Below are 121,896 nucleotides of genomic sequence, written 5' to 3'. Positions count from 1 at the left end.
ACTCACCCTGTGAGCGGCTCCTGTGGTACCACCTGCCCGATGTGAGCTGTCCTTGGAGTGATTTTGGGGCTGAAAGCGGTAAAGGCTGGAGGTGTTGTGGCACATGGTCCCTGCAGGTCCTGTTGGTTGGTGGAACCGGGACATCAGCAGCAGCAGGGACAATGGGGGCATTCCACGCAGGGCTGAGCCATTGCTGTGTAACAATGGGCACTCTTTGCCAGGGCAGGGGGACACGTAAAGAGAGACACAAATGGCACAGGCTCAGGAACAAGGAGGAGACTGAAGAGGAAGGAACCTGTCGGCTGTGCACCTCTTCCTCTTCCTTCTCTTCCTTCTAACACCTCCTACGACTGCCTACCACCTCCCACCCTCTCTGGAGCAATAGCACAAGAGGCTCCTGTTCCTGGCAGTTCTGTGCTTTTGGACAGACCAGCAGCAATGGCAACGCTCACTCTGGGCCAGATGCTGGATGCTGCCCTCGGGTCATCGAGAGCTGGACACGTCGACTTCGAGCAACTGCACAACCTCCTGAATGCGATGCTTCTGCACCTGGGCCTACGGGATCTGCTTGTCCTGGAGAACGGGGAACCACTGGAGGGAGCCGAGGAAAGCCCTTTCGCTTTCCTTAAGGACTTAAAGCAGAGAGTGGAAGCCAATGAAAAAGAAATCGCTGAGGTAGAGGCTCTTCCCAGCCCCAGGTGCTCCCCCCAAGGGAGAGGGGATGCACCCCCTCCTCTGGGGTCTGAACCCCCTCCTGGCTGCTGAGGATGTGCTGAAGGCCAAGCACTGCCTAGGCCAGGCCCTGAACTGCCCCTGGCTCTGAGCACACCATGGTGGGTGCAAAGGACCTGGGCCCCAGGGACCCTGCCCTGGGGCTCACCCCACCATCCCCCTCTCCCAGGTCCGGGCTCTTTGCCAGGAGCTCCGTGAGGAGGTCAATGAGGTGAAGTTGGAGCAGTCCCACATGGCAGAGGACATGCAGTATATGCTACAGAATTTTAACATGGTGAGCTGCTACTGGTGCCCCCTTGAGCTGCCCCTCACTGTGCTGCCCTGCAGCCCCTGGAGGCTCCCAGCGGGAAGGGCACCAGGAGGGATGAGAGGGACAGGTGTCCTGAGAGCGGAACGTGGGTGCTCATCCCAACCCACCTGGAGCCCCCCACTTTCCTTCTGCCAGCACTACCCTGGGGAGGGCAGAAGGGCACCACTGCCCACAGCCAGGCTGGTGGCTGAGGTCACTGCCTCCCTCAGATGGGCTGCTGAGGCCTTTGTGAACTAAACAGCCATAAAAAAAAAAAGGTATCCTAGGTCCAAGGAAGGGGAGGAGACAAAGGTCCACCTGTGGAATACAGCCACAGCCACTTGGCATAGCCCTGTCCAGGACCCCTCTGTCTGGTGTCCAAGTTAATTTGCAAATGTCCCTTTTAAATGCTGTTCCTGTGTCCTGACTCCTGTCCCTGTCCTCACCCTGCTCCAGGAAGAATTCCAGAACATGATGGATGAACTCCGTAACCAGCTGATGGAGTCTCTCCTGGTATGTCCCTGAGCATAGCCAGGGTCTGCTCCAGGGCAGGGTCCCCTCACATCAGGACATGGTCCCCAGATGTTCGGGGGGGGGGGATCAACACTCCTCTGGATATCCCATCCTGCCCCCAGTTACCCAGATGGCTCTGATCCTTCCTTCCCAAAACAAAATCTGGAAAAGAGGCTGATGCTCTCCCCAGCCCCAGAGGAGGTGAGAAACGTGATGTGCTGGGACATGCTGGAGGACTTCCTGGTGGGCAGCAAAGCGGGAGAAGGAGGAAGAGGAGGTCAAGGTCTCTGGTGCGGGATCGCAGCCCCCTGCACCTCCAGCCACTCTGCACCCCAGCGGCTCTGCTGAGGTTGCTCAGGACTCCTCTTCCCTGTGCATCCCACCAGGAGAAGGACCTGAGCCAGGGCAGCTCCTCAGCTGGCCTAACATGTGCTCCCAGCTCGTTTTCTGCTCAGAAAAGGGCCATGTTCAGGGTGGTGGGACAAACAGCAGGAGCTGGTACCTCCCTGGGTATGGCCAGGCTGCACTGGCACCGCACCGCAGCCCCTCCTTGCTCAGCATCAGGCAGAACCATGGCTCCCTGCCCTTCAGGTCTCTCTGGAGTGGTGGCTACGACTGGGGGACAGCAGAGGGATGTCGTGGGGCAGGTCTGGGATACTGAGTCCTGTTGCTGGAGGCAAGAATGCCTTGCTGTTGTATTAGATGGCATCAGTTTGGTGTTTGCTGATCCCCTGGGTTGGCTGTGAAAACCGTGGTCATGGAGGTGCCCAAAGGGCTAAACTGGCTGGGGAGGAACATTTCAAAGTTCAATAAAGGCAAGTGCAGGGTCCTTCACCTGCGGAGGAACAGCCCCGGCACCAGCACAGGCCAGGACTGAGTGGCTGGAAAAGCAGCTCTGTGGGGAAGGAGCTGGGGCTCCTGGTGGACAAGGAGCTGTCCATGAGCAGCACGGTGCCCGAGGGCACGAGAAGGGCACTGGTGTCCCGGGTGCATCAGGAGAGCATTCCCAGCAGGTCAGGGGTGATGCTGCCCCTCTGCTCAGCCCTGGCCAGGCCTCCCCTGGAGCAGTGTCCAGTTCTGGGCTCCTCGGGATGGGAGACACGGAGCTCCTGGAGAGGGTCCTGTGGAGGGCCACAGAGATGGTCTGGGGACTGGGGCATCTCTGTCCTGGGGAGAGGCTGAGGGTGCTGGGGCTGTTCAGCCTCAAGAGGAGACACTGAAAGGGCACTAAGGCTGGGAGGCTGATGCTGAGCATCCAGGAAGGATCTGTGCCTCAGTTTCCCCAGGAAGAGCTGGGTTGGGAGGCTGCCTTGGGGATCCTGAATGCAGCCCAATGTGGTAGCCAGCCCATCCTCTCCTTCCCAGAATGCCATAAAGAACATGATGGGTGGACCCGGCTCCCGAGACAAGAAGTCTGGCCACCAGCTCCTAGACTCAGACGATGACCAAGGGCTGATTGTCATCGGCAATGAAAGTACCTCTGGGCACAGCTGGGGAGGGAGCCGTGGGGTGTGAGGGCACAGGGGGCCGGGCAGGGGGCCTGCAGACTGCTGCCTTGTCCCCCAGCCGTGTTCCCCCTGGCTCCCCTGACCCTCGGCAGCTCTGGTTTCTTCTTGGAAGAAACCTGACCCTGGAAACTCTGGTTTCTTCTTCCAGTTACCCTCGTGGAAAGGCCCAAGACACCAAAGCATGGGGACAGCCGGCCTGCCAGCCCCGGTGGCAAGACACAGGGCAGTGAGAAGGAAGAGAATGCGAGCGGCGACCTGCTCTCCACTGGGGATAATGACATGGGACAGAGTGACGCGGGACAGACCAGGGCACGGAGTGGCATGGGACGGAGGGGCGTGGGATGGGGTACGGGACAGAAGGACATGAGGCAAAATGAGCAATTGGGTGACACGGGACAGAATGACACAGAACAGAAGGACGTGGGAAGGAGCGTGCGATGGAGCAGCAGAGGACGGAACGGCACGGGACAGGATGACATGGGACAGGATGACACGGGACAGAAGCACGTGAGACGAAATGTGCAATGGAGCGATGCAGGACAGGATGACATGGGACAGAAGGGCATGGGGAGGAGTGTGCGATGGAGTGACAGAGGACAGGATGACATGGGACAGATGAAGGATGAAGAGACCGAGATAGGCATCTCTGAGGTAGAGGCTCTTCCCCAACCCCTGGATAGTCCCCCTGAGATGACCACCATGGGAGAGATCAAGGAAGAAGAGACCAAGATGAGCATCTCCAAGGTAAAGGCTCTTCCCAACCTTGTGGGTGCTCCCCCTGAGTCACCCCCTCCTTTGGGGTCTGCACCCCCATCTTGCTGCCCTTAGACCAAGGTCTGGTTTAAGACCAAGCTCACAGTGGCACAGGAGGCTTCCTTGAGGGAAAGGGGTGGATGCAAGAGTTTGGGCTGAAACACTGTTCTGCTTGCTCAGGCTCCTCCCCACGTTCAGAGAAAGAGTCCAGATGGCAGTTTCACCACCTCAGAAACGCATCCAAGAGCCCCCGGCACCCACGTCCCAGTCCAGCGGGTGCAGTCAGTGCGAGGCCTCCCAGGATCCCGGAACCTCTGGATCCCAGCCGAGAGCGTGGCTGGGACTAGCAGGTGAGTGCCACGGGGACAGCAATGGCTTTGGGGACCGCACTGGCCCTGTTCCCTCTGGCTGGGCCCATGTGGTGCCCTGGCGTTGGATCCATTTATCCACTGATGGAACAGTGGGGATGCTGATGATGATTTCCTCCCAGTGGCAGTAGGCTCCCAACATCCAAGGACGCACATGGAGAAGGCAGTGTCAGGATGGAGGCACGCCCAGCTGAAGCTGGACTGTAGGTGCAAAGGCTTTTGTGACAATGTGGGGGACAGTGGCTTGTCCCCTGCCAGGGTGGGACACGCGGTGCCAGAGCCAGGTCGTGACCTGCCCTCCTGGCAGGGCACAGGGAGGTCCTGGGTGCTGACCAAGAGAGGACACAGTGTGAGGGCTGGTTGGGATGGCAGCTGTGGGAGCCTGAGCCTGAGCCCTCCCATCCCTGTGGGTCCAGGGCAGCCACAAGCAGCCACCCTATTGTGGAGACACCAGTGGGACCGAGGTGAGCGTGTCCCAGGCTGGGAGCATCCCACCCCATCCCACCCCTCCTCTGACCTTGACACCAGCCCCAGTTCCCATGGGACTAGGTTGTCCCTGGGAGACATTCCCATAGCAGTGGGTTTTGGGAGCTTCCCTCTGTGGATTCACCATTGTCCAGTATGAGCTGGAGCTTTGTCCCAGGTGGGACTCCACAAATTGCCCATTTTCCCCATCCCACTCCTTTATTTTGTGACCAGCCAGTGGGTTGGACTGTGCTGTGGTAGTGGTGGAGAATTCAGGCCCAGCACCCCACGATTCCCCTGAAAATGCTGAACTCCCTGCAGTGCCTGCCCCTGCACTTGGCTCTGCCTGCAGTCAGGGCTGTGTCCCCCAGGAGTCTACCCAGCCCTTTTCTCCCTGCTTTAGGATGCTCCTAAGGATGCCCTCTTCCGAGTACTCACCTTGTGACCCACTTGTGAAGTTGCCTGGCCAGTGAGTGGCACCAGCACCGGTGCATCGGGGGTGGGACAGGGGCAGATGGGTGCTGGCAGTGCCCTGCAGTGTCAGGGCTGGCTCGTCTGGCCCCTGTCACCCACCCGTGGCCCCTGTCGCCCTCCCAGACGCTCTGAGTTCATCCCGTCCACGCCACCGGCGTCCCCCGGCCTCTCGATGCGCCTGCCCCACCTCCGCAGGCAGGAGCAGAGGTAGGGACTTGGGGACCCAGCCCTGGCCCCTGGGGAGCCCTGTCCCAGCAAGCAGAGCTCTGCCCTGGGTGGGGTGGAAGCGGCTGGAGGTGCCCAGGCAGAGAGGAGCTGCAGAGGGTCAGCTGGGCTTGCCCCAGGTCGGAGGGGTTTTACAGCCCCCTGTGCTGTCCTGTCAAGCCCTGAAGCCACGGGGGATGAGTTGTGTCTGGTGTCAGCCTCAGCTCAGGCTTGGCAGGGACTTGGTGCCTCTTGTGAAGGGAGCTCCCAAAACCAAGCCCTGGAGCTGGGACAGGCCCTGCTCCTACCTTCTGATGTCCCCTGCGAAGGGCACCAGGACCTGTCACGGCCATGGGCAGCTCTTGGTGCTGTGGGGAAAGGGCAGACCCTGCAGGGCTGGGCGGGCAGGGGTCTCCTGCAGCAGCTGGAGGAGGGGGAGCACCCCCGGCACCCCTCCCTGGCATAGCAGGTTGAAGCACAGGGTGCCAGGGCGCCGGGCACTGAGCACCCCCGTGCCCTGCCCCACAGGGAGGAGGCAGCCGAGGGCTATTCCCGCAGATCACCGATGTACTCCGGGGGCAAACACACCAGCGTCAGCGCCGTGCAGCGCATGGAGCCCCTCCTTCCAGACCCCAACATGGTAGGGATGGGGAAGGTGGGGACACAGGCGGGACACCGAGGCTGGGAGAGTGATGCTGAGCGTCTGGGGGAGCATCCGTGCCTCAGTTTCCCCAGGAGGAGCTGGGTGGGGAGGCTGGCTTGGGGATGCTGAATGCAGCCCAGTGTGGCAGAGCCAGGCCATCCCCTCCTTCCCAGCCCGGCACGTACGAACTGATGGGCAAGGATGGAGTCGTGTACCGGGGCCGGATTCTCCCGGAGACGGACTGAGCAACGCCAGCCTGCAGAAATAAAGGGTGACCAACAACAGCCTGTGTCTCCCGAGCGGAGCAGCATCCTCCCTTCGTGCACAAGGAGGGGCCGGCAGCATCCCCTGTCCCGAAAGCAGCCCCTGTAAAGCCAGGCTCTGTGCCAGCCCCTGGTGTCGTGCAGCCCCTGGCACTCCCGAGCTCCACTTGTGCCCTGCCAGGGGACCCCCAGTAGGGGTCGGGGACAGCAGGAGGAGGAGGAGCAGCTTATTTGCTGCTGCAGAAGGGGGCAATGGGGACCTCAGCGGGAAGGGCGGCAGCAGAGCACAGTTTGACGCCAAAAGCAAATCCCAGCCCAAGCTGCTGATTCGCTTATCCCGGGGATGAGCACGGCCGAGCTGCCTTCCTCACCTCCGAGTGCAGAAACCCCCTCTGCCACCCCTCGTCCCTCTCGCAGCGCTGCCACTGACCAAAGGCACAAACCCCTCTGCTCCCACCTCCAACCAACGGGAGAGGGACACGTCCCCTCCTTGCCTTTGTGCCACCCCAAGGCTCGGGGCTGCTCCTGCCCTCCCCGCGGATGGGAGGGAGCCGCAGTGTGCGCCGAGATTCCGGGCACGGAAACCCCGACCCCGGAGCAGCACGGGGGCACCGAGGGGTGTGACAGCTGGGGACACACGGCTGCGTGCGCAGGGGGCTGGGGATGTCCCCTCTACACACAGGCAGTGACACTTCCTGGGGGGACACAAAAGCGGTGGCACCTCTGGGGTGAGTGGGAGGGTGAAAACCCTGAGGGGAACCCCACTGGAACCTCGGGGGGACCCAGAGCTTATGGGGGACATCCGCTGGGGGCTGCCCTGCCCTCCTGGTGGATGTCCCCAGACCTTCCCCCCCAGGGACAGCCTCCATCCCTGTCAGCTCCTCTGCACTCCACGGGCACGGGGAGCTCCCCCTGGAATGCTCTCTCTGCGGGGTTTGGTTTTCAGGAAAACCAGGTGCTCAAAACCTGCTCTGGGGGTACTGAGGTGGACGCAGCCGGCTCTGGGATCTCCCCAGTGCCACCTCCTGCAGGATAACTGGGAACACTGAGCAAACCCCTGGGCACCTGAGCAGAGCCAGCAAAGAACCATCCTGCACTCCTGGCTGGGGTTGAGGGGCCTAAAAACAAACACCTTTGGGAGTAACTGCAATTGCAGGACGTGGCCCAGCTGGGGTCACCTCTTTGGTGCTCATCATCCTCCTGCCCCTTCTGCTGCCCCAGGGTCCAGGTGCACCCTGTAAACACCCCCACCCCCCGAACACACCCCAGCCTGGGGTGACCTCTGGAGCAGGTAAGTAACCCCAAATGGATTTTTTTGCCTTTTCTCCTTGGAGTCATCCTGGGGACCTCCCCATCCCTGCAGGAAGCTTTGAACTGTGCTGGGAGCCTCCCTGTCATTCCTGACATTTCCAGAGCCGTTGTGCTCCCATTTTTGGGGTTTTACCCCAGCTGTTTGGTGTGTGAATGCAGTGGCCACAGGCCTGGTGAGCTCCCATGTCCTCTGGCTGGTGACCCTTCTGCAGAGGGGGACACTCAGAGGACACCATCTCCTCCCCAAGGGGGGCTCATCCCTGGGTGGGTGATAGGGCTGGGGGGCCCAGGCTGCTGGAGGGCTTTTGCAAGCTGTGAGATGTTGTCAGGGGACAGACAGGGGTGTCAGCTGCACCCCCTGGCACACACGGGGGCACCTCGGTGTGCTGGCACAGCACCCACATGGCCCTGGATCTTCCCTCTGATCCCCCCTCTTTGGGGACAGCAGTGGTGGCTTGAGGAGGCAGAGCACAGACTCAGTCCCCACTGGGGATGCTGCCTCACAGAAGAGCCACCCTCATTTTCAGTGCCCTGCCAGGGACACCCTCTCAGCACAGAGAAAAGGCAGGGACAGCTGGTGTTAAAAAAGTGATTTTTTTTTTTTAATTTTTATTATTTTTTTAAATTAATAAAAAACCTTCAACCTGTTTTTTGCTGGGTCTTTTTTATCTTTTTTTTTTTTTTTTTTGGTTTGTTTTTGTGTTTGTTTTTTTTTAAGCAACATTGATTTGAAAACTAAAAAACCCCCAGCTCCCCCCTGCCTGGGGAAGCACCACGTAGGGCGGTCACAGGGACAGGGGGACATCACTTTGATAAACCCCCAGGCCCTGGGGGTGCTGAGGGAGGGAGAATGGGGTTGGGGGCAAGTCCGGGGGGGGGTCTGTGCAAGAAGCCGGGCTGAATTTCGGGAGCCAGAGAGCTGCCTTTGCTCTGGGCACTGCAACAAGTGCCCAGGGAAGCCAGAGCTGGGGAGGGAGTCCGGTGGCTCCGTGTCCGTGTGGCTGTGATCTGGGGTGCCAACAGCCATCCGTTTGTTTTTGTTATTCCTGTCCTCCCCTTCCCTCTCCTGCCCTGATGTAGAGATGCTGGGTGGGGATAGAGCCACAGGGAAAACCCCCAGACACCCAGCAGCTGCCTCCACGCTGCTGCTCCTTCTCTCTGGATTTATATACATTAGATATATTTATATATTATAGTTATATATTTTTTTTAAAAAAGAGGAGGGGAGTAGAGAGCAGCCAGAAGCTCTCACGGGTCAGTGCCCTCCCTGGCAGCGTGTGCTCCCCCCCCTAAAAATAATAATAAAACCTAGAAAATTATTCCAGTGCGTTTCTTGGCGAGCCCCTGCTCCCAACGCCCCGGCCCGGCCCCCCCTGACCCCCCCAACCCTCCGCCAGCCCCAGCCTTATCTCTGACCATCCATGGTGGCCACGGCTTTCTGTGGGGGGGCAGGGGCCGGGGGGGTGGGCGGCCAGGAGGGCTGCGGGTGGTGCAGGTGGTGGTGGAGGCCGTGGGTGGTGGGCGAGGACGGGGGCAGCCAGGCGGGCTGGTGGCTGGGGGGCGAGGAGGCCCAGAAGGGGCTGAAGCTGCCCGGGGGGGAGCAGGCCATGGAGGTGATGGGGCTGTTGCTGCTCTGCAGGCTCTCCGAGGTGCGCAGCTTGGAGAACATGGCCAGCGCGTCCGGGAAGTTGGGCGGCGTGGCCGGCGTGTTGCTGGGGGTGCACATCTGCAGGGCACAGGAGAACGGGGCTGTCAGCTCGCTCACGGGGGGGTTTTAGGGGGGTCCCAACCCAGCCACGACAGCCAGACCCATGGCTGGGGATCCTGCCTGCATCCCACACCTGGCACCCCCCCACGCCCACACCCAGGGGTCTGTGTGGCTCCCCCAAAGGTTTGGGGTGTCCAGGGAGAGGCTCCAGCCATCTGGGAAGGACATTTGGGACCATCCCAGAAACGCAAAGCCCACGGATGAGGCAGGTTTGGGGAGCAGCACAAACAGAGCTGACACAAAGGGGTCCAGTCTGGAAGGTAGGGAGGGTGCTGGGGTCCTGCCTGGCCCCACAGGACCCCCTTTCACCCAGGTTCCTCGCCCTGCTCCCCTTCACACCCCATTATGGCAGAGAGAGCACAAGGCAAGCAGGGCCCCCCCAGTTCCTGGTACAGGCCCTGCCTTCTTGGTACCCAGCTAAATTTAGCACCCCGACAGTGATGGATCCGTCCCTTTTTCCAGCAGAGGAAAAATCCACTAGGGAGGACCCAGCCCTGCTCCAAGGCTGGAACAGGGACCCCAAATCAGGCAAGAATTGGCTGAACTGAGAGCTGGGGAGGGGCTAAAAGGGGGACAGGGCTGTGTATGCAAATTCCATGAGGCTGCACACACAGGGAAGCGCCTGTGAGCAGGGGGATGCCTGGACATGGGGGGGTCCATGCACAGGGAGACTTCACCCCTCTGGTTAAATCCATCCCAAATCCCTGCTGCCCTCCTGGAGCCACAGCTCCTGACAGATGTTTGTGGGGACTTCGAGCAGAGTTAAAGGGCTCGGTCAGTGTCTGCTGCCTTTAGCAACGGGGGACTGAGATCCTGCTGGTGGGGAATAGCTGCTTCATCTCCCTCTCCCTGGGGCTTACCCCAGGATCTGCCCCTGGCTGGTGCTCAGCAGCCCCTGCTGCTCCCCAGCACAGCCCAACACCTAAACCCCTCTCAGAGGCTCCTCCTCATCCCTGTCCCGGCCACACTGAGTGATGCTGGGATCACAGGAGCAAACCCTTGCTGGGGGGCCCAGAGCCCTGAAGTCAGGGTGCTCCCCCAGCCTGAGGGAAGCAGCAGCTGGCTCTCATCAGCCTCTGGAGCTGGGGCACCCCAAAAATGCAATCAGGCTGGCACTGAACAGGTTCATAGTTAACCAGGGATGTTCCTCCACAGAACTCATTTCAGAGCTCAGCTTCAAGTGGTGCTAACCCAGCCTTTGCTTTTTAAATTAACCTATACATTTTGCAGTAGTTGAAAAGACATTTGTTGGGAAAAAAGCTCCAACAAATCAACAAACCACAAAAACCTTAAATTTGCTGTTTTGAAAAAAACGCACTACCACCACAGTGAGCCCTGGAATGATGCTGGACACAGCTCTGAGCTTCTGGGGTGATGTTTGCCAGACTAATTCGAAATATTAATTAAAAAATAAGAATTTCCATGAAATTATTGCCTTCCTCCTCCAACACATCTTGAGGAGAGCTGTCAGAGGGTCGGTCACTGACACCCCAAACAGCTCTGGCAAGTCCCGGCCCCACAGAATCTGTGGGGGATTGGGGAGTGTGGGGAGCTCCCCACGGGGTGGGGGTGATGGGGACGAGCCCCCGCCCATCAAACCACAGCCACACTCACAGCTTTGTTCCCTGACGCTTGAAAAAGAAATAGAAACTGCCAGCACCCAGCTCCTCATCTCACGCCTGCCTCGAGTGTGGGGCATTTCAAAGGGCACAAACCAGGGTGCGGGGAGGGAAACACCAAATAAACTCCCCAGAATAGGAGTATCTGGAGAGAGGGTAAAAGGTGCTTTGACACCACGTGCAGCACACGGTGTTATGAAAACATCGCTGGGGAGGGGGAGAACCGAGCGGCTCGGGTCTGGGGGGGAAAGGGGTGCCCGTTTTGGGGGGGGGGAGGGAGATGGGGCCGGGATGGGGCTCACCAGCCCTGCTCTGCATCCCACCCGCGGCAGCCGCCCGGCACGAACTGCCCCGATGAGGCTTTGGGGTGAGAACAGCGGGGCCTGGATCCGCTCCCGCCTGCTCCCCCGGCCCCTCTCCCTCCGGGATCGCGGCCGTTCCGCCAGGAGACCCTGCGGCCTCCCCGGGGCAGCACGGAAACGTGCGGGCCGGGGAGGAATTGCAATAAAAGGGGTTTTAGTGGGAGCTGGCTGACAAAGCGACTTTCTCCGAGGGACACCGAGCGCTTGCTGCCGGCAATGCCGGGCCGGCTGGCGATCCCCGATGGAAGGAGAAAAGGGGGAAATTCGCCTTCCCCCCGATCCGCTCCTTCCCCCACGCGCGGCACCGGGCAGTTCCCTCAACGCTGGAGGATGGCCACGGGGGGAGAGGGGAAACAAGAAAGAAAACCCCCGAGAAACACAAAACAAAACACCCGGAGGGGAACAACTTCCTCCCTTTGGCCGAGGGGATGTGCCCTCGGCCAAGGTCAAGTGCCCTGGGGGGAAAGGGGGCTCCAGACGCGGCCCCGGCCGGGGGAGCCCGAGCTGCAGCGCGATGCTCGCCGAGACAAACTATTTCCTGGCAGACATTTTAGCTCGTGTTTACATTCTCCGGCTGCGTGCTCCTGCGGGCGCCCAGCAATATGGCTGGCAGGGAGCTGACAGCTCCGGGGGCCGGGGGCTGCACCCCCTCGGGGGGCCCGGGAGGGGGGGGCTTCTCTGGGGGGTCGTGGGGTGGGTGGTGCTGACAGGGGTGGGGGGTATGGGGGGATGGCTGGCGCTGGGAAGGGTCTAAAGGTGTTTTTGGGGCTGGGGGCGTTGGGGAGGGGATGGGGGGGTGCAGGGGTGAGGGAGGGGCCGGGGTCCCACTTACCATCTGGGGGGGGTGGTGGCTGCTGGGAATGTTGGTCTCCTGGAAGAAGGCGCTGAGGGCTGTCTGTGGGGACAAGCTGTCAGCTCCGGCCCACCCAAGACAAAGGGGGAGGGACGACACGGGCCCCCCAGAGCTCACCCCGCAGCCCCCCGCTCGCTCCCACCCCCGGGACCGCCCCGGGGGCATCCCGGGGTGCCCCAGCCCCGCCAGGCCTCGGGGCTGCCCTTCACCCGACCCCCCGCAGATCGCGTCCCCCACTCACCCAGGGGCTCCCGAGGCGAGGGGACACCCCCGAGCCCGCGTCTGCCCCCCCGCCTGTCGCCCCCATCCCCAGATCGGAGCGCGAGGGAGGGGCCGGCCCGCCGGGCCGCGGCTCGGGTTTCGGCCCGGGTATCAATAGACCGGCGGAGCCCGGGGCCGAATCGCCCCCCGCCCCGGCGAGGGTGCCGGGGGGGCGGGCAGGACCCCCCCCAAAACCCGGCCACGCGTGTCGGGGGGCCGGGGCCGCGCAGGCCTGCCCCCACCCCCACCGCCTTCCGCCCCGCGGCTCTGCGGGCAGGCGGGCGCGCGGATCGGGACCGGGGGGCGTCCCGGTTCTCGCGCGGGTTATCCCGATCCGTGCCGCCGGCGGCCCGGCCCGTACCTCGAACTGCCAGTGTGCCGCCTGCAGCAGCTGCTTGGCCTGGTCGGCGGCGCAGCCCGCCGCCAGCACGAACTGGTTGATCATCACCTGGTGCCGCAGCTCTTCCATGTTGACGGACATGGCGGGGCGGCCCCGGCCCGGCCCGGCCCGCACCGCCCGGAGCGCCCCGCGCCCGCCGCGCCCGCCGCGCTCCACCGGGGGGACCGGGGGGCGCCGCCGGCCCCGCCCCCGCGCGATGATTGGCCGCCGCCGCGCCCCGGGTCCCGCCCACCGCCGGCTTCGAACCTTCCAGCTGCCCCGGCGCCTTCCCATTGGCCACCGCCTGTGTTTTGGCTGCAGGCGGCGCCGCGATTGGCTGGCGGTGGCGGAGGCGGGGCCAGGCGGGAGGGAGAAAGGGAGGACCGGGCGTTGATTGGCTGTGCGGCGGTTTTATCGTGAGGCGTTGGTGACGTCACGCTCATTGAGGCGGTTCATTGAGGGGCGCGGTTTGGGGGCTCGCGTTGGAGCTGTTTGGGGGTGCGCTGTGGGGACGCTCACTGCGGGGAGCTGTTTGGGGGTGCGCTGTGGGGACGCTCACTGAGGGCAGCTGTTTGGGGGTGCGCTGTGGGGACGCTCACTGAGGGGAGCTGTTTGGGGGTGCGCTGTGGGGACGCTCACTGAGGGGAGCTGTTTAGGGGGTGCGCTGTGGGGACGCTCACTGAGGGGAGCTGTTTAGGGGTGCGCTATGGGGACGCTCACTGAGGGCAGCTGTTTGGGGGTGCGCTGTGGGGACGCTCACTCAGGGGAGCTGTTTGGGGGTGCGCTGTGGGGACGCTCACTGAGGGCAGCTGTTTGCGGGGTTATGGAAGGGGCTTCAGTTCCATGGTTCATGGAGAGGGGGGTCACAGAGAGGGGGGGCTCCGCCCGTCCCTGGATACCCCTGTTGGGGGGCCACTCCCCCGGGGGCTGCGCCTTAACCGCCTGCCTTGGCACCCCCAGCCAGGCTCCCTCATTCTCGCTTAGCAAGGCTCCTCTGTTCCTTCAGCAAAGCTCTCCCAGCACCCCGTCTCCTCCTTCCTGGGGACCCTCTTGCCCCCTCCGGGGATCCCCCTTAACCCCCTGCCTTGGCTCTCCCATCTGGGAACCGTTTCCCCTGGGGATGGGACCCTAACCAGGGGCAGGAGCAGGGACCCATCCTCTTCATCCCCATGCCCCTGCCATGTAAAGGCTGTGGGGTTCAGGGCCGCTCCCAGTCTGGGGGAAGGGGGGTTGGGATTTTTTGTTAATGGTTAAAATCCTGATGACTCTGAGCTCCAGTCTCAGCCTGCACTGATGAGCTCTCCCCTGGTGTGCTTGCCCCACGCCACGTTTGGGGGTCCAAGTGGGACTTGTGTGATTCGTGCCTTGAAGTGTCTTGATTAAAAAAGGAAAATTGGCATTTAAACCCCAAACAAATAAAGAAGGGACTTTGTAAAAGCATGGTGTGAAAATAGATTGATCTGGGATGAGCCACTGGAGGTTCGGGGGTGTGGTGGTGGTGGTGACCAGCTGGCCAGGGAGAGGGAATGAGGAGGCAGAGCAATGGAAACTTGAAGCTGCATCTGCAGCTGGTTGCCCCCACAGAGAACCTCTGTAGGGCTTCTGCAGAGTCCTGCTGGTCCCATGAAGGTGAAGTCCAGCAATGCCAGTCTGTGGTTGCCCAGGCTGGAATCCTGGGGGGATTTCAGCCCCGATTCAGGGAGGTCCCACCACTGGGGTTCAGCGATGGGTGTGGAGGGTCCTGCTTGCCCGGTAGGATTTTGGTAGCTTTGTCTTCTTGGAGCAAAACCAGCCTTGAGGCAGGTGGAGGTGTGAGAGGAGCAATTCCAGATGCAGGGATCCCAGACCCACCTGCCTCTGCACGCAGCCCTGGCGAGCTCTCAGAACCTCCTGCTCGCCAAAGCCACCCGTGGGCACAGCGCAGCTTCCAGCTGAGAGCAGCTGGCCTCGGGTAGTGCCTGCCTGGGAAACCCATGGGAATGCAGCTCATGGGCCCTTGGCACCCAAAGCTGTGACAGAGTAGTGCTGGTGACACTTGGAGAAATCAGCAGGACTGAGTTCTTCCAAATGACCCTTTTTGGGGCAGGATTCGGTGTCACCTCTCCATGCTGAGATGCTCTTCCAGATGTGCTGCCCTGGGACCCTGGGGGTCACCCCTGCAGGCCGGGGGGCCCCCAGCACCTCCCCGGGCAGGAGCTGTGGAGCCCTTGGCAGGCACCAAGGAAGGGTCACCCCCTCCCCAGGCATGGCCACTGCGGGGCTGCACAGGGCAGAGCCGGCCCGGGAGAGGGGCTGCTGCTGCCCCAGTGTGTGCCAGCTTGTGCTGGGGCAACTGGGAACGGACTGGCTGTACAGACAAACCTTTTCTGCTGTGGGTGGGCTGCACACCCACCTGTTATAACATTAAATGCTGTGCTCGACCGTGACTCAGTTTCCCTCTCGGCACAAGGAGGCAGGACCCTCTGTCTGTGTCATCCCAAATCCCACAGCCGGGGCAGTACGAGCTTCAGACAGCCCTGCAGCGCATGCATTTGGGGTTCAAACGTTGCATTTTCTTTGGATTCCCTCTCCGGGTCAGCCCTGCTGGGGTTTCTCCTGGCTTTATGTGCGCTGGGATGTGCAGCGGGGCACAGCTGGGAGGTTCCCTGCCCTCGAAGCCGTATCCTGGCTCCTGCCACGCTCCCGCGCTCCACTGCGGCACTGTCCTACAAAATCCTCTGCTGCAGTAATCGCTGGGAAAAAAAACCCGAGCCGTGCATGCAGGCAGCAGCTCTGCGTGTAATGACTGCCGGGTTATGGATCTGCACGGGGATAACTTTGAATTATTATCTGCACTAAAGCCCTGCAGTCTGCTCTATGCCGCTAATGAAATGTGCTGGCTCCCTCTCCCAGTTTCCTGCTGTCGGTGCTGGCTGGAGCGAGGCAGGGGACTGGGGCTGGCAGCTCAGCACCACTGGGCTCTGCTAGAGTTTTAAATTATCCATGGGTAGAACAGGATCCCCAAAAATGTGTGTCGGGGTGAGCAGGGATCGGTTCCTGGGGTCTCGGGGCTCCCAGCTGGGCGCCAGCACTCAGAGCTGGAGCAGGCTCCCGGTGGGGATGTTGCCCTCGGCTCCTCCGAGAGCCATTTGGGTTGGAAAAGACCTTTAAGATCATGGAGTCTTAAATCCTCCTCTTCAGCCGGTACTACCGCTGGCACCCAGCCCGGGTGTGACATCCAGCAGCACGGACATGGTGTCACTGCTGGGAATGTGGGTCCCGGTGTGACAGTGACAGGTTGACAAACAGCGTACAAAGCCACCCCGGGCTGCTCTTTGATTTGGCTTTTCTCGGCTGCCTCTGGGGCTGTGTGGGTAGGAAGCAGCTGGGAGGGGGTCCACGTGTCCCTCTGCAGGGAGAGGATAAAGGGGGGAGCCCCAGGGATGGCCTTTGCTCGTCACCACTGAGTAGCCGAGGACATAGGGCAGCTGATCCGCCTCCCTGCACATCTCCCGTTTGATATTTATAGCACTCGTGTTATCAACTCAAATCAAAATCATGTGATGCTCCACTAACTGGTGCTGCCGGACTAATTAATCACCGTCGGGTTTAAGTGAGCGGTCAAAGGGTCCATCTTCGGCTCCAAGTGGAAAATGAGGAGGTGACCAGAGCTTCCCAGTGATTTACCTCTGGGGGAACTGGGGCAATCTGTCGGGGTGCACTGGAGCGGGCAGGCAGCTCCCCGCCTCCAGAGGCTGCTCCCGGCGGGTGCAGGTGCCCCAGGTGTGGAGCGGAGCTGGGAGGGCAGGACGGGGATGATGGGGATGTGCACTCGAGGGGGCTCTAACCCGGCCCCTCCCCAGCGCTGCGCGCCCCTGAAGCGCTGCTGGAGGGGGTCAGTCCCTGTGCCAACAGCTGCACCAAATCCTTCCCCCTGTAACCTGTTGGGAAAAGCGGGGACTTGTCCTTCTCCCAGGGGACACGCCGGCGGCAGGGGGTCCAGGGACAGAGGGACCAGTCTGCCCCTGGGGGTCCCTGGGCTGGCGTCGCTGCTCGGTGCCACCCAGCTGGTGGGGCGGGGGGCGAGGACGGGAGGAGGGTGGGCCGCGGGGGACAGAAGTCACTGCGGGATCCCTGAGAGTGGCGGATGATGGCGAGGAGGCCACTGAGCGCTGCCGGAGGCATCTGGGCGACTCGGGGGATGGCAGACGGGTGGCACTGTGGGCACGCGTGTGCCACCGCGGGGGGACAGTAAGTGGCACCTGAGGGGGACGCCGCTGGGTGGGTGGTTGGACACGGGGCAGGGTGAACCCGGCGGCATCTCGTCCCCTCGCCTCACCACCGAGCCGGGGCGGGTCGGGGCGTGCCGGCCGATGCGGGCCCCGCCCCGAATGTCGCAGCCCCGCGGTGCCGCGGAGGCGGCGCCGGGCGCGGCGCAGAGCGGAGCGGAGCGGAGGATGCTGCGGGCGGGGGCCGCCGCCAGCCCCGCTCCCGGTCCCGGGCGGGAGGAGTCCCCGCCGCCCCCCGCCCGCTGAGCCCCGGCCCGGCCATGGGGGCTCTGACCAGCCGGCAGAACGCAGGGGTGGAGGAAGTGGATATCCCCGCTAATTCCGTCTACAGATACCCCCCGAAATCCGGTGAGCCCCCGGGGTGTCTCGCGTCCCGGTGCCGCCGATGGGGACGGAGGGAGGGGAGCGAGTCGGGCAGGCACCGGGCACGACCTTGCTCCGGGCGGGGTGACCCTGCGCCCCCCAAAGCAAACGCTGACGCACGGGGGGGAGGCACCCTAAAAATCTGGGTCTGGTGCGGGGCACCCTGCGCGAGTTCGGCACGGAGGGATGGGGGTCACCCCTCTGCGGGGACCCTTTGCCAGGACAGCCCGCTCCCCAAACTTGGCCGAGTTGACGCGACTTTAATGACATTATTGTTATAATTGTTTCTGTAGCCGCGGTCTGCGGCACCGGGCTTCGGAGTTGCTTTTTATAGCCGGTTACTCCGGTGCTGGCTGCTCGGGAAAATCCTGGGTTTAAATTCCCGGGAGGATGAGGGAGGCTGGGGTGGGAGGGATTGGAGGGGATCCCTCCTTCCCAGGGCTCTGCCCCATCGTAGCACCCCAGCCCCTGCCGCGGGGAGCCTTCGCCTTCCCGGCTGCTCTCCGTGCCTCGGGGCTCGCTGGTGATTCATCTCCCGCTCCCGAATCCGGCCCTGTCTCAAACCTTGTGCGTGACCTTGGAAAATCCGTCCCTCCCCTCTGTGCCTCACTTTTCCCTGCAAGGGCCGGGCTGAGCGGGTGTCCGAGGGGGAGGGAGGGGTGATGGGGTCCAGCCCTTGGGTGGGCAGCGCTTCAGAGCCGCAAAAATACCGGCACCGGCGGGGGATGCCCCGGAGCACCGTGCGTGCATGCGAGGAGATCGCACAGGATCCTCGCAGCACTAAATATTATTAATAGGTAACTATTTTGGTAGTTAATAGGATAAGGTAAACGCTCGGATCGTTAGTGCTGTGACAAATTATTCGCTAATTACAACTAAAGACCTCCTTAGCAAGAATTACAGCCAACACAAACCCTGTGCTTGTACTGAAAAGCTGTGCTTGCCTTTTTTTTTTAAATTTTAATCTAAAATAGGTTGCACAGCTGGCTGGAGATGACTGATCCTTGGCAGCCTGGCCTCCCACAGGGCTCCCCCAGCTCCCCTTTTTCCGTGGTTTCAAGGCCTCTGTCACTTTGAGGCCAGGTGAGGCCGGACCAGCCCATCCATGGGATTGCTCTTTGTAGGGACGGTGTCTCCATGCATTACAAGTTTTTCCCTTGGGACCCCATCTTTTTTAGGGGCTCTTGAAATATCTGGGTATGAAGGGGTGGAGGGTGCAAGTGCACCCAGCTGAACACTTCCAAACCCATCTCAGCTGCAGTTGTCACCAGGCTGGTGCTTAACTCCAGCTTTCAGGGGGAGCCCAGGGCTCCTGGCTGTGCTCAGCTGGCCTGGTCCCACTGCTGGCTCTGGGCAGAGCTGGGGGGATGATCCTGCTGCTGCCCAGGGCCCTCGGGAGAAGGGCAGGAGGTGCCCAGGTGACACAGCCATCTGCACAGGGACAAGGGCAGGCTGGTGGCCCTGGGAGATTATGGCTGGTTTGCCTTTAATCCGAGTGGGATTTGCCTTCAGCGCTGCCAGCAGCCGAGGGAGGACGTGCCGGGCAGCGGAGCTGATTCTGCTGTGGCAGCAGCGCTTCCCTCACCTCAAAAGCCACCTGGAAACAGCCACTCTGGCTTGGAAATGTGGTCCTGGAGGGGAATCTCATGCCACCTTGGGGCATTTCCCTTTCTCGGTGATGTGGCTTTGGCTGTTGGGCTGTGGGCTCTCTCGGGATGGCCAGTGCAGCCTGTGGGAATAGGGCAGCCGTGTCTGGTCCCCGTTTAGCATCTCCCCATCCTGGGGGTCCCATTCCCTCCAGACAGGGTGTCAATGGGATAAGTTAAACCACAATTTTTGAAACAAAGGCTGAAATTTACTTCCATGGCTGCCGCTGGGAGGAAGAGCCAGTGGGGGCTGTGGATGGAGCCCATTGGCATGGCTTTTGGAGCAGGTCTCCAGCTTTCAGCCCCTGTCCCCTGCTGAGGTTGGCACCGAGCTGCCCTGGGCACACGGGGCTGTGAGCAGGGCCCTGACTGGCGGCAGGAGCACAGGGATTAATGCAGCAGTGGCACCCCCAGTCGTGGGGCACAAGCCCAGGTGGTGGCAGAGCCACGGCAGCTGAGGGCTGACACAGCAGTGCTGTGGACAGAGTTCTGCTCTGGCTGCCGCTGGCTCTGGCTGCCTGCTTTGAGCACAGAATTAAATAATGGGCTGCCCAGAGGCACAAGCACCCAGAGAGTTTAACCAGCCCATCCCAGCACCCTGTGCTGGCACCCGTGGCCGCAGGGTGTCCCTGTGCCAGCATCATGCCGTGCCACCTGTCTGGGCTGACTGCAGGCTGTGCAAACCCTCTGCTTCCCTCACCAGGGGTGTTTGGATGAGCTTTTCTGGTTTAGCAGCTTTGGAGAGTGAGGCTGTAAGGTTGGAGAGCCAGAGGCTGCAGTACCAGAGCCCAGCAGGGCAGTGATGGCTGGGGCACAGTGCAGGACATATCTCTGCATGCCAGAGCCATGGGCACACACGAGGGTCTCACCCTTCTCTGTCGGCTGGAGAAGGTGGCATTGCTGGCACTCATGGGGAAAGGCAGCTGACAGCTGGTGCCAGATGTGCAGGACACAAAGACTCTTTTTTTTTTTTCCCGGGAACCTGAGGCAATTGGGGTTTATTCCTCCTTTCCAGCAGCTTCCCTGTGCAGCCCTTCCCGAGATGTGGCTGTCCTTGACAGGCTCTCCTTCCCTGGGAGTAGGCGCTGGATTTACAGTCAGCCCATAATAAGGTGGCTGTGGCTGGGAAGGTGCTTCCCTGCCCCCCAGCCATGTCCAGGGAGTCACTGACCCGCTCCTGCTGATGCCCTGGGCTTTCCTGTGCTGGTGCTTCCCTGGAAAAGCCTGGCATGACTCAAGCCTCTTGTTTAACAGCAGGAGGACCCTTCCTGGGAGGGAGCACAGAGCTGGTTCTGCCTGCTGTCAAGAGGGAGCTGAAGCCACTGGGGGATGTGCTGGGAGCCTGCAGCACCCAGGGATGCTCCCAACCCCTGGCAGGGAGACTGGGTGATGGCAGCGTGGTCCTCACCTGCTCTGCCCATCCTGTGGGAGCCCCCACCATGCACTAAACTGTGGCTGGGCCAATCACAGAGAGCCTATGCTCCATTCTCCTGCTTTTCCTCACTGCTGGGGTGGCTTTTCTCCACGTTTAAATGTAATTTTTTGCCATCTCCTGCTCTTGCTCCAAGTCAGTGTCAGGAAGAGCTCTGGATGGCCCCGTTCTCCCCTGGCTGTGCTGGTGCAGGCAGCTCCGAAGGCACTTTGCTCTTGAGGCTTTTTTTTTTCCACCTGGCTGAGTCCTTCCAGGCGAGCTGCCTATAAATTATGTACATGGAAAATGGGACCTGAAAGCAGCAGGCATCAATAATTGATGGTCGACGTTTGCTCACGGGCTCGCTGCATCCAGGCATCGCTGCGCCACGGGGCTTGGGGCACAGCTGGGTGACCCCACTTCTCCCTCCTGGCCCCGAGTTAGATCCCCCTACTCCTCCCCTTGGGCTTTGGGCTCCCTTTCAGGTTTCAGTGCAGTATTGAAGCCTGATCCAGCCCTGGACAGTCCCTGCCTCTGCTGGAAGCTGATTGCAGTACCCACAAGCAGAGCTGCAGCCCAGGCTTAAGCTCCTTTATCTGAGGTCCCCAAATGTTTGCTTTTGGGGTGCCCCCCAGGGGGAGCAGATGGATCTGTGCTGATGAGTTTGGGGTTTTTATAAGCTAAATCCTGTCCCTGTGGCCGTCAGGATGCAGGACACTGTGTCCATAGCTGACTGACTCCTGGTGCTTCTGCTCACCCCTTGCTGCTGCCCCATCCTTGTCCACCTTTCCCTTTCCCTTTTTTCCCACCTCAGGTCCCAACCCTCCTGCCTGGCCAGTTCCTGTGCCAAAACAGGCTTTCCCCACACATCCCAGCTCTCACAGACAAGGAGCAGGCCCCAGTTGTCTCCTGGCTGGGCTGGGAGGAAACTCTCCTGGAGTGGAGAAGTGCCTGACCTGGGGGTGCTCCCAGCCCGGGGCCAGGACATTCCGGTGTTTTGGCTCTGTGAGGGAAGAGAGAACCCTGGTCATTGCCCAGCATTCGTCAGGGCAATGTGGAGCACTCTGCAGGGCAGGTGCTGACTTCCTGGAGGTCTACAGGACCCCAAAATCCTGCCTTGAACAGGTAAGCCCTTCCTAGGGAAGGCTGCAGGCTGAGAACTGACAGAACTCGGGTCAGTTGTGCTCTGCTCACCTTCCTGGTGGCAGCTGCAGCCAGCCTGGGCAGTGTCTGGCTGGGGACACGCTGCCTTGGGTGGCACACGAGGTCAGTGCCCTCAGGCTCTGGGCAGGAGCAGCCCTGGGCTGTATGCCAGCTCCATGCTGCCCTTCCCGGCAGCATCCCCGGGGATGTGGGAGCCAGCCTGGCTCCTCCGGGGCTCGCAGGGCGCTCTGGCAGGTCAGGCCGTGCCTCTGCCTCTCCTGCCTCCTTCGGAGCGTGAGCCGGTGTTTGTGGCCAGGATTAGCTCTGCTCCGCAGCCCCAGGGGCCGTCTCCTCTCCCTCCTTGTGGACCAGGATCCATCCACTCCTGCCAGGGTGGGGATGGCTGAAGGTCAGGGTGACCTTGGGTGGCTCAGGCCGTGCTGGGGCTCACAGGGATTTCCCAGACAGGGAAAGGGGAGCAGGAGCTGTTAAATCCCAGGGCTGGAGCAGCCCCGAGGGCCAGCGCTGCCATGGGGCTGGACCCTTACACCAGCCATTCCCCATCCCGGCTCGGACCGTGATGCTGAAGCGGGTGGGATGCAGGAGGAGGGGAGGGCAGCCAGGGAGTGCGGCCCTTGGCAGCCTCCGCCTGCCCGGGGGCTCTCAGCGTGTGAGCTCAACCAGAGAGGCTCCCAGCAAGGTGACCCGGGGACAAAGTCACCTCCGAGCCATGGATGCGGTGGCTCCGCAGCGCTCCATGGAGCCCCCTCCTCCCGCTGCGCTCAGGCGTCGCTGTGCTTTCGTTTCAGGGAGTTACTTTGCCAACCACTTCATCATGGGCGGCGAGAAGTTCGACTCCACGCAGCCCGAGGGGTACCTCTTCGGCGAGAACAGCGACCTCAACTTCCTGGGCAACCGGCCCGTGGTGGTGGGTACCGGCGGGGACCCGGGCGCCGGAGCGGCCCTTCCCAAGCCGCTGTGTGCGACACGGGGTGCGCGGGGCCGGGCTGCTGGCTGTGCCCCTCCACGGGCAGAGCCAGCCGAGCCGCCTGGAGCGGGCTGAGCGGATTCTCTGATGGCTCACACCGCGGCTGGGCTCCTGCTGCTGCCTGTCCTCTCTCCGGGACTGCTGGTGAAGGGGAATTGGGCTGATTTAATCCAACTCCTTTCTCATTCCCTCTGCAAGAGCTGCCTTTTCTCTTGCCTTCCCCATCTCGTCCAGGAGCCATGTCCCAGACAGGAGGGCACATGACACAGAGGCCCTGGTGTGGTTCAGTAGAGCAGCTTGGACAGGAGCAGATGAAATTACTCCCCAAGCTCTAGCGAGGAAGGGGAAGAAATAAAATAAAATAAAATAAAAGTAAAAAAGCCGGGGGTAGGTTGAGGCTGGGGGGGCCGTGGATGGGTTTTGCAGTGCTGGGTGCTGCCAGCTCCAGCTGGTCTCAGGGCACAAGGGAACCCGGCTGGAGGGGGGTGCCTACACTCCAGGCTCCTGGAGATGGTTTTTGTGCTTGCTGCCTTTGGAAAGGGAGGAAATGAGAGCAGGGGCTCAGGCTGGGAGTGATGTCCCCTCTCTTCTGGGTGCTCTGAGCAGTGGGAGAGCTCACCAGCACTGGCTTGAGGGGTTTGGGGGGTTAAGTGTTTAAAAGATTCAGGGTGAGGACTTAAAAGTCACCAAAGCTTTTCTGTTAAGTCAGGATAAACTTGCTTGGTGCTTCGGCCCAGCTCTCAAGCATTGCCTGCTGCCAGCAAGGTTCCTGTTTTCTCCTTGGAATTGGCTTTGGTAGTGTTTTGGCAGCATCATGTGGTCCTTCAGCAGGGAAGTGCCCAGCCCTGGGCTGTGCCAGAGCAGGGATCCAGGCAGAGCCAAGGTCAGGAGCCCCAACAAAGCACATAACACTGGGTGGCCAAAGGCAGAGCCTTTCCCTCCCTCCTCTGCGCTTCCCTGAAAATGAGACGTCAGCACTCAGGGTCTCTTCCAGCAGCGAGTCTTGAGAAATCCTCTTGATTACAGTAAAAGTCTCTAAACTGCCCAGTGAGCAGTTCCCATGTCAGCAGAGCAGCAGGGAAGGCACAGGAACAGCTTGGAAACAGCAGAGAGAATTAACACAGCATCACGAGCTAAATTGTCCTGCTCTGGTTTAATTACCGATGGCTCTGGGCTGCAGAGCTGTGACCAAGATCCTGTCTCCCTGGGGAGCTGGGGCATTTCTGGGGCTGGACTTTTGGGTCAGGCCAGTTTTAGGGGCTCAGGGAGGAGCTGGGGGGATCTGTGCTGGTTCTGATCCCAGCCTGTGTCCAGGCAGCCCTTGGGCCTCTCTGATGCTGCCTCCAAGAGCTGTCCTGATGCTTCCTGGCTGTGATACTTTTGCTTTCTGACCTTCTGTGAGAGCCCTGGTTGGGCTGGAAACATTAAAGATGGCCACTGCTTTTTGGTGGGGGATTAATTTTGGGTTCCTTAGGGATCAAGGGCAGGTGATCTTGGAAGAATTGTGTCCCAAGTCCTCTGTGAGCAGAGCACTTTGTCTGAGCTGTGAACAGCGCTGCTGCCACAGGGATGTGCAGGGCAGCCAGAGGCTGTGCAGGTTCTCCCCTCCATGGGTACATGATAATCTGGATTTTCCAGCTGGGAACAGGTTCCCAAGGGGCTGGGAAGGGCGTTGCAGGTTTAAGTAGCTGCCACCATGCAGGGCTGAGGAGCAGAGAAGCTGCTGGAGGCACTCAGAGAGCACAGGGGAAGCCAGGAGCTGTTGAAATGTGCCACCGGCTTTCCCTGCCCACGCAAAGCTGCTGGGGTTTGCTTGTAGAAAAACCCCAAGACAGACTTTTGAGGGTGGTTTTTATTTCACTTCAGCAAAAGCTGATCTGCACCAAATGTTGCTATAGGCACGTGGATGACATTCTTAACTTCACCTCAACCGTTACCCATTTTTTTCTGTTGTGTTTCAGCTTGATTGAAAGTGAGGAGATGCAAAACGTCCTCTGAATAGCCCCTTTCTGACATGAAAAATCTGGCTTGTAAAATTTAATGTAAAAGAAAATCCAGCCACCCCCAAAAAGTGCTTTTTACACGTGGGAGTGAAAGATCCCCAAGTGGTTTCTGCAGAACACAATTTGCCTGTGGCACTTCCCCATCCTGCCCAGCCCCACAGCCCCTGTCACCCCCCTTCCCTCGTCTGTCACCCACCCCTGGCTGCTGCAGCAGGACGGGGGGTGCACCCATGGGTGCTTTCCCTGTCAGGGCTGGTTTGGGTATGGTTTGACTGGGTGAGGTGCAAACAAGCAATTTTGGGTGACTGCATTAGTGTGAATAACAGGGGATGTGTCACGACATGGCACAACCTGTCATGACAGGGCTCAGCTTCAGCCTGGAGCAAGTTCTCACTCTCTCCCCTCCAGCTGCAATGGGTGACTCTGCAGGTGCTCAGTTCTGCAGGTGCACATTTAGTGACTCATAAAAAAGTTCGTTAGCAGCAGTTTAATGACTCTGCTGCCCTTTTCCCCTCCTGAAGAGGGCGAGAGCAGTGGGACACAGTTCCACGGTGCTGGCGATTCATGTCCAAAGCCTCTGATGCCATCAGCCACGCTGTGCCCAGCCTAGGCTTTAATCTGCCTTCAGTGGCACCTGTGGGGTGGTGGAGCAGGGATGGGACAGAGCTGTGCCTGCACTGAGGGGTTCTGCCAGCTGCCTGTCCCATCATGTCCCTCTGAGCTCAGCACGGGTCCCCCAGTCCCATCCCTGCTCTGCAGGGCTCTGGGGGCAGGAAAGGTGGTGATGGCTTTGAGGACAGGTTAGGTGATGTTGGTTGTCCCCTCTGAGAGCACCAGGGACATGGGAAATGGGCAGCTGAGCTGGCTCCTGCAGGGCGTCCCCAAGTGCCAGCTGCAATTCACTCTTGTCCCCTTGGTACTGGGGTGCAGTGGGTGCCTTGGTGAGGGAGAGTGGGACACTATTCCCTCTCCAGAGGCAGCAGTTGAGGCTGTTTGACCATCTGCCATCCCTGATGGCACCTGACACCCTCCTGGCTCTGGCTGTCCCTTGGCACATGGTGGCAGCTTGCCAACGAGCTGGGCCTTAATCAGGGCTGATCCCTCCTGGAGCTAAACCTACCTGGGAGATGGAAATGGAGAGGGGGGAGGTGGGTCCTGCACCCCTTCCCCACTGCCCTCAGTCTCCTCTGGGTGACTGCAGTGCCAAGGGAAGGGTGTCCCCAGGGTGCCACCGTGTGCCCTCTCCCCAGGAGCCCTGTAGCCCCTGTCAAGTGGACAGAAAGGACTGGGAAGGACAATGTCACCTTGGAGGATGCTGCTGCCTGCCTGCCTGCTCCTGCCCAGACACCTTGCTGGCTTTCTGCTCTGGGCATGGGGCTGGCAGGGATTCCACCACCCAAATCCCATCCACCACAGGGAGGAAACAGGGACACTTGTGCCTGTTTTTTCTTGGCTGGTGGGCAGGGAGGGAGCCTCAGCTCTGCCCAGCCTCATCCGGCAGCATAAAAATCCATCAGCAGCCGCCTGCCCTGTGCCCCCCATCCCCCTCACCCTCCAGCCAAAGGGACAAGGAGCAGCCCCTCTGTGTGTCCCCTCCCCAGTGAAACTGTCCCTGCTGTCCTGGGCTTGCTGTTTGTGGAGGGATGTCCCTGTCACCGTGCTGCCTGGTACCCAAGTGCCAGCAGGAGCTGCAGGTGCTCAGCACCCATCAGGATGCCCAGGCCACCCCAATTCCCTCTGTAGGTGTTGGGTTGGGGTCACTGGGGGGCCCGCAGCCACGGCAGTGTCCCCGTGTGCTCTGCCTTCACCGGTGTCTCTCTCGTCCTAGTTCCCTTATGCTGCTCCACCTCCTCAGGAACCCGTGAAGACCCTCAGGAGTTTGATCAATATCCGCAAGGACACCCTGCGCCTCGTCAAGTGAGTCCTGGCACCCGCAGCCCCGAGCTGCAGGCAGGGAGGGTCCTGCTGGGTGCTCCAGGGATGCTGGGCACTGCGCTGCTCTCATTCCGGGGGGATGGAGGATGAGCCGCTGCCCTTCCCCTCCCGGCTCCGCATGCCAGCGCAGGCAGTGCCGCAGGATTAAAGGAGCTTAGCGCTGCCTTTGAAGTGCTTTGCTTCTTCTTCCTCCCCCACCTTGCAAAGGCTTTGCTGGAGGGAGGCTGGGGATTGCGGCAGGGCCGGGGGATGCGGGATTAGGGCTGAAATCTGTCTGCGGCACTTCCCAGCCCGCAGACGTGACCTTGGGCGTGCCAGGCGCCCTCGCTGTGCCTCAGTGTCCCCTGATGGAGGGCAGCAGCTCCTTTTGGTGCCGAGGGGATTAGTCCTGGAGCACCCCAAAGCCTGTCTCCTGGACCCTCTGTGCTCCCCAGGTGCTCGGAGGAGGTGAAGACCCCGGGGGAAGAAGTGAGCAAAGCCAAGGTGCACTACAACGTGGAGTTCACCTTCGACACGGACGCCCGCGTGGCCATTACCATCTACTACCAAGCAACTGAGGAATTCCACAATGGGGTGGCGAGGTGAGGGGCCCCAGCCAGGCCTGTGTCACCCCCCAGCTTGGCCTGTGTCCCTCCAAGCCTGGTGTGTGTCCCTGCCTGATGGACATGGAGCCTCCCCCCCACAGCACCTTTCCTCTTCAGGACAGGAAACAGCGGAGGGTGGTGCTGGGATTGGAGGGCGGCTCCTTGTTTCCCCCAGGTGCCACCACCAGGTCCTTGCCAACCTCTGCCACCTCCCTCCCTGTCATATCCTGCTCCTTCTTTTTACTTTCAGGTCAGAACAGAGACCAGGGGAAATAATTCTCCCCCCCAAACCCCTCCAGGTTGGCTGTGGAGTTGTCCCTGTCCCCTCCTGTGCTGTGCTGGCTGCCCTGTGGATTATTTTAGCCTTTTTTAGCCTTTTTTAGCCTTTTTTAGAACTTCTTACCTCAGCCCCAGGAGGCATCTGGGAGGGGAGGAGTGACACACACACCCCCTCCCATTTTGCTGGCATCTCTGTGATCTGGGGAGAGCAGGAGGGGTGTGGGGACACCCGTGGTGCCCTGACCCTGTCCTCTCTCCATGGCACAGCTACACCCCCAGGGACAACAGCCTGCAGTCGGAGACGGTGCACTACAAGCGGGGGGTGTGCCAGCAGTTCTGTGTGCCCTCCCACACCATCGACCCGTCCGAGTGGAGCGAGGAGGAGGTGGGTGTCCCCTGCCCCGGCATCATCCCGTGCAGACAGAGGTGGGAGGAAGGCTCAGCACTGCTCCATCTCACCAAGCCTCCCCTGTCTCTCTCCAGCTGGGCTTTGACCTGGACCGCGAGGTTTATCCCATGGTGGTGCAGGCAGTGGTGGATGAAGGAGAGGGTGAGGAGGGGGTTCCTTGCTGGGATGGTCTTTCCCAGTTTGCTGGCATTGTGATGCCAGCTGGGCAGAGCCTCCTGCTTTTCCTCACTGCTGCCGTGGCTCTGCCCGTCCCCCTGCACGTCCCCTGAGCCCTGAGCGTTCCTTTGTGTCTTGCAGAGCACAGTGGGCACTGCCACGTGCTGCTGGCCACCTTTGAGAAGGTAAGTGCCAAGCTGGGGCCACCCCATCCTGCTACCTCCATCACCCACCAGGTACAAGAGCCCGGAGAATCCTTGGGAATCGGGATGGTGCTGCTGGGCTGGGGATGTTTTGGGCTGCTCCTCAAATCCTGGGACTATTCCCTCATTTTAAGCACCCACTTCTAAGGCATTTGGGATCAACTCCATCTTCCTTCCTCCAACAACTCTCCAGCTTTGCAGTGTGTGTGACTGTCAGGAAAAGCCAGAATTCCTGGAAAATGGGCTTGTTGGGAGCGGGGAGGGAGCAGTGACAGCCACAGGGTGGGTGGGTGCTCCGGCACAGCAGCCCAGGGGTGCCCACCCACGTGCTCTTTCCTCCCTCCAGCACAGTGATGGCACCTTCTGCGTGAAGCCCCTCAAGCAGAAGCAAGTGGTGAGTGCTGAGGTGTCCCTGAGGTGCAGGTGTCCCTGCACACCCTGCAGGGGAGACATTGAGGGGTTTTGGGGAGCCCCAAAAGCCCCAAGCCTCTCCCGGCCTTGCCCCTGCCTCCCCGGGAGTGCAATTTCAAGGTTATCAATGCAAAGAGAAGCCCTGGGTGCTGGGGGGAGGAGGACTGGCCCAGGCAGGGGGCTGGAAGCCCTGGTGGCTCTGGGCAAGGTGTCTCTGCTGCTCACCCCTTCCCCATGGGATTGCAGGTGGATGGTGTGAGCTACCTCCTGCAGGAGATCTACGGCATCGAGAACAAGTACAACACACAGGACTCCAAGGTGTGTGCCTGCATCCCCCTGCCTGCATCCTACGGGTCCTTCCTCATCCCTTCTTCCCCTCCCCTAGCACAGGTCTGGCCACTGGGACATGCTCAGGGCAAGAGTTTGCAGCACAGCGCGGAGCTGGTGATGGCTGGGGACATTTTGTGTTGGCATCGAAGCTGCTGGAGGCAGAAAACTGAAGGATTGAGCTTTTCCCCCCATCCTTTGTGCTCCCTTGGGGGAGGGGTGATGGCTTAGATGGGGAGCGTGGGGCTCAAAGCAGGGGATGTGCCTTATGCTCTGCTCTAATATGTAAAAATTGGGGTGAAAGTTTGGGGTTCTGTTTCCTCTGGCCTCACTCCCAGCCTTCTGGAGCAGAGGAATGAGGTCCCAAGGGGGCATTTCAAGAGCAGGCATCCCATGGACACAGGCAGAACTCTCTCTGAGACCAGCCAGTATTTTAGAGCACCCACCCTGGTGCCACGTGGGCTGGGGACCCCCGAGGCCGAGCAGATCCCTCTGTGCCCTGGGCAGGTGGCCGAGGACGAGGTGAGCGATAACAGCGCCGAGTGCGTGGTTTGCCTGTCGGACGTCCGGGACACGCTGATCCTGCCCTGCCGCCACCTCTGCCTGTGCAACACCTGCGCCGACACCCTGCGCTACCAGGCCAACAACTGCCCCATCTGCCGGCTGCGTGAGCCCCGGGGGAGCCGCTGGGCGGGCTGGCTGCTCTGGGAACGGGCTGGCTGCTCTGGGAACGGGCTGGCTGCTCTGGGAAAGGGCTCATATCTCTGGGAATGGGCTGACATCTCTAGGAACGGGCTGGCATCTCCCCGCTTCGAGCTCTGCAGTCCCTCTAGCCCCACTGGGGATGACCCCCTTGGGAAACGGGGTGTCATTTTTCACAGAATTCACAGAATCACTGGGTTGGAAGAGACCTTCAAGATCATCCAGTCCAACCCAGCCCCAACACCTCAACTCAACCCTGGCACCCAGTGCCACATCCAGGCTTTGTTAAACACACCCAGGGATGGTGACTTCACCACCTCCCCGGGAGGCCATTCCAGAACTTTATCACCTTTCAGTGAAAAACTTTTTCCTGATATCCAACCTATTTTTCCCTCAGCACAGCATGAGAGTGTGCGCTCTGGTTCTGTCAGTGCTGCCTGGAGAAAGAGCCCAGCCCCAGCTGAGCACAGGCACCTTTCAGGAGCTGTGGAGAGTGATGAGGGCACCCCTGAGTCTCCTTTTCTCCAGGCTGAGCACCCCCAGCTCCCTCAGTGGTTCCTCACAGGGTTTGTGTTCCCAGCCCCTCACCAGCCTTGTTGCCTCCTCTGGATGAAGTTGAGTGTCTCAGTGTCCTTCCCAAACTGAAGGGCCAGAAGTGGACACAGCACTCGAGGTGCTGCCCAACCAGTGCTCTAGGAATGGGCAGCATCTCCCACCCTCGAGCTCTGCAGTCCCTCTGTCCCCACTGGGGATGCCCCTCTTGGGAAACAGGGTGTCATTTTTTCACAGGTCTCCTTTCAGTGCCTGGTTTTCACCCCTCCCTTTTTTCCCTGCTGCCACAGCTTTCCGAGCCTTGCTTCAAATCCGAGCCATGAGGAAAAAGCTGGGCCCGCTCTCGCCCACCAGCTTCAACCCCATCATCGCCTCGCAGACCTCCGACTCCGAGGAGCACTCGGTCAGTGCCTGGCTGAAGGTGGGACCCTGGCTTCTTCCACCAGGGTGGGGAGGTTTCGGGATCCACGTGTCTCTGAAGAACAGGGTTTGTTTACTTATTTATTGCAAATTCATCTTGCAAAAAATGCGGGGTTGATATTACAAAAAAGAAAAAGAAAAACGTTTTTGGCTGGGTGCCCATTCTCTAGGTTTGAGCTTCTTCCTGGGGCATCTTGATCCCCATGGGAGTGAGGGGATCAGCCCAGGGAGGATCCTCACCCCATGATCCTCTCCCCAGTCCTCGGAGAACATCCCCCCGGGTTACGAGGTGGTGTCCCTGCTGGAGGCCCTCAACGGGCCGCTGACGCCGTCGCCAGCCGCGCTGCCCCTGCGAGCACTGGGGAACCCCCCTGGCATGGGGACCCTGCCCTCCTACGGCAGCGATGGCCCCCTGCCCCCCCTGAGAGCCCTGTCACCCCTCGAGCGCCTGCCCGACTGCGGCCCCCCGGGGCTCAAGCTGAAGAAGAGCATCTCCAAGTGAGTACTGGGGGGGGTACGGGAGTCTGGGGGCGCTCAGGGGGTCTGGGGGCTGTGGGCAGGGGTGAAACCCTCTGCTCTGCCCCCTTGGCCAGGTCCATCTCACAGAACTCCTCCATCCTGCCCGAAGAGGAGGATGAGAAGTCGTGCACTGAGTCAGAGCTGAGGGTCGCCAGGAGGAGATCCCCAGCCCGGCATGAGGAGGTGAGCACTGTCCAAAACAGGCTGGTAAGGAGCTGAGGCACTGGAGGGGCAGCAGGTTTGGGGGAGGCTTGGGACCAAAGAGACTGGCTGGGTTTGCTCCCTCTGATTCTTCCTCCATCCATGAGAATGCCTGGAGGAGATGGGCCATGCATGCTGAATATCCCCCATCCCATCCTTCCCATGGGCTCCTCTTCCAGGAATGTGGTGCAACCCCAGAGAGTGAAAACCTCACCCTGTCATCATCAGGAGCCATCGACCAGTCCTCGTGCACTGGGACACCCCTGTCCTCCACCATCTCGTCCCCAGAAGGTACAGCATGGAGGGGCTCATAGGTGCTGGCAGGGCAGGAGAGTGGCATTGTGATCTCAGGACTGTGACACTGTGGCATGGCCCCTTCTTACCCTGCCATGGACATTGGATGGAGCCCCAGGGTGTCATCTCTGCTTTGTCACCTGTACACCTGGAGATGGGAATCACAGGAGCACTGATCATGCCTGTTTTGTCACCCTGTAGACCTGAAAACGGGGGGCTGTGAGCCCTGGGGACCTGCTGCTGGCAGCTTTGCACCCATCACATCTCCGTGGGGTGCAGCCAGTCCTGCCTCTGCACCCCACTCCTCCTCATTAGCCCCTCTTCCATTAGTGGGTGCTGTGCCATGACTCCCACCTGTGGGTGGGGGGGTCCAGCGGCCCCCTCAGCCCCTGCTCTCCCCCAGAGCCCGTGAGCAGCAGCCTGGCTCAGTCCGTCATGTCCATGGCCTCCTCCCAGAGCCAGCACTCCCAGCTAAGCACCGACACCGTGTCCTCCATGTCTGGCTCCTACATCGCCCCTGGCACGGAGGAGGAAGAGGAGGAGGAGGAGGAAGAGGAGGGGGACATGCTCCCCTCGCCCGCAGCCGCAAGCGCCACAGCCTCTGATGGAGAGGTAGGGACTGGGGGTTGTTGGTGGAGCCCAGGTTGGAGAGCTTCCCCGTGGGATGTAAGTCCTCCTCCAAAACCACTGGCACCAGACGTTTCTTTTTGTTTTCCTTCCATCTTTCCCATCTTCCTCCTACAGTCAACACCTGTGGAGTCCCCGGATCTGAATTTTGTCAGCATTTCTGCCGAGGAGCGCGATGCCGAGGTAACCATAACCATCCCACAGGGAACTGGGAGCTGTGGTGTCACCCTGCCCCGTGGGGGGATCCCAGCTGTGCCCAGAGCAGGGAGGTGTGGTGTCACCCTGCCCCGTGGGGGGATCCCAGCTGTGCCCAGAGCAGGGAGGTGTGGTGTCACCCTGCCCCGTGGGGGGATCCCAGCTGTGCCCATGAAGGGGGAAGCTGGGCAGGCTTGGCTGGGGAATGTGCTGCCCACACATCCGTGTCCCTGAGGGCTGTCCTGGGGATGGATGGGGCAATGGGGCTGTGCCCCACTGACAGTCCTGATCCATGGAATCCCCAGGGCCAGGGATGTTCCCCCAAAGGGACCTGGGAGCAGCCCCTGGCACAGCCCCAGGCTAACACTCGCTGCCTCTTGCCTGTGCCACAGGGCAACGATGTGCTGGAGGACGAGGACGCCTCTCCCACACAGGAAGACGGTAAAAGGCCCTGGGTCGTGGTTGTCCCCTGGCTTTCAGTTCACTGTCACCACGAGTGGGAGGTGCTGTGCTGTCCCCAGCTCCCCCGCTGCCATCAGGGAGAGCCCTGGGGGACCCCGCGGGCACTGGGGTCAGAGAGACATCTGTCACAGCAGTGACACCCACGGGGGGCTGAACACCAGTGGGGGGGGGAGCCAGCCAGCCACGGGAAACAGAGAGCTCAGTGTGGGACATGGAGCAGGCCATGATGGTTTTTCCATAGAGCAGGACCCAGTAGTTTTTCCAAGGAGCCAAATGGGAAAGAGGCTTCTTTCTCTCTGTGTTTTTCCCTCGCCAAGGTCTTTTCTCAAATCTCTGAGATTCTCCCCTGTAGAAATCAGTGTCTGGGCTGATTCCCATAGGAAGGGGCTGCAGAGCTGTTCCCTCTGGGATGCTTTCCTCACTTTCTTTGGCCTGTCCTCAGTGTGCCTTTGCAAGTCAACACATGCACATCAAGGGCTCCTCTCCCCTCCGCCCTTGAGCTCAGACAGCCAAGGAGAGAGGTGGTCACCTCCATGCCATTGGCCACCAACTGCTCTGGATTGCTTTTGGGCAACAGGGAGGCCCACAGTGTGCCCCCTACCACATTTCCAAGACTCCTTTTAGCAAAAATATAACAAAACTATTTCCCCATCCAACCCGGATGCTCAGCCAAGCTGGAAAGCAGGAATACCCATGGAACACCCATCCCCAAATCATGGCCTCTGACCTGCAGAGACTTGTGCTGATGGGGAGACTCAAGTATAACACATAGGAGCAACCAGGGGCTGTTGTGGACATCCATGGGCATCCCAACAGCTCTGGGAGCAGGATGCCTTTCTCCTTTGGACACAGTCCTGCACCTGTTCTCAGCAGGGCTACTGGCACATTTGGGAACATCCCTCCTGAGGTTTAGTCACCTGCATCTGATGGATGCAGATAAGAACCTGGGGGATGATCTCTTCTAGAAGTGATGCTAAGAAGCAGAGTTCCCTCCCTCATCCCCAAAAGCCTCCATCCCCCCTGCAAAAGCTTGGCTACGGCTTCTTTTGCCCCACGCATCCAGCTACTGCCTCTTCCTGGCATCCACACAGCTCTCACTGCACCGCTGGTGCTGGAGAGGCTCCTGCAGGAGGTGGTGGGTGCCACCACAGCCTTGCTGTGCCAGAGGGAAGGTTTGGCTGAACCCTGGGCAGGTACCTGCTCGTGCCCGCGGCCGCATCGTCGCTGTTCCGCTGCCCTCCGATGCGGCCGGTGCGAGGAGAGGAGCAGCTGGGGCCGTGCCCAGGCCTTATTGTCCACTCTTCACCCGCTCCCACCCCGATGCATCGTTTCTGTGTCATTTTGTGTTTTGAAAGAGGCTGGGGAGGGGAGAGGAAAAGCCCCAGCAGTCCCACCCCCCAGTGCGAAAAGGCGACGTCGAGCCCCACGCGGCCGCGGCGTTAACTGCCTTAACTCCCTTCCAGGCCCGAGGACAGGCGCTTTCCTCGGTCTGAGGTGTGACAATAACAATGACATGGGCATCGCACACGTGAAAGCGCTGGACAATAAACTGTGCTCTGAGGCCTGCTTACCTGGTGAGTGGCCGTCTGCTGAACATGAACTTGGGGTGGGGGGGACAGTTCCACTCTTCCCTGCATCCCCCCCAGCCCTTTGCATCCATCCCTCCTCTCCCATCACCATCATTCCCACCATTCCTGCCAGGTTGTCCTCACTGCACCCCTCCAGCCACGTCAGCACCCATAGGTCAGGGTGGCCTGTCCAGACTGGGATGTCCCCAGGCGGCTGCGGAGTTGCTTTGTTGAGATTCTCTGTCCCTCGGCCAGGCGGCTGCTGGCACCCCAGGAGGCAGCAGTCCTCCTTAGGAAGGTGGTTGTGTGGCACAGCTGTAGGCTGGTACAGGTTTGTGGTGGGCACAGGAGTATTTTGTGGTGGGGTGTGATTCACAGGCAGTCCAGCTGTACGGCAGGAGTGCCTGCCTTGTCCTCCCTCCAAGGCCAGGGAGATGGGGTGTGTCCGCCAAGTCATCTTTCTACAGAGCCCCAACATTCATCCATCTGTCCCATTTCTTCATGCTTCTCCATCACCCTCCTTCTACTTTTGTTTCCTCCCAGCCTCTCTCCATCCCTTTTTTTCTTCCTTCCCCCCAGGCTCCTCCGTCTGTGTGAAAGTTCATGTTCGCTCTGTGCCAACACGGTTTTCTCCACCCACGCTTGTGCCCCTTCCCTGCCCAGAGTTGCCCAAAGGTGACAAATGTATTGAACACCCCTGGCCCCTCTGTGGAAGGGGGCAGTGGGCCGGGGACCCTGCCCAGCCCTGCAGGCTCTGCTTCCTCAGCCTGTGTGTGGGGAAGCGAGCCAAAAAGCCAAACCAGCACCCTCCATGGGGTCTCTGTCAATACATTTGTGGACAAGCTGAAAGCAACTCTGCCCGTGCCTTGCCCCTTCAGCTCACTTTGTGGCAGGTCCCAGACCTGCAGCAGGTGCTGGAGAGCCAAGAGGGTGGGTGAAACCCACTGGAGGGAGGGGAAATCCTTTCTTCTCCCCTGCTCCTTTGGGAAAGCCTCCTCTCCTGCTGCCTTGCCTGTTCCTGGTGGTTTCCGTGCTGGAGAAACACGGCTGAGGCTCTTGGGGAGGAACAGACGCCTGCCACAAAAGCCCTGTGTCCTCTCCATCACCCTCTGTCAGCAGCTGGCTGAGTCCTGCTGGCCTGGGGGGGCTGGGGAGGGAGCTGGGGGTGTCCCAGCAGCACCTCTGCTTTGCTGGAGGGCCTGGCAAAGCATCCCCTGGCTGTGGCAGCGGCCAAAGCCATCCTTAACTGCATCCCTCTTGTTTGTGCTGGGGGGGGATGAGGAAGGGGGAGCTTTGCGGCCCAGATGGCTCCAGCACAGGGTTCTTGCTCTGCTGTGAGGTGTGCACTGGGTTGGCATGCAGGAGCTGGTCCCGGGGCTGAGCCCAGCCAAGGATGCCCTCTCCATCCTTTGGCCACCTCACCTGTCCGTGTGTCCAGCAGCTGCAGCCCTCAGCACGAGCTGTGCTGCATGAGAGGGGTGAACCAGCCTCGGCCCTTGTGGGGAAAAGCAGAGGGCTGAGGAGGTGCAGAGTGGGGGCTTTGGGGCTCTCCATGGCCCCTAGGAACGGCAGACACGACGTTCTCCATCCCTTTTCCCTCGCTGTAGGATACAAGGCATTTTTTCCACATAATAATGGACAGTGATCACTGTTTTCTGAATTTCCTTTTTGAGCTGTTGTACCAGTTTGTGTAGAGCAGGATGTTCCAGCAGTTTTTAACCAGGGTAATACCCATTCCAGTAGGAGTTGTAGACAAAATGTCCTATAACACATCTAGGATACGTTTTGGTGCAGTTTTTGGTAAGGAGTAGCTGCAGTCACACCCTGCTCTACAGGTGAAGTTACAAATACATGGATTCAAGCTGTTACAAAGCTGTATCTTTGTGTGACCCCCTGTTAAATTGTCACAAGGGGTTCTTAGACGCACACACCCTTATCCTATGGACACTGGGATGGATTCAGGGTCATTATCAGGAGACATTTTGAAATGATAGACACAGTTCTGTGTCCAAACACACAGCTTAGGCTATCAGAATATTGCTTACATAAACCCCTGTCATTCTCTCACCATACAACAATCTACATCAGTGGTTTGCCACGCATGTGTATGATTGTTAAAAGCCCATGCTCAGTGTTCCAATGGATCTAAACCCATTCCTACCAGCAGAATTTGGTGCTTGGTACATACAGAAGCACTCTGTATTGCTAAGGCAAACACTGAGACCTTACTAGTGATGGGGACATAAAATTTGATTGAAGACCACCACAATTTAAATGCCCTTTCAAATTTCAATGAATAAAAGTCCCTTTTCCCATTCAGTGATTATCCCAGAACTGGAGGAGTGTAACCACAACTGAGCTGGAATGCAGCTGAGTGCTGAAGACACTGCTCTGAGCAATTTCCAGACCATCAGCCAGTTGGTCATTAGCATTTGGATGTTTTTGGTATTTGAATCACTGTGATCACACACATCTGATCACTGTGTGTTTCCAAGAGCAGATAAGGAAGACCTCAGGGGTTGATCTGTAGTGTTCAAATAATTAATGGTTGCACCCAATTGATCAGTCAGAGTTTCAAGACTGATGTTGTTCAATAGTCCTATTCCAGTTCCCAATGTATCAGTTAGAGGTATTAGGGAACAGCCTCTGGTTTAGCCAGGAAAACCACCCAGTAGAGGAGGTACCTGTAAAAGAGGAACATTTTGGTCTGATAGCAGAAACATTGGTCTGCATCTCTTTAAGGACTAGGATTAAACCAATTTGACCTTGAAATGTTCAGAGTTGATTTTATAGGTTTTGGACCAGTCGTGGAGGGTATGCTGGGCACCCTTAAACCCTCTAGAGTACAGACAGCTTCTATATCATAAAGAGTTAAAAACAGTGTTGTGTCTTTAAATTTACAGTCCTTTGGGCTGTAATGATGGGGAGACAGACTGGGGGTGTTCCATATTTTGTGGTTTTGTTTTGGCTGCATCATTCATAAAATCTCTCAGGGCTTGTACCCAGTCCATGACAGCCCCACTCAGTGATTGTAGGGAAGGCAGCTGCATCCTGGCCCTTGAGATCTGTGGTGTTCAAGAGTCTACATCTCCAAGTCCATCAAATCTCTTGGACAGTCTCCAAGCTGGTGGCATTTCATAATGCTGTTTTTGTCCTCTCTGTAATGGATGAAGGTGCAGGACGTGGTTCCTCAAAGCTTCTTTTGAAATCTCTGCAGATTTCAATCTGGTGGAAAAGAGCTTTGTGAGGAGGCAAAAGTTCCCATCCCAGGGATTTTAGGACACAAGGTTTAAGTAAAACGTACAGATCCATGTCCTTGTGTGGGTCCTGCAGAGCAAGAGTTGCAGGGGCTGTCCCCAGGGTTCAGAGCATCCTCTAGCCACAGCCTCTGCCAGGGGCAGGGTGGAGAAAGCTTTGGAAAGAGAAACTGGGGAAAGACGTCTGCCAGAAAGGCTGGCACCGAGGTTGGGGGGCTGGGGAGCTGCTGCAGAAAACCTGAAGTCCCCTGAGGGGTCCTGCTGGTTTAAAGCCACAGATGCTCTGAGCTGTGAGCAGTGGGCCGGGCAAGCTGGTTGGGTTTCACCAGGGTGGATTTGGGAGCTGGGTTTCACCAGGGTGGATTTGGGTTTCACCAGGATGGATTTGGGAGCTGGGTTTCACCAGGGTGGATTTGGGAGCTGGTCTGCCCAGGGTAGGTCTGCCAGCTGCTGGCAGCAGGGGAGGCCCCTCCAGCAGCACAAGGGGCGGGAGGTGGGTGAGCACCGGGCTGACACCCTGCTCCAGGGCCAGGCCATGTCCTGCTGTCCCAGCCCTGCTCCTCAGCAGCCTCTCAAGGGTGCACTGAGCGCAGCTGGGTCTCTGCACTGGAGCACTGCAGTGACTTAGGCCATATCAAGCTCTTAATGGGATTTCTGTGTGCATGTACATGTGGTCCTGTTTAATTATCCATTCCCTCCGGGATCTGCAGACTTAACATGCCTCGCTCTCCAGCCTGAGCTCGCCATGAAAAGCCACTCGAAATGGCAGCTGTCACCTCCCATAAATCAGCAGGCAGCAGGATTTTGTTGCTCCCCCTCGGAGAAAGCCTCAGCCCTTGGCCTTGGCATGCCCTCACACAGTCCTTCCAGCTCAGAGCTGCCCTGGGCACAGGGTTTAGCCTCGCTGGAGGGCGCAGCCAAGCTGCCTTAGGGGTGCACCCCCTTCCTAAGGGCACCACGCAGCCTCTGATGGGTTTGGTGGTGGGAAACAAGCCACGGGCCGAGCTCTGCCATCCCCCTGGCCCAGCTGAAGGGTGGGTGCTGCCTGACCTGGGAGCCTGCAGCCAGAGAGGAGGCATGCGGGGACCCAGCTGCCCCCGCACCACAAGCATGTCACCCCTTGGTTCCCCTTGGCGCGACACCCCGGCAGGCTCCACGCATGGGGACCCCTCAGCCTGTGCCTGGTGGCAGCCCCCCCGCCCCTCCCAGACCCGTTCACAGGCGGCGAGACCCCCAGGCCCCGCGGTCACCGCGTGTGCTCGCTCGTGTGCATGTCCCCGTGTCCCCATGTCCCCGTGCCACCGCCGCTCCCGCCTTCACCGTGTGCCTTCTGGTCTCTCCTGCCACGCAGCCGCCGTGCCGGACTCCTGCCCCATTAACATTGAGGAATAGGTGAGACCATGAGACCCCCAGAGCTGCACCTGCCTCGTGCCCCGTCCCCCGGGGGGTTGGCACTGGCTTGTCACCCGTTGCTGGTGGCCCCCTCACTGCCCAGGCCAGGGGACATCCCTTGGTGCCTGACCTGCAGCCCCACAGGACACCTGCATGTGGCCTCTCGCTGGGCGTGGGTGGCCCCTTCATTTGGGTTATTCAAACCCAGCAATGGTCGCGTTGCGCTTCCCGTTTGGCCCTCAGCATTCCTGAGAAACTGGGGGTTTAAGGGGCTCCCCAGCCTGGAGAGGTAAGTGCAGGCACCCCCAGCCTTCACTGCAGCCAAAACCCAACGGGGGGCTGGGGAGGTGGGCCTTACTTTGGGAGAATAAATCTACCCCCCGTGGAAAAACGAGCCCAGTGCACCAGTGGGCTTTGGGAGCCCCTAACCCCCGTTTTCTCCCCCCAGGCCCAGAGTCAGCCAACAACAACGTGGGGCTGCAGCAGACCTGGCCCCGCTGCCCCCCTGGCCCCCGGGACCTGGAGCAGGCAGCGGCCGCCCTGCCCGTGTGAGGGCCCAGCCTCGGTGGGGGCACGGACCCCCCTGCCCACCCAGAGGGACCCTGGGGTCTGGGCACTGTGGGCATCGTCACCGCCACCCCTCGGCTCTACCAGGACTGATTTTCAAAAGAAAAGACGGCAACCTCGACTTTTCTGGGGGGGTTGAAAGCCATGTTACTTTGGAGCCCCCCACTAGCACCTTCCCATTCTCCAGCCCCAACGGGGATGGGCTGGGTCCCCTCCGGCCCCCCCATCATCTTACACCCCCAGGCTCCTCCCCTCCAAAGTGTGGAGCAGATGGGACAGGGAAACGTCACCAAAGGGTTCTGGGATGTGGGTGGGTGGGGACAGTGGGAGGATGCTGTTCAGGGCTGTGGGTTCTAGGATGAGTGTTGGGATTGGCATCCTTGGTGCATGACTTTCATGGGGGGCCCACCTGCCCCCCCCCAAGTTTGCTGGCCCGTGCCCCTGCCCTGCCGTGCGCTGTCCCCATGCCACGGGATGTCCCCATCCATGCGCTGGCAGTAACGGTGTCCCCATCGCTGCCCCTCCCTCTGCTCTCCTCCTGAGCAGCACCTGGGCTCCTGGGCCTGGCCACGGCTGCTGCTCCCGAGGGCATGGAGCAGGCTGCCAGGGGTGGGCAGGAGGTCTGGTACTGCCCCCAGCCGGGTCACCAGCCCCTGGGGCATTGACAATTCATCCTCTGTCTTCCACCCTGCTGTGAGCTCAGGGCTCTGGGCTGCGCCCTCTCTCTGGAACAAGTGCCAAAAGTGTCACCCCATGCCACCCGTCCTGCCCTCCCCATAACACTTTGTAGCAAGGGGTGGAGGAGGGTGTGCCCCATCTCCATCCCTATCCCTCTGGCCAGCACTGGGCTGACAGCATAAGTGGATTTTGCTCCAAGGGCAGACACACAGGGGTAGTGAAGGAGGAGGGATAAAGCCACAGACCTTGGGGGCCTGGTGGGGCCACTGGCTGAGGCCAGGCTCCACTCCAGGGAGCATCAGGGACAGTCAGAAATCACTTGGAGCAGCATCAGACCCTGCATCCCAATGTAGCAGGCCCTGGAGCTGTTTGGGGCAGCCCAGCTGATCCTCTCTTTTCCCCACCTGGTTTTGTCACATGGCCATGGCAGCAAAGGCCACCTCCTCCTCTTTGCAGGACTGCGTTTCAGAGCCACCTTAGCACAGAGATGTTCCTGCACTGAAAGCAGTGTCTGGAAGTGTCCCTGGAGGGGTGGTGTGGGAAGCAGGTTCCCAGTGCCATCCCCACGGCAGAGCATGGGCTGTGCTGATGATGGCTGTGGCTCTGAGAGAGAGATGAAGCCCTTTTGGGGGCTGGGGGTGTTTTCTCTGCCTTGCTCTCTGTGGGTCCTGCCAGAGGTGGGTTTGGAGCCAGCCATCCCACTGCTCTCTCCTCTGGGCTAGCTGTGTCTCCTCTAGGCTCAACAGCTCCTAAATTCCTCCCTGGGCGCCCAGGGCTGGGTGTTTGATGTCAGGGGGTAACATCTCCAAAACGCCATCCTGTGGCATGCGAGGTGGGAGCTGCAAAGAGCAGGGAGGGCTGAAGTGGTGGGGACAAGCCTTGTGGCCCGTTTGGGGACATGCTGGGTGTCCCAGCCCTTAGGAGCCACAGCAGCACACAGGGGGAGCTTTGGAGGTTCACCATCGTGCTGAGCTGAGGAAACCACGGCAGCCATCTCTTCCCCAAGCCTCCAGCATGGGCAGGGGAGAGAAAATCGGGCTGATGCTCCAGGGGCATCTCGTCTACCAAAGCCCAACCTTCCTCGTGGTTTCAAAGGGGACAAGGACAGCTGGCCTGGCACCCTGGCACAGGCTGCAACGGTGCTTGTGGCTGCCAGCAGAACAAGGAGGACTTAGGAGCGACTGTGAGGGTTTTCTGGCTCCCCTGAGCGGTGTCCCCAAGGCTGCAGGAGCGGCCAGACAAACGCACGGGGTGGCTGCGGGTGGGCGCTGCCCCTCGCTCCGAGCGACCGCGGCTGCGATGGAGACGAGCTGGGAGGATGCTGTGGCCGAGCAGTGCTGCTGCCCGGCTGTGAGCAGAGAATCCATCCTCTGGGTGGCACAGGAGAGACGGGATTTGGGCATGAGTGACATCAGTGCCTCGGCCACCCAGAAGGGATAAGGGGCAGGCAGGAGCTGCCAGCGCAGCGTGGGTGGAAGGTGACAGCGCCGTGTCTCACGGGGCAGCCCCTCGTTCCAGTGCCCCACGTGTCAGGGATTTAAGGAAGGAAACCAGATTGCTGCTTATGATTTTGCTTTGAGCATGTTTTGGATTTTAAGAGTATGTTTAATAAAGGGTATCTTATGTCGACAAAGTGTCCAGAGTAATTTTGTGGTGGCAGGGTGAGGGCAGTCGGGGTTTGGGGAACTTGGTGTGTAAAAACCCTTTCTGGCTGGGAGCACCCTCACCTGTCACCCAGGTACCTTCTCCAAAAGAGCCCAGATGATCCAAATGTCCTAAAACACTTCCCAGCCTGCATTCCCAACTATCCTAAATCATGCCAGGATGGAGAAAGGGCAAATGCAAACTAAACCTCTGCAGGAAGAGACTGGCCTGGGGTAGAGGCATCTTCCTGTTGTGTGGCGTGGGTGGCCCCTGTCACTGCTGGGATGGATGAGGACAACCAGAGGGAACTTTTCCTGGGGGAGAAGAGGAGCAACAAAGAGCTGGGAGCTCGTGCAAGAGAAATCCCTCCAGTGCTGGGGAAGAAAATGTCTGCTGGGAGCTGAAGTCTTGAAGGTGAGGAGGGCTGTAAGGGGGGTTATAATTGGGGTTTAGTAGAAGGGGCTGATGATGGTGGGGGGAAGCAACTTGCAGCTGAATCAGAGTCAAAATCAGAATCAATCAGATTGGAAAAGGCCTCTGAGATAATTGAGTCCAACCCATGACTGAACAAGCTGGGGGGGAATGCTTGCAGATGGTCAGATCCTTCAAAAAGATCCTTCCCTGGCCTCTGTTAAAGCTCTCAGAACAGCAGTTAGGGAGCAGGGATTTCTTAGAGAAGCCTGTGGCTGTAATTTTCTAAATTAAATGAAGGCAGACTCCATCCTTTATTTTTGGGGTCTGCCAGCCCCTCTTCTGCTTTGTCCTCATTGCTGTGGGTGCATCAGGAGCAAGAAATAGGATGGGGGCACAGGTAGGAGGAAAGGGGCTGGAGATGTCCCTGGAGGGGCAGGACACAGGTTTTCATAGAATTAAAAACGGTTTGGGTTGGAACAGACATCAAAGATCATCCAGTTCCAACCCCACACACCACAGGCAAGGACACCTTCCACTATCCCAGGTTCCTCCAAGCCCCGTCCAACCTGGCCTTGAACTATTCCATCCACAGCTTCTCTGAGCAACCTGTTCCACCATCCTCACAATAATTTTTCCTGTACTCCAACCTAAACCTACTCTCTTTTGGTTTGAAGCCATTCCCGTTTTTCCTATCACCACACCCCCAAAGTCCTTCTCCAGCCTTGTCACAGCTCTCTCCAGGTGTGGAAAGCTGCAATAAGGTCACCCCAGAGCCTCCCCATCTCTCGGACTCTCTCCAGGTGCAGAAAGCCGCGATCGGGTCCCCCCAGAGCCTCCCCATCTCTCGGGCTCTCCCCATCTCTCGGGCTCTCCCCATCTCTCGGGCTCCCTCCAGGCACGGATAAGCCGCGATCGGGTCCCCCCAGAGTCTCCCCATTTCTCGGGCTCCCTCCAGGCACGGATAAGCCGCGATCGGGTCCCCCCAGAGCCTCCCCATCTCTCGGGCTCCCTCCAGGCACGGATAAGCCGCGATCGGGTCCCCCCCGAGTCTCCCCATCTCGGGGCCGGGCTGCGGGGTCCCGCGGCATCCCTGGCTCCCGCCCCCGTCCCCATGGCAACGCGCGGGCCAATGGCGTGCCCCGAGGATGTTTACGGGGCGTGGCGTCGCCGCGGCAACGCGCGAAGCCTCCCGGAGCCGCTACTTAACCCCGCGCCGGGGCGGCCGCGGCTCACGGCGGCTCGGCGGGCACGGCCCGGCCCGGGCACACCGCAGGCGGCCGGCACGGGCTACCCCGACACCCACGGGGCCTCTCTTCCCCCTTTTCTTTTCTTACTTCCCCCCCACACCTTTTTTTTCTTTTTCCTTTTTTTTTTTTTTGTATCTTTTTTGTTTTTTTCCCGCTCGTCTCCCGTTTTTCCAGAAGCTTCTTACCGTGTCGTGAACTTTGCCTGTCGGGGGGCGACACCGACACCGGCACGGGGTAAGGGGATGCGGCGGGGGCGGGAAGGGCAGCGCGGCCGCCGTGAGGGGCGCTGGGTGTGCGCGGGGAAGCGGCTCTGGTTCTGCGCCCTCCCGGCGCTCTCACCTGGCCCAAACGCTCGGGAGATCGGGTTTGCATTCACGTCCCCGACACAGCACTCCCCAAAGTCTGAAGCTGCCGGCTTGCTCTGACTCAGGGCTTGGGGTGGGACCCTGCCAGTTCCCCCAACCCACCCCTGAGTTGTTTCTGGGTACCACGGGAAGTAAAAGCAGAATTAGCATCAAACTGAGAGAGGCTGGCGGCGAGGGGGGAAACTTAAAGTATTTTGTCCTGGTGGGGAGTGCTGAGAGTCAGTCCTGCGAGTGCCAGGTATCCAGAGGTGTGTGTTCCCAAGAAACAACCTCGCTTTGTGGGATGGCAGGGCTGGATTTTGGTTGTTTGAGGGGTTTTCTATTTTTTTTTTTTAAATTATTTGTTCAGCCAAGAACTTGCTGGGCAGCAGGTCGGTGGGTGATACTGAGGTGTAGGAGTTTGAGGGAATTTCCCCGAGGTTCAAGGGTGCTAAAGCCCCTCGGAGCAGGCATTGCAGGTCCCTTGCACAGCACACCAGGGATGGGCCTCACCCAGCAGCTCCAGGAGCACCCAGGGCTGGCCCTGCCGGGCTGTCAGAGAGAGGCTGCACCTTGGGGAGCCTCACCCCTGTCCCTGTTGTTATTGCAGGATCTGCCCCATCCCTTCCCTCCCGTTCAGGTGCCGCCTGGGAAGCACTGAGGGAGGCATGGCGTGGCCGGGCCGAGCGCTGAAAGCCAAGGGCAAATTGAAGTGCGTGGAGGAAGACCTGGATGACAGCCTGCCAGACCTCATGTGGCTGAGGGACTTCACAGTGGCCCAGACTGGCCTGCCTCAGTTATACTCTGGCTCAGACCCCCAGGACTGTTACACCATGAGCGAGAGTCTGTTCAGCCTGGTTGATTTTGAGTCCCCGTGCTCGCCCCTGGCTGCTGACCCGGCCTGCAAGGGCACACGCCACACCCCCTGCACGCCCGTCTCCTCCTCCACCTCCTCCAGCTCGCACCACGACCTGGCCGTGCCCCCTCATCTGGCAGGGGACATCGACTACAAGACCAACCCTCATGTCAAGCCACCCTACTCCTACGCCACCCTCATCTGCATGGCCATGGAAGCCAGCAATAAACCCAAAATCACCCTCTCTGCCATCTACAAGTGGATTACTGACAACTTCTGCTACTTCCGCCACGCTGATCCCACCTGGCAGGTAGGAGATGTGGAGCCTTGGCCACTCTCCCTGCAGGGCTGAGCAGGGCTTTCCACAACCTCCACCCTGCAAGACGAGATCCCGCAGGGCTGCTGGATCCCACTGGGAAAAGAGTGACACCAGCCACCAGTCGGAAGGGCTGGAACGGGCAAGAACTTGGCTGGGCACAAATGCCACGGCCACAGGGGTGGCAGAGGGAAGGAGCCATGCTGGGGGAGAGCCCAGGACCATTGTGGGAGCAGGGAGGTACTCGTGCTGCTGGCACCTGAGACCTCTTGGCTTCACGGCAAAGGCCTCTCAGTCCCTCCATTCCTGGAATTCTCATGGGGCCCTGAGTCCCTCAGGGTTGAGCACACAGGGAGAAGGTGCCAGGTTGAGTGTCCCTGGTGCTGAACACCAGGCATGGAGAGGGATGGACAACATCCCACTGGGGAGGTTCTGAGCAGAAATGTTGCTGCTTTCTAAGCGGGGCAGAGCTCCTGGCCCCAGGGACAGGCCAAGGAGGCTCCATCACTGGGATGAGCTGGTGAGAGCTGCAGATGGAAGCCCAAGAGAGGTTAATTTGGGCTGCTGTCCCCAGCTAGCATGAGCATGTCCCCAGGGGGGAGGGGACAGCCCCCAGGCTCACAAGCTTTGGGGACAGCCTGAAGCTGGCTTTTCCCAGCCACCTTGGCTCACTGCCCTCCTCTGTCACACGAGGAGACCTCTGGCACGTGAGGTTTTCTAGGATATGGCAGGGCTGGAGGGCCCTGGGGGGCTCACCCCTCCACTGGGGTTATTCCCATCCCAAATCCACAGTGTGTCACTAATCCTGATGGCAGTGCCCATCCAAGTGGAGCTGGAGAACCCCACTGCAAAGCCCAGGCATTGCCCACTTTCTCTCCAGGCAGGTGGGTCTCCAGTGGCTCTTGCAGCCCATCATGGGGAAGGGAACCTTTCCTGGTCCCCCTCCAGGACCATCTTGGTCCCCCTCTTACATTCCTATGAAAGTGAGTTGGAAGCAGGAGCTGGGTGCCAACAAGTTGACTTTCTCCTGAGCACTTCATGGCTGGGCATTCACAATGTTTTTAATTAAATGTGTTCATTAAAAAAAGAAAGAAGGTTTTCAATCCCTCTCTGCAGAGATGCAGGGGGTACCCTGGACCGTTGCAGGCAGGAATGATAAATATGTTGACTGGCTGGGTAATAATTCAGCCCGGGCTGAGCGAAGTTTGGGATGGGGAGGAGAGATGGGCAGCAGAGAATTCAGCTTTCAAGTCTCTGATCCTTGTAAAATTTCATTACACAGTAAAACTGGAGTTGCCACAGCCTGGATTGTGTGGGGGAATATCTGTGTTTCTGCTTCTTCTTTTTTTTTTTTCCTTCTCTTTTTTTTTTTAATCCTTTGTTTCTTTTCTTTTATTTTTCCCTTCCTTTCTTTTTTTTTTTTCCTTTTCTTTCTTGCCGAGGCTGTGTTCTCATCCCCTATCCCGATTCCCGTACGTGAAGACAGCCTGGAAAGGTCATGCCACCCATAGTCTGGGGGGGAGATGGATATATTCCTGTGGGAGCTGAGTGCTTTGGAGAGGAGCCAACAAACCCAAGGAGCTTCAGCCCAGAGGAGGGTTTTGTTGTGTGTGTGTGTGTGTGTGCATGTTTTTCAACAGCTCTAAGCAATTGAGTCTTGTTTTTCCTATTCGGCACTACGGATTATGGATGAATAAGCATAAAGATATCCAGGCAACATTAAAAAAAAAAAAACACCTCTACCATATCCAATCTCTTAGTACAGTCCTGGCTTTGTGGAGTCCAACGCTGGGTTATTTGCCCAATAACTGAGTTTCCTTTCTGATTATTCACATCACTCCAGGCACATTCAGGGTTTCAGAACAGCTCGACGGGAGCAGAAACTCCTCCTTTTCTTCCTCCTCCCCCACCTTTTTTTTTTCCCTCAGCTTATTTGAGCAGTGGCTGATGAAGATGCAGTGATTTCACACTGAGCTTCCCTGGGCCGGGAGGCACCTCTGGGGACACGCAGGGTGGAACAGCCCACGTGTCTCTCCGTGTTCTCCCGTCTGATTTGTGCCAGCCTGGCTGGGGGAAGGCATGGTGCCTATGTTTTGTCCAAATATTTTCCTCTCAACACTAACAATAGACACAGTTGAACTGGGGGATGCCAACAGGGCCCTGATTGCCATCCCCCCACAGTGCTGCCATGTGTTGCCCCTTGTGAAGGGGCCATGGGCACATGGGTGTAGAGACCCACCTCTTCCTCCCTGGTACAAAGGAGGATCCAACCTCCTCCAGCCTAGCTCCATGCCTAGAGCAATTCAAGCCCATTTTTCCCAGTGCTCTGCATGATTCAAGGCCCCATGGCCCCGATTTCCAGCCCAGGAGAGCTGCCCAAAAGCTTCCCATTGGGTGACAAGTCCTAGCTTGAACCCCTTGGCTCCTGCTACCTTTGGCTGGATGAGACGGGAGGCAGGAAAACTGCTGGAGGCTCAGGGGGGAAAACTCAGGGGTTTGAGGGACTTTCTGCTGGGCATGTAGCCTCGGATGTCTGGATGTTGCCAGTTCTTCTTTGTTTTCCCAAAGGTTCTTGCTGAAAACCTCCACCAGCCTCCCCACAGGTAGTCCCACAGCAGACAAGCATTCAGCCTTGGTTTCTTTCTCTTTTGGCTGCAGAACTCCATCCGGCACAACCTGTCCTTGAACAAGTCCTTCATCAAGGTGCCTCGAGAGAAAGACGAGCCAGGGAAAGGTGGATTTTGGAAGCTGGACCCCTACTATGCCAACCGGCTCAAGTACGGGACTTACAAAAAGCGGAGGATGTCTCCGGTGCAGATCCACCCGGCCTTCTCCGGGAGAGCCCAGAAAGAGGCGCGGCACGTCGGCAGCCCGGCCTCTTCTTCCTGCAGCTCCAACAGCCTCCTCGAGGCCAACGTGGCATCGCAGCAGCTGCTCAAAGAGTTTGAGGAAAGCACCAGCAGCCAGAGCTGGAGCCCCGTGGGTCCCAAAGCGGGGCAGAAGCGCAAGCAGCCCTCGCCCCTGCCCACGGCCAAGGCGCCTCGGCTGCCCAGCTCGGCCCTGATGACCCAGGAGGAGCAGACTGAGCTGGGGTCCCTGAAAGGTGTCTTTGACTGGGAAACTGTCTTTAACACCAACCTCAATGGAGATTTCTCCACTCTGGTGGATATGGAGCTCCCACCTTCCGTCAACCCTGTCACATGTGACCTGGAGTGGACAGGACAAGGGCAGCACGTGGAGTGTCCCCAGGGGCAGGAACAAGTTGTCACTGAGTCCAACCAGTACAGCCTGGACTTTAATGAAACCCTCATGGCCACCACTTTCTTGGAGCATCCCTGGGATGAAGGGACAAATGATTACCTCTCCAACTGTGTCAACATCGACCAGGTGTTTGAAGACATCGATGCCTCTTTGCTGGCAGATGTCATCAACCTGAGCAGCCTGGCACGCCTCTTGTAAGACTTTTGTAGGATGCTCTCCCCAAACTGGGACTTACAAGGGACAAGATTTCCTAGAGATGCCCACGGTGACTTTTACCAGCTTCATTGCAAGGTTATTCCCAGAAACACCAGGGAAAAAACCTACCACCCCAGGAACTGCCCGCTGTGTCTCCAAAGGACAACTCAAAAGTCTCTAGTTTTCTCAAGAGAAGAAAGTCAACACTACTTATTTTTTTTACATTTTACTTTTAAAAAAGAAATGTGAATTATGATGGGTTCTTTTCCATCAGGGCTAAAATGACCTGCGAAATCCCATCTAAGACATGAGATTCCTGGTGGCTTAGGATTTGATAGACTAAAGTGCAATTTCCACACCTCTTTGTTTCTCTGTCTTTCCTTTTTCTGTCTCAGTGCAGTTGGTAAGTACAGTGTGATAATTAGCTGGTAAGAAAATACAGGTCCCTTCTGGATTCTCCAAGTTCAACATCCCAGCTGATTTGTGCCTAGGGAAGAAGAAAAGGTTTCTAAACTCAGCAAGTGTGCCTCTTTAGATGTTTTTATATAATCTATTATATATTATATATTCAAAGAAATCTATATTTTTTAGCACTAGAATTTCTTAAGGGGGGAGGGGAAGACTGGAAATGCAGTTTGAGAGTTGTTTTATATTTTCACTGTTTAAAGGTTTTGTGCTCACTGTTCTGTTAAACAAGACCACACAAGGGAGGTCTCCTGCACCAACAGGTTTTGTGAAGAATCCAGGAACTGGCCCCAGCAGGAGAAGAGCAGCAGGGACAGGGATGCTCCCAAAACCAGCTTTTGTATTTTTTGTACCCAAAACCCTTGCTGCAGTTGCCAAAGGGTCTGGAGCACCATGAACCCTCTCTTTCACCCACTGACACAGTCCCTCTCTGCTTTTTTGGTCCGAGACTGTTGCTCTTCACTTCTCCAGCTCTTCCATCAGGCTCTGAGTGCAAGGAAAACGCCGTGGCTGGCCCTCAGCTGGTGGTGATGGAGCCACTCTGCACTGAACGCTCCCAGCTGGGACTGAGGAGGAGAGAAATCCACATCCAGGCTCCATCCAGGAGCTCAGGCCAAAGACTGTGCATGCAACAGGCTCTGGGGACAGCAGTGGGAATGAAGTCCCATCCAGCCAGGAGAGACCTTGGGATCCACACAAAGAGGAGCTTTGGCCCTTGGGCTCGCTGTGCAGCGAGAGCCTGGCGGGGTCGGTGCAAGGTAACTTGGAAATAGTTTGGGAGCAGAGCCAAACTCTGCTGAAACTTGACTTGAAGCTCTCAAGAACCAGATTCTTTGCCTCTGCTTTGCTGTGGGCTGTGAGAGGTAGAGCAGCCATTAGGTAGGAGCAAGTAGAAGCTGGAATTTTAGTGGTGTGTCTTAGACTTGGCAAAAGACATTTAAGGTTGTATTTAGATTCTGTTTTGGTTACAAAAGCACTTAGGAGGGGCTTTGGGGTCTGTGTAGTTGTTTGTGTTGACAATGTTTCTTTTTACTTGCTGTTTTTCTTCTGTATTCCTGCTTTGGGGATTATGTTGGAGAACTACAGAGATACTTGTGCAATTTAACTTTTTTCATGCAAAGTTATTTACAAATTTTAAAAAATAATAATAAATAAAAAAGTGGAGAAGAAAAAAACCCTTTTGCCTCCTTGTTTCCTTTCCCCAGCCCTGTTTGTAAACCCAGTCCCAGGACACAGGAGCTCTCACCCACTTGCACAACTGTGCAAATTCCCTGTGGGGAAACTGAGGCACAAACCAACCTCAGTGAGACGATGGTTACACACCACCCATGTGACACAAGGTTGGCTGTGCCTGGTGTCCTGAGCCCTGGGAGCTGCTCCAACCCTGGGAATAACCTTCTCTGTCCCTGCAGGGAGCTCCTGGGGCTGACAGGTCCCTCTGCTTGTGCTGTGTCTCCACCTGGCCCTGCGGATGCTCCAAGATGCCCAAGTGGCTTCAGAGCCCTTTTGGGTGCAGGGTGGGGAGAGGAGGTGCACAGAGATCCCCCTCCAGAGCCTGCCTGGGGCTGCTCCAGCTTGGTGCTTGGGTGCACCCACTCCAGCATGTCCCAACCCTCTTGCCCTGAGGACGCAGCCCCTTCTCCTGGGGAGCACATGAGGAGCACCCAATGAGCTCCCCAGTGATCTACTGGGTCCCCTCAGCACCAGGCACCCCAGCAGCCAGTCCCAGAGCTGCTACAGCTGCTCCCAGTCCAGCCAATCTCAACCCAAAATAAGGCCTGGGCTCAGGACAGACACTTGCCTTGGTCTGTGTGTGCTTTGTGCTGGGAAGGCAGGATGCTGATCTTGGGAAAAGGTGGGGTTGTTCCTGGGGGAGCAGCTTTGATGTGTCTGAGGGGGGGGATTTAGAGGCAGATCGGGGCTTTCCTTTCAACTTTGGGGTATTGGGGGCCATGAATACCAGAAGGCATTAAGGAATTCCTTGTCCTGGCTTCTCCTCCTCTCAGCTCCTTGTTGGAAGAGCTGCTCCCTTCTTCCCTCCCCAGTACTGGTGGCACTTCAGGGCTGCAAAAAGCTGGCACTTCCCCTGTCCCTCAGACCACTTCTTCAATTTGTTTTGCCAGGCATAAACACGTAGTACTGTTTTCAAACCCCCTGGAAGAGAGAAGCCTCCAGTATCCCCACCCTGCCAGGGGACTTAAAAAAACAACCTTGCCAGGAAAAAATATTCCAGCCTGCCGGAGCCAGCCGAGGGGTTTAAAGTGAGAAAGGGTGAATATAAAGGAGGCACCAGGCGAGGCCTGAAACAACCCCGTTTTGTTCAGCAGCTGAAAGCAACGAAACCGACTTGGACGCGAATTTTCCTTTCTTTCAGTGAGACAGTTTGGAGGGGGTGGCGTTTTTTCAAGCGGCAGCCGGGAGGTGCAGGAGCTGGGGGTGCTCTGGGTGGTGGCATCGCTCCCCAGAGGCGGGCGGGACGCGGGGCACAAAGCGCGGCTGTGCTGGGGCAGGAGGGAGCCGCAGCTCGGTGCCAGGAGCGAGGTCAGGACCCGGCAGCCGCGGACCTGCCCGGGCTTGCCGGTGGCAGCGGGGCTGAGCCGGGGCTGGGCCGGGGCCGGGGCCGGGGCTGGGGCTGGGGCTGAGCCGGGGCTGGGGCTGGGGCTGGGGCTGAGCCGGGGCAGGAGCCGGGGCTGGGGCTGGGGCTGGTCCAGGTCCAGCCCCGCGGGCTCGCCCGGCACAGGGGCAGTGACAGGCTGGGGACCCCGCGCTGGGAGTGTCCCCCCTGCTGCAAGCGATGAACCCAGAGCGCTGCAGAGCTGGCTTTGTTTTGGGGCATCCACCAGCACCCACCAAAGAGGGTCTGAGAAGAACCCAGCTCCAAAAACTCTCCGCAAGCTCAGCTGCCCTAGTGAGGTCCTTCCCCAGCTGGTTATTAAGCACATGGCAATGATTCCTTTATTATTTATTTCTGCTATTTCCCCAGCCATCCCCTCATCCATCATCCCTCCCTGATGGGCAAACATTGACACCTCAAACCAATCTCCCGTTCACAGAGGGAGAAAAAATATACACATAAGCCCTTCTTTTCTCTCCCTTTCTTGCCGTGTCTTTCTTTTCCCTCCATTGAGTGTGGGGCTGGCATGGAGCCATTCTGGCAACAGCCGGCTTTCACTTGCTAATCATCCTAAATATTGAAAATCAACCCTAGAATAAACAGCTCAAAGATTGGGGCCATCTCTGCTCTGTTTGGAAATGCTAATCGCACTGCCTTTTGTTTTCCTTGTGTGGATTTGATGCCTTGAATTTGAGGAGGTCACAGCTCATGGGTTCTCTCTTCATCCCCAGATTTCTAAAAATTTTTTCCCCTCTCATCGTAAAAAAATTCAGCCCATTTTAACATCCTAGGCTGGGATGGTTGGAGTGGTCAGGGGGGAGAAGGGGGAAACAGGATGGAGGGGGGTAGGGTATGGACTCGCCTTGCATAGCAATTGAATGAACCTCCAAACTTTGGGAAAAAACAGGTTCCCAAACACGCGCCCGGGAGTTCACATGGATGTGAAATCTCTTAGGAACCACACTCGGACAGGGAGATCTACTTGCTACAGCAGGTCCCTGGTGGGGATGAGATGGGGATGGCCTCGGGGCAGCCTGGCTCTCACAGCAGGGCTCGGGGACAGCTCAGGGACTCCCTGCCCTGTAATGCTGCTTTTTGTACTGTTTTATACCTGATGGGCTGGAGGTGCCACAGCAACTGCAGGCAGGCTGTGCTGAGCCCCACGGCTGGCCTCGGATGGCTCTGCTGGGAGGGATCAGGTTGGACGTGAACACCTCTGTGCGGGGCTGCAGGGGCGCTGGGCGAGCTGGCTTTGAGAACAGAGAGGGGGGCAAAGCCCCTGCCCTGCTTTCCCAGCAGTGACCTTGCACTGCCAGCAGAGCCCCGCGGCACTCACACCCGGATCGCTCTCCGCACCCTGACGGGGAAACTGAGGCAGGGCTGATGAGCTCAGAACCTGATTCTCTCGGCAGAACTTTTGGAGCACGTCTGCAGCTATTTCAGCCCTGCTCTCGTCCGGTGTGTGGGGCGCTGCACCCTCTGGCAGGGGGGAGCACAGGCAGCAAAAGTCCCCTCGGGTGCCCACGTCCCTCTGCGCCCCAGGGAGCCCCGGGACGGGTCAGTGGCCGTTGCCAGCGGCTGTTCCCGGCTGGCACAATGTCCCGGCAGGCCGGGGCTTGCCCTGCGGTGGGGAGGGGGGCAGTGCCGGCGGCCACAATGCAACAGCCCCTGCGTAAGAGCCGTCACATGGACACGCTCGGCTGCCCCTTCCTCCTCCTCATCCTCAGCCCCAGGGCCCCCTCGTTGCCTGCCCGGGTAGGGGGCTGCAGCCCCGCAGGGCTCCTGCTCCTCCAGCCTGGCTCATGCCGTGGAAGGGGGTCCCTGCGGGCATGGGGGGACACATCCAGCCCTCGCTGGAGGGACTGAGCTGCCGGAGCCGTGCCAGCGTCGCCTCCTTCTTTGGGAAGCCACGTCATGCCAAGGTCGAAACTTGGCCGGTTTGCAAACAAGCGCCGGGGCCGCGGGGATTTCTTTACAAAGGCTGTTTTTCCAGGTGATTTATTTCCAGGTTTGGAGTGTTAGGACCATCCCATGTCTTGAGATTGTGGGGGTTTTTTCATTGCCGTCATGACAGTGAGAAAATGGCTTTAGAAATCCAAAGCAAACACACTCCTTTGGTGCCTGACTCCTTGGGATGGGTCTTACTCCCCTCAAAAAGGGTGGAAGCAGGGGCAGGCTGCAGGCTGTGCACTGCCTGCACACAGCTCTCCCATGGGTGCTGCTGTGGGCAGAGCCGAGCGTTTGGAGAATGGCCCAGTTCAGAGCAATGAGGGACAAATATTCAGGACTTACAGATGAGGCCAGCCAGGATGAGCAGCAGCAGGAGCGTATCCTTTGGGATGCTCCTATCCTGTGCTCAGGGACCACTGGGCTGGAGGTTGGCACAGGCAGCAGGAGGGCTCAGGGCATTACGAGAAGCGGGTGTTGACCTAGAAATTGCAAAGAATTTGGCCTGGCACTGTGCTGGCGGGCAACGTGCCAGCCTGGCAGCGAGGGAAGCGTGGCTCTGCTCCGAAACATTGCTCCTTTTCCCCGTGCCTGGCTGGGAGAGGTGACTGTGCCTGCCCCAGGAGCTCTGGGAGCATTTGGGGCTCGCTGGTGTCTTCACTCCTACCAGAGGCATCAGGTTTTGTTCCTTTGGGGAGCCCATGCTCCCTCCTGGTATGGGGTCAGTGCCAATTCTCAGCTGGGGAATGGGAGGGAGCAGCCTGGCAAGTGCTGGAGGGAGTAATGCTCCATCCTGGCAGCTTTTGGTTACGAGACACATTAACAGGCAGGAATGTGCAAACATCCAAAGGTCGGAGCTGTGCAGGGCGGCTGTGGTGGCTCCAGTCCCTGGGAGTGCAGCAGATAGAGGCAGGACCCCCTTGTCCTGCTTCAGGCAGACAGGGTTGACCGAGGAGAGTCCCCTCTGCACGGGGCTCATTGGACCTGCACCCCTCAGCAGACCCTGTGGCCTCAGTGGCAGCTTTTTGCCATCCCTGAGTGGATTCCTGCCGAGGGGATGAGGCCAGCTGCAGCCCTGCACGGGCTCCCCGTTCCTGTCACGTGGGGGATGTGTGCCCAGCACCAACCCGCATGGCAAACACCCCCCTTCCTTCCCCAGCAACGTGGCATAGGAAGAAAATGAGCATCATCCCCCAGGCCGGCCCCCAGCTCACAAAACACGGTGCCCTGGAGATGCCCTGTCCCCAGACCAAGGCTCCTGCTACGTGCACACACATCCCAGCCATCCCAAACCCCTCTGGGAACCTCCTGCTCCAGGGAGGCTCTGCCGTGTGCTGGGTGGCACCTTGCTAGTCCCCAGTGTGTGCCAGCTCCTTGGTGGCCCTGGGGCTTGCCCAGAGCAGGGGGTCTCTATCCTGCTCCCATCACTCTGGTAGAGCACTAAATAAACAGTGACGAGGGGATCCTCGTTAATCCTGGGCTTTCATTTACAAAAAGCCATTTAGAGCTGGCTCTGCAGGCAGTTATCAGAGCACAGGGGAGGTTTTCCCAGCAGGACCTTAATTCTCTCTGCAAATAAAGCCAGAGGGAAGGAGAGCACAGCTTGGGTCTGGGATAGTTGAAAGCTTGGAGGGGCTTCTGGGGCCAGCCTTGGAGGGGCTGATTGCCTTGAGCTTCCTCCTGCAAGGAGCAGGGAGGGCTGTCGAGGGATTTCCCTGCTAGGCTGTGTTTCAGGGCGATTCCAGCTGTGCCACATCCTTCCCTGGAGCAGCAGCACTGGCATGGCCCTGCTCAGGGCCACACATAAGTGGCTGGGAAGCTGCTGAAGCCCTCGTGGACCTGGTTTTCCAGGAGCAGTGCACATCCCTGTGGCACACTGCAGTGCTCTGGACCCAGGTCAGGATCAAAGCGAAGTCAGAAAGGCTCAGGCGTTACCAGGAAGGCAAAGTCCTGTGGTGGATTTGGTTCCTGTCTCATCCCTTCAAGTTCATGGGCATGTAACAGCCAAGGGAACGTGCCTGGGTGCATCCCACAGCCTGCCTGTGCACACTCACTCCCTCTCTCAGGGTCTCCCTGCTTATAACCCGTCCTGGAAGGGAAAACTGGGGCCTTGTCAGGCAGCTCAGAGCTATTGGTTTTACGTCTGAAGATTTTTGTGTTCAGCTGACCTGAGAGGAGACAGAACAGGCTGTGTCTGGGGAGGAGGGAACACCAGTGACTGTTCCCAAGTGTTCCTGCAGCCTGGGCACTGGTGGGTCCCACCATGGGGGAGCACAGTCCAGGACAGCCCTGCAGCCCAGAATGGAAGGTTTGTAAATTTATGTTAATCCTGACTCCTCCATGCTCTGATCTCTCTCCTCTCCCACATCAAATGCAAAGCCCTCTCTGAGGCTCCTGGCTGCATTAATCTCATTTTGCCCTCACTGCATCCTCAGGCATCTCCTGTGGCTTGGGAATGCTGCTGCCCTGTTGCATCCCTAGTGTCTCCTCCCCACCGTCCTCTCTTGCGGGAGCAGGATTAACCCTGCCAGTGGGAAGCCAGAGCAGACGTAATTCATTGGTTTTTTGCAATAAAATGGTTTATTATTTATAAAATGGCACTATATTTTAATGCAGGAACTGTTCCTGGGATGAGCAGTACCAAGGCACAATGCAGGGGACAGAAAGTCCCTGCTTTAAGAGCTATTGTTAATTGAATTTCTCCAAATCTTGTGAAGATCGCACTTTTGTGCAACAACCTTTGCCACCATAAAGGAAATCAGTAGAAATAGGAATCTGAGGGGAATCTGGGTCCATTCAGCAATTCACTGCCAAGCCCTAAGCAGGCAAAGCAAAACCCCTCTCTGCCTCAGTTTCCCCCGCTGCTAATCAGGCTCCGTTTTCTGTCCAGTGGCATTTTGGGTGGCCAACGCCCTGAACACCTTGTCCTCGGAGAGAAGTGGCTGTCACGTCCCGGCCAGCAGGTGCCACTTCCTCATGCCTGTGGTGGTGCAAACTCGCGTTGCTGAACAACAGAGCGGGGCCGTTGCCCGAGCCCCGCAGCCTCCACACCCCGCAGGTGCCGGGCTCCGATCCGAGCCGGGATCCTGGAATTCGGAGCACTGGAACCAGTTTTGTTTAGCAAATGCACTAAAAGGGACTCATTAACTCTCTCATTACCTGCACTGCACTGAGGATGCGATCCTTAGTTAGGCACTGCAGTGATTTTGGTTTGCTAATTTGAGGTTTTGTTAATTTTGAGATTTTTTTGGGGGGGGTAATGTAGTGTGGTGAGTTTATTGTTGGTTAATCACCAGTGTACTTATTTTCTGTTGCGAGGTGGGATTAGGAGAAAGGTAAAGTAGGTTTAAAACTTTAAAAGGGTATAAAGAAGAATTTATTAATAGTAATTAAAAGAAAGAGTAATAAGAATTAGAACAAAACCTTTAAGAGTATTTATCTCTACAAGAGAAGTTTGGGGTTTTTTAATGATAAGGTAAAGAAATAAAAGTTAAAATTTTAATCAGTTTATCACTTCTAAAATAGTATTTTTTTTAGTTCATTTAGGAAGATAAGTTATTCTTGATAATGTTATGGAGACTTCTTCACAAGGAAAAACCCCAGTTTTTTGCGGCTCTCAATTTCTTTATGAACAGTAGTTCTTCGGGGAAATCTGTAACTGCAAAGTCTTTCTTATTCCCTACAAGCTTTTCCCGCAGCTGGCTGAATGTCCCACCTTCTGCGCCCGTGCTGATAATGCCAATCCCTTCTCCGGCGGGGAAACGGCGGCTTGGCGGGGGAAGCCGAAGGTGACTCAGCGTTGCTGCCGGGCCAGGGCCGTGTCCCGGGCGCGCCGCGGCAGCGATGGCAGCGCGGGGAGCGCGCCCGGGCCGCGCCGGCGGGGACAGCGGCGGGAGCGGCGGCGGGAGCGGGCGGGATTGTCCCGGCGTGGTCCCGGAGCTGCCGCTGGGGAGCAGCCGCCCTGCTGGGGAGCAGCCAGCCTGAGCGGCGCGATTGGCAGCGCCGACACACGCGTGGGCTGGCCTATGTTATAAATAAGAAGCTTGACTAGGCCAATATTCAAGCAGCAATCAATTTATTAATTAAGGTGGTAAAGTATGAGCAAAGCAGCGCTGGGTACAGTGGGGGAAGTTTTCCCTCCAACTGCACACTGATGGTTGGGGCGTACAGATATTTATAGGGGCACACATAAGCTTTTTTCAGCAGTTTCTATTCCCAATTTTTACGTCACAATTCTATACGCTATTGTGAGTTAGTTTTTCTCAGGATGTACCCCAGAAAGGAGTATTCCCAGATGGTGGGGTCTGACTTCCCAAAGAAGAAAGAGGCCTCCCAGCTGGTGCGGTCCAGACTCCAGATGTGGGCCCACCTTTTAATTACAAAGACTATAAATCCCATAACAGTGATGTCCAGCTTCCCTTGGTCGAAGCCATCAATCCTTGGGTTGATGTTCATCTTCCTTTCTCAAGCTGCTTTTTACTGTTTTGCTAAGGTGTTGAGATAAGCATGTTTCCTTTACATATATTCTAAACTTATATTTTCAAAGCTCCCTTACTACAAGCAATATTCTAAAATTATACTTCAAAAGGTTATTATTGCAAAGCTGTTTAATGCTTAGCTACGTGCAAAAAGTTCCTGTCTAGCAGCAACATCCTTAAAGCTTTAATTCAGATGCTATAAAAGTTAATTGCAAACAAAGGATAAGTTCAAAGGCCTTCTTCCATGCTTTACTCCCTCAGTTATTTTTTTTGGAATTCATCCTTTAATTATCCCATGATCAGTTTCCACACATATCACAATCACAAGCACACACGCTGCCTGTGTGTACCTGACACGAAACACAGCTTTGTATCTCACACCTAGAACAGAGACTAGACGGAGCTTAAGAATAGATAGGGATTGATTAAGAGGCCTCAATGGATCCACCTTGGGCAGCACAACCCAAAATGGTCACAAAATGCACGACTGGTCACGGGGTCTCTCACTTTTATAAGTTCTGCTCCATTTGCGTATTGGAGTTAATCCTGACTCCTCCATACTCTTATCTCTCTCCTCTCCCACATCAAATGCAAAGCCCTCTCTGAGGCTTCTGGCTGCATTAATCTTGTTTTTGTCCAATTACAGCTCTAACCCATGAAGTCCCATCCGTCTTGTTTTCTCTCTTCTCCACGTTCTTTATGCTCTTGGGCCTGAGATCTGGCTCCGTCCTTGGTCCCCAAATAGAGAAGGAATTGTTTTGTCTCCCTACTCTGTGCAGAGAGAGTTCACCATCCCCTAATATGAAGCCTAGAGTTATACCCTAATGCAGAATAGAATCTGAAAAATATAAAAGCTAAAACCTGAGACATCAGCTCAAATTGCTGCATTTCTACCCTTTCTTTTTCCTTTTACCCAAAATAATCCCTTGGACTCTTTACATTTGACCAGCATTCTTTTGGGGTTGTTTTGTTTTGTTTTGTTTTGTTTTTTCTGCTGCTTCCTCTTGGATGTGGTGCTGCACAGGGTGCAGCAGTTCTTACACAATGCTGTGCATTCATTTCTGTACATTTATTCACTCCTTATCACCCCTCACAGCTGGCATGTAGGGTGGGTGCATCTATCCCACTTTGCTCTAAGGCACTGTCGCTCCATAAAGGGTGAGGGAGCCTTTTTGGTGTGTTTTCAGGAAACAAACAGCACTACAGGGCAAAACACACACAACTGCTCCCCAAGGGAGGTTCCTTCTGGCTCTGGCTGCCCTTTGAATGAAGGAGTCAGTGCTGGCAGAAGGAGCATGGAATGCTGTAAAGAAAGATGTGGATCTGCTCTTCTGGGAGAAAGATCTTTCCCAATCACACCAGCCCAGTGTGAGGAAGCACAAAAGGTGCTGGGTGCTGAGCCTGGACAGGGATCTTCTCTCTGATACCCTCAAATCCCCTTTTTTAGGTGTCCCTACAAAACACAGGCAGGCAGTTGTGGCCACAGAGGGAAAAAACAGAGCCAGAGCTTGGGCACATCCATGGGCAGCAGGATAGGGTGGGTTGTGAAATCCATTGTTGGGTAAAAAAAGAGCTTCTCTCTGGAGCTCGGGGAGGTTTGACAAGGGGAAGATGGATGGGAACACAACAGTCCCTGAGCGTGGCAGGAGCCTTGGAGAGGAGCAGGACAGCAGGAGAGCAAGAGCTGGGGCTGGAGAACCTGCAGGTGCTGGAGAGCCACTCCGTGCTCTGGGCTTGGGGGGTTTAGGCAGACACAGAGCCCCCAGTGTGTGACACTCCGGGCCATCCCCCCAGGCTGTGGGAGGCAGCAGCTCCCCCGTGGGACAACCTTTCTCCAAAGAAAGGATGCAGGGCAGGAGTGGGCTGACATAATTCCCACTCACATTTCTATAACTTCACCTCCCTGAGCTCAAACCCCTGGACTCTCCCTCCACATCTGTTGTGCACAAATTCGGATTTGTTACCCCCAGTGCAACAAGCCAATTATGACACACTCAAGAGAGGCATTGATTATTTATTTCAGAGCTGCACAACCCTGGGTGTCAAGCCATGACAATTATCCAAACCTTTTACTATTTACACATTTTAGCAAACAAAGGAACTTGTGTTAATTTGCTGCAAGCTACATAATTCTCTTATTAATTATTATTCTATCTTCTGTTGGGAAATTATTCTCTCATTTGCCATGCGAATTAGCCCACGTGCTCAGTCTTTCTCTTCTTTTGGGTTGGTGGGTTTCTTGAATCTGCCCCTGCTGGAATTACAGTTACTCAGAGCTGATTCAGCCCAGTTGCTGAGTTGGTTTTAGAAGGTTCTTCCTTATCTGGGGGTTCTGCCAAATGTCCTTGTGGCCTGTAAATTCTGCATTCTTTGTGTCCTCTGTCAGCAGTACATCCTTCTTCCCAGGCTTTGTTAACCTACCCCTGAGATAATTTTAAAATGTCAAACCCTAAACCTTAAAAAGGCAATCCTACCAATATGCAATTTGGTTTTTTTAACAGCTGGACATCACTTAGAACCTGTTGGCTGTTACGTCTTTCACGGATTAAATCTCCTTTATTGCTGATTAGTCTTGAAAGGACAAAAAGATCAAACATCAAAGAACATCCTGTCATAAGAAAATTTTACGCAACAGTGCCACGCTCAGGACGAGAGGACATAGTTTCAAGCTGTGCCAGGGGAGCTTTAGGTTGGAGGTGAAGAGGAATTTCTTCACGAAAATTGTGATTAGCCAGTGGAACGGGCTGCCCGGGGAGGCGGCGGAGTCCCTGCCCCTGGAGATGGTAAAGACTGGCCGTGGCACTCGGTGCCATGGTCCGCTTGCCCGGGGGTGCTGGGGCGCGGGCTGCACTCCATGATCTCAGAATCCGAAACTGATCCCGTCTGAGGGCCTGTCACCCATCGCGCCACTCCCAAGATGGCGGCGCAGCCCTCCCGCCACCCCAACATGGCCGCTGGCAGGGCAGTGCGCATGCGCCGTCACCCCTGGCACCCCCGGGCCCTCCTCGAACGGCGCCACTCTCAAGATGGCAGCGGCGCTCTGTGCGCATGCCCGGTGCGCTCCGCCGCGCCCATCATGGCGGCGCGGCACTGACGGGCCGGGCGCGGTGGGAGCGAGCGGCGGAGCGGCTGCGGCGCGATGATCCCGAGCGAGGAGGTGTCGGCCCGCAGGAGGGAGATCGAGGACAAGCTCAAGCAGGTGGGGTTGGGCTTGGGACGCTCTGCGGGCGCTGCCGGGGCCTGGGGCTGGGCCCGGGCCCGCAGCCCCCTGGCGTTGCCGGGCAGACGAGGCTGGGTCTGGAGCTCCTCACCGGGCCTGGGGGCGTCCCGGGACCCTTCAAGGCCCTCGACAGCCCCCTCCTGGCTTGGGAGCACCCCCAGGTCCCCCTTCAAGGCCTGGTTGGCAGGGTCGGGGCATCTCTGCTCCCCACTTTGGGCCTGGCTTTCCCCTCTCCGTTCTTGGGAGGATCAGGGGTCTCTCCCATCAGGTGCAGCCTGTGGGACCAGCCCTGACACGCTGCAATTCCCCCTCTACCTGGGGCCTTTGGGGACTTAAGGCCAGCCCATACGGGCTGCTGTTCCCCCCCATCTGTGGGCTTTAATGTCTTAAAACCAGCCCTCGGTGGCTGCTTTGCATCGGACACTTGAGTTCCCGGCGGATTTGGAAGGTGCCAGTGTCGCACCTGTATTGTGCTGTGGCAGGGAAATGTGTGCTCTGAGTCGTTGTGCCGCAGTGGGAAAGGTGTTAATTTAATTTTGTGCTGATGTTTGTGGTAGTGAAGGGAAACAATGAATTCATAAACGCCCTGGCTCATTACATGATGTGTCCCCACCTTGGATTACTTGCCCTGATTTCTGTTAAGAGGTCTCAATATTAAAATATGGCCACAGAATCAGCGTCAGACCAAACATGGCTTGCAGCAGAATTTACAAGATTGGTAAAAAGCTATGTGTACTGTTTAGTAAGTTAAACCTTAGTGTTCAGAATTTAAGAGAATTTTTTTTCATCTTACTCACAGGAAGAAGAAACTCTGTCCTTTATCAAAGAGAGCCTTGAGAAGAGTGACCAGCTCACCAAGAACATGGTAGGCAGGTCCTGATGTTGGGCCTGGCTTTACTTTTTCTTAGGTTTTTAGATTTATTAGTTTTCAAGGCTGTTGTGCCCATCTGAGGGATGTGGAGCAATGAACCACTTTGGTTTCAGTGACTGGGCAAAGGGGAAGCCTGAGAAATGCTTCAATATTGAGCTTCTCTCCTGCTCTGCTGAGAGCTCAGCTGAGCTGTTGGCCTCATCTCTGCTACAGTCAGTCCACTCTCTTGGAGAAAAGGTATTAAGAAACCTCAGACTAGTTTGTGCAACAGCATCCTGTTGTTGCTTCATAATTCAGGTTTTGTTTGGAGTTTTATTTTGTGAGTGTTCTGTGTAAAGGTAAAAAGTAATTATTGTGTTGTGATTACTGATAAGCCCTCAGTTTATGTCCAGTCTTGGTCTCAGTGCTTTAAAAAAAGTCGTAGAGGCAGCACCAGAGAAGTGTGGAAAACAAGACATAGGAGTGAATCTCCTAAGGAATTACCTTTTGGCCTGGAAGAAGCGACTCTGAGGTACCCTTTTATGAGCTTGCTGTGCTTTCCCACCTGTCAGGAGCACTACCACAATCCTCTTTAAAACCAAAACCTCTTTAAATACCAAACGTCTGGTAGAAAAGAAGGTTCTCACTAGACTGGTCCTTGTGCAGCTCCTGTTTGGGTCTCAGTGTGGAGCAAAGGGGCTGCTGCTTTGTGATTTTGCTGCTCGTTTTACATGGGGCACCTCCAGGCAGTTCCTGTGGGTTTATTTTCTGTTGCTTGTCCTTTATAGTGTCTTGGAACATTATCTTCACTCTTTGCAAGCATTTCATTTGGGATTGGGCCATCCCTCCATGGCAGGTGATCTGTTTTGTGATTGTTAATAAAAACCAGGACATGGAGGGATGGAAACAGCTGCTAAGGAGCCATGGCAAATTAGTAGCAGAGCCCAAAAAGAAAAGCTTGGCCCTGAAGATCCCTGACTTCCCTGCTCTAAGTCCTACCCTCTCCATAGGGAGGAAGTCCTCAGCTGTTGGTTTCTCTCTGGGTGTGTAGGTGTCCATCCTCTCCTCCTTTGAGAGCCGTTTGATGAAGCTGGAGAACTCCATCATCCCTGTCCACAAGCAGACAGAGAACCTGCAGCGCCTGCAGGAGAACGTGGAGAAGACCCTGTCCTGCTTGGATCATGTCATCAGTTACTACCACGTGGCCAAGGACACAGAGAAGATCATCAAGGAAGGGTGAGTTGAGCAGATAGATCCTGCTGGGAGCTTCATCCTGTTGGATTTTTGAGATAGAGGTGGGGGAGCTGACTCCACACACCCTTGGTATGTTTTGTACCCTTCCCACACTCTTTCCTCGTCCCCAGTCCACACTGGCTTGACATTCAGCCATTTCCACAGGGCAAAGACAGCTCAGACTCTGCACTGGGATCTCTTCCAGATCTTGCAGAAGTGCTCCCATTGCAATCTCCATGAGCGCTGGTGGCTTCTCTGTTTTCCTCTGCCCTTTTCCCAAAGGTTTTCCTTGCCCATTGAGGTTGTCAGTGCATCCAGGATGTACCAGAGCTGTTCTGGGGCCTCCTGGTCTGGCAGGGTGTTGGATGGCTCTTGTCTGAGATGGGATGTGCAGTTCCTTCTGCCTTCCCATCAGGGCTTGTCTGGGAGGGGAAAGCGAGGCTGAGAGTTGCGTGCTGCTCCATCATCAGTACTTCAGCACTTGCTGTGTGGGTTGGGTATCCTGCTGTGGCACTGAGTGCAAGCAGAAGGGAATTCCATTATCCCCTCCTAGCTGAAGAAAAGGGAATTGAGATTTCCCTTGTTATTTTTATCCTGAGTCTGGTCCGGTGCTTTCTTGTTATTTTGTTTGCTTGCTTCTTGGGGCACTACTTTTTATTTCTGGTTTTATTTCTAGCCCCACGGGGAGGTTGGAGGAATACTTGAATTGCATGGACAAAATCCAGAAGGCAGTGGAATATTTCCAGGACAACAACCCTGACAGCCCGGAGCTGAACCGTGTGGTGGGTGATGGACCTGGAACCTGTGGATGAGAGGGGGGCAGACACAGCCCTGCTGCTTGTCTCCTGCTGGGAGAGGCTGTGGGTTTGCTGCCTGAGGAAGATAGTGTTTGGGCACAGCTGAAGGGATGATTGCTTTGGCTTCTGGGCAGAATTTCTGCTCCTGGCATTTTGCTCTCTCTCTGTTGTGCCAGGAGGACTCTGAAAGCAGCTCTTGCACCTGTGGAGGAGGAGTTGATTGAAACTCCTCCTGAGCAGCTCTTGTCAGTCCTTCAGCTGCTTGAGCAGAATGGGTGATCTGTTTAAATCCCACTTGAACAACTCCCAGGCATTTCTTAAATTTAAATCACTTTAAAAGTGTCTCAGATACAGGCGTGGTTGGAGTTTGAAGCCTGCAGTACTTGGCAGTGGTTAGGAAGGGTGTTCTTATGCAGAAATACTCCTGAGTGACTGATTACAGAAGTGCTGTTCTGCTTCTGTCCTGGTGTTTTGTGCCAGAAATCCCTCTTTGAGCGGGGCAAGGAATCCCTGGAGTCGGAGTTCCGCAGCTTGATGACGCGGCACACCAAGCCAGTGCCTCCCATCCTGATCCTGGACCTGATCAGTGGGGATGAGGAGATGGACACGCAGGAGGAGGTGTCCCTGGAGCACCTCCCGGAGAGCGTCCTGCACGACATCATTCGCATCTCGGGCTGGCTGGTGGAGAACGGCAGGAACCAAGGTGGGTGCTGCTGCCTCTTGGTCCCTGTGGCCATCTGGCAGCACTGGCAGGACGAGTGATGCCTTAGTGGCACCTTCAGCTGAGTACTTCAGTCTTTCCAGCACCTGAAGATCCTGCTTTTTTTTTTTGTAGTGAGACTGAAGCGATGGTTTGTCAATGGAACAGAATGAACCATGTAAACAAAGCACAAATTATGTTAATGCAAAGTCTGTCCAGTAGCAAAAATCCACTTGTACCTGTAATGCCTTCAGATGAAGCTGCAGCTATCCAGTGCTCCGGTTTTAGAAGTGTGCAGGACACTGAGCTCTCATTCCCATTTGGGAAATATTCATGACCAGAACTCTTTGTATGAAATGTGACCAAGGGCAAGGGGGAAAGCAGCACAGACCTGCTTCAGTCTATACATGTCTCTCCTTTCCTGTTCTGCAGCATCAAGAACTGCCTTGAGCTTTATAGTCCTCTATTAACTTTTCCTTCAGTATTGAGTGACTTTGCAGACTTGTACAGGAAATGTGAACTTTCACATTTGTGCAGCTCCAAGAACAACCCCCCACCTCAATGATTCACTCCTGAGGGGGGGGAATTAACGTGCCTGCCAAGTATGATGAACATCCTTAAAAGCTGCTTAAGAATTTTCCCATGATCAAAGGCAACTCATGCATACAGAGCATATATTATAAGTCAGTTTGCATTCTGCTTTCAAATGACAAGCGCCTCATTAAATTCCCGAGTGTCCCGAGTCCTGGAAAGTGCGTGAAATCCTCATGCTGGAAACAGAGCACTTGAATTGACAATGTCTTGCACAAATATCTCCTGTCAGTTCCACTACTTGGTAGTGGTGGAATTAATGTTGTGTGTGGTGGGAGGGCTGGAATGAAGATTGCAGGGGAAGGGAGAATAAGTTTTTGAAGAAAATAGGAGATGCTCTGGGAGGGAAGGATGCTGACTTGGGGTCCCACACCAATGCTTATAAGTCCCTGCAGTGCCATAAAGTGTCTGGCTTACCATATAGTGTTCTCTGTGTGCTTATAATCTCATTTTTACCTTGTCTCCTCAGATTTCATGACAGTTTACTTCCAGATCCGCTCTGTGCAGCTCGACCGCTCCATCAAGGGGCTGAAGGACCATTTCCGTAAGAACAGCTCTTCCTCGGGAGTGCCATATTCCCCTGCCATTCAGAACAAAAGGAAGGACACCCCCACCAAAAAGCCCATCAAGAGACCAGGTGAGTGCCCAAGAAGGGATCACTGCACTGGGTATTAACACATCTTCAGGCCTTCTCATTGCTGAGGTATGTCTTTGTTTAAAATGTGGTTTTAGGACATTTAGGTGAGATTTTGGAGGTAAGCACTTCTCTGCTCTGGATTCAGCATTGGGATTACAGACTCTGTCTGTCTGTCAAGCCATCAGATCTATTCTCTGGGTGCTGTAAAGGGAGCAGAGAGGCCCTGTGTACTTCTCCTTAACAAAGGAGATGAGTAAAAAGAGACCCGAGTGGGCTGTAAAAGGATTTGATCTAGAACACCTCAGGTAAAATCCTGAGCCTTGGCATACGGAATATAGCCTGTGCCACAGCAAATAGAAAGCTCATATCTGATAAAACACCTCACTTCAATCATTAGCTATGAATAAAGCATTATTGTGCTGGAAAGCAAGATGCCCCCAGGAGTTGAGATGGGGATTAGGTAGGTGCCTACAAAAATGAGATACAGCATTGTCTGAAGTTTAGAAGGGCTCTTAAAGCTCTTGCCTCAGCCTGTCTCTCAGGAAGAGCTGTGAATGTGGCTGGTGGGTTATTCCTTCTCTCCTCAGAATGCAGTTTTGGTGCAGCTGGTGATGTTGGTGATTCTGGAGTTTGGGAGTGTATGGCTGGAGTTCCCATCTCTGGAATGTGCCATCTGGTGGGAGCACAGCCAGGAGGAGCAGCAAAGGCCAGCACAGGGATATTGATCCTCTGTGTCCCAGCACTCTGTTGTCTCCTCTGTAACAGTGATCACATCAAAAAAGTTCATATTTCTGTAGGTTTACTTGGCCAATACTCCCCTTCCCTATTTTGTCCTGTGTTGTCCAAATACTCTTAAAATAGTAAGAAATGTGGGTAGGGACTGGGAATGGATGGGATGGGGAAAGGGAGGAAGAAGAAATACCCATTTTAATTGTGTTGTGTTTATTTTTATAATCCTGATGTGAATGCAGTCCTCATCCCAGGTAATGTGTGTCTATGTGTGTGTGTGCTGGCCCTGGTGCTCGCTCTCTTCACTTCTGTGTGTGGAGAGGCTTTGCTGGGCCTCTTCTTGCTACAGCAGAGGGTGTGCCTGGGATATTTGGAGAGGGAAGGCTGCCTGGGGAAGGCTGTGGCATCCAGACATCACCCCTGTGGTCTTTTAAAATCAATCTGTGCCATTGCTGCTGTGCCCTGGAGCTGTCCCTGAAAGCTGATGGAATTGGTCTGTGAATTTCAATGAATTTTCCCCTGGCAGCAGAGAACCACTTGGTAAGGCTCAGAGACACTGAAAGGTGCCAGTGGGATTCTGTAGTTGAGCCATGGGAAGCTCAGGTTGCAGATGCTTCAGATTTGGCTGACACTTCTCAGTTATCCCCTGATTCTGAAGAGGTTCCTGTGTTTTTATTTCTGTGAATTCAGCATGGTCAGCAAACATTTCTGAGCAGCCTGACAAGTGATAGCATCTCCCCTGTGCTCTTAGGTAAAGAGTCAGGGATGGGGAGATGCTTTGTTTTTATGGGCAGATTATTTAAAAACCCTATGGATTTTTAAAAGACTCTCACATCTTGGATGCTCCCATAGAGAGGAGCCCAGACGTTGGAGAGCATAAGTTCCTCAAACAGGACTCCTCCAAAGTGGATGTATTTGAGCATCCAGAATTACTTGTCATGAGGAAAGTCTCAGCTGTAGATGTGCCAGAAGATTTTCATGTCTTTATGCCCAGTTCAATTGGATTTTGTGAGATGGAGCAGGTAGAGCGTGGTCTGAATGCACTAGGGAGCTGATGGTGCATGAAGGAAAGGGTGTCTCAAATGATCCATTGGGCTATTGTAATGTCAAGAAAAAATAGTGGCTCATTTGTCTCCAGTCTTCATGAAGCAGAGAACCAGACTGTAGCTCTTGAAGGACAGTAGATGTTGAACCTCATACAGCAGCCGTCTGTTATGGCTGCTGAATTGTACTTCAGTGAAATTAAAAATGGAGAAAAAGAGTCTTCAGGCACAGATGCACTGTTTTTTCTGCAGTTCCATTAGCTTTCAAGTACAGCTCTTGAGGTGGAGGTCTCACACCATCTTCACACTGGCACAGTGGCTCTCTTCAGAGCAACATTATCTGGTGGTGTTTGAGTCCCCTGGGTTTAGCCTTTGTTCAATTTGGACAACGGGTTTTTTTCTGTTCTGTTACTTTATTTCAGTAAGTAAAGCCAAGTTCTGCCAATCTGGGTTTCAGATAAGGGAGTTTTATTGCAGTTCCAACAAGAGACTTGATTTCCTTGGTCCTTGAGGAAGAATATCCCAGTGCACACCCCAATGCACACTTTAACCTGTTGCAAGGGGTAATTAACAAACTAAATCTGGTGTGCTATAGCTTTTTTTTAACCACAAAACAAAGCACAGAGAGGCTAAAGGGAAGGTGAGGTATTAGGAGCAGGGTAACGAGGCAGAGATAGCCCCAGGGACTGTGTTGAATTCTAGAGAACCTGCTCCATACCCATGTGTTGTTTCTGAGGGTCTTCATCTCTCTGTATCTGTTTTGTGTGTTGATGTACCCTGTGCTGTCTCCTGTTATTACATCATGCAGTTAAAAATCTGACTGCTGGAGATGCTTCTAAAGCAGAGTTTTCTCCTTTTAAGTGACACTTGACAGGTGAAGTTGAGCTGATGGTTTGTGGGCTTTTTCTGGTTTTAGTTTGATGTTTGGAATGTCAGCACTCCCTCTCAGAGAGCAGGTGTATTCAGGTTCCCAAATCATCCTGCTGCAAACATATGTGCATAAAATAAAGTTTCTTTGTGATGCCTGTAGACCCTGTGCTCTCTTTTGGCTCGAGAGCAGCAGGCAGCTCAGCAGCTCTGCACTTTTGGGGAAGGATGGGGCCACCTGGCCTGGCTGCCTACAAAAGCCAGAGGGCATTGTCTGGTTTCATGCAGCTTCCTGCAGCTGGTGCTTGAGAAAAGAGGATGTGTTGCCCTGCTGCTTGGATGGAAAACTGCCTAATGGAAGAGAGAAACAAGAGAATGAGTTGCGTTTGAAAAAATGTCTCATGTACGCCCAAACCCCACTCTGTGGAACAACTGGGCTGCAGAAGCAAAGGTTTCAGGTGTTTTTTAACCTTTGGAGGCTCTTTTCAGATTACAGGGGAGCTCTTTTCCACTTTCCTTAGTGCTCCAATGAGGTGGTAGCTAAAGGCAGGTTGAGTGGCAGAATAAAGAGCCCATTCCTGTTTTCCAGACTGATCACTGCCTGGCTTGAATGTGGTGTTTTCATTGGTAGCTGAAACACAGTCCCATTTGGTTAGAGAGCTGCTTAATAGGAGAAAACAATCCTGGAACAAAAACATTTGGCTTCCACCGGAATCCATTAAAGCCTAATTATGATGCCAAGTCAGAGGGATCCAGCAGCACTGAAGTGATGCCCCCGGACACTGAACACTCGGTGTGTGTCAGTAAACACAGGTAATTGTGCTTATGTAAATAAAATGCAGCATAATCAGCCACTGAAACTGAGAAAAAGAGGAAAAAATGAAAAAGAGAAGAAATCATCAAGGGTGAGCTGTGAAAACATCCTCTGCATACCTGTGGAGTGAGAGCCTGCTCACAGCAGCAGCAGTTGTACTGTCTGCTTGGTTTTCACACCAATTCACCCTCTCTTTTTATTCCTTTGTATTTTCCCTTCCCCCTAAAGGCTTGAAAATGGGAAAGGTGGAGGAACAGTGCCTGAGTTGAGCTGCTCTGCAGCTGCTGGTCCATGGGAGCAGCAGTAAGGAAGAGCCCTCCTTTCTCAGAGGAGCTTGCTGGTGTGCCCAAGCTCTTGAGGTTTCTGGAAGTAGCTAAGAATAAACTGGAGATGCAGGGTGTGAAAAGCATCAGGAAGCTTGGAAGAAGAGGCATAGCCCTCATTTGATCATATGGCAGAAGCTTGGGAGCAAATGCATCAGCCAGCAAGGGCGTGAGACTTCCCATCCTTCCCATCTCCCAAGTGTGGGTCAAGAGGGGAGAAGTTTCCTGCTAGAAGAAAGTATTTAATGGATATCATTTTTTTCTTTCTTTACAAAGTGATTGAGAACACTCTGAGCTGGTAGAAGGACAATATTGCCAGTGAAATATTACATTTTGGGAACCATGTTCTGTCATTTAGTAAGTGCACCAGGTTAAGGCAGTTTGGTAATTCAAGGGGAACCTCTCTCCTGTTCTCCCCCACTCTCTGGCGAACCTGAAGTTTCCTTTCCCTTGCCATAAATCCCTTTATGGGATGGAGCTGTCCTGCACCCTGGAGTGTTGTTCCAGGGGTGTACAGCAGGGTGTACCTGGGCTCCCTTCAGCATTTGGGCAGCCAGCACTCATTTCCAGGCTGCACTGGGGCTCACAGTCAGTGGTGGAAGTCTTCTGCATGGTTGAAGTATTCATTATTTTATAGCAGAAAAACAATTCTTAATTTTGGCAGCAGCATTTTTATGTTTTTGGCTTCTTCATTTACTCAGTCCAGTTCTGTTTTATTTGGGTCTCCTATAGAAACCCCTTCCACCTTCCCAAAACTTCCAGTTCCCTGTTGTGCAGGCAACAGCAAAGGTCTGCTCTGGGAGGGTGTCAGTGTGCTTGTGATAATTGTAGCTTGTTGCATGACAACTAACCTTTTAATGTGGAAACACTGCCTAGGCTTCAGTTGTCAAATTAATGCTTTGTTTTGTGCTTTCCAGCTGTATATCCAGCACTGCCTTTTGTTCAGTTCTGTCTGGTTTTTTTTGTGTTTAAAGTATAAATCTTTTAACCCAGTGTTATTTTTTTTTCCATGGTTTTAATTGATTTGCAGTTCTTTAGAAGAGAAGTGTCTTGGGGATTAGGGTGGCTTAGTGCAAGTTACACATGGGTGGGCAGCATCCATTATTCTGGGATTCCTGTGATGGGAATTGCTGCTGCAAAAAAAGCCCAGAGGTAGTCACCCTTTTACTGCTTCCTGTACCATTCCTTGTCTTGGCTCTGGGGCTCCTGGTGGCTCTTTATTGATTATGCTCAGAAAATACCCCTCAGAAGGGCACCTTTTACTAAATGATTGCAGTTGTGGCTCCGAGGAGCAGGCAATATGTTGCCAGACAGGAATTGTCCATATGCAAAGCCCTACTTCTACGGCTGAGAAGCAGCAAACCCTCTGTGCTTGGATGCAGAGCACCAACTTCAATAAACCCTTTACAGAGAAGGGAGCTTCATGCCTTCCCTTCTCTGCTTGTGTTTATCACCCAGCCATACCGTGCTGTGTCTCCAAACTGATTCTGTATCCCTGGCTGGAATTTATGCCCCCAGCCTCAAAGCAGGGAAGCATTCTGGAAATGCCATTGTATCTGCACACTTGGACACGAGCTTGGGGTTCACGTTCCCGTGCTGAGCATCCTCATTGCTGCCCAGCATCCTCTTGCTGGGCCCAGGTGACTTGCTGGTGGAGGGCTGGTTCTGGGTTTGTTTTCTTTCACTCATTTTCTAGGTCTTCTTGTCTCTTCTCTCTGGTTCTGGTGACAGGCACGATCCGTAAGGCTCAGAACCTTCTGAAACAGTACTCTCAGCATGGTCTAGATGGGAAAAAGGGGGCCTCTAACCTCATTCCTATGGAAGGTAATCACAGCTCAAGCTACTTCACCCTTGACTTTCTCTGTGTATCAACCTTGCTTTTCCAGGTGGGGCTTCCATTAGTTCAGTGCTTGGTGGACAGCATTGGATTGGGGAACCAAGGAGATGCTGGAGGGCCAAATTATTTTTGTTTTATTTATTCTATTTATTCAGAATTTACTGTCTGAATTTCAAATTCTCCATAAGCATGAGTAGAGGTGGAGAGGAATGTTACCTTAACATTGACCCACCACAGCCCCCTGGGTAATGGAAGCTCTGCTAACATCTGCTTGTGGTGTTCCTGTTCTCTTTTCTTTTTGCCTGGACTTTGAGACATTCGGTTTCCTAGTGACCTTTCCAAACCTGGTGCTGAAGTGTTGGACCACAGCTCAGTGCATTGTGCCTGTACATCTTTTCTGTGCAGACCTGCCTAAATGGTTGACTCCTGTTTTCTGACCTCCTCTGCTCCTAGAGGTTGTGCCAGATAAGGGAGAAGATGCTTCAAAGCATCTCTAAGACATTCCTGCCTCCTGCTATGATTCCATTCTAAGCAGGTCTCTTCAGCACCCGTGCTGTAACCTGCCAAGCCCCAGATGGTGACTAACATCACTCACATGGGGAAAAATCCTCATGCTGAGCAGGAGAGGGCCTTTGAGTTTGGATTTTTGATGGTTATGGGTAAAATTGGACTCTGATGCCTGCAATCCCATTCAGAACATATGGCAGGAGGTTCAAAGGACTCTTGTGGTCCAAGAAACAACTTAACTCACACTTCTCATCAGGTTTCAAAGGGTTGCTACCACTATATAGCCCAACAAAAGGATTTGGTCAGGAAGCATTCCTGGGACTGTAGGGAAATAGATGTCCACCAGATCAAATAAGCCAGGCTTGAAGCAGCTTCCAGCCAGAGTGAGCATCCTTGCTGTGACCACCCTGGATAAATTGCGCCTTCTGTTTGTGCCGGCTGCCATCTCATAGGTCATGAGCATGACTTACGCGTTAAGCACCTTTCCGATGCCCTGGGCGACAAGCACGGGCCGGCTGCGGGTAAGTACCGGGGTGGCGCTGGGAGCCAGCTGGTCCCCCCTGCTTCCCAGCGTGTTCCACTGTCGTGGTGCAGCCAGGGCTGTTCCTCTCCGTGGGCAGTCCTGAAGCATGAGCCTCCTCTGGCTAAGAAGCTCTGGCTCTTCTCAGTAGAGTTCACTGCTACTAATCACACCCCCCTAAGCCTCAGATAAGGAGCCCAACTTTGTCCAGCCAAAGGTCACCATGCTGAGGGACATTTTCCTGTAGGTGGCTGCTGGCCTTTGGGTGCTGAAGCAAAGCAAGCAGGAAAGGGAGCAGTGCAGCACACACTACAGTGCACCACTGCACAGCAGGCAGTCTGTGTGTCCTCTGCTGACCAAAACTTCTGAAATAGCAACCCAAGGGACCTTGTCAGCATGGGGAAGAATTGGTTCTTTTTCTATCAAAAGTCTCTGGGAGGAGAGAAGCAGCAGCCTATAGCTTAGAGAAGGCCTCTCTGTGTCATCCTACTGTCTTGCAGGATGGGGTCTGTCTGTGTCTGTCCTGCAGACACATCCAGCAGTGGTTGGCATGAATTGGTGCTGACCCTTGTAGCACTTCTCATGCCTACCACGTAGGACCTTCGACGGATCTTTGACTGAGATATTCATATTCTAGGACTGAGATACTTGCATTTGTATGCAGCATTGTGAGGCAGATAACTCACCTAGCTGTGCTGATATTCCTGCTTCCTAAGATGTAAATGTTCATCAGCCTGGTTTTTTATCTTGTTTCTGCAAGTGGGAAGAAGCTGCCTTCCAGGACAGCCTTTATTTCCCAGAAATGTTGAATCCAAATGGCAGTTCTTCATCTGCATGACGGATGGAGATAAGGAATTCTAAAAATACAAGCAGAGATGTTGAATAATTCACCTCAGACCTTCCTGAGTTTAGTACTCTGTGTTCAAGCCCTTGATTAAATTTAGTTGGTATCCCAGAAGAGCTCCAAACTTCACTTCTGTCATGAGGCTGGAAAGAGGTGGTGCCCTGATGTGCATTTCCTGAGCTGCGGGTGGCTTTTCCTGCCTCCTGCAGGGTACTCAGAGGTTCCCACACACAAACCCAGGGCAGGAGTGGTGAGAAGATGACTCTTGTTCTCACACACGGATGGGCGCAAAGCCAGAATCAGCTTTCCCAGAAGAACCTCGTGCTCCTTGTGTAAACCAAAGGCATCTTGCCCTTTCAGGGAGGGATGACGTCTTCGACATCGAGATCGACGCGTACATCCACTGCGTCAGTGCCTTTGTCAAACTGGCCCAGAGTGAATACCAGCTCCTGACAGAAATTGTCCCAGAGCACCACCAGAAGAAGACCTTTGATTCTCTCATCCAGGTCAGTTGAGCCTCTGTGCTTGTCCTCCAGGACCTGTTGAGGGAACCAGGGCCTGCACAGAGCCTGGAGAACACGTGCTCAGAGTCCCTCACTGGTACCCCTAATGATGCATCAGCCAAACGGTCATCTGGAGTGGGTGTCCTGCATTGAGCCCTTTGTGCTTCCTGGGCAGAAGTCCTGTTCCTTCCTCATGAGTCTCTGGCTTTGCTGCAGGAGTCATTGGATAACTTGATCATGGAGGGTGATAACATTGTCTCAGCTGCCCGGAAAGCCATCATCCGACATGACTATTCAGCTGTGCTCACAATCTTCCCCATCCTGAAGCATCTCAAGCAAATGAAGCCGGAATTCGACCAGGTCTTGCAGGTAAATGTGATGGGAGTGGAGAGGGTCCTGTGGCTTGTGTTATCTGGAGAACATTTTGAAATGGATTATCACAGTGGCTTTGAGCAAAGCCATGCTGCTTCTGTCCCCCAGTATGGACTGTAGTTACACAAGTGCACCTTGCTCCTTTCTGAGCTGGTGAACCAGCAGCTCTGCATCTCTCAGCAGCAGCTCTCTTCAGTTCAAGTCCTGACCCCGATGGACCACCACAATATCTTCCCTTTCTGCTTGGAGAATGTGGGATTTCATGTGTTGCTGATGGTGCTGTAAATATTGTTCTGGCATATGGGGCGCTAAGAATGAGATGCTGGGCTGGGGGATGAGGTGGGGTAGGTTCTGGGTGGAAGTTCAGATACTGTTTGTTTTCCTTTTCTGATCTGTTGTGGAACTATTCCAGGGAACTGCAGCAGGCACTAAGAACAAACTGCCAGGGCTGATCACTTCCATGGAGACCACTGGTGCGAAGGCACTGGAAGAGTTTGCAGACAACATTAAGGTAGGATTCTCCTCAGTGGTCTCTGATCAGGCTTAGAAGAGGTTTTTTTGGAGCAAAACCCCTAGTTTAGCTTTCAGCTTTCCATGATACCAGGTAGTTTCTGACTGAAGCAGGAACTTGCTGGATTGCTTGGGACAGTCAAATGCTTGGTGCTGGTTTCAAACACAGAATGCCTTTGCCTAAGATCCTATAAATAATTTGACATGAGCATCCATGCCTCTGCAGATACCAAGTCTATCTCAGAATTAATCCTATGTAAACAGAAAGGAAAATTGCTGCCTTGAAACATTTTGGAGGACTCATGTTAAGCTGTTCCTGTATAAGATGGGCTTGGTGAATGGTAGGTGAGCTGAAGGTGTCATAGTCACATGCTGAGCAGAGCCCTGAGGCTCTGAGCTGCTCGTGCCTAGCAGCTCTGGTTTCTGAGCACCAGGAGATGGCACTGCAAGAGCTGGGCCTGAGGGTGTTGGGAGTGGCTGGATGAAGAAGCCTTCAGCTCACTTGTAGCAGCAGTTGTATTGTAGGTGTCTCCCCTTACATGCTCACCTTATGTCTCTCTCTTCCCTTTTTAGAATGATCCAGACAAGGAGTACAACATGCCAAAAGATGGGACAGTTCACGAACTCACCAGCAATGTACGTGATAATTATATGAACCATCCTTTGTGGAAAACAGCTTCTGAAGGAGTTTTAAAAAGAGCAGTAGGGAGGCTTCCTAAATTAAGGTGTCTTGGCATTAACAATTACACAATTACTGGTTTCCATGGCAGGATGAGCTGGTGACCCTTGCTCAGCCATGGTGGGACTGTGTGTGGAAAACCCAGCAGTTCAGAGGGGTGTAGTGATTTGTTCTTGAATGCCTCTAAATGTGGGAGGACAAGTGGTTCTTCATGATCCTTAATAGCAGAGCACAGGAGATGTAATGATGGCCGCTCCTAAATTCCCTCCTTTGCTTCCAGGCCATCCTTTTTCTACAGCAATTACTGGATTTCCAGGAGACAGCAGGTGCCATGCTGGCATCACAAGGTACATACATGCATGGGGCTTGCTTGGGCATGCAGTTCCTTCCTCAGATTCCCTGGACATCTTCCCTGAAGTGACCAAAGCTCAACATGCACTGTGAGCTTGTTATCCTCCTGTCCTTCACCCTGTGGTTTGTCTTGTCCTTTGATCTGCCTTGACCACATAGCTGATTGTCTGGAAAACTCCAAGGGATGCAGAGTTCCCACTTCCACACTTGCTCCTGGCTGGGACAGTGAGGATGGTGTTTACTGCTGGTGTGCTCTGAGAGAGGATGCCTGGGTCTTTTAGCTCCAAGTCTGGCCCTGGCCTGGTGCTGTGTGACTGTACTGGAGTGAGGGTGGGTGCTCCACCTGGGCTCTGTGTGTGAACAGCACCATCCTCTGCTCAGAGTACAACAGCAGCAGCAAGAATCCCCTCAGCCTTGAGACATGGGCAAGCTGGGGGTCTGGAGCCATTAGTGCATCCTATCAGAGAGACAGGTTTTAGCTCTGCTCTCTAGGCTGCTGAAGAGACCCACTGGAAATGAATGCATAGATCAGAAGCTGAAGGCTGCTCATGTAGCAGGGTGGGTAGCAGGGTGGTGCTGCTTATCAGCTGGAGTGGGATTCTTGGTTCTGTGCAGAGCAGCAACTCCAGGCTCTCCAGTGAGAGAGACTGGCAGAGCTTGTGCTTTCAAGGAGGTTGGAATAGAGCAGACTGGAGATTCAGGGGACATAGGGCCCCAGACTGGAAAGGGTTAAAGAGCCCATTGGAAGCAGAGTTAGAAGGAAGCTCAGAGCTGCCTCCAGACTGTTACCTGCAAAGTTCTGTTTGGAAATTTTTGCTAATTCTAAATCAGCTCAAACTAGGATGTCTCTGCTTTTGCTCCATCTCTTCTAGCACTGCCTTGTGCCTTTTCCACTTGCAAGCTCACTGTGCTCAGGCCCTTCTGGGCCTTGGCTCTCTCTCCTTGGCCAAAGAAGTGGTCTGAAATTTTTCTTGGAACAACCAACTGTTTCCCATGTTGTCCCCTGAATGGTGATGTCAGCACTGTTTGGAAGTCTTGACATGTTGTCTTGCAGTGAGATCTGTCTTAGATTGAAAAGTCAGCATAGATTTGAGGTAGCTTTGCCTTGAAAGCGGGTTTTGACTGATTTGGAATGAGGTGTTGTGCTAAATACAACCAATGACAATGCAAACAATGTCTCCAGCAGGGGAAGGAGGTTGGACTCTGCCTTTCCTCTGTGATATCCATTCCATTTGTGGTCTTGGAGGGACTCCTGCCTGCTCTCTTGTGCACCTGCCTGTGGCTGCTCTGTGTTAATATCTGCTTTGTTCTCAAAGGAATGGTGGTCTCTAACCTGTCTTTTTGCACTTTTGCATTTCTTTTTCTCTCTCATCCCTCCCCTTTTCTCTCTGCTCTGCCTAATCTCTGTAGTTCTTGGGGACACATACAATATTCCTTTAGATCCCAGAGGTAAGCAAAGTTACCCACACCTACCTGTTCATATTGCCTCGGACTCTGGTGATGTATGTTAATTCTTTATCCTCCAGCAGTTGTAAATAAATTAACACCTAATTGAAAAGGGGGGAAAAGGGGAGGATAAATAATCCTTGCCAGTGGGCCAGAGAGAATAGGGAGGGCTTGTCAGCAGCAGACAATGAGGGATGCCACAAGAGCTGAAACAGGCTCAAGACACTCTGATGGCACTGAATCTCTTTGGCACAGGTAGCAGATTGGCCCAGCTGGTGTCGTGCTTTATCCCATGTGCATTCAGCTCCTTATTGTCCAGCTCCCAGCAACAGGAGCCTCGAGGCCTTTCCCATGGGGTGCTGGTGAACTCGGACCACCCGAGCTAGGTCTGGCTGCCAGACTCTCTGGAGGGGGCAGGAGGAGGTGGCCACCCCACATGTCTTGTGGGCCCCGTGCCCACTAGCCCTAGAGGGCAGAAAGGCATCTCCAGAGAGAGGAGCATGTGCCAGCCTGGAGTCTCTGCTGCCTGCAGGGGCAGCCTCCCATGCTGGCACAGTCCCTCCTAGAGCCAGGCAGGCCCTGTCAGCAACCATGGGGATGGCTGAAGCTTTCCAGAGCCCTTCTGCTTGTTTCAATTACTGTTGTGTGCTTGCTGTTAACAGCTCCAGCTCATTGTTCTCTGATTGCCAGTTTCTAGTGCTTACCAACACTTTTCAGGCTGGGGGAATGGATGGGGAGGAGGAGTTTAATGATTCTTTCTGATCAAAAGGATGTTCCCTGAGCACCTGGAAGGAAAGGAGATATTTCTGCTGGGGTGCTCTGCATTTGATGCAGACGCAAGGACTGAGGGTGCAGAGCTCTTGCCCCCTCAGCTTGGACAGCTGCTGACAGTGGGCTCTGAAGCAGGAGCTATTTCACTGTCAGTGGGAGCTAATTCCATAGCAACAAGGATGAGGAATAGAGGCAGGCTGAGCACACAGCCCCCCTCATCCCAGGGCATGTTAACTGGCCTAAGACTTTCCTTTCAGAGACCAGCTCCTCAGCCAGCAGCTACAGCTCGGAGTTCAGCAGGCGGCTGCTGAGCACCTACATCTGTGAGTACCCTGCACACCTTTGATGCCTTAGGATTTCAGCTTTTGTATTTTTCATGTATTTGTAAACCTGCAGTTCTTTAGTGTGTAACTCCAAACTCCATATAGAGTGTTAGCTACTGCTTTCCCATTTTGGTCAGAGAGAACAATTCCTCTCTAGGCCTGAGAATCAAGGACACCTCACTGTCTCAGGCCCCAAGAAATGTAAACAAAAGTGAGTTGGGGGGGAGCAAACTTTGGGTAAATGACTTCATTACCTAAAGCTGTAATTGGAAGATTAACCCCCACTATGTAAATAGACCAAACTTATAAAAGTATGAAAACACGTGACCCTGTCCATTTTTGGGTGTAGCCCCAGAGTGGGGGGGCTGAAATGTACCTGAAGGCCCTTCAACAAATATAACTGCTTTTTATTCTTTTAATTTTGTTGAGCCTCTGGTTTTAGGTAGCCCCTAGAAGGCATCAGCTTTCTGCATGTGCCCCATGGACACGCCTTCACTGGGCTCATTCCTGGGTGAAGAGCACAGGCTCTCTTCTCCATGTGATCTTTCCACATTTGAGCTGGAGTCTGATGGGAGGGATGGAAAAAGGGTCAGACTGGGTGTTTGGCTGTTAAGAGTAGGACAGGACAAAGCACAGTGCAGCAGCTCACTGTGTTGCAGAGCTGTGGCCTTAAACTGTTGTCACCTTCAACCCCATGAAGGCTCCCAGCTGCCAAAGGGGAGTTTAAGAAAGTGACATCAGTGATTTCTGTTTCAATGGAGAGCAGGTCCTTCAGTTTCTGAGACCTGAGCTTGCATTGTGGCAGGTTCTGGGGGTTCCTCTGAACCCAAAGTGCACCTCCATTGCCAAGGCATGGAAAGCAGTAGTTTTCAGAGAGGTTCTGGTGACTTGCTGAAGAAAATCTGAGTAAGGACTGTTAAGTACATGTGATTGTAGCCTTTGTACAGGCAGTCAGGCATGTGCTGTTCACTTTGCTGTGGTCCCACAGCTTGGTTTGCTTTGTCAATAATAAGAAGTCTCAGTGCAGAACTTCTTGTTCTGTGTTTTTCCCTCTTTAAGGCAAAGTTCTGGGCAACCTGCAGCTTAACCTGCTTAGCAAATCCAAGGTTTATGAAGACCCAGCTTTGAGTGCCATTTTTCTGCATAACAACTACAACTACATTCTGAAATCTCTGGAGAAGTAAGTGTGTGTCCTGAGTGAATGTCCCTCAAGTCCAAGGCTGATTGGATGGTTTTGGAGCTCTGCATTGAGAGCATGTACTTGCCAGCCTCATATCTGCTTTTTCTTCCGTCCTTGAAACTGCCTCTTTGAAGGTTTTGCAGTATTATAAACATCACATTACCTGAGAGTGGAAGATAAAAGCATTAGGAAATGCCTTAGGTTTTAGAGAATCCTTTGATCTTGGGAGGATTGAGGATGTGGCTGTGGAAAGTAACTCGGAGTTGCTTCTGTCTCCCAGTTTGCACATTTCAACGAACATTTTATTGTGAAGGGCTGAAAGGAGCTTCTTGATGGGGGTTGAAATGCTGCCATCCTGAGAGCAGCCTGGAGAGCAGCTGGCTCAGGTGCTTCCTCAGGTTTCCTGCTCTTCCAGGTCTGAGCTGATCCAGCTGGTGGCTGTGACACAGAAAACGGCTGAGAGGTCCTACCGGGAGCTCATTGAGCAGCAGATTCAGACCTACCAGCGCAGGTTGGTGACATCCTCTGCCTTGCTTTTGTCACTTTGGGAGCTCTTTGGGAGCTGCTGGAGCAGTGGGAGAGATTCACCTAAACCAAAAAACTTGGCTAAAACCAAAGTAGAGTATGTTTGGTGGTTTCCAAGCAATTAATCCATCCCGGGAAGGGGTCACTGTGAGAAGTTTTGGGGGTCACTGTGGGAAGTTTTGGGGTGTGTATTGTCTGAGTTGGCCTTTGGGTCACAGTTGAAGACAGAGGTGCTCTGTTAGAGGTGTGAGTAACTCTCTGCTTCTCTCCCATCTCGTTGCACCTGCAGCTGGTTGAAGGTGACAGATTACATCTCTGAGAGAAACCTGCCTGTCTTTCAACCAGGAGTGAAGGTGAGAGGATGGGCTTGACACGACAGAAGTTGCCAGAAACACCATCTCCTTTGTCATAAAAAGTTCTCAGAAACCTTCTTTATATCTCATGCCAGTATCACTCTGCAGAGTGAACACTGTGGCTGGCACAAGTGCACAGCAGCAGTGCCTTCTGATCTCCCCTGCCCTAGATTCATCCAAGTCTTTAAATCTCTGCCTCCATTCTTACATCTTCACCTGAGCAGATGCCTCTCTTTTGGATTTTCAGAACCCTGAAACCTTCCCTTGGAAAGGGCTGGAAGCATGAAGAAGTCTATTTTATGTGTGTTCTGGCTGAAAATTATCCTTGTTAACACTACTTCAGCTGAGTGTAGGGTGTGCTGCTCTCTGCATCTCTCTCCTCACTGCTGTAGGAGAGGGAATCCAAACCCTGGATATCCCGAGTACTGGATATTGCTTAGGTTGGATGGGGAGCTGTGAGCAAACATTGGTGTTGGATATTTATTTCTGGAGATGAAATAAGATCCTTTCCTTCCTTTTTGCAGCTCAAGGACAAGGAGAGGCAGATGATAAAGGAGCGCTTTAAGGTAAGGAGGTGTTGGATGGTGTCACAACATGCCCAGGTTGATTGGGACACACATCTGCCTGAGGAGGAGACCTCTTGGTGATCAGCAGGGGAGGGAAGGAGCATCAGACTCAGTGTGGAGATGTGCTTGCAGATGGGATGCTCACCGAGTTTGTCTTTGGACAGGGTTTTAATGATGGGCTGGAGGAGCTGTGTAAGATCCAGAAGGCCTGGGCAATCCCAGACATGGAGCAGCGGGACAAAATCCGCCGGGCACAGAAAACCATTGTGAAAGAGACCTATGGTGCCTTTTTGAGCAGGTGAGACCGCCTGCAGGACTGTCCTCTCCTCTTTGGGTTTACTGAGGTCTTTGGGGCCTTGTATAGCCTGAGCAAGCCACTTTTCTATTGTCCTGTTAGCTTCCCTAGTTTGCACACTCAGAGGTCCCCAAGCTGACCTTGAGTATTTGCAGACAGCTGCTGTCACCCTGATGCCTTGGTCAGTGAGCACAAAGCCCTGAGCCACCCCAGGCTGTTCATGTAAAACTCGTGAGGCCAGTTGTAACCAGGTCCCTTGCTCTACACAGGATACTCTGTCACTCCAGTGGGGTGAGGTGGAGTGGAGCTGATCTGTTACAGAGGAGGGACCTGTGGGTCTCTTTGCTGTGTTCCAGTTCTTTGTCACCTGTTTTCCTTTGTAGGTTTGGCAACGTGCCCTTCACCAAGAACCCTGAGAAATACATCAAATACCAGGTTGACCAGGTGGGGGAGATGATCGAGAAGCTGTTTGACACGTCAGCATAAATTTCCAGCTGTCATGAGCTCTCCAGCTGCCAAGCACAAGCCAGTGCTCTCTCAGCAACCCTTGGGACTCCCTTCCCTTCTCCCCTGCCCCATTGTGGTGGGCAGGGTGTTATACTTGTATTTATCAGATTTATAAACCTGTGAAAACATTAACTTCTGGCTGTCTTTGCTCTGGATCCATGGGATAAGGCAAAGTCTGCCCTGTGGGCTCCTATCTTGGCACATCCACCTCCTGTGGGTTTGTGTTAATGCCCTGATGTGCAGCAGACATGGGAAGTGTGTTTAAAAACAAAAAGAAAAATACACGACCAAAAAAACCTGTATGGGTATAGCCCTTTTGTTAAGGGCAGGAGGCTGTGAGCTCCAAATGGTGCTACCTGCTTCCCTGATGGGTTTTGGGAATCTCAGTTCTGTAGGATCCCAAATTATTTTCACATTGTTAATCTCAGCTGTTATTTCGTTCAGTCACGGGGTTCTATGCTGCTTCTGGGGTTTGGGGGTACCTGGCAGGGCTGCAGTCCCGTCATGTACAGGGATGGTTTACCCCAAAACCAGACCCATATCAGTGCTCTGTTCCATGTGAGGCAGTGGGGTGATGGCAGGGCCTGGAGCTGTGACAGAGCAGTGGAAGCAGAGGGAGCTCCATGGTGGCCTGGCTGGCTGCTGCTCCTTATTGACCTGAGGCAGAACAAGTGTTCCCATAGTGACTTCCACTCAGCACCTTCCTCCCATCCCTGTTTTTCTTTGTCTCCTGTCTTCCTAAATCTGCTGCATCTCCTCCCTGCAAGCAGCCAAGCCCATTCCCTTTGTTTAACCCATGGGGATCACGTGAAGAGCAAGTGCTGCTCTCCCACGTGCCTTGGAGCATTCCTGGCAGGCTTTGATAGGGGATCTGGACTCTGACACCTTGCACCAAGGCTTTCCAGGGCTTGGGGCACCTGTGTTGTACCTGTGGTCTCTGGCCAGGCACTTCCTGCTCCCCTCTCCCTCTCTCCTGCTGCCTGCTCCATTGTTTGCCTGTAACAATTGAAACACAGGGTTTCCATAGAGCGAGGAGCACTCACAATAGCTGCTGCTTTGCAGTTTGGAGCAAATCCATTATTCACCTGAGCAGTGTTTACAGCAGAGTTTGCTGGGGTCTGATCAGCCCAGAAGAAGTGGAAGAGCTGTTGGATGTGAGAACCTGGATGAAAGCACAGGTTGTGCTGTGGCAGACCCAGCTGCCTGCCTCCTCAGACAGATGTTTTTCAGGTAGCTCCTGCCCCTTCTGAACCCCTGGCCTCCTCTTCCTCAGCCTGGTGTAGCAAATTCCTGAAAACAGCAGTTGTGACAGGCCTGTCCAGCCCGGAGCTGGACCACAGTGTGAGTTCAAGTCTTGACCAGCACCTGACTGTTTTTGGGTGTCTGACCATGCAGGCTCACAGTGCCATCGCAAGAGCCCTCCCTGCAGAAACCCTCCTCCTGCTGTCAAATCTCAAATGTCTCTGGAAACCTGAGATCTTGCACTTGCTGTTTTTAACCTCTGCCAGATCCAAGAGCCTCTGGAGGCTGGCAGGCGCCGGGCAGTGTTTTTATACATAAGCAAAGCTCTGCTGACTTGTGGTTCATGCACTGTTGAGTCTGCTGGATACACACCCTGACATTCACCAGAAGGAGCTGGATTCCATCTTTCTGGATCTGTTTCTGACACTGCAGCAGTCTGATATGAATTTCTTTCTTAAGCATTGAGTGCGTGGAATTCGTGCTGAGCTGTAAAACATGTTTTATTGCAGCTGATCCCAGGGCGAGGCAATTCACCCAGAACGGTCACAGGGAAAGCCAGGAGAGGGGAGGGGGAGATTTGCCTGCAGCTTTACTGAGCACCTGAGCTTCAGTGTGCAGGAGCTGAAATCCTCCCCGAGCTGATGCTTCTGTGCCAACCAGAGCCCAAAGAAAAGGTGTGAGATCATCCAAGGGTCTGGGATAGGGCCACATCCTGTTCTCCAGAGGCTCTGGGAATGCCTCTGCCTGGCCCCCACTAAAAGAGGCCTTTCTGGGCTTTGCTGTCAGCCTGTTGCCCCAGGAAAGCTGTACCAGACCAGGGCTGGAGGGCAGATGCAGACGGAGAGGGGATGTAAAATATCCTGCTCCCTCCTGGTCCCTCCATTAGCAGCACCAGTAGCTGACCACATTGTTTTGACCCCAAGGATTCCTTGGCTGCATCTGGAGGAAGGAATGGGGGCTAGGAGGCTGTTGGAGGCTGACATCTGCAGTAAGGAGGAGCTGGAGGTGGTGATTCCCTGGGGGAACAGGTAATTTCTGCTGCTCCCAGGAGGGAATCAAGACCCTCATTTCCCTGAGTTAAAGGGAAACCTGAGCCACCCAGTCCCTGGTCCCTAAGTCCAGCCTCCCACTCAGCCTGGCTGTAAGCATTCCCTCGCTGTCTGCCTCTCTGCAGAGGGGTGAAGGTGGGGAGCCAGCTGCTTTGGGAGCAGCAGCATGTTATTTCCTGAGCCACCCCTTCCTCAGGGTGGGAGCGGGGGAGCCTCCAGGCTGAGCTGTGTCCTGCCCTGTGCCGTGGCAGGGGCGGGCTCCGTGCGCTCCCTGCCTTTTTATGGTCAGGAATGTGTTTGCAACACGTTAATTAAGAGCAACCATGGTGGCCAGCACAGCCTGACCTCTCACAGCTGAGCCCTTCATGCCCCTCTGAGAGCTGAGAGTGGAGCCCGGAGTCATGCTGAGACCATGGCAAGGGGCCACAGATGGGGCTGGACCCCCTCTGCCTCCCCTTTTGCTTCCCCTAAAGCTCCTGTGGGGTCCGACACCCTTCCCTCACCTCCTGTTCTGCCCTGGCACAGGGAATGTGTCTGTATATCCAAGATTTTGGGGCCAGAGCCCCATTTCTCCCTTGTTTATTTTTTAGCTGCCCAGCACCCATGCTGGGGGCTGTGCCAGGGTCTGGGGGTGCTATCTGCTGCCTCCTCAGACTGGGGAGCAAATTTGGCAGAGTAAATATTTGAAAACAAGCCCACAAACCAAAATAACTTCTCTCACCCCATCTGGAATCTGTGTGGAAAATCTGTGTGGAAAGCTCACTGGAAAGCTCACACTAACTGAGGTTTCAGCCAAGTGTCCCTCATCTCCCTGCCCACTCTTGGGCTTGATGGGAGCTCAGTTCAGCCTATTCATTTTTCACTTCCAGTTAAATACGCTTTTATTAAATTTTAACTGGAACATAGGGACTTGCAGTGCTCTTAATTTAAGATAAAACCTCCCAAGGGAATGGACCAGAAGCCCATTACTCTCAGCCGGGAGCATGGTGAGTGTCAGCAGATCCTGATGCTCTTGTCTTTTCCATCTGGGCCTGATATACTCTGTTATTTGAGGGGGAAAGTAGCTTCTAAATATGGTTTTGTGTTGGCAGCACAACCTTGTGTTTGCCCTTGGAGGGCTCATCAAGGCACGGGCTGGGTGTGAGGGTGATGGTTTCCTCCTCAGAAGAGCAGGGACAAGGTCAGATAAGCTGGAGGAGGCTTTTTTCTCTAATTCTGAATTTGCTGTGAACAGTGTAATGATCTGGCCCAGGCTTCACTCTTACACCTGCAGCCAAGTGAGAGTCAATGGGTGGGTGAGGATCCATAAAATGAGGAGGAGGGTGTTGGGTGTGTCACAACGCAGACCCTGACCTCGCTGTCCGACCATCACCAAGCTCCTCTCTGCTCCTGGAGAGGGTGAGAGCAGCCATGTGAGCCATGTGCATGTAGGAGGGGATTAGGGGGTGCTGGAGGCAGCAGGGAGGTGCAGCCCCCCAGGCTGGGAGCTGTGCAGAGCCTTCCCCCAGCCCACTGTCACCCTTTGGGACCTCATTGCTGGCTAGTGACCAGAAATAAGCAGGTGCCAGTGGCACCTGGGAGAGGGGCCACAGCGATGCTTTGGGCTGGGAGCTGAGGTAGGGGTGTCCTGGGATGTCTTCAAAGTGCTCATGGCGTGGCTGGACAGCTCTAGAGCTGTCAGCAGGGCAGGGCAGGGTCAGCCATGGGCTTGGGAGGTTGTTGGAGAGGCTGGGGTGGGATGGATGGGGGAGCAGAATCAGTGTCTCTGACAGGGGGCATGGGGATATTGCACCCCCTGCCATGCCAGCACAGGGACCTGTGCCTTTGGGCAGTGCAGAGGTGGTGGGCCAACATCTCCATCCCCAAGGTAAGCTGATAACTGCCCAGGAGAGGACTGAACCCCTCAGTGTGTGTGGGATCCCTTGGAGGCAGATCTGTGGCTCTCAGAACGGAGGTAGATGAGGGCCCAAGAAAAGGGAGGCTTTTAGCTGTGTTTGTGCAGCTGCTTCAATGTTTTCCCTGGCTGTGAAGGGTTGAGCAAGAGGATAAATGCAGATGTAATTAATGGAGCTGCTTATACACTGCTCTCTGTAACTTCTGCTGGGAACAGGACTAGACTAAATATCACTGTTACTGATAGGAGGAGGTGGCCAATTTATGGCCCTCTCTGTGGGGAGAGGAAGATCTGGTTATAATAACACTCAGCAGGGGAAAAGAAATGTTTTACAGTCAAAAGCTTCTCAAGAAAAAAAGGCCAAGCACTGGAGCTGTGTGGAGGAGGGCTGTCAGGACCAGACCCCCAGGGAGAGCCAGGGTCCTGGACAGAAATACCCATCCCAGCCCTGGGGAGCTCTGATGTGGGGATTCACAGCAGTGAAATCCATGCAGACAGACTTAGAGCCTCTATAATGACAGTTTATAGAGACCTGACCTTCGTGGGGACTGTTGGGGTACACCCCTGGGAATTGTAGGGATGCACAGCACAGCTCATCCTGCACTTTGCCCACCACCTCTGGCTGTGCTCTGCCACGGGGTTTTCAAAAGGGTGACTTGATCCTAGTCCCGTGATGCTCTTCCGGTAAACAAAAGGAAGGATTTCACTTACAGCCCTTGGCAGGTGGCAGTCACAGGGCTCAGGCACCCGTGGAGCCTTTGCAGGGTCGAGAGGTGGGAGTGTGCATCACAGCAGCCTCTTGCGGGCAGCTGCACTCAGCGGGTGCAGTGACATTCCTGTGCCACAGTGCCCCCCTCCAGGGATGCGCTCAGGCATCACCCACATCCTCCATCCCCGCTCAGCTTCCCTGCATCCAGCAGATCCCATCACCCCCCAGCCTCTCCTCTGCTGCAGCTGTGGGGCTTCCCAAAGGAGCTGGACACGGCAGGTGGGGTGTTGGGGCTTTATTGAGGCTTCCTGGGCTTGCTGGGCACTCCCAGCTCTCACACAGCCCTGGCTGTCCCACCTCAGGGAAGCAATGTCAGTGCCCTGCTTGTCTCAACAAGCATCTTGCCTGCTTGAGATGCTGAGCTGTCCCCAGGCTGTGCAAAGGCATTAAAATCCTTCCCCTGCCATGGGTCCATGGCTGTGCTTCCCTGGCAAACAACCTCCCTCCCCTTGGTCCTTGGTGACCTTCTGTGCTTCGCTCCTGGATTTTCCTACCTGAGCTGGGTTTGTGCCCAGCACTGCCCTGGGATGCAGCTCCTAAACCAGGGCACAAACAAAGATTTTCCAAATGTCCCTGTAAGTGCAGCCACAAGCTCCAGATGCTGTGCTGGCTGGAGGGGCCAGAGCTTTTCAGAGGCTCTGGGTGTAAATGCAACAGGGAGTAAGTCCATCCATCACAGAGGAACAGGTGTTTACACATGGCAGTGGGTTTTTGGGTTTGATCTCTGCTCTCAGCAGGTGCTTGGTGGAAGCAAATCCTGTCCTTGGCTGGTTCTTGGCTGAGTTTGTGTCAGCAGTATCACAGTTGTGATATCTGGGTGCAGCTGAATGAAAAGGGTTCAACTGGACCCATTTCAACCCAAAACGTAGCCCAGCCCCAGGCCTGCAATGCTGCAGGAGACTGCAAAGCTGTGGGGTGGGAGGGAGCTCTGCTAGCTGATGTTGAAGGTGACAGAGGAGCCATCTGCTCTCTGCTGCTGCCCCTGCAGCCCTGCCTCCCCCCAGGGCTGCGCGGGGGCCCTGCAGCGCGCAGCCGAGCGGCCGGGCAGGGCTTCGCTCAGCTGGGTCACCTCGCTGAGCTCTGCCTCCAGCGTGCTGACCGTGTTGGCAGCCTGGGCCACGTGCACCTTGTGCGCTGCCTTCTTGCGCAGGAGGCAGCTGAAGATCTTCTTGAAGCCCTTGCGGAAGTGCTTGGAGACCAGGGCGTAGACGATGGGGTTGACGCAGGAGTTGGCGTAGGAGATGACGTGCGAGAGGATGCGCAGCACGTACGTGGAGTGGTTGAGGGGGAAGTACCCGAACCACACGCACAGGATGACCAGGTGATGGGGCAGCCAGCAGAGGCAGAACAGGACGGCGACAATGATGATCATCCTGGTGACCTTCCTCTTGGCCTTCTTGGACTCCGACATGTCTTGGAGAGGGTCCACGGACCGCCACAGGTAGCGAATAGTCCGCACGTAAGTGAGGCTCAGGATGAGCACGGGGATGATGTAGCTGAAGATGAAGGTGCAGATGTCCATGATCTTGCGCTGGGAGATCTCCCAGATGGGGTGGCAGACGGTCAGGTTGGCCAGCTGGAACTCCTGGTAGTAGCTGAGGTAAGGGCCCGAGAAGATGAAGGAGAGCCCCCAGATGAGACAAATGGCCAGGAGGGCGTTCCTGGGTGTCCTCAGCTCCCTGGAGTGCAGGGGGTATCGTATGGCCACATACCTGCACGGGAAAGGGAGAGGGACGTGGCTGCAGTCCCAGGGAGGACACAGAGAGAGCATCGCCAGGAGCAGGTTGGAGAGAGGGCAGAAATTATGGATTTGGGCTTTCCAGGGCAGTTAGTCACAGAACTGATTCCGTGGTGCTTCTTAGAGACCCTGTGCAGCACAAAGGACTGAGGAAGATTCTCTCCCTGATCCTGTCCCGTCACCCTCTGCTCTTGGCAGTGGTTGTGGGGACAGTGGGGATGGTCCCATTATGTCCCTCGCCTAATCCAGGAGACCCTCACTTGACCATCACTGTCTGGCACAGTGGAGCAGTGAGGATACAAAGGCAGGAACAAGTGCCCAGGATCCCCAGACACAGCATTCCTTGTAGTGGCACATGTGAGAGCACATCACCCCTTTTCAGTTCTGTAATTAGCTGGTCCCTTAATTGCACCCAGATCTGACGCTTGTGCAAGCCCTCTCTTGCTCAACACATCTGTTCCCTCTGCTCTGTGGGATACAGGGGGAGAGGCAGGCCTGGGATGTGTTTTAGCTCCTGGGGGTGCTGTCAGCAGCCAGTGCAGGGGTGTCCTGGGATGGCAGGACACATCCAGCCAGGCTCCAGGGCCTCCCAGGGGACTGGGACATGTACTTTCCACATCCCACCTTACAGGGTTTGGGCACTGAGCAGAGCAGCACCAGGAGCTCCCAGCTTGCTGCAGGATCATAACTCACGGGTCCTTGCAGAGGCAGGGACTGAGGTAAAGCACAGGCAGGAGCACCAGGCTTCCCAGCAAAACCCACCCTGGAACAGGCTGGGATAACCACTGGGACAAGGGACAGCACAGGGACAGAAAGGGCCTTTTTGCTAATAAAAGGGGAGGGTGGGAAAATCAGTGTCTCAGCTCAATCATCCCTGTGGTTTTTTCTCCTCAAGGTCTGCCTGCTTTGCCGGGGGCTGTTGGAAGGGACGGGGCTCTCTCTGTGCATCCCAGGAAGAGCCAGAGCTGCACAGGGACTGAGCTTTGCTTCTTTCTCATTTTTCATCCCCACTTCACTGCCAGGGCCTGTGGATAAATCCCAGTCCTACAGCCCTACAGCTTTGGGGTCTCAAGCTTCCTCCAGCTGGGCACTGGGGCCAGGGATCCCCCCCTGCAGCCCCTCATACTGGGTGGTTGCACCGCCTCGCACACATCAACTGGGAAATGCTCCTGATGCCCCCAGGAGCCCCGGGAGGTCACAGCAGTCAGGATTTAGCTCCAGGGGAATTTGCCCCCTCCCTGCCCCGGTGGGATCCAGAGAAAGGGGAGCCTCAGGATGCAGACAGCCCCTCCCTCCCCCCGTTCCCTTTCCTACCTGTCGAGAGAGACGGTGGCCAGGGTGAAGCTGCTGGCGTACATGGTGAGGTAGATGAAGAAGTGGACGGCCTTGCACATGAAGGGCCCGAACACCCATCCCTCCAGGGTGTAGATGGTGGCTTGGAAGGGGACGCAGAAGAGGATGAAGCAGAGATCGGCCACCCCCAGGTTGAGGATGAAGAGGTTGGTTGTGTTCTTCACCTGCCCGTTGCGCAGCAGCACGGCCAGGACCAGGCTGTTGCCCACGGTGCCCACGAGGAAGATGAGGAAGTACACGAGTGGGATGACCACGGACTCGGGCTGCCAGCCCCCCCCGGGGCCTGCCAGCGAGCCGTTCATGGCCGGGAGTGCACGGCCCGGGGCCGGAGGCGGCAGCGTGCGTGGGGAAGGCACCGGGGGCACACGGGTGAGGGGGTGCACAGGGAGAGCACGGTGGGGAGCACAGAAGGGAAAGGGGGTGCAAGGAAAGGTCAGCGAGGAGCACACCGGGGATGCACGGGAAAGGGGTGGATAGGAAAAAACATGCAGTGGGGAGAGCAGCAGGGATGCAAAGGAACAGGGGGTGCACGGAGAGGTCAGCAGGGATTGCAGGGGAAAGGGGGTGCAGGGAGAGCTCGCTGGGGAGCGCAGAAGGGACGCACGGGAAAAGGGGGTGCAAGGAGACTGCAGCGGGCAGCGCGCCAGGGATGCACGGGAAGGGGGAGAACGGTGAGAGGGGAGCACGGAGAGCGCGCGGGAGCTGCCCGGGAAAGGGGGCGCATGGGGAGCGGGCGGGGGTCCCGCCGGGCCGCGCGGGGGGGAGCCGGGAGAGCCGGGGGCCCTTCACCTCCTCCGGGCGTGCGGGAGCCCGCGGGCGCTCGGGGCGGCTCCGCGGGGCGGCTCCGGCGCTCTCCGTGCGCCGGCGGAGCGGGGGGGCCCGGGGGGCTCCGGGCGCGGCTCCCGCCCGGCCCCGCGCACCGCGCCCCGGGGAGGCCATCCCCACCCCGCTCCCCCCGGGGAGCCGAGGGGCTCGGGCTGGCCGGGTGTGCCCTGGGGTGGGGTGAAATGTCAGGCAGTGCTGGTACCCCTCCGGAGGGGCTGGGGCAGCGGGGCTGGGCGCCCCAAAGGGAGCTGGGCACCCCGAAAGGAGCTGGGCACCCAAAGTGAGGCGTCTGCGGGGGTTTTCTTATCGCCTCCCCCTTCAGTAGTCACTGAAAAAGGGTTTGTTCACCCCCAGGGGCTGTAGGGCTGGTTTTTAGGAATGGGGATCCTCTGACTGCCAGTGTGTCCGCATTGTCCAGCGGCAGCGAAATCCTCGCACCAAAACACCCGAGGCGAGCCCAGGTTTTCAGGAGAAACTGCATTTCTCCCCACGGCTGGGAGAGCAGCGTGACACATTGCAGCGAGAACAAATCTTCGTGCCGCGTCTTCTTCCTGCAGAATTGCCTTTTTGGTCCTGCACGGGTGGAAGGAAGCCTGGGGTTCGGCCGCTGCAATCAGCTCTCCAAGGACTCCTAGTCTGCCCCCACCCCAGCCTGCCTTGTTTTGCTTCTGTGGAGAGAGAAATATTTAATGCTTCAATTACTTCTGTAACTAACTCACTCCACAGCTTCTCTGTTCTCTTATGGGCGTTCAGCGCTGAGCCCGCCGTGCTGGGGGCTCTGGGGACACTCACAGCTCGTGACACGGCCACCAGAGCACACGGAGCCCCCTCCACCCTCGGCTGCCCAGCCCCACAAAACCTGCTCCCGTTTGGGGGTGACCAGACCCCTTTGGGGTGAGGATGCTCCGTGTTCTTGATGTCGGCCCACAGGGAAAAGCAGGGAATTAGGAGCAGCACAGCGGAAATTCGGGCACCCCACAGGGCTCATGGAGCTGCTGAGACACGGAGCACAGCTCTGCCTTCCTCCTCTGATCCCAGACCGGGCGCACGTCCCCAGGGAGCCCCTCCGGTGCCACATCCCCAGCCACGACCATGGGGACTGCTGGGAGACTCGTGGGAAAGCCTGGCCCCAGGGAGGTTTCACCCTGCAGGACCTGCCCTGTGTACTCAGATACTGCAGGGTATTTGGATGATGGTACTGCTGGTGTCTTTGGTCAGCCTGCAGAGAGGCTGGGTCCATCCTTATGCTGTAGAGCGAGATTATTAAAAAACAAACAAACAAAAAAAACAACCAAAAAAAAAAAACCCCGAGGGAAAACACTCAGTTTCTTCCCAATAGCAGTAAAACTCGGGACTAGCAGGATAAAAATAAATAGCAGCAAAATACATTTTTGTCCTGAGACACAGAAGGGTTATTTGGGCAGGGGTGCAGGAGGATGATCCAGACCCCAAAAGCAAGATCCTCTGGCCAAAACCAATAGGAAACAGCACGCTGTGGGGCTGGCAGGCCTTGCAGGCTGCAGGGCTGGCTGGCAGAGGGATGGGAGTGCCTGTAACTCTGTGGATTTACTCTCTGCAGCAGTCCCTGTGACACCAAAGGCAGCTGAGCTTCACTGCAAGGATCCCCTCAAGTCTCTGCAGGTTTGTGTGAGCCCCATCCCCTGCCCTGGGGGAGGGCAGAGCCAGCTCTGCAGGAGGAATTCAAACCCAGGCAGTGGCTGATGGTTTTATCCTCCCATGTCGATTCCAGAGGAATCCAGAGGAGCAGCAAAGCTTTCTGCCAGTGTGCAAGGAAGGTGGTGTGGCAGAAATGTTGCTGTGCCACACCTGGTGGCTGTCCTGACGCTGGAATAGTCCTTTGGGGTGCTTTTTTGGGCACCTGAGGGTGGGTGCTGCTGTGCCAGCCTAACCCAAGCCTGTGTGGACCCCCACAGCTGCAAGAGAGGAGCTGTTGTTTGTAAAACAGGCTTTAATTGCTGTGCCTGCTTACTTCAGCATCATCCTGGAGCACACTTGGGTTCAGATAGGGAATGAATCCCTGGGAGATACATTTGGAGTCTGGAGCAGAGAGTTTAAAAGATGTGCACAGAAACTTGCCACTTGAGGACATGGCTGATTTTTTTTTTTTAATTTTTTTTTTCTCCTTTGAGCTTTGCTGTCTATGAGAGGAAAGGAGAAGTTTGAAATCAGGAGTAACAGGAAACAGCTGAGCCCTTGGAAGGGGAGAGGAGCCAAATTGCTTCTGGGAGTGTGACAGCAAAGTGCAGCCAGGCAGGCAGGGCACAGGGCTGGCAAAGATGGGTCTGGGGGCACGAGCAGCTCTTGGAGCAGTTTGTACCGATAAGGGTTTATGAAGATATTACCATTAGGTGCTCAAATAAATTTGGTGATTGTCCTGAATGAAGTATTCAATCCCATGTGAAAAGGACCTGCTATTAAGAGCTTACGCCATGAAATAGCTCTGGGGTTAGGTGAGATAAGGAGGGCTCTTATTTCCCAGGTGGACAGCCCGAAGGGGTTAAGGCGGCTGGAGCTGGGAGGATTTGTTTTTAGTGCTTAGCCCGGGGGAATTTAAAGCCCCTCTCCCCAAGGGCTGCCCCAAGCAGCAGGCTCCAAGTGTCCCGGGAAGGGGCAAGGGGATGGAGGGAGAGGCTCCCCCGGGACTGCCACAGCAGCAGCGCCAGGAGTGGGGTCAGGGTTGGGGGGTGCCCTGGGGGCTGATTTTGGGGTCAGCATTGGGGCAGAGCACTGTGACGGAGCTGGGGGCTCAGTCCGGGAAGGATGAGCGGGACATGGGCAGGAGGGCCAGGCAGGGATGTATCCACACCTGAGAGGGGCCCAGCCCCGGGAGGCGCCGGGACCCCCGATCCTGATCCCCATCCCGGATCCCCCGCTCCCGAATCCCTATCCTGGATCCCCCCTGATCCCAATCTCGATCCCCTTCCCTGTCCCGGATCCCTCGTGATCCCAGTGCCATTCCTGATGCCGTTCCCTGTCCCGGATCTTCCCAATCCCGATCCCGTTCCCTGTCCCGGATCCCCCGTTCCCGATCCCAATCCCCTTCCCTGTCACGGATACCCCATTCCCGATCCCCATCCCGTTCCCTGTCCCGGATCCCTCGTTCCCGATCCCAATCCCCTTGCTGTTCCCTGTCCCGAATCCTCCATTCCTGATCCCAATCCCCTTCCCTGTCACGGATCTCCCGATCCCGTTCCCTGTCCCGGATCCCCCATTCCCGATCCCATTCCCGTTCCCTGTCCCGGCTCCCCTGTTGCCGTTCCCGATCCCGTTCCCTGTCCCAGATCCCCCGTTCCCGATCCCGTTCCCTGTCCCGGATCCCGCATTCCCGACCCCATTCCCGTTCCCGTTCCCTGTCCCGGATCCCCCATTTCCATTCCCCTGTTCCCGTTCCCTGTCCCGGCTCCCCCATTCCCATTCCCGTTCCCGTTCCCTGTCCCGGATCCCCCGTTCCCATTCCCGATCCCGTTCCCTGTCCCGGATCCCCCGTTCCCGATCCCGTTCCCTGTCCCGGATCCCGCATTCCCGACCCCATTCCCGTTCCCTGTCCCGAATCCCCCATTTCCATTCCCCTGTTCCCGTTCCCTGTCCCGGCTCCCCCATTCCCATTCCCGATCCCTGTCCCGTTCCCGTTCCCTGTCCCGGATCCCCCATTCCCGATCCTGTTCCCATTCCCTGTCCCGGATCCCCTGTTCCCATCCCCGATCCCATTCCCGTTCCCTGTCCCGGATCCCCCGTTCCCATTCCCGATCCCGTTCCCGATCCCTGTCCCGGATCCCCCATTCCCGTTCCCGTTCCCTGTCCCGGATCCCCCATTCCCATTCCCATTCCCGTTCCCGGATCCCCTGTTCCCGTTCCCATTCCCGTTCCCTGTCCCGGCTCCCCCATTCCCGTTCCCGTTCCCTGTCCCGGATCCCCTGTTCCCGTTCCCATTCCCGATCCCATTCCCGTTCCCTGTCCCGGATCCCCCATGCCCGGTCCCTGTCCCGGCTCCCCCATTCCCGTTCCCGATCCCTGTCCCGGCTCCCCTGTTCCCGTTCCCGTTCCCGTTCCCTGTCCCGGCTCCCCTGTTACCCGTTCCCATTCCCGTTCCCTGTCCCGGCTCCCCTGTTCCCGTTCCCATTCCCGTTCCCGTTCCCTGTCCCTGATCCCCCATTCCCCTGTTCCCGTTCCCGTTCCCTGTCCCGGCTCCCCTGTTCCCGTTCCCATTCCCGTTCCCTGTCCCTGATCCCCCATTCCCCTGTTCCCGTTCCCTGTCCCGGCTCCCCTGTTCCTGTTCCTGTTCCCGTTCCCGTTCCCGTTCCCGGTCCCGGCTCCCCCGGGTCGCTCCCGGCATTCCCCGCGCGGCCCCGCGGCCCGGCCCGTGATGCAGCGCGGCCGCGGCCCCGGTGCAAGATGGCGGCGGAGCGGCAGGGAGGCGGCGGCGGCCGCGGGGCCGGGGCGGAGGAGAACAAGGACCACAAGGACGGCAAGGACAACAAGGAGAACGAGCGGCCGGCGGGGCCGCAGCCCGGCGGGCTCGGCGATAGCCTGGGCCTGGAGAGCATCCTGCGCAGCGGCGGCGGGGGGGACGTGGCAGGCCCGGCCCCGTGGGCGGCGGGGGGACGTGGCGGCGGCGCGGGGCCCGGGCGGGCAGGGCCGGCGGGCGGCGGGGACTGCCCCGCTCCGGCCTCGGGCCCCGAGCAGGGGCACGCCGGAGGTGCGGGCGGTGCTGGCCCGGGGCTGCGTGCGGGTTTGGTTCGGATAAAAGGCCGGCTGGCTTTCCTGGTTCGTGGAATCCCGCTCCGCCTGGGCTGCATCTGCTCCCGAGCCCCGTGGCAGCCGGGGTCGGTCTCCACAGCGGGGCTGTGTGCTGGGCCCTGCGCTTCAGGGTACGAGCACGGCACCCCTGAGCTGCTCCTGGTGATACTGCAGCTTGAAGGGAGCAATAATACCTTAAAAAACCTTAACAGGCGCGCTGCGGTGCCAGACTGGCTCCTGCAGATTTAGTGCTTCTGAAATCTCGCCGTGTAAAGCTCGTGGAGGTTTTGTAGGTGAAACTTCGATGTGAAACCGGTCCAGCTGCACAGCTGTGACAGAGCTGAGTTTATCTTTTGGGTCAGAGGGAAACCCGGGGGAAATCAGGTTGCAGATTTCCACGTGGCACATGGCAGGTGTTGTGTAGTCAGTAACTGGGGAGTCAGGTGCAGATGTAGCAATTGCCCTGGGAATGTTGGGAATGTCTAAGTCCGTGAAAAAATAAAAAAGTTCAGGGGATATGAATTCAGCAAGTAACTGTGCAGAATAAAAGAGAGTCTGAAAAAACTCTTAGGTATACAGCAGGGATGAGGAGGGCTGTGTTGAGACACTGTAGTTTGACTGGGTTGTTCTGCAAATACAGAATAATTCAGTGTAATAACTATTGGTGCAGGGTTTTATACTTCAGTGACTTTCTTTTAGGTGTAGTCCCAGGAAAACATTTTGTTAGACATCTGGCATTTTAAACTTTACATGTTTGGTGGTTTCTTTAGGTATAGTTGTAGTTTTTCTTTTGTTTGGGTTGTTGTACAATCTGGTTTTCTCTGCGGGTTTTCTTTAGAGGCTTCTTGGTAAAGCTTGAAAGGGAAATTTTAGGATATGAATTTATATAGCACAGAGATTTCTTGTGTGTGGTGGAGATTTTATTTCACAAAATAACCTGCCTTGTAAACTGAATGAAAAACATCAGATTTACTAGAATGTGGCATGGTTTTATTTGGTAGGAATAACGTAGTAATTCGGTAGGAACAAGGTAGTAATTCCCCTTTATTTGAGGGAGTAAAGGAAGTGCAGGAGCTCTGCCAATACACTGAAGGAGGGGGGGACTGGATGGGAATGATGGAGTGATGGTGCCCCAGGTCAGAGGCCACTGCTCTGTGTCTCTGATATTTGTTGCAGCAAGACTAGAAACGTGCTGAAGAATTGAGAAAATCAGCCCTGGAGTTATTTCCAAAAACTCTCTTTATGAGGTTCAGTGCTCCGAAGGCACTTTGTTTGTTTGTGCTGGGCAGGCAGCTGTGATTCTGTTCAGGGTGGTTTTATCCTTTTCCTGAGTGAGGGGACATTCCAGGGCAGGAAAGCTTCTCTACCTCAGTTTTCCCAACAAATCTGTGTCACGAGCGTGGCTGGGGAGGTCCTGTGGCCAGGTGTGTTATCCTGGATGTGTCCTTATCCCAGAAGGAGCTCTGGTGACAGCAGCACTCCCGTGCATGTCTGGAGGAGGTGCTTGAGGTTTGTCTCTGTCTCTGCTGACAGGCAGGAGCTCTGGAGGGAGCTGTGCATTCATGAGGTGCTTTAGAGCCATCAGCTCTGCTTTTAGGAGGTTTTGGGCTGCCCCACTGTTCAAAGTGCGTTTGTCTCATGGGATCTGTGGGTTCCCTGCTGTTATTTTGGGGTGGAAGGAGGAGCTGGTGCCACTGCCCTGTGAGTGTGCCTTAACGCAGCCGCAGTCCTGCAGATCGTGAAGGAGTCGCAGCAGCAGCACGGCCTGAGGCATGGGGACTTCCAGAGGTACAGGTGAGTGCTGGGGGCTGCTCCTTGGGCTTGGCTTCACTGCATTTAAATTGTAACCTCCCCCCCATAGCAGGCAACAAAACCCACCTGCCAGGTGAAGCCCCTGACAGGCTGTTCCACGTGAGGCCCTGTGTGCTGATGGCCCTTGGCTGTGCAGGCTGGCTCTGGCATCTCCACTGCCCGCAGGAGCTTGTGTTCACACCTCCCTGATGGGCACTGTACTCTCCAGAGCTCAGTGTTCAATAAGCACACATAAAGCAGTTAGCAATGACCACATCACCCTGATTTTTCAAGATCATTAATAAATACATGTCTTCTTACCTTGTTTTCTGTTAAGTGCTGCTTTACAGGTAGTTTTTGAGCTACCATATGTCTCACATGGAGTTTTAATTGTTAAAACATTGCCTGGTACAGCCTTAATATTTTTTTTTCCTATTTGGATAGAGCAGTAAACAGAAGCAGAGCTGTCCTTTGGCCAAACTGACTGGTTGTCTTTTTTTAGGGGTTATTGCTCCCGCAGGCTGAGGCGGCTCCGCAAAACTCTCAACTTCAAGATGGGCAACAGACACAAGTTCACTGGGAAGAAAGTAACTGAAGAGATTCTCTCAGACAACAGGTACAGGGACTGGATGGAATTGAGAATTCAGTGTGGTACTGAAGAGCTTCCTTTCAGTAATTTTGGTTTCAGATGGAAAACTATTTTATGCAATGTCATTCAAATAATTTGTTTTCAGTGATGTGTGTTGTTGATAATAATAAAAGTTCAGAATGTAGTGCAGGTGCAAGAGATACTGCTCAGATCCAGTGGGACAAGAAGGAGAAGCAACAGCCTGTTCCTTCTCTTCCCTCATAGTTGCTAAAATGGATTCTCTTCATAATCAGTAAATTCCTGTGACATTGAAGAGGAAATGCTTATTCAGGTCTGTTGCAAGGTAGCCATGGGAATGCTGGTAATGTAAATGGTGTAGCCAGCAAGGTTGGGGTTAGAGATGCAATCCCTTCTGTTTGAACAGAAATATTGCACTGCAAGTTTTACTTAAATCTTCTAAATTTGACAGAATATGTGGAGAGTAGCCAGGATTTTGAGTTCACTTCCTGTCTTAGGAATACTTGAAGTGTTTCCTATCTCATCTTTTCTTGTGGGAAAACAGCACATGATGCTGCATTCACCTGTGTTGTTAAGAACATTTAGAACCAGTTTGAAGAGTGGCCTAAAATGATAAATCCCTTGTCTTTGTAGTGTCTGTGGTGCTACAGAATGATACCTGATTTTCTTCCTCAGTGGGGTAATTGCACTTCTGAGTGAGAAACACAGCAGAAACTAGTCGGGAATAACAAGACTTCATGTGCTTAGAACTTTAAGAAGTAAAAGCATCTGCCTTTTACTGACCAACTACTGCTACTGAACTTGGCAGACCAAACGGCAAAGAGCTGCTGGTGATACAGCTCTTGTGTGAGTGTCATTATTGTCCCCTGCACCCTCCTGTGCCCTGCAGGTACTTGCTGCTGATCCTGATGGATGCAGAGCGGGCCTGGAGCTACGCCATGCAGCTGAAGCAGGAGGCCAACACGGAGCCCCGCAAGCGCTTCCATTTGCTCTCGCGGCTGCGCAAGGCTGTGAAACACGCTGAGGAGCTGGAGAGGCTCTGTGAGAGCAACAGGGTGGATGCCAAGACTAAGCTGGAAGCTCAGGTAACCGCTGATACTTTCATCTTGTTGTACAGCAAGGGCTGAACAAGAAACCTTTGGGGTTTGGGGTGAAGAAATAATTATTATCTCTCAACAGATAATAAAAGTACAAAGAATTGAGGGCAGCTAAGGTGGTGCAACACAGCCAAAGAAACTGCTTATCTGTTGAGTTACCTTTTTGTTAAATGTGCTGAAGTAGCCACCTAGAATGCAAGATTTGGGGGTTCAGTTCCTGGAAAACAGGAAACAGCTCTTGTGAAATCTTTGAACAGCAGTGCTGTACTCATTTCATTCAATTGTCATTGTATAGCATATTGCTGGGGAAAAAAGTTGTGTGACATTGGTGGGCCATTGCATAACAAACAAGAAATATCTTTAATTTCTGGGTGACCTTGTCTAGCGGGGGTTGGAACTAGATAATCTTTAAGCTCCTTTCCAATCCGTGCTGTGATTCCATTTTATGATTCTGTGGTTCCTTAGAAATGCAGCAGAGTCAGCTAAAGGAGAAGAGGTAGGTAGCTGTAACCTGTCATCCAAATCAGTTGTCTTCTGTGGGAAGCCCCAGTGAAAAGGGCAAAGCTTAGTCACCCACTGCAGGAGTCGCAGCAGCCTTCCTGCTAAAGGTGGCACCAGTTAGGCTGCTGGTGGGGGAAGTGACCTTGCCCTCGCTCTGTGTGCAGGCGTACATGGCTTACCTCACCGGCATGCTTCGCTTCGAGCACCAGGAGTGGAAGGCAGCAATGGAGGCTTTCAACAAGTGCAAGTGAGTCCCTGACTTCACCAGCTTCCTTCAGGATATAGTGCTGGATCACTTTAGTTATGTACATAACTAAACTAACATAACTAACTCAGTGCTTTGTTAGTCGTGCTTAACTGGGAGGTGCTACTGAAGAAATAGCATCCTCCAGAGCACAGACACAAACTGTTCCCTTAGGATAGCACCTCTCAAGTGACACACGCTGCAGTGCTAATATTTGTCCTTTGCTGTAGGACCATCTATGAAAAGCTGGCCAATGCTTTCACAGAAGAACAGGCTGTGCTGTATAACCAGCGTGTGGAGGAGATCTCGCCCAACATCCGCTACTGTGCCTACAACATTGGTAAGGGAAGGGGGGCCTCATCTGTTCCCAGGAAAGCAATATTCATTTAGTTAAACCCTGGTTTAAGTGACACCGAGGCCATAATATTTTGGCCAAATTCTGCATGTGTTTTGGGACAGTTTAGCAATGCAGAAAGGGCCTCATTTTGCAACAGCACCTGTGGTTATGTGTAGAAAGGCAGAATAACAGTTTGTGGTAGTTTGCCTGTGAAGTTACAATGAAATTGCAAGCTTGTCCCTAAACTGCCAGTGTAAAATCTAATGATTAGTTTTTGTATATGAAAGTGATTTTGAAGTCAAATGTAAACGTGGTCTCAATTTGTTGATTCTCTCAGGTGACCAGTCTGCCATGAATGAGTTGATGCAGATGAGATTGAGGTCTGGTGGCACTGAAGGTCTTCTTGCAGAAAAACTGGAGGTAATTTATTTGCATGCCTCAGCTTGAAATACTCATTATTACTGTGCTGAGCATGAATATTGCTGCAGCAAACCATTCAAGAGCCAGAATGAAACAGAAGTGAGCAAGCAAGCAAGCCTAGGCACTGTGGGAAACACTTTCCCAAAAAGCCCTTTGATTTCAAAGTAGTCAAGTCAAACATGGATTCAGGAGGTTCAGTTTTGCATTCCTGTAAATTCAGACTCCTAAGCTCAGTGTGTTCTCTGCAGGCACTGATCACCCAGACCCGGGCAAAGCAGGCAGCCACAATGAGTGAGGTGGAGTGGAGAGGGAGAACTGTCCCAGTGAAGATTGACAAAGTGAGGATCTTCCTGCTGGGGCTGGCTGACAACGAGGCAGCAATTGCTCAGGTAACCCAGCAGCCCTCTCCATCCTGCCCTTCTAGGCGTCCTCTTTCCTTCTGTCCAATACCTGGTACCTGAACTAAAAGCTTTTGAGTAATCTCATTTTTTTCAAACTTGGTGCTGGAAGGCTGAAGGTTAAAGTGGGGGAATACTGATTATAACTCAAAGCTGAAGTGTTGGCTGGGGATAGCTCTCACAGTCTGCTGAGTGGAGTAGTCTGGGAGATCTGTTCTGAGTATTCCTGCTCCTTGGAACATTCTGTGCTGCCTTCCAGCAGCAGGGTTGATAACCATTATTAGTAGTACATCACTTGGAAATGAAGGTTATATTTTTAAGAGTAACTGGTTTTGAATTACTCTTCTAATTTCTTTGAGCATCTTGCTCAAATGCTCCAACTTCAGAGTAGCCAAAATGAAAATACATATTGACCATGTTTTCTTCAGCAACAAATAGCCATTTGCCAGGTGTAGCAGGTACTAAGAGATCTATTCCATTCTCTTGTTGACTTCTGGAAATCTTCAAAAGCAGGAAGTGGATTAATAAATGTCAGGATGTCAATCAATTTCACACGTAATGGTTCTGAAACACTTTATAGAATCATGGAATATCCTGAGTTGGAAAGGACTCACAAGGATCATTGAAGTCCACCTCACTGGAACTTGCAGTGGCACATACAATTCATGTGTTTAGTATTGTAATCAAGTTTTCCACGTGTAGTTTTTTCCTTGGAAGTGGTGACTAGAGGAGGTATCCTGCTTTTCAGTAGCTGCATGTACATTCAGAGTTTTAAAAGACAGTGAAAGGATCTTCAGTAATAACTCTTGCCACTAAAAATGGGATTTTTGCAGTATTAAAAACCTTTTATCACCAGGAGAATAACTATAAATAAAAACAGAAATGATAAAATAAAAACCTGACAGAGGGGGATAGTGGTGAGAGGGGTGTGATTAGGATAAACAGGATGTGGCTGGGTAGGAAACCTGAGTGTTACCCATAATATTAGGAATTGGATGTTGCTGAATGGATTTTGTTTCAGGAAGCACATAAGTGTGGCCAGCAGGTGGAAGTACAGCTCAAGAGTTCCCTCATTTAACTTCCATCCTGGCAGCTGACAGTTGGACTTTCTCAGTTTAGTTGCTCTCCAAAGTAATGGCAGAACAGCCTGAATTTGCTCTGCATTCCTGGGAAGCTGTGACCAAACAGAGGAGTTGAGTGGACTGGTGAGAGCTGAGCATTGCAGCAGCACTGTTTGCATTCCCAGAGGGCTAAAACTTGCCTTTTTGGCAGCAGTTCTGCAGTTGTGTCAGCTGTGATGGGCAGTCCAGCTTCAGGTGAATGAATTGTGCTTCCTGGGATCTTTGGCACCTTTCTGCTCATCTTCACTGAGCTGAAACCCTGACATAACAGCAGTGCCCTGCAGGGTTTAATTAGAAGTAAAACCAGTCTGTTTTGTGTAAAAATGGAGTCTCCCAATGCAATTATACTGTTGCCTTTGGTGCCTTATTGGTAATGGGAGGAACAGAACAAATAAGCCAAACTGAAATAGGAATCCAGGTTTGAAATTGCTCATGTCAGTCCTTTTGTAGGTTTGAAGGTGTGACTTTGAGGGCCCATTGCCTCTCACCAGGTAGCAGTGGCAGGGCTGCAGGGCAGCGTGACACAGGTGTGCTGCTAGCTGGTATTGCCTCAAGGATTCTGTGCTCATCTCTAGATTGCAGCAAAAATGGGTGGTAATAGCTGTCAGAGATGTTGCACAGTGGTTTAGACCAAAGAGAGTCTGACAGCTGAGCATTCCACATTTTTTGGAATTGGGTTCAGCGGGATTGGTTTCCATGAACCCTGTAAGATGAACCTGTGCAGTTCTGTCAGGACAGTTGAATCACCAGCTGTAGCACTTGTGTCTCAGTCCTGTGATCTGATATCTCCCAAATCAGAACATGTGTATTTATGCATGGAATCAGCTTAAGGAGTTTTTGCTTGGAAAGGAAAGTCTTTGTTTGGTTGCAGGGCCCAGCCCTTGCCCTGTTTGTGCCTGAATGATGATCTGGCCATGTCTGTTTTCATTTTTGTGCTTACAGTGAAATTGCTGTGCTGCTCTGGGTGAGGTTGAGAATGCAGTCAGACTCGTCTCTGGTTATTCTCAGGAGCCAGTCCCACCTTAAAAATTCTCACAGCAAATCTTAAATTAAAAACAAAACCAAAAAAAAACCAAACTCAAAAAACTGCCTGCATCACAGGATACCTGAGGCTTTGTGAGGGAGTAAAAATAACATTCCTGATTGGGTTTGTGAACGTGGGAAGTGGAGAGGCAGAGGCTGTAGAGCTGTACAGTAGATTAACAAGTGAGCATGGTTTTAGACATCTTTTTATTCATTTTGACAATTGCAAATTTATTGCAGCAAAGCTCATCTTACACTGTTACGTGAGATGGGAGTGGCAGAGCATGGTGCTGGTGCTCTTGAATTCTCCTTCAATCACTGAGATTGAGGTTTGCTTCTGAGTAGTTTTTTCTTACTGAATCATTGCAAGTCTTGCAATCTCCACCTGGTTTCCTTCTCAGCATCTGAATAAAGGCTGAGTTTCAGTTTGGGAGCTTGTTTAATTGGGTACACGATATGCCAATAAATTAGGAAGAGATCAGGCTTCAACTTGTTTTTTAAAAGTTGTTTTCAAGTTCTGGTTTTGGGGCAGAAGGCCAAAAGCTGCTTCACTTTTTTTTTTTTTTTTAAATAAAACTTATGGTGACAGCAGGAAAGCACTCAGTCACTCCTGCTGCTGAAATATAGGGTTACTGTGAAAGATGCTTCAAACAAGCAATTTATTGCCACTGTGAGCATTGCTAGAGTGGGAGTGGAGAAAAGATAATCATCTGCATGTTCTTACCACATGGGAACATTAAATCAGCATAACAAGAGCTGTCTGCATTGGTAGTTTGCCAGTTCAGGACTGCTCAGCTCTTCTGTTGCTGGGCTTTTCCCACAGTGCAGTCCAGCCTCAGCTCAGGGAACAGTGCAGGTGCCATCCAGGAAGGAATGGTGTTGCTGGGAAGGAAGGTAACTGGTGCAGGAATGAGGCCATGAGCTGTGTCTGCTAGGCCTTCACTGCTGTTCAGTTCTCAGCACCGATCCCATTCCCCAGGATTTGTGGCAGATTTTCCCCAAGAATGCGTTGCAGACAGGCACAGATTGGAGTTCTAACTACCCATGGATCTTAAAGACATAATTTGGGAGAAACTTCATTTAATCTTCTCAGTTAATTCATGCATTATACAAAAATTTCTGATTTCTGATCTGTCTTGATTCTCCTTTGCTCTTAGGCAGAAAATGAGGAGACAAAGGAACGTTTGTTTGAGTCTTTACTCAGTGAGTGCAGAGATGCCATTCAGGCTGTTCGGGAAGAATTGAAACCTGACCAGGTAAGCAGCAAACACCAGTTTCTACTTCCAGTGGCACCATGTTTTCTTGGGGCTGGTTTAGTGTTCAACTTGCTGGGATTTCTTTAATAAAGAGCTGCAAAATTTGAATTTACTCTCTCCAGAACTGGAGTGGGGGAATAGCAGTGGAGAAGCCTTCCCTCTTTTACCTAGAAGTCTGTTACTTCCATGGCTTACCCAAACCTTGAGTTGTTCTGTGTTTTTCATCCCTTGGCTGCCAGTTTTAAGTAAATCATGCAGTGTTTTTTCTCCGTTGCCCACAGAAGCAGCGAGAACACTCTCTGGAAAATGATTCTGGGAAGGTGTCCAACATCCAGTACTTACACAGGTAATAGGCAAACATTGCTGCCAGTGCTAGTGTGAAGAAGCCGTGTTCTTATGTCAAGATTTTATTTTGTTTGGTTTTGTTTTATGGGTTTTTGTTCTGGGCCTCTGGGATCCCAAAGGATGAGTGTACAGATAAGGATCTGATTCAGGCAGTTTGTGAACATTTCACTCCAGACTCTCACATTGACCTTCCAGATGTTCTTCCGCCACCAGTTCAGAACACAGAGTAATATCTGAGCAGCTCTGACAGTGCTGATGGGATTTCTTTTTATTTTGGCAGTTATTTGACCTACATCAAGCTGTCCACGGCCATCAAGCGCAACGAGAGCATGGCCAAGTCCCTGCAGAAGGCCCTGCTGCAGCAGCAGCGCTCCGACGAGGACGGCAAGCGCTCGCCGCGGCCGCAGGACCTCATCCGCCTCTACGACATCATCCTGCAGGTAGTGCTGGGAAAACACATCCAGCTCTCCAGCCTAACCAGAGAACTGTGTGGTTAGGATAGACAGGATGTGGCTGGGTAGGAAACCTGAGTGTTACAAAAGGTTATTGCAGAAATACAGCACTGTAAGTGAGCTACCATGAAGTTGGAGGAGTAGCTGAGTACCTTCAAGTACCTCAAAGATGTTCAACATCTGCATGAAACACAAAAAAAACTCTTTCAGTTATGAGCAGAACCTGCTGCTTGAGTGGGTGTCCTTTGTTGTGCACTCTAATACAGTTTTAAAATAGTCTTTCTGACTCTTGTGCTTCGAGCTGCCTTCGTTTCTGCTGGCCAGGGAAAGTAGCAACTAAAAATACTTGTTCTTCATAAGCAGTTCTCCGTTTCTTTCATAATTTTTCAGTTAACTGAGGGAGTCTGTGGCTGAAGCAGTTGTGAATGGGAGGGGGAAATGCCTTATGAAAGAATTGGTTCATGTGAAATTTAAGGAGTCTTTGTCCCAATTCCTGTTTGTGTCAGGAAGTCTGTCCTGAGGGCAACTTGCACAAGTTTCAATGAGAGTCCTTCGCAAGGTTAGAAAACTGATGATTAGAAAACTGGAAACTATTTCCCTGGGAGTGTTCTGTTGACTTGTCAGAAGGGTCAGCTTTCTCTTAGACCAGCAGATTCCAGAGGAAGGCAATGCCTGCATTTGTTATTCCAACTCTCTTTTGCACAGAACCTTGTGGAACTGACACAACTTCCTGGCCTAGAAGAGGACAAGAACTTCCAAAAGGAGATTGGATTGAAGACACTCGTTTACAAAGCTTACAGGTGACTGAGAAACAGCCAGGTTTTCTTTAGCACACGTGGCACCTTCAGAAGTTTAATTCCACAGCTCTGTGTGCTGTGCAGGCCTTTGATGCAGTTTCCTCTGTCCTTTGAGACTGGTTCCTAAAGGGACACTGCCCACTGCTACTTAAGGATATCTCCTATTGTCAGTCATTTCAGTTGGCAAAAGGTGTGGGTAACAAACACGTCAGGAATGCTCTCTTGACCGTTGCAGGTGTTTCTTCATTGCCCAGTCCTATGTCCTGGTAAAGAAGTGGAGTGAAGCCCTCGTGCTGTACGAGAGGGTGCTGAAATACGCCCGCGAGGTTCAGTCGGGAGCTGGAGCTCACAGGAACAGCTTGAAGGTAGGAGCCCAGTCCTGAAGCTGAAGTTTTGTGAAGCAGCTCTGTCTCACTGTTAATTGTTAATTAGGTGCCAGGCCATTATAATTCCAGACTGATCTTTAACTAGGGAGAAGGGTAATGTTCATTGTAGCAGAGACCCTCTGGTGACACAGGAACACTTCACTGGCCTCTTGCTTGGAGGAGGGACAGACTTGCACCAACTCCAAAACAGTTTACCACTTTTTCTCACCTGTGCATTTTCTCTTATACGACTTCTGTAGCACAATGCTGTAGCTTTTCCCCTTCTGGGAAAGCTCATCAATACTAGGAGTTAATTTCTTAGTTCTTACTCTGTCTGGTTTTACCTTTGCTCTGACTCTTAGACTGGCACATTTCAGGCTCTCAAATAATTTTCTTTGTTGCTCTAGGAGCTGCCTGATGTTCAGGATCTCATCACTCAAGTCAATGCAGAGAAGTATTCCTTGCAAGCAGCAGCTATTTTAGGTGAGTAACACAGCTATACTAAAACTCTGCTCTAATGTATCTTGACTAAAGCCCCTGCAGCTGTTTCATTCCTTTTATTTCATTTCTGAAGTTCCAAAGGTTTCTTCTTCACCATTCACTCACTTTGGAAAAGTACTTTTCCCCCAGTTCCAGCTGCTTCTAGCTGTGTGTAGTGCAGGTAGGCAGGCAGTGGCTGGACATTGGCATCTTGCTCCCTGCCCAGAGATGTTTAACCCTTCCTGGGGATGTGCACCTGTTTTGGGAGCCTGCACAGAACAGTTCAGTGTTTCATTTTTTGCTGCAGACTCTTTGGCCCTACTCATCCCAGTTTTGCCTGGTTGGGTGAGCTAAGACGAGGGAGAGTGGTGATATTCTCTCTGTCAGTGTCGGCCTGGCCAACAGAACTTGGGGGATGAACTTTGTGATTTCTTGGGCTGCTGTTTTGCTGTGCCTGCTGCTGGAAATCCAGGACAAGGAGTGTGTTGCCTCCTTTATTGCCTTAATGTTGCTTTAACAGACCCTCCCTGGGGTGCTCTTATCATCTTTTGTTGTGTGCTTCACTCAAAGTCTGTGCTGCTTTCCAGACCTTCTCATGACAAGGTGAAGGAGAAGCTCCACCACTGCAGGGCTGTGGTGGCTGTAGATAAGTGTGTGTGGTGCTTACTCTAGAAATCAAGTTGATTCTGCTGAAAATACTGTCCTGTGTATCCCAGAGAGCAAGGATCATGGCTAAGCTTGGAGCACAGCTGCTTCCTGAGACAATCTTACTCTACACCAAGATCAAGCCTGTTATTCTTACCCCCTTTTGTTCAATTTTGCAGATGCAAATGATCCTCATGAGACTGAGTCTCCATCTCAGGTCAAGGATGGCAAGGTAAGAGCCAAGAGCTCAGGCAAATTCCAGCTGTGCTCTTAATGACCATCACCTTTATCCTGTTACCTGAGTGTCTCTCACAACACAAGAGATGTCACATTGATCAAGATTTGGTCATGGCTGGTGTATTTAGGAGATTTTATTAGGCTTGGTGCTGAAGGTACCTGACACAGTGGGGTAGGAGCTGGGAGGCAGCTTGCAGCTTCCAGTGTGGCAGCTTGCTTTATTTAGCTTTCTCTCTGCACATGGGAGGGTTTCCAGAGATCCTGCAGCTGTGCTTTGACAGGAGGTTAAATAATTTTCAGGGTCCCCAGAGGCCTCACAAGGGAGCTTGAACTTCTCTTGTCTCAGTTGCTGCTCAGTCCTGTTTGATGCTTGACCCTTTTGATGTGACTGGAATTTGATTTGTGTCCCTACCTTGGTCTCTTGCAGCCTCTCTCAGAACGGTTTGAGACTTTCTGCCTGGATCCTTCCCTGGTCAGCAAGCAAGTCAGCCTCGTGCACTTCCCACCAGGATTCCAGCCCATTCCATGCAAACCCCTGTTCTTTGACCTGGCCCTTAACCATGTTGCTTTCCCACCTCTGGAGGACAAGGTGGAGCAGAAGGCCAAGAGTGGCCTCACAGGATATATAAAGGGCATTTTTGGATTCAAGAGTTAACCAGGACCCCCAGAGGAACAGAGGTTTTATTCTGTATTGAAGGAGAAGCTCCAAGAGGTTCTAGGACACAAATACCTGCACCTGAAACCAACAGAGGGAAGTTTTACCATCTTCTCCCCTGTGCCCTGTGTTCATGTCTGTGCACACACATTCTCTCCCAGTGTATTAAAGACAAACAATTACTCAGAAACAAACATGCACTATAAATAGCTGAAAATAACCTGGAGCACAGAGAAATTCCTTTCTGCTTGGAGAAGTTTTGTGATCAGTGACCTGTCCAGGGTTGGTACACATCTACTCACCATGGATCAGAGCATAGATACAATTTGATGTATCTATCTGCCCCATTATTTGACACTGTTATTTGGTTTTTTGATCTAGAAATTGGAGTGTAATTGGGAAATAGAGGCAGAAGTAGATGCAGAACTAAACCAGCAAGGTGAGGCTTCCACACAATGGCTGTGGAACAGTAGCCAAGGCAGCAACTTCTCCTTCCCTTTCAACCCTAAAGTCTATATTTTTTAAGAATGTAACATTCTGAAGTGACAAAATAGAGCCTCTTTCCTTATCAATAAGGATGGCAAACATCAATTGTTGATGGTTACTCCTGCTGTGGTGGTGAATTTGTACTCTGGGCCAATAGCACCCTTCTTTATTCATACACACACTTTGTTAAATACCTACATACAGTATAGAACCTATTCCTGAAAGTATTTTCCTGGGAAAATAGCTTCATGGGTGGCTTTAGCAATAGCTACTTGCTCTTCTTGGGAAGTTGGGTCTCTTGGTGTTCGTTTTGTCTCTGATCTAAATCTTGCCTGAGAAAACAAGATGATCTTTTTCTGGAGTTCATCTGTTGCTTTGTTTCTTGTCCCTGGTCAGTAGCTACACATGAAATGAGGGATAAGGAACAGCAGACCAGTAGGTTTGTGAGTGATAATTCATCTCTGTCGTGCCAGACAGCGTTTTTTATAAAGCACCCAGGTGCCATGGGGATGGGCACTTTGAAAGTGCAGATAATTTCATAATTGTGATCAATTCAGTAGGAAAAAAACCCACAGCACATGGGCAGAACTGTTCCTAAATAAAGCATTTGGAAGATTCCACCAGCACTGTGTGGTTTTCACTCCGCCTGTCCTGGCAGGTGAAGCAATAGTTTGTTCTGGTTGTCTGGACTTTGTGTTTTTTCTCCTTTTGTAGGCATTGGAGTTAAGGTTGGAAACAGAAGGACCACTTTGAATTATTGGGGTTTTGTTGTAATTTTCCTTGCAAGGTGCATGTCAGATGAATGGGGGAAATTAACAATTCCCATTATTTTAACATGAATGTTCACTTTGTTCCAAGTTAATCAGATTTATGAGTTCTCAAAGTACAGAAGAACTGTGTGCTCAGGAAGAGATGGCAGCGGGAGGAGAAACTTCTTGTTTGTCTTTAATTTTTGCAACATGGAAACAAAAAGGGATTTTTTGGTGTTGTAGCCAGTTCCCTTTGCTTCTGGATTCCAGGGGCATTTTACAGAAGAAAGGGAAGTGTACAGGTGAAGGGAATGTGAAAAACTTTATTCATCAGATGGCAATTTCTGGAAAATTTGGTCTTGACTGGCAGCTTTCTCTTCCCCTTAAAGCCCATTTCCCTTTAGGCAAGGAAAGGCCCACAATGACCAGGCTCACCTGGTGCCTGTGTCCAGCTGAGCTGCTCTTCTCAGCTTTTGGATCAAATCACAGAAGTGTTTTCCTTTGGTTTGCACCAAACTCTGCTTTCCTTCCATGGATCTCTGTGTGCCTGGACTGCTTCCAGGGAAACTCCTCCTGTGGCCACTTTCTAGTTACAGCTACAAAAACTTAAGAGCAATTGGCCTCCTTCTGCCAAACATCTTTTGACAGGGAGCTGAGTTGAATGCAGATAAGAAATTTGAAAACAATAAACTTTTATTCCTGACCTCTGAGGCGTGTAGTTTGTATTAGGAACACTGGGCACTCTTTGCCTCCCAAGCACTCAGAGGATCGAGGTCACAGCATCACCTGGGGCTGCTGAACCCCTGGGCAATGGCCACTTAGCTCTGGAGGAGGATCTTCTGCCCCAAGGCTCAGATAACACCACCCCGAGGTGCCTTGGCTTGTTTGTTTTGGTGTAATGTTAGTGGAAGGTGAATGGAGTGGGGTTTGTGAGCAGTCGTGTGGCTTAAATCATGGCAGGTGCTGAATGAGGCTCAGGAAAAGAAATCTAAAAATGTAAAGGGGGGGGGGGAGGAAATTGTTATTGAAGTCACCTGTATGGTGCAGACCAGCCCAGACTGACAAAACCTTTTAGCCCTGCAGTGGAGCCTGGGCTGGCACAGGTGAGGCTCGCGGAGCTGCAGGGGCACAGGGCAGGCAGGTGAAGTGTCTCGTGCAGAACAAATCAATTCCCCTGGGCCTGCCCAGGTGTTGGGCCTGGAACAGCCAGGGCAAGGTTCAGAGCACGTTGTGGGGCTTGGAAACTTCCTCGTTGCCCTGCTCTTTCATCGCTGTTCCTTTAAAGTGCTTGTGTGCTCTTTCCATGAATTAATTGGCGAGGAGGCCACGTGACTGCCCTCAAAACAGGAAACTCCAGCAGAATGGTCAAGAGGATTGCTTTCAATCAACTTTTCCTATGGAGTATCTTTGGGATTAGCACTGGAATTTTAATTACAGGCTGAGCTAGCCTTGTCTGGTACCATTGCATCCATTAAAATAGGAATGAGATGTTCATCACAGCCCTCACTCCACCAGCAATGGTAGAACTGTGTCCGAGCAATGTTTATTTCTGGTTGTGCACTCTGAGCAGTCTGGGGACACTGGATGGGTCTCGAGGGACTCATAGGGGACAGAAGTGAGGAGCACGAGGCAAACTGGGCAGTGAAAGAATTGAAAGGTGGCACATGGGATTGCAACAGTCTGACCTGGGAGCTCCTAAATAACAGTGTCTGCCTCCTTTGAAAAAGGGGTTGGGGGTATTTTAAACAAGGAATTATGTTGGTAGAAAATTATTGCCTAATCCAAGCTGCTCCAGCTCTGGGACATCCCAGGTGGGACTGTCAGGAGTTCTCTGCAGCCGTTGTGGCTGTGTCTCTGGAGCAGCAGGTTGTAGTGCTGAACTGAGGAGTGGGAAGTCCCTGCCCAGCTGCAGTGGGACTAGAATTCGTCCTTGGGAGAAGATGCATCTGCCGAGGGATTTCTGTGCTCCCTGACAGCTCTTGTCAACCGCCCTGTCAGCACAGGCACCCCGTGGGCTGCAGCCGCGTGTAATTGAGGTATTTGCTCACTTAAGGAGTGATTTGATGTGATACTCCCTGTGGCTGCTCCTCTTTCTACATCATGGGATTGCTGTTTTCAAACAGCAGCTGGAGGTCGGTTTTCCTGCCAAGGAAAAAAGCCGGGTGGGAGGGAGGGATGCGCGGTGGGGCCCCGGCGGAGCGGGGCTGGGAGCAGCCGCTGTGCTCGGGCTGTCCTGGGGCTGCGGCAGGAGCAGCACCGGCTCTCCCGGCTGCTCTGCCCTCTCCTCCCTCCCTGCTCCGGGCTGAGGAGGGACTGCAGCTGAGATGGGGGGTCTCTGCCCGAGTCCCTGTCCCGCCGGGACCTGTCCCTCCGGCCCTGGCACCCGCGGGGCTCGGAGCGCAGTGACCTCGCCGGGAGCTCTCCCGCAGGGCCCCGCCGCCAGCGCGGCCTGTGCCGGGCCCGCCCGGACCACGCCGAGGTGAGCAGCTTTGAGAAATGCAGCCCTTCCCTGTCCCTGTCCCTGTCCCTGTGGCTGAGCTCTCCGGCCGGACCGCGCTGCTCTGTCCCCGAGCAGGGCTCGGTGCTGTCGGTGTCCCCGGCTGTCGCTCGGCCCGCGGGGAGCCGCTCACCTGCGGTTCGGCTGGGGCCAAAGCAGGGATGTCCTGGCTCGGGAGCAGCCACCCTGCCGTGTGCTCATTCCCTGGGTGCTTTGGGGATTTACCCGGTGACCGGCGGCTCGGTGCTGGGGCTCGGTGCCAGCCTCAGAGCTGAGCCCGAGTGCAAACTCCGCCTCGGCGGGAGGAGGCCGTGTCCATCCCCTGCCCCTCCATGGGCTGCTGCGAGGAACCTGTGCTGAAAACCTTCCCACCTCGCCTAAAAAGCAGTAATGGCTCAGAGGAGAGGTTTAAAACCCTTTCAAAGGGTGTCATTTACGTGTCTGTTGTGCGCGGGCGGCCCTGGGCGCAGCTTTCACGCTCCCCAGTGCCGCCCAGAATGGATGCATCGCTGCAGCCGAGCGTGCACTTGGCATCTCCAGGCACTGCCACGCTGGGATCTTCGTCAAACTCCTCCACTGCTGAGCACCCGAGGTGCTGCCGTTGTTAAAGTCAAAATTCTTGCTGTGGGGATGGTCGTGTCCCTGCCTGGCTGGGCTGCAGGACGGTGCTGCCGTGCCCAGCACAGACACGGCGCTTTGCCCCGGGCTCACACGCTGTGCATGAGGATTAGTGAGTCCCGTCCCTGCCCGTGGTCAGTCCAGGGAGCCATGCCTGGGCTGCGGTGCCCGAATGACTAAAGAGCAGCATCAAAGCCTCTGAATTACCTTCAGAGCTTGCCTTTTTCCACAGAAGCAGGAGAGCATCTAATTTTCTCAGAGCATCAAATTAAGTCAGGAAGGTGAGGTCTGGCCATGGAGAATTAGCTGTGGCAGACACATTCACCCTGCTCTGGTCCCTGCCTGTGACACAGAAGCACTTGCTGCTGAATCAGGCAACAGCAGCTCACAATTGGAGCTCTGCGGGAGGTTTATGTGTGGTTGAAATTTGCGGCTCTGGGCTGGAAGCTGCAGTTTGGGGTATGACCCCCTTGGCTCAAATGCTCTTGGCTGCTGCACCCTCTGCCCCTCACAGATGGGTTGGGAGGTGCTTTGCAGGGGCTGTCACAGTTCTGTCCCCTGCCTTAGTCACCCTGGAAGGGTTTGTCTCCTCTCCTGATAGCCCTGTGGTGCAAGCAGAGCCCTTCCAGGAGCTTGGTTAGGTTTGGAGGGTGTCTGATCCTTCCTAGCTGGTGTGAGCACCCTCCAGGTCTTGCTGGATAGGCTGCTCCAGCCTGGGCCCCTCTGAAAGCCTGTGCTTCAGCCAGCTCTTTGTTGAGGTTGTTCTCCCAAGCAGGAACATCTGTGAGCTGCTCAAAGCATGTGTTTCAGTTGGCCACCACCTGCAATCCACCATCCTGCAGGTATTCTGCACATTGCAGGGCCTTTGCCTCGCACCTGAGTGTGGAGAGCAAACCTGCCCCCGTGCTTCACTTTCCATCACCCAACACAGGCTGGCTGCCTGGTGCTTTATCCCAGCATTGGCAGGGCATGGTCCTTTTTCCAGGGCGCTCCTGTTTGGGCAAAGCAGCTTTGAAAGAAACATTCCAAAAGTTCTGATCTCCCACCCTGATTCCTTGTGTTCCTTCTCCAGCTGTGCCGTGTGTGAAGGCTGCCTCTCCAGGCAGGTGTTTAATTACCTCATTGCCTCGTTAATGATCTGGGACACATCTTGTTCAGATCCAATCGCTCTGTCAGGGAGCAGCTCCCCTCAGCTGTGTCACTGGATAATAAAGCCAAATTTGCAGGCTGCATCCTGTAAGTTACAAGCAAGTTTTCCAGACAAAGTGTCCTGAGAATCTGCCATTAGTGAATTCATTCAGTGCTATTACAGCCTTGCTAATCCTCTGGGGAGAGGAAAATGAGGCTAAGGCGTTAACTGCTGCAGGGAATTGCCCTGATGTCCTGCTCCTTAGCTCTGGGGCTTGAACTCAGAAGGAGCTGCAGCATGCTGGAATGAGGCTGGAGAGGCCGTGGGGTGGGAAGCAGGCATGTCCTTTTGATGTCTGAAGGGTCTGGGGATGAGTAGTCTACAACAGCCCTGGGACTGGGCTGTTAAGGAGATGGCGTGGTGGGAATGTCCCCTGTACTTAGGGAGATGCAAAGGAGCAGGACAAGGGCTGCCCATTTCTGCTGTGCTGGACGGGGCCACCTCTGGTTCCTGGGGAAAGATCCCTTGGAGATGAGCAGGCTCTGCACCCAGAGCCCCCTGACCCTGCAGACCCTGGCAGGGTGCTGAGCCTGCCCCGGTCTGGGGAGCTTTTTAATGGGTCTTAATTCCACCTGGAGGGAGGATTCCGGGGCCTTTGCACTTCCCCTCTGCTTATCAGCTGGCAAAGATAAGGCAAAGCAAAACAAGGTTTGAGGACCCAGTAATTTTAGACTCCAGAGTATCAAGTGTCCTCTTATCCCAGTGGTGAGGCAGTTTTTTCAACGAGGCTGTTTTGAGGCTCTGGAGATTCACTTTGGCTTGTGGAGTATGAAAACTGCTCCACAAGGGGGGGAAAGGGCTGGAATGGGAATTGTAGGAAAATGTGCTGGCCTTGGTGTCTGCAAGGCAAACAGAGGCTGATGAGTGTGTGCAGCCAGGCTCTGATCCCTCCCAAGGAGGTGTGGGGGCCCTGATTTCATGCCCCACTTTCAGTTCTCCGTGGCTTTGGAGGCACTCAGAAGGGTTTCCCTGTGGCTGAGCTCAGCTCAAGTGTTCCAGGCTCAGTCTCCAGCTGCAAAGACCAGGAGTCCTTTGTAAGCCTTGGCCCGGGCTGCCTGTGCCTGCTGGTCCTGTTGCCCAGCAAGGAGCATCCCCACAGAGCAGGGCAGCCCTCCTGGGTGCAGAGGGCTCCCTGGGGATGGATGGTGGGAGCTGCTGGTTTTACTTGGTGTAAATATGGGTCATTGTGAGCAGGGGCCTAACAAGGTGAGAAGATGCACAAACTGCTTTTCCACAGGTATTTTATAAACAGTTCTAGGCTGTTTCCAGGTGCCAAACAATTGGAGACCAAACCCCAACCCCCCCACCCCTGCATCTGTGCTCACTGGTTGTTCCTGTGTTTCTCCTCCTACCTCCCAATGGTTAAATTTGTTGTAAAGGTCTTTCTCTTGCTCTGCTGTGGCACCCACTACTCTAGAGAGTCATTTAGGACTTTAAAAGTGGAATTTCCCCTGCAGTGTCTGGCCAGAAGCAGCTCTGGGTGTGTGATGACACGGGAGGTTTGTGCAGTGCTTTGATTTTGTTGCATCATGTTCCAGGGAGAAGAGTTCAAGAATGCAGAAGTTCAAAAGCAAGGAGGTGAAATGGAAGGAAAAGTGATCCAAAGGAATGGTGTGCAGAGGGTGTTCAGGAGGGAGAGGCACGGGGGAGGCAGTTCATTGTCATCCAAGAAGGCACACGGTCTTCACAGGTAACAGGAAATCATTTATGGGCCATGTTCACCTGCCATCCCTCTGTAAAAACCCAACAGAGAGCTGATAACGACAGCACCCATCCTCCAGCCTCTGCCAGCCTCTCAGGAAGGGTGAGCCCGGGATTCTGAAATAGTCCTTCCCTGAAAAGCTCTGTGCTCCCCAGGTGCCCATGGCAGCTGTGCCTGCTATCTGTCCCTGCAGGCAACCACTCAGCTGGGTGAGCAGCAAGAGGCAGCTGCTCTTGTGTGACTGCCTTGGAAAACCTGGAATCTGCATCCTGGCACAGCTCCCGGCCACGGGGAGAAAGCCTGCTCTGGAAAACGAGTGAAGTGATTGTGAGTTCCCATGCCACCTCCTGTCGTGTCTGGAGCCCTGCAGGAGCGGCCAGCCCCAGGTCTCTTCCCCCAGGAGATGAGTCTCAGCCCCCAAACAGAGCTGGAGCCCAGCTGGGAATGAGCCTGGGCAAGGCACAACCTGCTCTGGAATTGGCTTTGCCTCTGGTTCGGTGGCAGCATTTCCAGGCTGGAACACCTGGGATGAAGAGAAGGCTGCCCACCCCTGCCCCAGTGTGGGGACAGCAGCTCTGCCAGCTTGGCAGGAGGGAGCTTGGTCCCCATTGCAGCACGGAGTGACCCTGTTGGAGATGGAGCTGGGCTGCCAGACTGGGGTGGCCGGGAGAAGGGGACCCTTGGCAGGGCTGTCAGGGTGGGCTGCCCGGCCTGTGCTCAGGCCTCCACTGGGGCAGGTGGGTCCTGCCCAGGTCCCAGTGCCAGGTGCAGCTCTGTGGGTGGCTGTGCTGCAGAACTGGTTGAACTGGTCTCCCTGCCTGTTGCTTCTTGCAGGGTCTGGGTTAACCACCGTGCTCTGCCCTGGCACGGCTCGGGCCCGTCTGGGCAAAACCCACGGGGATCTGGAAGCGAGCTGGGCTCAGTCCAGCAGCACCTGTCTCAGGAGTGAGGGTCTGTCATAGTCCCCTGAGGATTCTTGCAGCGACTTCCCCTTCCCCTGAGCAGATCCTGGTGTCCCTCACAGAGCGGGGGGACCGAGCTGGCGGCAGCAGAACATTCCTTGTGTGCCACAGGTGTTGGGCAGCAGCAGAATCTTCTGGGCTGGGAGCTGTGCCAGGGCTGCTGGGGTGGCAAGACCCACACCCCAGAGCCATCCTCTGGCTTCCCCTGCCAGCCTTTTCTCCTGAGGCTGGGACGGGGCTTAGCTGAGGGCTGGGCAAGCTCTGTTTCTCCTGGGATGAGCAGGCAGCCAGGAGCTGCCCCTTGCAGGGATTCTGTCCTCCTCCCCTGTCTGGCTGAGCAAGGGAGAGGCAGCTCGAGGCTGGCTGGGAGCTCAGCATCACTCCTGGATGGGGCTCAGGACATGGCCTGGCTTCCCAGCTGTCTGTGAGCAGCCAGGTGCCCTGCCAAGGAGGCTGCTCTCCTGCCAGAGATTATCCCCTGTTTGTCTGTCCTGTCTGTGTGGCTGCTGCTGCCTGCCAGGGCGTGTGTCTGTGTGTGCACAGGGCTGGCAGCAAGGACCATGGCCTTTGGAGTGCTCCGTCTTGCCGGGGGATCCTCACCAGGCAGGGATGGGCCGGGGAAGGATCCCAGCAGTGTCTGGTTGCACAGGGGAGAGGAAGGTGCTGGGCTGGAGCTGTGCTGGGGAGGAGCTCAGCTGCGGGCTCCAGGCTCTCCGGGGTGATGGATGGCTGGGGAAGCAGGCTGTCCAGAGGGCTGTGCTGTATGTGCTGGGTTTACTCTTGGTGCTAATCCTTAGAACTTCCTCCACGTGCCAGGGGCTGTTTTCCAGGGGATTACAGGCAGTCGATCTTGTCCAATTTAGTTTCCTTTGAATCTACAGGGAATGAATCCTCTCCTGGCCCATGCAAGCAGCAGTCCCCCACAGAAGAGCTTGTCCCATGTTCTTGTTTTGTGTGGGTACAAAATCTGTGTGGAATCAAATGCTTTCAACTCTCATCTCTGGCAAGGCTTTGGGTCGCTCAAAGCCTTTGAATGCCAGTGACAGGGACTGGCTCTGGTCTGGGGGCCCTCCTGGGTCCTCCTGCAGCTCTGGTCACAGAGCATCACTGCTGGCATCACTCAGTGGGATGTCAGTGGCAAAGGGGTGATCTCTCAGCAACCACTTTCCATCCTGTCTGTGTCTTCCCCTCTCTCCTGAGACAAGTGTGATTTAAATTTAAAGAGGACAAAGAGGTCACCCAGGAAGGGACAGTGGATCCTGGGCCTTTTCCTCTGGTCCTGGGATGTCCTTGGACCTCACAAAACAGGTGAAGAGCAGCCACAAGCCTGTGTTGGCATCACTGGTGTCTCGCTGGTGTTCATGTGGGGGCTGTGACCCCCATCTTCTCCTGTCCCCTCCATCCTCTGCCCTCCCCCCCGGTCCTGCACTGGGTAAGATCCTGTGTTGCTGAGGGATCTGTGCTGGATCAGCCTGAAGCACGGGGTTCCTGGTTTGTGGGGACCTTTGAACTTGGCTTTGTCTGAAAGCAGCAGGCAGCCAGCCCTGGCTGTGGCTGGGGAGAGCCGTGGGGCTGGGCAGCCCCTCTGGGCAGCTCAGCCTGGATGGGCATCCCCAGGAGCCACAGAGATGCCAGGGTGCTGCTGGGCTTAGTGGGAACCACTTGGGACTCTGAAAGAGAGGGGAAAGAGCTGCCCAGAGGCAAAGCTTGCTCTGGTGTAGGGTGGGTGGGCAGAGCCTCAGACCCAGATCTTTGGTGCTGGGTTTGTCCCTGAGCCTGGATCCCCGTGGCTGGGGCTCCTGGGATGCTGTGTGGAGCTGCTGACCTGCCCCCTGCCCTGAGCCCGCAGCGTTTTCCTGGGAGCCAGGGCCACCTTGTGCTGAGCCTGGGCCAAAAGTTTGCTGAACTGAGAATTGTTCTGAGAAAATGTTGGACTGAATGAAATGCTGGGCTGAAAATGCCGGACTGAAAATGTTCTGAGAGTTGCTGATTCCCAAACTGCTGCCGCCACCTCGGAAAACGCTCGGTTGGCTTTGTCCGTGGGGATTCTGCTGTTGTGTAGCATTTTAAGCAGATGCTGCAAGGAGATGCTTTAAAATGTGCTTCGGTGGCTGCAGCGCACTCCCTGCAAGCGGCGTTCCCAGGCTTTTCCTGCCTGCCAGGTGCTCTCCGTCCCTCTGCTGGGAAGCTGCTGCTCGGCTGGGGCTGTGTGAGCCTGAGCACTCTCCGAGCCAGGGCGAGGTCTCCCGTTCTCCCTCTGGGGCTCTGCTCTTTCCACCCTAAACTGGTTTTTCGAGTCATTTTTTCAGAGGTGCCTCCATCTCCGCTGCTGCTGCTGCTCACCTGCGTTCGGGGAGGAGCCTCGCAGGAGCTGCTCTTTACTGCTCCGCCGAGCGCTGTCCTTCCATCCGACACAGCGGAGCAGGAGCAGGGAGCAGGAGCCACCACAGCGTGCAGAGCCCGCACAGCAGCTGGGACCTCGCCAACATGTTCAAGGGGGTGGGCAAAAGCTCCCCGAGCAGAAGTTCCCCCAGCAGAGGTTCCCCTGTCAAACCGAGCAAGTAAGTGTGACCCCTCTGTGTCCGTGTCTGTGTGAACCCTCTCTGTGTCTGTGTCTGTGTGACCCCTCTGTGTGTCCGTGCAGTGTGACCCCTCTCTGTGTCTGTGTGACCCTTCTCTGTGTCTGTGTGACCCCTCTGTGTCCGTGTCTGTGTGACCCCTCTCTGTGTCTGTGTCTGTGTGACCCCTCTGTGTGTCCATGCTGTGTGACCCCTCTCTGTGTCTGTGTGACCCCTCTCTGTGTCTGTGTGACCCCTCTCTGTGTCCATGCTGTGTGACCCCTCTGTGCCCATGCTGTGTCACCCCTCTCTGTGTCCGTGCGGTGTGACCCCTCTGTGTGTCCGTGCTGTGTGACCCCTCTGTGTCCATGGTGTGTGACCCCTCTCTGTGTCTGTGTGACCCCTCTGTGTGTCCGTGCTGTGTGACCCCTCTGTGTCCATGGTGTGTCACCCCTCTCTGTGTCCGTGCTGTGTGACCCCTCTCTGTGTCCATGGTGTGTGACCCCTCTCTGTGTCTGTGCTGTGTGACCCTGGGGGACGACAAGGGATGGCCCTTGTGCCATCCCCCTGTGGAGCAGCGGAAGGTTGGGTTTGCTGGGAGCTGATCCCAAAATGTGCTGCCTGGCTGCTGTCCTGGTCTCTGGTGGGCTTCGTGCTCCTCCCCAGCAGTGTCCTGCAGCCCCTGGGATGTGCTCAGAGCTGAGGTCTTTGAGCAGGGAGGTGCAAAAAAAAGCCCCTTTTGGGCAGGCAGGAGCAGGATAAAAGCAGCCTCTGTGCTTGGGTGGAGCAGGGTCTGCTCACTGGTGCAGCAGATCCCCAGCTGGGTCTGAGATCCCGGGATTCCCTGGCTGTGTCAGGCTGCTGGGATGCTGCCCTGGGATCCCTGGAGAAGGATGCTGAGGGGGTGCACATGTGGGGATGGGTTTGCTGGTGGCTGCTCTAACCCAGCCTGGGACAGGCCAGGTCTCATCACTGAGTTTGCCTCTTTCAGACCTGCTTGGAGCACCCTGCTCTGGTGGAAGGTGTCCCTGGCCGTGTCTTTAAGGTCCCTTTCAGCCCAAATCATTCTGTGGTTCTATGAAGAGTTCCCTCACTTCTGAGGGAGTGAGATGTGTGATGCTTCCCAAGGATCAGGGACTCCTCTGGGAGGGAGAACTCCTGCAGGGACATCCCAGCCCTCCCTCCAGCTGCTCTTGTTAAATCCGGATTATTTTCCACCTTCCTCAGCAATTTTGCATGTTGTAGGGTTGGTTGATTCCATGGGAATTCTCTGCCCTGCCACGTTTGGAAGATGAGTGAGAGGCCAGGGGGGTTGTGCTGAGGAAAGGGGACATGCAGGGTGAAGGGGGTGCTGGCCACATCTCCTGGGGCCACCAGCGGCACTCCAGGACAGTGTGTGTGTGGGGGGGGGGGGACACCTGGGGGGTCACAACACAGTGCTGGCCCCCAAATGTGCTGTTTTGGGGGCCAAACCCCAGGTCAGCCAGCTGCCCCTGAGGAGGGGGAGCTGGGCAGGGCAGCAGGGCCTGGGGACTAGGTGACCCCCAAATGCTGGGGCTGCCTGGGGGGATGTCAGGAGCTGGAGCCCTGCCATGGGAAGCCTCAGTGGAGCTGAGCATGCACAAACTCATCTCAAAGGCAGCTCTGGGGGCTCTCTGAACTCCCAGCTTTGCCTGGGGCCTGGCTGCAGTGAGGCACCTCCCCAGCAGCCCCGGAGCACTGTCAGGCTGTGTTTTATTCAGCCTCACTAATGCAGTCTCTGCACCTCCCCAGCCAGCTCCCAGAGCAGGCTGGGGATTTCTCAGGAGGCTACAGAGGGTTTGGGCAGGCTCTCCCCCAGAATGACCCTCTCAGAATGACTGGAGCTGCATCCCAGCAAGACCTTACAGCTCTTCCCCTGCAGGATGGAGGCTGGAGGCAGGAGCACAGCAATTCCTGAGCTGTGCTTGTTTCAGGAGGCAGCAACCATCAGACACAGCCTCATTTGCTTGGCCATGGCCTGGGGCTGGGTCAGTGCCCAAAGTAGCTGAGAAAATGAAGGTGGATGAGTTGTCCTGGGAGCAGCCACCAGCACACGCTCTGCAGATGGCCTCAAGAAAATGTTGGTGGCCCACGGCTTGTCTTGGTGGCCTCAAGGCCAGAGCCTCAGCAGCAGCTGAGTTTCCCTGTTTCTGGGGTTCATAATGAGCAGCTGGACCCCCACAGAGGGCTCTTGCTCCCTGGGGCTGTGGTGTTGAGCCTCTCAGGGCCCTTTGCTGTCTCACCTTGGTGGATGCACCCCAGGGAGGCATCAGCAGCACAGGTTTGTGCCCGAGGAGCTTCCTGGATGTGCCCTGCTCCAGGTGGAGGCACTGCGGGGCTGAAAGGGAAAACTCTTGGGAAGGTGGAATTGGATTGGATCTGGCTGGACTGGCTGTGCCTGGGTGTGATTCTGACAAAGGAGGTGGATGGCAAGTCATCTCCTGGGATTTAAGTGTCTCCTGGGATTCCTGCTTTTCCCACCATCTCCCTCTGCTGCTCCCATCAGTCTGGAGCAGTGTGGGGACAGGGAGGGGGTCAGGGGTGCTCTGCTGGGATCTGCTGGCAAATCCAAATGTGCCAGGACTTTGTGTGTGTCAGCGAGAACAGACCCAGCCTTGGGCCCTTTTCTGTCCCATGAGGAAGGGACAGAGGGGTCAGGGACTGCCGTGGGTGGAGCTGTATTGCTGCCCAAAGTGCCCTGGCAGGAGTGACCAGG

At 54.8% G+C, this 121,896-nt stretch overlaps 8 protein-coding genes across 24 annotated transcripts in view; 6 read left to right on the top strand and 2 right to left on the bottom strand.

The window, feature by feature from the left end:
- The first annotated feature begins 410 nt into the window (after positions 1 to 410).
- Positions 411 to 7,965, top strand: LOC119709309. 2 transcript variants are annotated; one of them, XM_038156898.1, is made up of 11 exons: positions 411 to 675; positions 902 to 1,006; positions 1,478 to 1,534; positions 2,900 to 3,008; positions 3,191 to 3,786; positions 3,976 to 4,145; positions 4,286 to 4,366; positions 5,032 to 5,097; positions 5,226 to 5,309; positions 5,835 to 5,946; positions 6,123 to 7,965. In XM_038156898.1, the coding sequence occupies exons 1-11, from the start codon at positions 439 to 441 to the stop codon at positions 6,192 to 6,194; spliced, it is 1,689 nt and encodes a 562-aa protein (XP_038012826.1). In that variant the 5' UTR covers positions 411 to 438; the 3' UTR covers positions 6,195 to 7,965. The 2 variants fall into 2 exon arrangements, with proteins under 2 accessions (XP_038012826.1, XP_038012827.1); XM_038156899.1 differs by lacking the exon at positions 4,286 to 4,366 and having other exon boundaries at positions 5,835 to 7,965.
- A 136-nt stretch (positions 7,966 to 8,101) lies between these two features.
- Positions 8,102 to 12,989, bottom strand: UBALD2 (UBA like domain containing 2). Of its 2 annotated transcripts, XM_038156914.1 has the most exons (3): positions 12,748 to 12,987; positions 12,105 to 12,167; positions 8,102 to 9,249 (listed from the first exon to the last, which is right to left on the bottom strand). In XM_038156914.1, exons 1-3 carry the CDS (start codon positions 12,865 to 12,867, stop codon positions 8,929 to 8,931), a joined length of 504 nt encoding a protein of 167 aa, XP_038012842.1. In that variant the 5' UTR covers positions 12,868 to 12,987; the 3' UTR covers positions 8,102 to 8,928. The 2 variants fall into 2 exon arrangements, with proteins under 2 accessions (XP_038012842.1, XP_038012843.1); XM_038156915.1 differs by lacking the exon at positions 12,105 to 12,167 and having other exon boundaries at positions 12,748 to 12,989.
- A 4,163-nt stretch (positions 12,990 to 17,152) lies between these two features.
- Positions 17,153 to 41,954, top strand: RNF157 (ring finger protein 157). 4 transcript variants are annotated; one of them, XM_038157385.1, is made up of 21 exons: positions 17,153 to 17,381; positions 22,406 to 22,524; positions 26,416 to 26,504; positions 26,957 to 27,103; positions 27,653 to 27,770; positions 27,869 to 27,935; positions 28,092 to 28,135; positions 28,500 to 28,547; positions 28,811 to 28,882; positions 29,399 to 29,558; positions 30,436 to 30,548; positions 30,825 to 31,063; positions 31,159 to 31,267; positions 31,465 to 31,576; positions 31,983 to 32,191; positions 32,324 to 32,389; positions 32,794 to 32,842; positions 34,327 to 34,437; positions 35,011 to 35,106; positions 39,040 to 39,080; positions 39,529 to 41,954. In XM_038157385.1, the coding sequence occupies exons 1-20, from the start codon at positions 17,294 to 17,296 to the stop codon at positions 39,078 to 39,080; spliced, it is 2,097 nt and encodes a 698-aa protein (XP_038013313.1). In that variant the 5' UTR covers positions 17,153 to 17,293; the 3' UTR covers positions 39,529 to 41,954. The 4 variants fall into 4 exon arrangements, with proteins under 4 accessions (XP_038013313.1, XP_038013315.1, XP_038013316.1 ...); XM_038157387.1 differs by lacking the exon at positions 35,011 to 35,106; XM_038157388.1 differs by lacking the exons at positions 34,327 to 34,437; positions 35,011 to 35,106.
- Positions 41,955 to 43,549: 1,595 nt separating this feature from the next.
- FOXJ1 (forkhead box J1) lies at positions 43,550 to 50,226 on the top strand. 2 transcript variants are annotated; one of them, XM_038157099.1, is made up of 3 exons: positions 43,550 to 43,864; positions 44,615 to 45,140; positions 47,805 to 50,226. In XM_038157099.1, exons 2-3 carry the CDS (start codon positions 44,643 to 44,645, stop codon positions 48,603 to 48,605), a joined length of 1,299 nt encoding a protein of 432 aa, XP_038013027.1. In that variant the 5' UTR covers positions 43,550 to 43,864; positions 44,615 to 44,642; the 3' UTR covers positions 48,606 to 50,226. The 2 variants fall into 2 exon arrangements, with proteins under 2 accessions (XP_038013027.1, XP_038013026.1); XM_038157098.1 differs by having other exon boundaries at positions 44,585 to 45,140.
- Positions 50,227 to 61,123: 10,897 nt separating this feature from the next.
- On the top strand, positions 61,124 to 82,131 carry EXOC7 (exocyst complex component 7). Of its 10 annotated transcripts, XM_038157282.1 has the most exons (22): positions 61,124 to 61,305; positions 62,126 to 62,191; positions 63,228 to 63,412; positions 64,086 to 64,191; positions 64,687 to 64,909; positions 65,967 to 66,134; positions 67,106 to 67,117; positions 71,642 to 71,734; positions 72,707 to 72,775; positions 73,979 to 74,124; positions 74,338 to 74,490; positions 74,906 to 75,004; positions 75,577 to 75,639; positions 75,963 to 76,029; positions 77,444 to 77,482; positions 78,508 to 78,573; positions 79,633 to 79,753; positions 80,169 to 80,264; positions 80,568 to 80,631; positions 81,156 to 81,197; positions 81,362 to 81,495; positions 81,876 to 82,131. In XM_038157282.1, exons 1-22 carry the CDS (start codon positions 61,246 to 61,248, stop codon positions 81,976 to 81,978), a joined length of 2,175 nt encoding a protein of 724 aa, XP_038013210.1. In that variant the 5' UTR covers positions 61,124 to 61,245; the 3' UTR covers positions 81,979 to 82,131. The 10 variants fall into 10 exon arrangements, with proteins under 10 accessions (XP_038013210.1, XP_038013211.1, XP_038013217.1 ...); XM_038157283.1 differs by lacking the exon at positions 67,106 to 67,117; XM_038157289.1 differs by lacking the exon at positions 71,642 to 71,734.
- Positions 82,132 to 87,198: 5,067 nt separating this feature from the next.
- On the bottom strand, positions 87,199 to 90,752 carry GALR2 (galanin receptor 2). Its single transcript, XM_038157359.1, has 2 exons — positions 90,006 to 90,752; positions 87,199 to 88,665 (listed from the first exon to the last, which is right to left on the bottom strand). The coding sequence occupies exons 1-2, from the start codon at positions 90,344 to 90,346 to the stop codon at positions 87,885 to 87,887; spliced, it is 1,122 nt and encodes a 373-aa protein (XP_038013287.1). The 5' UTR covers positions 90,347 to 90,752; the 3' UTR covers positions 87,199 to 87,884.
- Positions 90,753 to 95,241: 4,489 nt separating this feature from the next.
- SRP68 (signal recognition particle 68) lies at positions 95,242 to 109,838 on the top strand. Its single transcript, XM_038157358.1, has 16 exons — positions 95,242 to 95,430; positions 97,355 to 97,421; positions 97,921 to 98,034; positions 98,915 to 99,110; positions 99,788 to 99,870; positions 100,098 to 100,207; positions 100,542 to 100,624; positions 100,873 to 101,013; positions 104,324 to 104,422; positions 104,704 to 104,768; positions 105,048 to 105,207; positions 105,925 to 106,019; positions 106,252 to 106,381; positions 106,789 to 106,864; positions 107,686 to 107,738; positions 108,171 to 109,838. Exons 1-16 carry the CDS (start codon positions 95,283 to 95,285, stop codon positions 108,396 to 108,398), a joined length of 1,848 nt encoding a protein of 615 aa, XP_038013286.1. The 5' UTR covers positions 95,242 to 95,282; the 3' UTR covers positions 108,399 to 109,838.
- A 5,671-nt stretch (positions 109,839 to 115,509) lies between these two features.
- EVPL (envoplakin) overlaps positions 115,510 to 121,896 on the top strand; it is a 28,586-nt gene continuing 22,199 nt past the window's right edge. Inside the window, exon 1 of one of the 2 annotated variants that reach the window (XM_038157455.1) lies at positions 115,510 to 115,627. In XM_038157455.1, coding sequence (XP_038013383.1) covers positions 115,521 to 115,627 — 107 coding nt within the window. In that variant the 5' untranslated portion in view covers positions 115,510 to 115,520. Of the gene's footprint in view, positions 115,628 to 118,758; positions 119,163 to 121,896 lie in introns of those variants that run through there. The other variant, XM_038157456.1, reaches the window with a different exon arrangement.

The sequence above is a fragment of the Motacilla alba genome, chromosome 18, assembly GCF_015832195.1.
Source record: "Motacilla alba alba isolate MOTALB_02 chromosome 18, Motacilla_alba_V1.0_pri, whole genome shotgun sequence".
NCBI classification, from domain to species: Eukaryota; Metazoa; Chordata; class Aves; order Passeriformes; family Motacillidae; genus Motacilla; species Motacilla alba.
Note: the sequence above shows the minus strand (reverse complement) of the source record. Positions and strands in the feature narration are given on the sequence as shown.

What these genes read in the sequence shown, in the direction of transcription:
- LOC119709309 (XM_038156898.1), top strand. Translation starts at nt 439, where the DNA reads ATGGCAACGCTCACTCTGGGCCAGATGCTGGATGCTGCCCTCGGGTCA. An exon ending in CGCCCAGCTGAAGCTGGACT is followed by an intron (nt 4,367 to 5,031) that starts GTAGGTGCAAAG and finishes TCCCTGCTTTAG; the next exon opens with GATGCTCCTAAGGATGCCCT. An exon ending in TCCTTCCAGACCCCAACATG is followed by an intron (nt 5,947 to 6,122) that starts GTAGGGATGGGG and finishes CCTCCTTCCCAG; the next exon opens with CCCGGCACGTACGAACTGAT.
- UBALD2 (XM_038156914.1), bottom strand. Translation starts at nt 12,867, where the DNA reads ATGTCCGTCAACATGGAAGAGCTGCGGCACCAGGTGATGATCAACCAG. An exon ending in CGGCACACTGGCAGTTCGAG is followed by an intron (nt 12,168 to 12,747) that starts GTACGGGCCGGG and finishes TTGTCCCCACAG; the next exon opens with ACAGCCCTCAGCGCCTTCTT. An exon ending in GCCACCACCCCCCCCAGATG is followed by an intron (nt 9,250 to 12,104) that starts GTAAGTGGGACC and finishes TGTGCCCTGCAG; the next exon opens with ATGTGCACCCCCAGCAACAC.
- RNF157 (XM_038157385.1), top strand. Translation starts at nt 17,294, where the DNA reads ATGGGGGCTCTGACCAGCCGGCAGAACGCAGGGGTGGAGGAAGTGGAT. An exon ending in TGGGCAACCGGCCCGTGGTG is followed by an intron (nt 22,525 to 26,415) that starts GTGGGTACCGGC and finishes CTCTCGTCCTAG; the next exon opens with TTCCCTTATGCTGCTCCACC. An exon ending in CCGAGTGGAGCGAGGAGGAG is followed by an intron (nt 27,771 to 27,868) that starts GTGGGTGTCCCC and finishes GTCTCTCTCCAG; the next exon opens with CTGGGCTTTGACCTGGACCG.
- FOXJ1 (XM_038157099.1), top strand. Translation starts at nt 44,643, where the DNA reads ATGGCGTGGCCGGGCCGAGCGCTGAAAGCCAAGGGCAAATTGAAGTGC. An exon ending in ACGCTGATCCCACCTGGCAG is followed by an intron (nt 45,141 to 47,804) that starts GTAGGAGATGTG and finishes TTTTGGCTGCAG; the next exon opens with AACTCCATCCGGCACAACCT.
- EXOC7 (XM_038157282.1), top strand. Translation starts at nt 61,246, where the DNA reads ATGATCCCGAGCGAGGAGGTGTCGGCCCGCAGGAGGGAGATCGAGGAC. An exon ending in GAGAAGATCATCAAGGAAGG is followed by an intron (nt 63,413 to 64,085) that starts GTGAGTTGAGCA and finishes TTTTATTTCTAG; the next exon opens with CCCCACGGGGAGGTTGGAGG. An exon ending in GCCCGGAGCTGAACCGTGTG is followed by an intron (nt 64,192 to 64,686) that starts GTGGGTGATGGA and finishes GTTTTGTGCCAG; the next exon opens with AAATCCCTCTTTGAGCGGGG.
- GALR2 (XM_038157359.1), bottom strand. Translation starts at nt 90,346, where the DNA reads ATGAACGGCTCGCTGGCAGGCCCCGGGGGGGGCTGGCAGCCCGAGTCC. An exon ending in GCCACCGTCTCTCTCGACAG is followed by an intron (nt 88,666 to 90,005) that starts GTAGGAAAGGGA and finishes TTTCCCGTGCAG; the next exon opens with GTATGTGGCCATACGATACC.
- SRP68 (XM_038157358.1), top strand. Translation starts at nt 95,283, where the DNA reads ATGGCGGCGGAGCGGCAGGGAGGCGGCGGCGGCCGCGGGGCCGGGGCG. An exon ending in AGACTAAGCTGGAAGCTCAG is followed by an intron (nt 99,111 to 99,787) that starts GTAACCGCTGAT and finishes CTCTGTGTGCAG; the next exon opens with GCGTACATGGCTTACCTCAC. An exon ending in AACATCCAGTACTTACACAG is followed by an intron (nt 104,769 to 105,047) that starts GTAATAGGCAAA and finishes TTATTTTGGCAG; the next exon opens with TTATTTGACCTACATCAAGC.